We start from the raw sequence: 130,871 nt of genomic DNA, 5'->3' as shown, positions 1-130,871 counted from the left end.
CATACACACAGCAAATGAAGGCTACAATCCCAGCCTTGTTTTTAACATTCCACCCCCCCCCCACCTTTTTAACATTCCAACCCCCCCACCTTTTCATACAATCAGCCAGCCAATGAAAATAAATCTCCCTGATGCTGTTTCAAAGACTACTTACTGAATGGTTTGGAACAATGCCATATTTATTCAATCAGCTCTCATTAAAAGAATGTGATAATATCAGAAGGTAGAGAGCCTCCGTGGAGAGCATGATAGTAAAAGGGGAGATGGTGAGCTTAATCACACCTGACAGCTCTATACCAGCTTTTATGCAAGTGGCCTTTAAACACTCCGCAAAGATTAGTTCATTCATCTCTTTTGCAATGAGAGGATAATGAACTCATTCAGACTCTGCAAACACTGTAACTTTGCAATCCAGCAAAGACCCCTTCAAATTATTGATATGCTCTTATCAGCAGATTCTACAAATACTTCATTTTCTGCATTGCTCTCCACTGGCATAATTACTAACTTTGATTTTATTTGGCATCCAAATATAAGCAATTACTGCTTTAATTATCCCGAATTTCATCCCAAGTCTGCTTACTTGCAACAACTGAAGGTATGTAATAAAATTAAAAACTAAGGCTGCGACCCATCTGAATTTGACTGCTTAAAAACTTTGCTCAAATTTAGCCACATTGCTGATGAAATCATCTTGCCCGTAACTATGAGAATTAGAAACTTTAAAAAGGGCAAAGCACAAAATCTTTTTTGAAATCAGTTTCTGTGTCAAAAGCAGAGGTGGGCTGCTGCTGTTTCAGATCAGTTCGCCCGTACTGGTAGTTCCGACCATCTGCCCCGGTGCTATCCCATCCTATATATCTCTCTCTGGTTCGCTCGCCCCACCCACGCAACCCAGCTGATTTCCGTACCTCGCCAGCTCTACTCACTGCAGCTGCCCGGGAAGGTGTGCTAGAAGCTGCACATATAAAATTGTCACGTTTGAAGGCGCGCACACTCACATTTTTGGTTCTGCACTAGGCGAACCAGTTGTTAAATTATGTGAAGCTCATCTCTGATCAAATGGTTCCATACAATGTACACTCCAGAATCTTGCTTTGGACAAAATTAATTTTTGAATAGGAATATATGATCGTTCCAAAGATGCTTTTTCAAGAGACAACTGGACTTTCTGGTTTTTCATTGAAGACGTTTCGCTTCTCATCCAAGAAGCTTCTTCAGCTGCAAATCAACTCTTCTTGGGTGAGAAGTGAAACGTCTTCAAAGAAAAACCAGAAAGTCCAGTTGCCTCTTGAAAAAGCACCTTTGGGACAACTGTGTCCTGGATGACTGAGAATCTCCACAGACATTTAGGAATATGATGAGCAGATAATGTGGCAGAATTATATAATTTCAAAACATCTGATCTAGCCTAAATAATTTCACCACAGTATGTAATTTAGAGCTTAGTGGGTTGTCTAAATCTTACAAAGAAATCCAGATTTGTAAATAAAACGCAACTTGAGGGTGAATTGCTTAATTAGCATAATTTACTAAGCAAGTTAATATTTCAATCTTCCTCAGCCTAGCATCTTTCAGATATGTGGACATTACTTCTCGAAGCTCACAGCTATTTTGGTGATTCCTCAAAATCCAGAGATGTGAAGTCCATTCAACTGGTGGTAACAAAATTGCAAAGGACTGGATTACCTGTTTAAAGATGATTAAATTAGGATTACTGGATCCGGACTGCAAAAATCTGGACAATCATTCATTGACAGCATAGATTGCAAGAAAAGTATATTATTCTGAGTGTCATTCAGTGAATATCCAGGTTTTTAAAAATGTATCGTGGATTTGGGGATTTTAATTAAATAAAGCTAGTAAAGAACTGTATGGACAACTCAGAGAAAGAGGAGGAAAGAGTGACCCATCCTGTCCTCCTAGAATCACAGAGTTTGTCTGGTGTTCAGAGTTTAAGCTGGTAACAGCCAATGGGTGCTAGATTAATTCTTCCTTCCAGCAAAGCTAATAGAATTTTTGGAAAGCCAGTCTTTAGCCACAGAAATACAGTCTCCTTTTTCCTGTTCTCCCAGTGTTAGCCTTCTAATACCCTTATTAGAGCAGGTTGTTTTGCTACTGACCCCCAGCCTCCCTGCAAAACACAATCTAATATTTCTTGACCGAGTCAAGGAATTCAACTGCAAGAATTCACACTCTTCACACTGTAGAGATATACCGTAGATATATTTGTGTTGCATATATAAGACAACTTTACATAATGCTCTGACACCACATTTTTCAGCACTCGTTCTTTGGAAAGGGTTGCAGCTGACGCTTAGCACAGTACACGGAAGAAACTTTCCCAGGTTGAGGTACTACTCTTTCCCCAGCCCCACAGTCTATGCTATGTGTGGCGGAACTGATCCTAACCATTTGTGTTGTTGTTCTGCCATACCTCATCAACGAGCATTTCCATTTGCTTTGTTTCTTCTTGCATCAGTGCAGACCTTAAAACGGAAGGTTATTTTTAAAACCAGACAACCCTGGTCATCTACGCTTTTGATCCAGGAAGTTAACCACCTGCAGGTTTTGAAAAGCTTGGATCAAAACCTGAGACTAGGGTCCTTTTAAAACCTTTCTGAAGTTGCTTCAGAACTTCAGCTGGACATGGAGAGTGGGGGATAGACCCATTCTAAAACTCCTTTTCACAGGCAACAATAACTCCACTCTACATGAAACCATTTAAATGCCCATGTTGCTCTCACAATGGCAGACTACGGCTTCCATCATTCTTAACCCCTGGCCATGTTAGCAGTGTCTTATGAAAGCTGGAACTCAACAATTTGGGAAGAGATCAGCTCTCCATCCCTGATCAGTATATTCTGATATGGCACACATTAAAAATATTCCAAAGAATAATTTCTTTTCTTGATACTTCCCCTCCTCCAATAGCCATTAGGAAAAGACAAGCTCAGACATTGTTGGCCCCAGTTGAACTAGGGGTGGTTCACTCAGTTTTCTGGGATGCAGTTTTCTGAAAGAGCAAATCAGACTAAGAAATATGTTTAGACATTGGACAACATTCAGTACAGAACAGCATCACTCTCTGAGGATGGGAAATCTGTTTTTGGCTGAAGGAGCTATAGCTCTTAAAGGGACAGCTTTTCCAATAGAGGACAGGGTGAGGACATGTAAACGTGTGCAGGACACAGTATTGTCTGAACCTGACAAGCTTAAGCGTTAACGGAAAATTAAGGGAAGATGAAACAATACAGAAGTAACCGTGGAAAGGATGAGAGGAAACAGGTTAGGGGAATCCAAGGAAGGTAAAAGGAGATAGCCAGATGTCCAGTAATCCATTGAAAAGAGGCAAAACGGAAAGATATATAATGCTTTGCTTCAGATGGATTGAGACCCTTTAGTAAGAACACTCAGGGCCATTAGCCTAGCTCTACTACCAATACGTAGCCATAGCCAGAATTCATACTGGAAGAGGAAAGACAGCTGAGACTGTAAGGCTTGAGATACCTCACAACAGGCAATAGTGGGTACATTGGATTTGGCACCACCGGCAGTTCCATTAAAAGGGGAGCTTGGCACATTGGCCAGAAAGGCCCAGCTCCTGTTTTGCTTGTAAGGCTGGGAAGGGGAGCTCATTTCCATTTTGCACCCCTCCCCCCAAGAAAAAAACAACTTTCAAATCTTAGCAGCAAGATCCAACCACCCAGGACGCCTAGGAGGGCACTCAATTTTGTTTTATACCCTATAAAACATCAAGACAACATGTTGGAGAAGAGAATGGAAACATTGACGCTGAAGAGGGGGGAGAGAGGTAAGATGACTGTGGTCTATATTGCACTTTTGTCTTATATATACACATGCACTTTTATAAAAAAAAAAATAAGAACCAAAAGGTTGGAGGAAGAAGAAGATGGAAAACAGGTCTGCCAAGCAGCTGGCTTCCTGTATTCCTCAACTCCATCCTGCCATTTCCCAGAATGCTTTGCCAGCAACCATTTGGGAACAGAGAGTCCTGATCTTGCAGAGCGTACTCCATGATTGGTGAGGTCCCGCTGGCCTAGGTGCGCTGGAGCTGGGGAGCTAAGAGTCAAATCTGTCGGTCAAGAACGTTTCCGTTGCTCCGTTGGTTTATAAATATGTTGCTCCTCTTCCTTGCCTTTGCTTCTTTCCAGCAAATCCTGAGAATGGTGGTGGGGAATTCTGCTCTGCTGCATTTTGCACCACTAAGCCTGCCACGACAAAAGGTTCCCGTCCTCGTGTTTGTCCCATGTGACAATGGTGCACTTTCACAGGCTGAAGTCATAAAAGAGTTTTCCCTGCAGAGAGGAGGGGTTCATGTCCCCCACCCCACCCCACCCCACCCCCTCCATGGGGCGATGCCTCTTTGATCCCAAGAATGTGCTGCCGGCTGCCCCTGCTACCTCAGCCGTCCATCTGGCTTGATAGTCCCCAGTTCTGATTTGGGGTCTGGGGACAGTGAACTCCAAGAGGTTTTGTTACAAAGCTCCAAGGGCGAGCAGCTAGAAGGGCTCGCCATGCAGAGTCCCGCTACCGACCAGAAACTGCTGATGCTGCTGTCTGTCCAGTTCTCTAGAGCATGGCCAAAGAGCTGTGCGTGCTGCTGGGAAGCTCGCCCCATTTCATCTAAATGGGGAAGGTTCAGGATCCCAGCCAGGCCCTGGAAATTCTGCTCCATGTACTCATTCCGGGGAGGGCCAGCATGGAGCCACTTGCCATCATCTGAGTCAGAACACAGAAAGAGAGGAGATAAGCAAGGCAAAGGGCTCCTACAAATCTGCCCATATTTTAGGTACACATATAGTGTTTATTTACATATACTTTTATTTATATGCCACCCCCAGATAGCGTACAGCAATCATACAGGTAGTCCTTGACTTACGACCACAGCTGACTCCAAAATTTTCTGTTCCCAAGCGAGGCAGTTGTTAAGTGGATTTTGCCCCCATTTACCTGTCCTACTACTGTTATTAAATGAATCACTGCAATAGTTAAGTTAGCAAAACAATTGGTAAGTGACTTTGGCTTCCCCATTGACTTTACTTGTCAGAAGATCGCAAAAGCTGTATCACCTGACGCTGGGACACTGCAACCGTCAATAAATAGGAACCAGTTGGCAAGCACCCAAATTTTGATCATGTGACCATGGGTGGGGATACTGCAGTGGTCATTAACTGGGAAAAATGTTCATAAGTCTTTTTCTCCCCCCTCCCCCAGTTCCTTCAAATGGTCACTGAATGAATGACTGCAAGTCAAGGACCATCAATAGTAGGCTAGAAGCAAACTAATAACCTGGAGTAACTGTTCTGCAAATGGTTCAACCTCAGAACAATTGAGAAGATTCCATGATGGAACGTTTTGTACAATTCTACTAGAATCAATTCAAGTCTTGAATCCCTCCCGTGCCATGCCCTTATTACTGGTGGCCTTTGGGCAAAATAATTGGCTGCCAGAGGATGGAACTGAAGGTTGTTGGTGGTGGGGAAGCCTTCCTTCCCTTCCCTCTTTAACACCATTATTTTATCACAGTCATTGAGGAAGGGAAAGCACACCATCAACCCTACTGAGTAGGCCAAACAAGAAATTAACTCCACGAGAAAACTAAAACTCACTTTTCCTAATATTGGCCTCAATAACCAAAACTTGCAAGTTGGACTATGCTTGATTCCTCCCACCCCCCACCGTACTCATGTGAATTAGGCGCACATCTGCCCAAGTCACTTGCACATACCTTCTTGCGTTGAACTTAAACCAGGTGCCCCTCCCCCTGTTACTTTGATAATATAATAGATCTGGCCTATAATAGATTTGGCTTTTCTCTCTCAAGAGCATCTTCTTTACTTTCTACCTATATCTACTTCACCCATCATTCTGAATTTAAACTTGCACTGCTTTTTTGAAATGAAGGATATTCCCCACCCCCCCTCCAATCACAGACGAGATATCCAATCTCGGCAAGGAGCTGGACACCTGCATTAGGAAACCAGGCATGTAAAATAGCATCCTGCTAATGCAAATGGCTCAGTGAACTGAGATGCCTCCTCTCTCCAATTGTCATTACCAAGCGTTCTGTAACAGTTTCAAAACCATATATAAATTCCAGGAGATTTATAGTAGTAAAGTTAAAAATACAGGAACCAACCATTTCAATGAAAAACCTGACAATAAATATGAAAAACTTGGTATCCTGTCTCTAATGAGTGAACCAAAACCATCAAAGTCACCCAGCCAGTAACCCCAATTAAATGATGCAGTCTTCATTGCTTGAGAAAGATTAGTTGGGAGGGAGGGAGTGTAGCTCCAGAAGTAGGGTATCCAAATCCTGGGGGCCAATAAGAAGGAGTCTGCAGGAACAGGACCATAAGCCTTCCCTCTACATGTTTAAATGTGAATTGGGCACATTCTACTTGCAGAAAACAGTTCCTGAAATACTTTGGAATCAAACTATATAGGGCTTTAAAGATTAATTTTATAATTATAGTTTCTAAGTCTTTTTGAAAGGCAGGAGATTGACAACAAAAACATTTGCATTTTGCCTTGCCTACTGATCTGAAATTAAATGTTCCTCTAAATCAAGCCCTGTATATTTTCAAAGCTATGATGTACACCCTAATATAAGAAGAGGTCATGGCTGCTGTGGCTTCAAAAGCAAATTCTGGGGAATAGTATTTGGCCATTAGTCTTCTGGGGTTGCTGTACATAGTCAGAGTTCCAAATATCCATGCTTAGGACTGCATTGTTCCTGTTTTGACCGGGGTCGTATTTACATAATATCCTCTTCCTCCTGAAAGAGGGTTTTAATGCAAAACTCTGACAATACCACAGGACATTTTGCAGACTAAAACTGATGGAAATTACAGTTATGTTTCAAGGAATCACAAAAGATTAAATCATGAATGTAATATGTATATATATTGAGGGCCCTTAAGAACACATCATACATACATGCTTGCATGCACGTGCACACACACACACAGCTCCATATCTCTTCATTATTACCAATAAACTGCTGATATGTTGAATTAGTACTAATAATGGATATTGGATATGGGCTAACAAATTCTGCATTAATCCAGAGAGAGACAGGGGCTCTTACTTAGGAAGCAGATGTACTCAGGAAAATGATTTCAGCCTGTCTTGGATGTTGAGGAATCAAGTAGCTAATCTGGAGGTTTTTCTAGATTCAATTTTTTATTTTACTTATTTTATTTATTAAATTTATTTGCTACCCATATTATTTCGAAGTGACTTTGGATGGCTTCCATGTAGAAATTCAGAAGACAGCTGCAGCAAGTAAATGCTTCTTCTCAACTTAGGTGCTCATATATGACCACTTCTAATGACATCAGAGAAGGTCATAGTGATATCAAGGTAAAGGTAAAGGTTCCTCTCACACATATGTGCTAGTCGTTCCTGACTCTAGGGAGCGGTGCTCATCTCCATTTCAAAGCCAAAAAGCCAGTGCTGTCTGAAGTTGTCTCCATGGTCATGTGGCCGGCATGACTAAACACCAAATGCGCACAGAACGCTGTTACCTTCCCACCAAAGGTGGTCCCTATTTTTCTACGTGCTTTCGAACTGCTTGGTTGGCAGAAGCTGGGACAAGTAACGGGAGCTCATCCCATTACGCGGCAGCACTAGGGATTCAAACCGCTGAAGTGCCGACCTTTTGATCGACAAGCTCAGCTTGTCTATGTATATCATATGTATATATGTATATGTATATCAGTATAATGGTATACATCTTAATTATATCAAGATTGAATCATTGTAACACATTCTACTTGGGGTTTCCTTCTAAATAAGCTTTGTGAACAGATCGTTGGTGTAGAATTCTTATACACATCAAAGTGTTGGTGATGGCCCATTAGAACTGCAGGCCTAGAGCAGGATTACCTTAAGAAATGCCTTGTCCCATAATAGGTTATCCATAAGTGTCTTCTGATGGAGAAGCCCTTCTCTGTGTCCCGTAACGGAATTGTGATTAGTGGAACAAGAAGGGCCTTCTGACTGACCTCACATTAACTATGGAACTGTGTCTACAGAACTGGTACCTTCTTGGGTCACTGTTCTTCTTATTTTGGAAGATGCTTGTTCCCCAGGCAGAGTACATATCTCTTGATATATTTAACTATTGTACCTGCCTTTTTTTGTAACTTCTGTTTCCCACCTTTGGTTTTTCTTTTCAACGCATTCAATTATTCATAAACCTTAATCGTTTATTTTTTTATTTATTAAATTCGTTTGCTGCCCATCTTGTGACAAGGTGACTATTTTTAGCTGTTCTGAAATAAGAAAAGTGGGATCTCTTTCTCTAGTATACACACACACAGAGAGAGAGAGAGAGACGCACACACATAGAGTAGAGATCCCTTTTGTTATCTGAATCTTTCTCCTGAGTTTGCACTCCTTTTTTGTTTCCAGGCATTCTCACTTTAGGCCACGTACCTTTCCGGAGAGGCTGCTTGTGGTTGAAGGTCTGGGGAACCACTAGGAACTGGCTCTCTCCCAAGGGCTCCCAGAAATGGAAAAGGCGGATGGTCCAGGCTCCTGGGCGGAGGGGCCAATTGAGAGGTGGTTTGTACTGTGTGTACTCTGCATCTGCATCTACTGTAATATCATAGGACGTGGCAATGATATAGGTGGGGTCAATCCAAACTACGGTGGCCGTGAGGTTGGGTCCCCGTGCCCATTTCTGCATAGCCACCGGTTCATCAAAAGGCCCGATCAGGCCACCGAAATTGCGGAAGATCCTCTCTTTGGGGTCCCACTCAGTACCTACCTGTAAGAGTGGACAGAAAGGAGGTGTTTGCAATGGGGAAGAATACCCAACCACAGCATGGGAAGCATGCTCTTCAAGAGGCAAGAAACATTTATGACATTTATAACGTTTCATCGAGTAAGCATTTGGGGAAAAAATACAGGTAGTCCTCGACTGACGACCACAATTGAGCCCAAAATTTCTGTTGATAAGCGAGACAACCTGTTAAGTGAGTTTTGTCCCATTTTACAACCTTTCTTGCCACAGCTGCTAAGTGAATCACTGTAGTTAATCAAGCAGTTGTTAAGTGAATTTGTCTTCCTCACCGACTTCACTTGTTAGAAGGTTCCAAAAGGTGACCTCGGGACAATGCAACCATCATAACTATGAGTCAATTGCCAAGTGTCTGAATTGTGATCATATGACTGTGGAAATGCTGCAACAGTCGTTTAAGTGTGAAAAACGTTCATAAGTCACTTTTTTTTAGTGCTGGTGTAACTTTGAATGGCAACTAAACAAACAGTTGTAAGTTGAGGACTACTTGCATTCCTACACCAAGGTGGACTACATTGCCATATTCTATTCCAAATTCTGTTAGAAAAAAATTTCTTTCTTCTGCCAGCATGTCCCCACAGAAGAAGATTTAGAATTGGCCTTGTCAAAGTCTTTCTTCATTCAGTGATCCACAAGAGGGCTCACATTTCTCTGGAAATACTCCATGTGGGCAGCACTAATAAGGAAATTCCATCTGGGTTGACACCACCCTTTTTAAGATGATCCATCTGGATGGAAAGATTCACACATCATAAAGATAAAAGTGTCCCCTTTCTACTTGTGTTTGACTTTAGGGGACAGTGCTCATCTCTCTATCTTTGCCGAGGGAGCCAACATTGTCTGAAGACATTTCTGTGGTCATGTGGCCAGCATAACTATACGCCGAGGCACATGAAATAATGTTACCTTCCTACTGAAGTATTTATCTACTCACATGCTTTCGAACTGCTAGCTGGGCAGGAGCTGGGGCAAGAAACAGGAGCTCAGCTCATCGTGCAGCACTTGGGCCTTGAACTCAGGCTGTCAGCTTTCCAGCAGACAAGCTCAGTGTCTTTAACAGCTACACCACTGCACCCCCTCACACATCATACCGCCCTATTAATTATATTACAACACCTCACAGCCACATAGAACAGAACCTCAAAAAAAGGTGAAGTTTTGCAGTTGCAGAGAAGGCTATTTCAGTCGTATTCAATTCCTATTCCTAGTCTTGCTTTTGGGCTTTCTTCACAGATCACATTCTCAACCACATAATTCTTTTCTTGCCCAAGTATTCCTGAATGACCTTATTTTGAATGGAGGAGGTCATCTTTTCTTTAGACTCATACTTTTCATAAGCTTCACATAGCTCAGGGAGTAAAGACTAATCTCTATCTCCACTTGCTGGTCTACTGGATGTCGCAGTCAGGAATAGACAGAATTGTTGGAGGAAGCTGCGAAATATTGAAGAAAGGACTCCTCATACAACAGAAATGCAGATCAAGTGAAATTGTTACATATTGTTGAGACAGTGCTTGCTCAGCAATATGAAGTCCATGCACAGTCGTCGACTACCATAATTTCCTCCAGGAAGCTGAATTAATTATTGCATCTTCTAGATGTCAGCTGCATATTGATAAAAAGTGGGGGTGGGGGGAAGGAGGATACATTGATTGAAGCAGAGAGAGCATTTTGATTAATTTAAAGCCAGGAGAGAACAACAGAATAGCTAAACAGGAATCCCACCTCAAGATTCTGCAAACGGTTGGCTGATTTGCCACTAGCCGCTAATTTGAGAGTCCCACGGGGCATCATCCATATTTCTAGAAACTCCACCTGTTGAGTTACAGAGTTCTGAACTTCTTGAGTCACCAAGTAGCCCTGGAAATGGTCGTCATAAAAATACAAGTGGACACTGGATGGAAAACCCTGTGGCTCAAACCTGGAAAAATATGAGAACAATTACAATAATATTAATCATAGTAGTAATAGTAGCAATAGTTATAACATCCCTAAACAGAACTTCCAAATGGTCAGAGCATTTCATATGCATAATAGGGGCCTCTGGTGGCTCAGCAGACAAAGTCAGTCTGTTATTAACACAGCTGCTTGCAATTACTTCAAGTTCCAGTCCCACCAGGCCCAAGGTTGACTCGGCCTTCCATCCTTTATAAGGTAGGTAAAATGAGGACCCAGATTGTTGGGGGCAATAAAAGTTGACTTTGTATACAATATACAAATGGATGAAGACTATTGCTTAACACAATGTAAGCCGCCCTGAGTCTTCGGAGAAGGGCGGGATATCAATTCAAATAAAAAAATAATAATAATAATTAGGAACAGCTTTGAAAAGTTCATTATTGTTATCCTTCATAATGCAGATGGAAAAGCTGAGACAGGCAGAGAAATTGCTTGCTTTGGCCCACCTAAACAGTAGAGATCCAACTAACCAACTTCCAGATTTGAAACTCACAAAAATGTCTTATATGTTCTAAGTCCCAATCAGTTCAATAGGTTTATTCTCCACTGAGGTTTTAGTCTTTTAGCCATCTAAAAGGTCAGTTCTCAAAACCGAGATGATAGTTCTTAACATCAAAGACACATTCAGACACATCTACATCTATGAGCCATCTATAGACTATTTCAAGATCAAGGAGACCTATCAGAATAACATGGTTTTATTTATTTGATCTTATCTTATTCCATTAGCTGAAGGTGATATCCATAATGGTTCCTTCTTCTTTCAAGATTATTCCTCACAACAATTCACCTCCTAAGTAAGATGCATAGTGAATAACTCAACCAAAGTCAGTGAGTTTCCACAGCTAAAGGTTTATTTGAATGAGTTTTCCTGATCCTAGTTCAAAATTCTGACTACTATTTACTTTGAGCATCTAATGCCACTGAAAAACTGAAGTCATTTTATGTTAGTAAGTCCACCTTCCCATCTTAGATATCCCAAATGACAGCAATCTCTACATGCAGAGACCAGAAGCAGAACTTGGCCAGTTTGTAAAAGCTACATTCCCAGGAGATTTGGTCTTTCTCCAAGGGTAAAGCACCCCGTCCCTCTGTCAAGAAGGGTGATCTGAAGGATCAGGTAGTGAACTCTCAAGCAGGATAGGACATGTCTTTTCCCCTCAGGCCAAATGACCGATGGCCCTGAAATCCAGACCAAGCTCTCCCACCTCAAAGCAACCCCAGGCTCTGTCACACGCTTGCACTACCTGCACGGCCTGTCTTTTTTCTGGGCTGGCGCAGAGGTCATTTTCTGTAGCCCCAGCCTGGAGAAGGATGTGTACACAGTCAGGGTGACGTCGCTGAACCCACTCAGCCCATCCACACGGTCATAGACACTCTCCCAATAGGCCTTGAGGGCTGGCGTGTTAGGTGGGTAGTTACCATAGAGATGAGTGTCCAAGATTTCCAGCACCTCCTGGTTGATGGTGGACTCAAACTTCCTGGCAAAAAATGTAGGTCTGGAGAGTTGCTGAAAAGAAAAAGGCATTTGGAAAATGGGACAGAGAGAGAGGCAGAGGGAAGAGTTTCATAGCATGATTCAATGCTAAATCTGTAGCACCAAAAGAGAAATTTAACCAGTGTGCACTTGGAATCTAAAACTTTCCAATACAATTTGTTCTAAAATATTTCTTGCAAAATCCTGGAAATTAACTATAGCTCCCAAACCAACATAATGGCATATGGAAATGAATTAGCACCACTTTGAAAATTAACTTATTTTTGCCAATAGATCTTTGATAATAATAAACATAGTTATTAATTATAAACAGTATATAAAACTTCAGGATAAGAAAAAGTATATATGGATGAAATCCATATTATGATCATTAGTTTGGACTTTGTTCTTTAGTCTTAACTTAGAAACATAAAAAATAGTTTTTTTTGAGCCTGCCCTTTGGTTTGTTTTTTTGTTTTCTTTTTAATTAATTAATCTTTAATTATTATTTTTAATTTTAATTTTTGTCAGATGATGGACATATGTATACCTCATGCATGTTTAAACTCAGTTGCTGATGATTGGCCCGCTTGGTTCCAAGCTTCCACTGCACTTTCTGTGAAGTAATACGTTCTAAAATTACTTTTGAATTTCCCGCCTGCCAGTTTGAGGTAATGCCCTCGCATTCTTGATTTTTGTTTAATATTAAAAATACTGCCTAATGCTTATTGCATTTTATTTGCTTTTAAGGAGGAGAGAGGGAGAAAGACCACCAGCAGAGTAATGACAACTATCTCTTGATTTCATCCCAGTGCAAAAGAGTTCACTGCCGAATGCTAGATATGTAAAAATGAAATAAAAGGTTAAAAGGCAAAATCTTATTCTGTGTTACAGTTGGGGCGGACCTGAGGAGCTACTGCTGCTCAGCAAAGAGGAGGTGAGTGACCCAACCTGGCTGACCTTGCCTGAGGTTCAAAATAAAGTAGAGTTGAAGCTGGCTGGTATTTTGATGATGGGAGAATATCGAGGTATTCCGGGGTGTGAGCTAAATTGGAAAGTCAGAAAAACACATCCTGAAGGAAGCAACGGCAAACTATTTCAATACTGCTGCCATGAAATCTGTGTGGCTGAATTGATAAAAGTCCACAGGAGTTGAGTTTGACTTAAGAGCATATATCGTTATGCTATTTTGCCGGCCCTGAGTTACTGTGGTTTGTGTAAATGAAACAAAGGATGAATAACTTCCTGAGAGCAGAAATAAAGTTACATTATACCAAAAAATGGAAATGTATGGTGTACCTGCAGTCTCAAGAAGTCCTGTGGTTTGAAGTCATTTGGGGAACATCCGCACCAATCAACTATGTGCTTATATTGGCACTTGCAGCCCAGCTTGCGGTTCCAGTTTGTCACCCGGAGGTTGTTGTCTACCAAGGTGTCACAGGCATGGCTGTTCTCCAAGACAGTGTGGAAAAAGGACTGTAGGAGGAGAGGAGAACCATCGTGAGAAATACGGCTCCACTCAGGCAGAAATTACCACAGCCTACATGCCTACAAGACAGTCATTCTAAACTTGGAATTTTATTTAAAGGGAAGGTCCAAGAGGACTTTGCATTCTGAAAAACGCTTCCTCACTCTAGAAGAAAAGCCACATGCTGCAGAAGGAACCTCAAATGGAGGGGATTGAATTATTATTATTTTGTTGAAACAAATGAACCAGCTAGTCAGCCAGCGAGCCAGCCAGCTGCTGCCTAGCCTAATCTCTCACTCAGTTAGCAGATGTTTGCCTTGACTTTTTACTGTATTCATTTTGCAAGAGGTTGAAAGTTGTCAAGACAGTGGCGAAAATAACAGGACAATATTATCAGCAATCTCCTCAAAGAAGGATCTACCCGGATCTCATGCCTCACCTTCTGCAGTTATAAAGTCTGGTGTAGGAATCCATGGATTGTTTCTTCACTCATTAGAAAACTTAAATGAGAAGCATGTGCAGCATATCAAAACCCAACTTATTTTCTCAACTGTATGTATGAAAGTCAATATCTTAAAAAAACAAACAAAAAAATCTGCTTTCCATCCTCCAAACACCTCTTAGGAATTTTTATTAACTCCATCATGGTATCAACATGGGAGCAGTCACAGCATGGACATCTTTTTCCCCACAGCATTTAGCACCTGTGCAAAGCAGGTACAAAGAAATATCAAACTGCTGTAGTTAGAAAGATCCTCGTTCAGCAGCATTTGTTATATTTTAGCACATCTGGATCAGAAGCAGATCTGTTTAATCCTTCATCAATGCCAAATTACATCTCTTGGAGCCCAAAATTACTTGGGAGTGTGCAGTATTTGGTTCTGTTTTTCATACCAGGCTGCTCCGTTTCTTCTAGCTAAGCAATAAATTCTTTCTTAGAAAGGATTATTACTTAAGTAGCATCAGAGTTTGCAAAATATGAGAGGCTGGGTCCCAGCTCAAAGAGAGTTATAATAAAGAATCATTAAGAAAGCAAATAGAGGCAACAGTTTATCTCAGTTAAGCATAGTAAGACTTAGAAAATGGTGACTTGAGAAGCAGGGAAGGAATGCTATTAGAAACCTGATTTATTTCTTTACTTATATAAATTAGGATAATAACACTTGCAGGGCAGCCTGGTACTCAGTCTGTTATTGGCTGTATCAGGACAAAGTTTCCATCCTATACAAAAATACTACCCCATTCATCACAGTCACTCTGAAGCCGCTACAACTGATGGACTTACCTCTGCTGGGAGAAGTGTGTATGTGTAGAACTGTTGCAGCTGGGAGACCAATTGATCGCTGGTGTACACCACATATTCCACAAAACTGCGCGTTAGGGCAAACCAGTCTGAGCCACCATCCACCACGATACCCTCTGGGATCTGCCGTTCACCCAGTCGCCACATATGTGTGTCACATTCATGGAAAAGTCTGTCTAGGCCCTGCTTCTTGATGAACCTATGCGGAGATGAATGCCTCAGATTCACTAGGAAGCAACGTGGAATTTTAGGGATTAAGTTTCGAACAAGGAGAGTTCTAGAACACCGTACTTTGAAAACTTTGAATTCTATAGCCTGAGAGTTCCAGGAAATCGGTGTAATCATATTGGTTCACAGCCTTTCGATCCTTCAGCTTAAATTTTGGAAAGTGGATTGTTTGCAAAGAATTCAGCTTGGTCTGATGAACCTTTGGAGGCTTCAAAAATTGCCAACACTCTTATAAATTGTATTTATAAGAGTTTCTTTTGTCAGCATTTAAAGAGCAAATGATGCCAGTTGTGGAAGATGCTAAAAGATCTTTTTTTTAAAAAAATAATTACTGGGAGTAGAAATTACACGGTGATCATATAATTTTTGGCTCAACAACAACAGACTCCTACAAACCAGAGCCTTAAATCAAAAAGAGCTCCAAAGCTTCCCACATTTTTAAATGTTTTTTGCTTTTTTACAGTTATGAAGATTGGAGCTCTTTTTGAAGACAAGGTTTGATAAAAACAAAAACAAAAAGACAGGAAAGAAAAACGCTATTATTTGTACATGGAATTCAGATATAGGTTTCAATTATATTCAGTTTCAGATGAATAAAACAACAGAATCTATTCAAGTTCCATGAACTTGCCCTATGTGATATGACTGTACCCAATGGCATCTTTTTAACCATAACTATTCATTTCTTCTCTCTTTTAAATAGATAGCACTTAATAGCAAAAAATCTCTAGCTGACAAAAATATGCTTTAAAAAAAGAACATTTAAAAATTATAGTCATAAAATCTAAATAGAAGATAAAAAGTAGCTGCACAGGAATAGCTGCAGAGGATAAAATGAAAAAAAGGTTAAAGCAGTGGAAAAGGCTTCTATGCATTTCAAATGTTCATAAATATTCAAAGAACAATAGACAACTAAAAGATAGTATAATGAATATTAGAAAGTCTATCTGGGTCTGAAGAGATAAAAAAGGAGTTTTATTTTTATTTTTTGTCCAGTTTTGTTTTATTTATTTATTTTTTTATTTTATTTTATTTATTTATTTTGTCACAACAATATATGTAACTATCATACAGAAAGGTTATATAGTATATAAAGGTATAAGCATATATATATATAGGAAAAAGAAAAGAAAAACAATAGGACAGGAACGGTAGGCACATTTGTGCGCTTATGCACGCCCTATGCATTGCCAGATGATCTAGGCAGGGTATTTACAACTGGGACACCACAGCCAAGAATGTCCTCTGTCCAACAGCAATTTATCTGAGATTGTGGGCTTTTTTTTTGGTCATTTTTAATCTGTTCCCCAATGCCAAAGCTCTCCGAATTACCTAGCATTATCGCGTCCATGAGACTTCAAAAAATTCTTGTCCCGATATTTTGATAGGAATGTCACCAGCTCCTCATTGGTCCTGCAGGGGGCAGCAAATCAAAAGGAAGAATTAGAAAAAGCAGAAAACTGACCCCAGACTAGTAAGCTTTCTCAGAAAGGCAACCTGATGTACCTCCAAATGTTTTGGATTACAAAACCCACCATCCTCCTTCAATACTTTGGCAGGATGGGATATTTGATAGTCCAACACACCCTCAAACTTTATAGTCATGATTAGGAGAGAGGAAGAATGGAATTCCAATCTATACACATTTTTGAAGCTCTGAAGACCAGATAAAAAACTGTACCCATATTATTGGATATTATATTTTGTCAGGATTCTCATTGTACAAAGAATCTTGTTTATACACTTGCACACAGATAGGAAATCATTCAATTAAGAAAATCATTACTAATCTTTTCAACAATAGAAGAGGAAATGCAGTTCCAAACACTTTATGAGGGACTGGTTCATTCATAAACTGGTTCCTGGATGAGGAACTGGTTCCCTCATGAACTAGTTCCTGGATAGACAAATGCTAGAACAAATTTTTTTAAAGAGGATTTTTTTTTTAGAAGTTAAAGAACAGTTCTTTGGAAAAGGAGAATTTGCACCTATCAAATGCATAGTAAACAGGTCCAAACTTTAAGGCAATATTTCCAATTTGGGTGTTCTCAAATTTGTGTGAAACCTTCCTAGTATGAGGGCAGAACTTTTATCCCCAACTGCTTCTACAGATGTTTCTGCGGGACTGTCCTGCTTTGAGAAGAATCAGATTAAGGCTGAGCTTGAGGACAAGAAAGCAAAAGGAAAAGAGGGATGGGAGATGAGAAAAAAGAAACGAGGAAAAGCAGGCAGAAAACAGATGCAAACAGAGCAAAATTAATATGTTCTCATCTATGCAGATTTCCAATTAACCACATCCAATGTATTTCCCAACCTTCCTTTTAGTAGTCATTTTCCTTGTCTCCTGTATCTTCCAAACAACAGTTATCTAGTTATTGAGTGGCTTTGGCAAAAAAAACAGGACCAAACCATTCATCTATGGAGATTCTCAATTTCCAAATCATGATTGCCCCAAAGGTCTTTTTCCAAAAGTCAACTGGACTTTCTTGATTTCTTTTTTCTTTGAAAACATTTCACTACTCATCCAAAAAGGTTCTTCAGTTCTAATTCAAGCCACCCAACACCAAAACTTCTGATATGCTATGGCCTCTTGGTACAGTAGAACCTCTGGTCACGAATGCTTCTGACCACAACCAAACTGGGTTTTTTTGTAAGTGCCAAATTTCCTGTTGTTCGTTTACAAACAACAGTGACCCATATGTGGCCACCGCATTAATTTTGGTTAGGTTCGGGCAGTGGTGGGATTCAAGTAATTTAACAACTGGTTCTCTGCCCTAATGATTTCTTCCAACAACCAGTTTGCCAAACTGTTCAGACAGTTAACAACCGGTTCTCCTGAAGTGGTGCGAACTGGCTGAATCCCACCACTGGGTTCGGGTCACGACCAAATAGGGTTGCGACCAAAATTATGGAACGTATTATGGTCGTGACCAGAGGTTCTACTGTACTCTGAAGTTCCCTCTTATTTTCCTACCTGCATTAAATGGTGGTAGGTGGGAAGAAAGAGAACTCCCTGATAGCTTCCATTCAAACCATCCCAGCTTGTCTCATATGATCTCAATGTTCACAGGTCAGCAGTAGAACCCTCTGCTGCCTGCTGGGCCTTTTCCTTTTCCTAAAGACTGACCTGGTGGGGTAGTCGGTGGCACTCAAATTGATGAAATAGTCCCAGGCCCAATCTGTCACCTCCAGCAGGTCCTTCATGCTCCGCAGGTACATCTTCAGCAAGCTGGCCCCACCCCAGATTGTGACCATGCGCCAGGGGGTAACCAAGATGTTAGGATAATGCTGGGCCAGATCCATCACTTCCCGGTGCAGATATGTAGAACGCTGCAGGGGAGATGCAAACAGGGAGAGGAAATTGAATGCCAGAGCTTAGGATACCATGAGGATCACCACTCTTTCTTTGGCCCTTTTTTTCCCAGGAAGAATTGAGTGACAGCAGTGGTAGTGCAAAAGTGTAAGGAAACTCCAGCAAGTCCTGGGGTGTGGCACAGAGACTTATCTCCCTGTAGTTTGTTGTTTGTTTTATTATTTTAACCATTGCACTTATTATTCCCCTAGAAGTATAATATGTATAAAGTCTGGAGTTTTTGCTTCTTATCCTTTTGTTATTCCGAGAGTTGTTTTAATCCTGTTTATGTAAGTTGCCTAGTTACCTGAGTGATTGAAGCCACAAATGGATGGATGGGTAGAAATAAAAATTTCTGCCAAAGCCAGAAATGCTGGCTTTGGCAGAAATTTCACATGTCAGATTTCATTTGCAAGATACAGAATAACAGAGTTGGAAGGGACCTTAGAGGTCTTCTAGTCCAACCCCTGTTCAAGCAGGAAACTCTATGCCATTTGAGACAAATGGTTGTCCAGTGTCTTCTTGAATATAGACAATAGCTATATTTTATATAAAAAAGGAACTCAAAAACAAAATCCCACATCTACTAGAACAAGATAGAATTTCTGATAATTGACACAAGACTTTATATTTATTCTTTGCTTCAAAGTTGTTGTTCTGCTAACTATGCAAATAGCTACTTCCTGCACTGCCCTCATCTCTGCTTTACCCTTTCAAGTTCTGCAGTCCTTCCACTGTAATTAACCTAATTAATTAGGTTAATTAACCTAATTAACTTGAACAGCATGGTAAATACTGGTACTCTAAACCATCTGAAGCGCAAGACTCCCACTGATTATGCATTAAATCTTAGGATTTGTCTTGCTTTCCCCAAAGGTTTTCTCTGTGTCCAAACCAAACAGTGATCACCAGGAAGCAAATCAGGAAACTATATTTATCCAGAACTTTGGGCCTTGTTATTTTAATGCATGCCTTGTTCTAAACTTGTATATTTAAACTAGTGTTTTATATCAACATGCACCACAAGATGTGTCTTGGAATTTTTTGCCAAAGTGGTTAACCAGCATTTGAACTTTCGTGCTATTACAGAGAGTAATAGTAAGAGAGCAGGCTGAGGCTTCCATGATTTTCCTTCAGAAAAGAGAAACCCATGCATTACGACTGTCTAGATCACTATTTTTAACCTCAGCAATTTTCAACCAGCTCCTTGGTTCTCCGAGGAGCTGAGGGAGATGAAACGCCGGAGAAGACGCCTAGAGAGTGTCTGGAGATCCAGCCGTTCTGAGGCTGACTGGACACTAGTTAGGTCCTACAGCAGGACCTACCTAGTGGCACTGAGGGATGCGAAACGTTCCTATGTTTCCTCCCTCATTGCGTCGGCAGATAACCGCCCAGCCGCCCTGTTTCGGGTGACCCGCTCTCTCCTTCAACAGGAGGGGCGGGAGGACCCCCTACAAGGGCGTGCCGAGGAGTTTAACGGTTATCTATACGATAAAATCGTTCAGCTTCGGGACGGATTGGATCAAAATTGGGTAGATCCAGGCGAGGGTTCCGAGACCCGTCTTGTTGAGGTGGTTTGGGATGATTTTGATCCTGTGACTCCCGAGGACATGGACAGGTTGCTGGGTAGGCTGAATGCCACCACATGTTTACTGGATCCGTGCCCCTCCTGGTTAGTACTGGCTACTCAGGAGGTGACACGAGGCTGGCTCCGGGGGATTACAAATGCTTCTTTGCAGGAGGGGGTCTTTCCCGCTGCCTTGAAAGAGGTGGTGGTGAGACCCCTCCTCAAGAAGCCTTCCCTGGACCCAGCTGTTTTAGGGAATTACCGGCCAGTCTCCAATCTTCGCTTCACGGCGAAGGTTGTAGAAATGTGGTGGCATGTCAGCTACCCCAGTACCTGGATGAAGCTGTCTATCTAGACCCGTTCAGTCCGGCTTCCGGCCCGGATACAGTAGGGAGACAGCTTTGGTCACACTGGTGGATGATCTCTGGAGGGTCAGGGATAAGGGTTACTCCTCTGCCCTGGTCCTATTAGACCTCTCAGCAGCTTTTGATACCATCGACCATGGTATCCTGCTGCGCCGGTTGGAGGGGTTGGGAGTGGGAGGCACCGTTTATCGGTGGTTCTCCTCCTACCTCTCTGACCGGACGCAGACGGTGTTGACAGGGGGGCAGAGATTGACTCCAAGGTGCCTCATGTGTGGGGTGCCGCAGGGGTCGATTCTCTCACCCCTCCTGTTCAACATCTATATGAAGCCGCTGGGTGAGATCATCAATGGCTTTGGGGTGAGATACCAACTGTACGCTGATGACAGTCAGCTGTACTTTTCCACCCTGGGCCACCCCAGTGAAGCTGTCGAAGTGCTGTCCCGGTGTCTGGAAGCCGTACAGGTCTGGATGGGGAGGAACAGGCTCAAACTTAATCCCTCCAAGACGGAGTGGCTGTGGATGCCGGCACCTCGGTACAGTCAGCTGCAGATACGGCTGTCTGTCGGGGGTGAGTCATTGGCCCCGATGGAGAAGGTATGCAACTTGGGCGTGCTCCTGGATGGTCAGTTGTCCTTTGAAGATCATTTGGTGACCGTCTCCAGGAGAGCTTTTATCAGGTTCGCCTGATCCGCCAGTTCGTCCTTCCTGGACTGGGATGCCTTATGCACAGTCACTCATGCTCTCGTTACCTCTCGCCTGGACTACTGCAATGCTCTCTACATGGGGCTCCCCTTGAAGAGCACCGGAGACTTCAGCTAGTCAGAATGCGGCTGGGTTATTGAGGAGCGGTTCGGAGCTCCCACATAACACCTATCCTGCGCAGACTGCACTGGCTACCTGTTGTTTTCCGGGTGTGCTTCAAGGTATTGGTTACCACCTTTAAAGCGCTCCATGGCTTAGGACCGGGCTATCTAAGGGACCGTCTACTGCCGGCCTCTATCTCCCATCGTCCGGTGCGTTCCCACAGAGAGGGATTCCTCAGGGTGCCCTCAGCCAAACAGTGTCGACTGGCGGCCCCCAGGGGGGGGGCCTTCTCTGTGGGGGCTCCGACCCTGTGGGACGAACTTCCCTCGGACTTGACAACTACCTGACCTTAGGACCTTTGCATGAACTTAAAACCTATTTATTTCGGATGGCTGGACTAGCTTGATTTTTACCTTTAATTTTAATTGAATGTGATGGGTTCTTAAATTTTTGTAATTTTATGGGGGTGTATATTATTTTAATTTTTGGGTAAATTTAAATCAGTTTTTTAAGGGTTGTTTTAATTATTGTGTATGCCTGTATTTTATCTGCCTGTTCACCGCCCTGAGTCCTTCGGGAGAAGGGCGGTATATAAATTAAAATATTATTATTATTATTATTATTATTATTATTATTATTATTATTATTATTATTATTATTATTATTATTATTATTATTATTATTATTATTATTATTATTATTATTGATGTGTGGACTTCAACTCCCAGAATTCCCCAGCCAGCATGACGATTGCTGAGGTTGAGAAACATTGACCTAGATGACAGGTAATCCAACTTTTAGTATTCTCTGTCTAGGGATCTTTTTCCTCCTATGAAGGAGGCTATATGATGTCCTGCAGACCAAACAGATAAACTTCTCTGGGTGTTGCTTAGCCATCTATTCTATTCTCACCCTCAGAGGCCTAGCAATGTCGACTAAGCTTACTAGCCAGTTAGTGTTTGTGGATTTCCATAAGGACCACAAATTCTTCCACTTCCCTAAATTTTCTGAGATTTGCAGAAAATTACAGAGGGGAAAAACATTTCCTCTTGACTATATTTCATAATATTTCTACATTTTCACTTGAGATCCAATCTTGTGTGTTCCGAGCAAGACGGATGAAAAACTCTAGGGAATCGATGCAAAAATACATACATGAGAATAGGTTAGGGTTAAAAAAAAAACAACCTTTGGGATGCCTTGAAATAAACATGCCCAGCACCCCAGAGATGAATTATTTTGTCCACTAAATGAGCATTTTCCCATTGACTTTTGCAACAGAATTCTGGGGGTTTCAAGACAACATAGAAAATAAAGTGAAGATGAAGGCAAAATATAACACTGATCATAAAAGTTGGTTTCATCCATGTGCAGAAGGACTACCGGTATCTACCATTGAGGAATTTTACTAACTCTCTCAGGGACCCAAAATGAAGACTGTACCTTCTGGTTTTAATCAAATATTGAATAAAGAAAAACAACAAGGAATGATTCAAGTCCCTTCTTCAGGATACATTCCTTATAAAAGAAAGTTTTTCTTTTGGAATCAGGGTCCATTCAGTTTTCTTTTTTAAAAGGGGTCTTCAAGGACCTCAGGGGTTCTTGCTACTGCAATAAGACACCAGTGGTGAAATCCAAATATTTTTACTACCGGTTCTATGGGCGTGGCTTGGTGGCCGTGGTGTGGCTTGGTGGGCATGCCAAGGGGAAGATACTACAAAATCCCCATTCCCACCCCACTCCTGGGGGAAAGATATTGGAAAATCTCCATTCCCACCTCACTCTGGGGCCAGCCAGAGGTGGTGTTTGCCAGTTCTCCAAACTACTCAAAATTTCCACTACCGGTTCTCCAGAACCTGTCAGAACCTGCTAGATTTCACCCCTGTAAGACACCCAGTGAAATAAGTAGCATCAAAATTTTCAGTCTGGTTTTGGCTAGTTGCGAGAAGACATTAAGCGACAAAAGTGGACATCAGCTGCCCCTGGATATTCTCGGTGCCAACCTATCCTGCTTGTGGCAGATAGCTTGGAACTTTGTGTTCATCTTTCCAGGAGAGAGTAGAACCATGAGCTCTGCTTTATCCAATCATTCATTTCTTTATAATAAAATCTTGATTGTTCATGTAGGAAGGATGTGGGTAAGCAAATATCCCCTCTTCTTTTGTACTGTACGCAGGAAATGAGATCTCCATAGCCAGTACAGCAGAGGATAAAGCTGAGACAGATGCTTTGGGTCAGTGGTGAAATTCAATTTTTTTTTACTATAGGTTCTGTGGGCGTGGCTTGGTGGGCATGGCAAGGGAAGGATATTGCAAAATCTCCATTGCCACCCCACTCTGAGGCCAGCCAGAGGTAGTATTTGCTGGTTCTCCGAACTACTCAAAATTTCCGCTACCGGTTCTCCAGAACCGTTCAGAACCTGCTGGATTTCACCCCTGCTTTGGGTAGTGGGGTCAAGAGATCTGTGGACCATGGCTTATTTCATGCCTTCACTCCCCTCTTAAAATGCCACATGCCTTACCTTGTCCACATGTATGTAAAAGAAATGCTGCTGGTGATACACAGCCTTAATGAGGCGCTTCAGCTGGCGGATGGCTCTCCCATGAACCACAAGCATGTATGCAATTCGAACTGGCTTGTCCACGGAGGCCTGGACCATTTTGCTCTCATCCCATTGGATCACAGGACTAACCTTCCCTGCAGAGATTTAAAAAAGGATCAAATCTAGGATCAGTACGGTCTGAGTGGAAAAAAAAGGAGAGCCACTAAACAAGCTCCTTAGGCTAAGTGACCTTTAGAATTCAACCCAAACTTCTCCTGATCCACACACGCAATAAGGAACAACACAACACAAATGGCAGCTTCCTATTTTGATCCAACTTGCAGCTGCTGGAAAGCTTATGCTGTGCTAGAAACCCCAAGAGAGGTGAGCAAAGGCTATATTCTCAATGCACCATTACTCTTCTCTATCTAGTTGGTAGGAGGACATCCCCCATCATCGCAGGTGGCCAAGCAGCATTTTCTTGAGGGTAACACGCTCTTGCTCACAAAGTCCAGACAACATTCCTTCTGATACTTCCCTATTTGGGTTAACAAGGCCCTTTTTTAAAAAAAATAGATATGGGAAAACAAAAGGCGAGAGGAGGAGCATAGCAAGGCCAGAAGGAAAAATGGAAAGAGTGCTCCCGAGACCCTGATTAAATGTTCCAACCAGGAAATTCCAGGGAAGCAAAGAATAATCCTTCAGTTCAGGAACTCAATTTGTCTCTAAGGTAATATAGGTAAATGTTTTTGCCAAGAATCTGGGATTGGATTTTTGATTTACTGTAAAGTTTATGCTTGTTACAGTCTTTGCCTATGATAACTACTCTTCTGTCTCTGAGGATTACTCTATCTGTGCAAGGCAGTTATTATACCCTGGGCTCTCTGAGCAGCAGAGCCCTTTACACCTTGGATCTCTCCCAATTTTTATATCTGCCATGACAGCTTTTTATGGGCGATTCCCATCTTTATTTTTAGCAGTTCTCTATTTTTATCTCTTTGGCCACAGAATGTTTAACTGCATAAAGTTAAAAAGAGAGGCTTACATTTCCTTTGTTCTTCGTAAAGTTTTTTTTTTTAATTATACTTTGTACTTTTGATCCAACTGTCATAGGAGAAGAGTAATTTCCTCAGTCAGACATTTACCAGAAGGTAGCCACAAGAATTCATTTAACCTATTTCATTCCTTGTCTCACATCTTTTTACATTTGTGTTTGCCAGTCATGCACCTAGGCCAGTGATGGTGAACTTATAAATCGTTGTGTCAAAAGTGACATACCAAGATGTTTTGGATGACACACAAGCCTCCACCAACACCTGACAGTAAGTACTCATGAAAGCAGGGCATGCTTTCAAGAGTAGTTGGTAGAGTAGTAGTAGTAGTTTGCAATTTTCGGAAGCTGTGCCAGAATGTGGTGTGCTCTCGTGCAACCTCTGGACCCTTTAAAAAGTGGGTGAAAGGGATGTGTTCTTTTTTTATTATTATTTATTTATTTGCATTTATATCCCGCCCTTCTCCGAAGACTCAGGGCGGCTTACACTATGTTAAGCAATAGTCTTCATCCATTTGTATATTATATACAAAGTCAACTTATTGCCCCCAACAATCTGGGTCCTTGCATAAGGTTCTTGCATAACTCTGTAGCCTCCAGAAATCATGTGAGGATAGGGTGTGTTTTGGTGTAGTTTTCAGAGGCTGCAGAGGTTGCACAGCATTCCCTGAAGCTATTTCAACAACTAAGACCTTGTGCGATATGGAACAGCCTTGGGTAGGCCTATTACGTGCTCTTCATGAGTACACTGTGAGCTTATGCACCAGAGACAAATTCTTTGTGTGTCCTATCACACTTGGTCAATAAAGAATTGTATTGTACTGTATTGTAGTGTAGTATAGTGTAGTGTAGTGTAGATAGTGTAGTGTAGTGTATTCCTATTCTGTTCTAGGACAGGGCAGAGCAGGGATTTCTGGGTTTAAGAACCCATCTCTCACCCTTCAGATTCATCTCTGCTGCTACCCTAGTCCACACACATTTGCAAACATGGGTTCAAAAATGTACGGGCCTCATGAAATTCAGAACCCAGGAAAGGAAAGAATGATTGTCCAGAGATATCCAAGGATCAATTTTTGGGGCTGGGATGTTGTCACTTCGCTACATTTTTTAATTTTTTTGGCCAAATATAAAGTTTAGAGAGTTCTGCCTTCAATTTTTAATGATCGAATTTGGGGAGTTGGGCCCTTATCTCATTGCAGATATCAGGGCTTAAGGAACAGGAATGTTCACTCTTAAGTTCAGCAAGAGGTCTGAGAACAGGATGTCTCACAGCAATTATCATTCACTGGAAAAAAAGCGGGAAAAGGGAAAAGGAAATCACGTTGCACAAAGCCATTTGGATTTGTCTTGGGTCACACATCTTGGGGATTACTGACATCTGAACTGTTCCTAGTAGAGATGGAAAATCTTCAACCTAATTTCAAATTCCCCTGCAAGCAATTCCTCAGGATCTGTCTGTCCCTTTTTTCAGAAGGATGTTAGATGAGGTGGCAGAAACAGCAGCAGCAAGTTTGTGTGTATGTGTGTGTGTGTGAGAGAGAATGTAATTGTCATAAGCCATCTCATCACTGCCTTTTCCCCACATACCACATGTAGTCCTCGACTTATGACCACAATTGAGCCCAACATTTCTGTTGTTAAGCAAGGTAGTTGTTAAGTGAGTTTTGCCCCATTTTACAACCTTTTTACCACAGTTGTTAAGTGAGTCACCACAGTTGTTAAATTACTAACACAGTTGTTGAGTGAATCTAGCTTCTCCATTGACTTTGCTCGTCAGAAGGTTGCAAAAGGTGATCACATGATCCTGGGACATTGCAACTGTCATAAGTACAAGCCAGTTGCCAAGTGTCCAAATTTTGATCATGCGACCATGGGGATGCTGCAGTGGTTCTAAGTGTGAAAAACAGTCATAAGTCACTTTTTTCAGTGCTGTTGTAACTTTGAACAGTCACTGAATGAACAGCTGCAAGTCGAGGACTATCTGTACCTTTCCCCAGAAATATAAGCTTTCCTGATTAAAGATCTTGCAACATCCAGACTATCCCTTATTCCTTTTCTCTCCACTTGACGAGTTGGCAACCTCTCAGATGCTGAAGTAATATCAGTGAACCTCATTACAAGTAAGATTCATTTAGTCAACAGAGCAGCCTTAATTGGACTGTCTGTGCCTCCTTTAATCAAGGTGTCTGTCACAGGTTATTATGTGGCTACAGTTCTGTGGCACAGCAGATGTTCTGAATGCAAGAGGTCTGCACTCCAAGGGAAGGCCTGGGCAGGAGGAGGTGAAAGTTCCCAATCAGAAAGGCTGGGACAGGACTATGGGTTGGCACCCCAAGAGGAATGACTTCAGGTGTCGGTAAATGGGCCTAAGCCAAGAGGCAGCTGCACTCCTAAATTGTGGACATGCAAAGAATGGTCATCGTTGTCCTGCTTCAAGGGTTGCCGCCTCTCAACCGTATCACTCAGTACATGGGGGGACAATTCCCCAAGGTTTTTCCATTCTCACCTGAGAGCTGGCACTGCCGGGGTACTGACCGTGGCATCAGGTTTCCAGCTTGGTGCAGGCACACCACATTGGCAATCTCCTGCTGACACTGCTTACTGCTAGCTCTGGCTAATGCAGACAGCGCATCTTTGCCCGTGATTTCACACTTGGGAGTGAAGTTGTTCTCGGTAGGCTGTGGGGCTCCTTCCACACTGCCGGTGTCTCCGTGCTGGAACATGGCCAGTTGGGCATCCCTTCTAAGCTGCGTCCAGTTCCTTCGACTGGAAGTATCCGAATAGACTGGCAGCTTGAGACTCGGTTGATGCTTCACTGTGACCGCCCTCACCACTTTGGCAACCAGCACACCAGGGTTATCCAGACGATTCTTCCACCTTTCGTGCTTCCTGTTTAAGCTGCCTCGTCGGCCTGCAGAGCTGTCTGAATCCTTTGACCCATCACTGTTTTCAAGAAGCTGGGGCTTCCTTTGCTGAATCTGCTCCAGTTAGAGAGATGGGAAGGGAGGGAGGGGGAGAGGGAGAGAGAAAGGGAAGGGGAGAAGGAGGGGAGGGGGAGAAGGAGAGAGAGAGAGAAACACAAAACAGACAGGATGGAGAAAGAATTAGCTTGAAGATTGCTCACTTAGCTACTCCGCTGTGTGTTTTCAAGCAACATTTTATTTTTCTAGATAAATATTCCTTTGGAAAGTTTCACAAACCTCATGTATAATGCATTCTGTTTAGTAAAGACAACGGAACAGGAAAAATAATAGCAATGGGCACCAGTATGAATTTGTTAATCGTGTCTGTAGAACAACCCAGGATTAAAAAATATAGCATTTCCATCTATTTTCAGTCACGGCAGAGTAAGGCTAGAGAAGCCCACTTTAAAATCCCCCCTTCAGCCATGAATAAATGCATACTTAGCTATTCACAACATGAACAGACAGGTCACAACTGGCATTCCAGGTCTGGAATTGCTCTCTAAGGTAGGTGACTGTTGTCCCCATTTTACATAGAGTAAAATGAGGCAGAAAGACTGTGTGGCCCTGGGCTATGCAGATAAAAGAAGATATGAAGGACAAAAGTGGGTTTGTAGTGAAAAAGATAAAAATGCAAAGCATTCTGATGTAAACCAATCACAATTTTATTCGGATTTAGAATGAATGAATGAGGGATTTATGGGCTACAACCAGATGCTTTGCGCATTCCCTCCAAAACAAATTCTGTTCAGCTGAATAAAGCAATAGCAATAGCATTAATGCCACACAAAGGATTACATTCTGATTCTAAAACATATGATTTATAAATGTGTTCTATCTTCCTGAACTACATAGCCCTGAGAAGATAACTATCAGTCCAAAACCTGAATAAAAACCATCAAGCTTAAGTGCTTATCTGCTGAACCATATCAGTTTTGATATTTCAGAATGGAAGGGCTCATCTACATACAAAAAATGTTGAGAGAGGTTGAAAAGCATATGGCTTTAAAAAAGGGTTGTCTTCAAGGATGACTCAAGTAGCATTGCTGCCTGCCTAGAAAATAATGGGGAGCAATTAATTCTTCTGTATGGAGTCCCCCTCCCCTCGCCCATTTTAATTCCTCACTTGCACAACAGGAGTGGAAATTATCTCTGCCCATGTGAGCACATTCTCTGCTGGTCATCTTCCTTCTTCCCTGCCATCTTTCAACTTACCAATTCCCATTAAAAGGCTTCTACCGTAAGAGCTCCAAAATCTTTGCATCTCTTTCCAAATAAGGGAAAGGTGAAGTCATTGGCAAAGTGATAAACCTCTTGGCTAGAATCCAAGCCTTTCCCTTTGTTAGGTATCTTCTCTCCACCTCTCTTCATTGTCCAGCTTTCCTTTCTTCCTCCTCCCATCCAGATCCTGCAAAGCCATTTGATTTGGGTGCTGATTGGAATCTTGATCTCTTGGTAGACATGGGATTGTCTTCCATAAGAAGGAAATTCCCAGGACTGAAACAAAAGACCTAACAAACAGGCTGAGCTGACAAAGTGTCAACCCATCAGTCAACCACAATATAACTATTCAGTGTCATCCAATTAAATTAAATAGAAGGAGGCAGTCCTTCAGTGGTCCAATTGGCGCTTCTGATGGCTACTCCTCATGTACTCCAGAAAGTTAACAATGTGAGTATTTTCCCCCCACTTTCCATAGAAAACAACATGTTTCTGTTGGGTCACTTTGATCCAGCTTCAGCCTACCTCAGCAGTTCGTTGGCACCACAGCTTCAAAGTGAACAATAAGAGGGGCATCAGAGCAAAAAGGCTGTGCGGATGAGATGGACTAAGGATGACAAACAGAACACATCACTTTCCAATGATACATCCGTTCAAAATTATGTGCCCTGACAATTTTCATCAAAGGTTTTTCAGAGGCTGAAAGTACAGAGCCCCTGTTTTGTGCAATGCTTGTTTTCCGTGCTTTGTTTTACTAGAATCTCGAGACAAACTATTTCCCTCTTTTTTTTAAATATCCTCTTATAAAAGTCTACCGACTCTCAAAAGTACATTCATGAAATAAACGGATGGGTTTGTCAATTTATAGGTCCAATGAATACCATTCAATTTATCTTGGAATTGACAAGGATTCATAGTATAGACCTGCTTTTTCCAACCAGGTGCAATTGGCTTTCTTGTTACTGCGATGGTCCTTCAAATTTACTTTAATTCGCGATGACTATATGGAAGGTTTATGCTGTTTTCTTGCCAATGTTTTGGAAGTGGTTTCCTAGCACTGTATCTTCTTCCCAGGTTGAAAGACAGCGAGGGGTCCAAAGTCACTGTTTAATGCAGGATTAGAAGTCAGGTTTCTCTGCTCCTTGCCCAGCGTACTGTATTTAGTGGTAATCTTATCTCAAATGTCTTCTGTGCAACTCTCTGAATAATTTGCACAGTCTTAACTGGCCGCGGTGTGGCTCAGGCTGTAAGATAGCCTGTTATTAAACACAGCTGCCTGCAATTACTGCAGGCTCGAGTCCCACCAGGCCCAAGGTTGACTCAGCCTTCCATCCTTTATAAGGTAGGTAAAATGAGGACCCAGATTGTTGGGGGGGGCAATAAGTTGACTTTGTATATAAATATACAAATAGAATGAGACTATTGCCTTATACAATGTAAGCCGCCCTGAGTCTTCGGAGAAGGGCGGGATATAAATGTAAAAAAAAACCAAAAACCAACTTCTGAAACAGATAGGTCTCTCAAGATTTAGTACCACTATTGGATACTGAGCCCCGATGGCGCAGTGGTTATAATGCAATTTTGCAGGCAAACTTTGTCCACTGCCTGGAGTTCAATCCTGACAGGGACTCGAGATTGACTCAGTCCTCCATCCCTCCCAGATTGGTAAAATGAGGGCCCAGACTGAAGGGGGCAATATGCTGACATTTTAAACCCACCAAGAGAGTGCTGTAAAGCACTATGATGTGGTATATAAATCTAAGTGCTATTTCTTTAATGTCCATCACAAAAATCCTCCTGCCATCCCTACCCTTATATCTAACAGTTTAGGACAATTGTTTTTTATTGTCGGCTTTACTGGTAAATGACACATTGGAATCCACAAAAAAAAAGAGTGAATCTATTCAAAGTCTTCTATTTCTTTTCTCCCCTTTTCTGCTTCTTGTTCCCATCCTGTTGTAGCTACACAGCCATCCTTAGATTGCTGGGTTTATTTTTTTCTCCTTTCCTATCCTGCAAATATTTTTCCCTACTTTTGCAATCATCAAAGGTTCCCAGGAGCACCGTGATATATTCCTCTTATTTCTCAGTGGCCCCATTCTGGCTATAATCTTGGTGCTCATCAGCTGACTTTGCTATTAGAAAGAAAGATGATTAGATTTGAATTCATTTTAAATAACAACTGACTGCAAAGCTTTTCATACAGTCCCTCCCACTCAATGTTTTTTTAAGTGTGTGGGAAGATGGTTACTTAGGCTTACAACACTGATAGCTTGTACAAAGGGGAAAGAAAAGTGTGCTGCTCCTCCCCAAAAGCAACATTCCGCCATTTCTATTCCCATTTTTCACAATTTGTTTTTAATTTGGGTTTGCATGCAGTTCTCCTTATGCAGCAATTGGAAGAAGTGGGGGGGGGATCAGGATGCTTGCATAGAACATTCTTCAACCACAGGAGTACATGCCTAACATTGAAAATGACTGAATCTGAGGCAGTTGGAAGGCTGAACTATAACCAAACGTACTACTCCAGGCGTGTCAAACTCAAGGCCCAGGGGCCGGATCCGGCCTGTGGGGTGCTTAGATCTGGCTCACAGGGAAACAGCAAAGGAGCGGCCTGCGGTGCCCCTGCCAGTGAAAATGAAGCTCGGGAGGACTGTCCGTGTGAGCTCCATTTTTGCTGGCAGAGGGTTGCAGAAGGCCGTCACAGCCAAAAAATAGAGGTCCCGAGTGCCGCAGGTGCCCCTCCCAAACTCCATTTTCACTAGCAGAGGGTTACAGGGTGCTGTCGTAGCCAAAAATGGAGCTTGGGAGCCCGTTTTCACTGGCCAAGCTCTTGGGCCACCACAGGCGCCCCAACATGAGTGACGTTGAGATAGTCACGCCCACCCTGGCCAACCAAGGTCAAATACAGTCCTGATGCGGCCTTCAATGAAATCGAGTTTGACGCCCCTGCACTACTTTATTAAGGATACAGAAGCCGTTACGGAATTGTACCAGGAAAAAAAGACTTTCCAATCCCCATGCACTATTTTTGTATGCTAAGCATTTAGTATTTGTACACTAAGCATAATGTAAAGGGTTTGTGTGTGCAACTGGGAATAAGACAAACTTTCTTTGCTTGATAGTAATGATTTCTATCATCCGAACAGCTTCCTACAAATACATTATTCCTGTTTCAGTCAGATGTTAAGAAGCAGTTCTGCATCTTCCCTCAACTTGGTGTTTCTCTAGGGAGGTATGGATGCACCTCCCAGAACTGCCAACTATTCATGTCCAAGAGAATCCTGATCTAATCATGCCAAGAAGACACCATGCCAAGAAGATACCACAGAGAGGGGAAAGCTACTCTTATCATTTCCCTCAGTTTGATTCACAAGACCAGACTTGTATGTAATTGAAGGGGCAAAGTTGCCCAACTGGTTTAACCATAGTTTTGAGAAATGAGAGCACCCTGGAATAAGTTTAAATATAAAGTGAATGTGTCAAAAAAAATCTGCTCAATTGACAGATTCTTGTACAAACATTGACACCCACGCTTATACGGGATTTGAAATATAATCTCCTTTATTATACACCTTTATAATTAAAAGTCATCATTATCTTGCCTAATGTCCCCTCAAGGGAAAGTGCTTTACTTAAGAAAGACTGTTGAAGAAAGTATACCTACTGCCTCTACTATTGTGGTCTTCTAACCTCTCCCCCTCTTTGCTCCTTTTCAGGCCAATTACTTCAATACGGATATCATAAAATTATGCTGAAGCTTGTTATTACTGTAAGATAAGGCTGTTACCCAGTGAATAGATAAGTACCAAGGAAGACATTACCACCAAGACAGCAGACTGCTCAAGAAGTCAAAAAGAAAATTCACATGCTGACTTTTTCTATTTTGAGTCACCATGGATGGTTGGATATAGGTTAGCTCTAAATATTTTTGAATTACAAGCTTAAAAATCAACATCCATATACTCACGATGATACCGTGTTTCCCTGAAAATAAGACATCCCCCGAAAATAAACCCTGCCCTGAAAATAAGCCCTCCCCGTAAATTTTAAACGCATGCACAGCCGGTCTCCGCCATTTCCTCTGGTTAGGGTTAGGCGGGGGACAGAGCTGGAACTCAGATAAGATGGCAAGAGGAGCCCCGTCTTGCTCCATGTGTCCCAAAATAATAAGACCTCCCCAAAAATGAGGCCAAGTGCTTATTTCAGGGTTCACAAAATAGAGGATTGGGGTCTTATTTTCAGGGAAGCACGGTATAATGGTCAGAAGTGACCATTTTTTATCTACCACTATACACAAACTAATGGAAAACTAGGCCAGTTCACATATAAACAATTTTGAAGCTGCCCCTTCTAAGTGGACAGCTGAAAGGAGAATGCATATTTGGAAAATCATTTCCTAAAATATCATTTTAACTACGTGCTTGTCCACCTGGAAGAAAATGCTTTATTGTCTCTTGTCCCATATCACACCACTGATATGACAAACTCATTCTATACATACTTCTGCCTCCTGGAATATGACTTCTCTGTTATACTTTTGTGGCAACCCTAGTTTTAGCTTTAAATTTACAGTTCCCATTTCAAAAAATATCCAAAGGATTACCTCTGATTCAAGCTAAACTGATTTTGTAAAAAAATTTTTTAAAAAAAATCACTCTAGTAAAAGGGAAGGACAATAATTAAATATTAAATCTGGATAAATTCTGGTCATTAGAATGTTACAGAAACCCACACAATCTGAAAATTAAAAAGTTATACGGTATTATCATCTCATTAAGCATGAAAAACCAATTTTCCTCTGAATGTGGAATTCTAGATGTGGAATTCTTCAGACAAAGCAAGGAAAGACTTTATTTGAAGTCTATTAATCTGGAGGACATGACAATTGGCCAAGGCTTTACTACCCCCATTGACAGTGACTCAAGCCAGTCACTCTACATCTATGGCTTAATAGATTCTCTAACTGTGATAGTCATACCTACTAAGTGATAGAAGCAGAGTCTATTCTATAAGAAGCAGAGTCAGGGAATTAAGTCTTCTGTATTACAGGTGGTCCTCGACTAATGACCACAATTGAGCCCAAAATGTCCGTTGTTAAGTCAGAGTGAGTTTTAAAATTTAAAATTTAAAATGTGAGTTTTGCCCTGTTTTATGACCTTTCTTGCCTCAGTTGTTAAGTGAATCACTGCAGTTGATAAGTTAGTAGCACAGTAGGTTAAGTGAATCTGGCTTCCCCACAGCCTTTGCTTGTCAGAAGGTCACAAAAAGTGGATCACATGACCTTGGGACACAGTAACGGTTATAAGTACGAACCAGTTGCCATGTGTCTGAATTTTGATTGCGTGACCATGGGGATACTGCAAAAGTCGTAACTGTGAAAAATGGTCATAAGTCACTTTTTTCAGTGCTGTTTTAACTTTGAATGGTCACTAAATGACCTGTTGTAAGTAGAGGACTACCTGTATAGTGCAAGAAAACTATCACACAATAACTTGAACCCTGATAATTTGGACTTACGCTGAAGACTTCACCTGTATAAGGTGAATAGAGACATTCTGCTGCACTCATGGACAGCCATCTGCTCCTCACAGATCCCACAGTGTGGAAAACTACCTTTAAAGCCTTTCATGGCATGGGTCCATGTTACTTGAGGAACCATCTCATCCAACTGAGATTGGCCCACCCAGGCTGTCACAGAAGCCATGCTATGGGCCTTGTCAGCCAGGGATTTCCAGCTGGCGGGGTCCAAGAGAAGAGCCTTCTCTGCCATTGCTTCCATCCTTTGGAACTTCTTACCTCCAGGAATGAGGTCAGCTGTGAGCCTCCTGACCTTCCATAGGAGCTTGAAGATCTGGCTCTGCCAGTTACCTGGGTCTTCAATGAGGGAACCTCATGCTTGAAGTGGTTGATAGATTAATAACAGATTCCCCCCTCTCATGCTAAGCCTATTCCCTCCCTCCCATCTTTTAGCTCAATTTATAGCTGATAGTTTATATTTTATAGTGTTTTATTCTTATTATATTCATATTGTTGTATCGTTTTATTTTTTAACATTGTAAACTGCCCTCAGTCACCGTGTTGTTGAGATGGGTGGCAAGTTAAATTAAATTAATTAAATTAAATTGTAGATAGATAGATAGATAGATAGATAGATAGCCTGTTTTCTGAAAAATAAGACATAGCATGTTTTACGCATGCACCTAATATAAGCCCTACCCCCCAAAATAAGCCCTGTTTAAGAACTTGCGTAGCCGCTTACCCGCCCATTCTGTCTGGTTGCTCACAGTGCCACGGTCACAGCGCAATGCGTGGGGGTGTGATGATATGCTGCATCCGCCACGCACTGGCTTACCTCTGAGTCACCACAGCCAGGCCATCCATGCCCCAACACCTGCCTCATGGCGGCAGCACCAGCAGCCATATGCAGCAGGAGCCCAGGTAACTGCTCACCCACTTCTTCTGCTTGCCGCAAGGCAGGCATGGGGACATGGATGGCTTGGCTGTGGGGGCCTGGTGGTAAGCTAGTGTGGGGTGCGTGGAGCAGCTCCGCCCCCTGCCTCACAGCGGTGGAACTGGCACACTGCGTACCCTCCTGCCCCGCCACGAGCAATCAGAAGAAGCAGGCCTCCCATACATGGGGAAAAATAAGACATTTCCCGTAAATAAGGCCTAGTGATTATTTGGGGGCCCAAAAGAAAATAAAACCCGATATTATTTTTAGGAAACACAGATAGGTAGATAGATGATAGATAGATAGATAGATAGATAGATAGATAGATAGACAGACAGACAGACAGACAGACAGACAGACAGACAGACAGACACTCAGTGTTGTTCATGGTTTGATTTCTACAACTGTTGAACAAGATTGGTTGCGGATTCCAGAAAAGCATATCCTTACCAGGATAAAATATGGAAGGATGAAAATAAATGCCAACCGAATGAGATGCACGTGCTACAAAGCGGCACTTTGATCTATTGAAAGCAATGCACTAAAAGCCAAACTAGCCCATAGTGTTTGCACCTTTCTGATTTTCACACCTGCCATATTTTTAACATTTCAGTGATCAAACCTATCAGCCTTGTCATACAGAGGATTTTTATTTTTTATAAAAAAAACCAGCAGTTCTGTTTTCTAAACAAGCTTAACACAAACAAAGATCAAAAACTTCCTCAAGGTTTCTACTTCAAACGTGCATCCCAGAGAGATGCTAGAACAGGCAGAGATAACAGTTCATTAGTCACCAGCCGGAGCCATCTGTTCAGGGATTTGCAAGCCTGTTTTCTCCACTCAGGAGGTGAAAGCCAAAGGAGGAGGCAGGCAAACAACAGAAGTCTTGCTCCCCTTTCAAATCCACACATCCTGACAGGCATCCTTGCTAGGAAGGTGACACTTCCATCCTTTTGGAAAGTAAGGAACTCAGCTTCCCTTTTTCAGCCTGGGGCAAGCAAGAATGAATTCCACAGAATGAATTCACCTTAAAACAAAACTGTTTTATTTAAATATTTGAATCCCCGGTACAGGAAAGCTTTCCTGTATTCTCCTCTGCCCTCCTGTGATCAAGCCCATCCATGGCATCTTCTTTTCAAAGAAAAGTACTCTCCAACAGCAGCCTTCAATGCAAGGCAACAAGAGACAAGACAAGGAAAGACCAGCTGTAAAAACACCTGTTTCCTGTTCTTCCTTGTTCCTCTTGCACATGTGCCCTGCTAAGCATTAAAGCTGGCCTTTCTAAATAGTGCCTTCAAACACAGCTGCATGCTGATCGTTTTCCCAGAAGCTCTTCATGTGAACCATGAGTGGCAAAAACACATCCGTCCAGGTTTTACACCTGCTACCGGCTGCCAGTTAAGGAATTCTGTGGCTCCTAATTGCTACGTACAGTAATGCCAAAGCGATCTCTTCTGCTTGAATCATAAAGAAAAGGAAATAGAGTGCTGCAGACTTCCGGGTTGACGCTGCCTGTGTCCAGAATCCAGATTAAATGCCCACCCCCACCCCACAATCCTGTTTGTTTTTTTGCTTCACCGCCGCCCAGTACACCAAAGGGGCAGTAGCCACACATTCTTCAAAAGCAAAAGGAACAGAGCATCTCATACAACCTCAAGGCATCTAGAGCCTCCAATCTTGACAGGCAGCGAGAAAAATGCTAATACCTCTACCCAGGTGGTTCTCATGGCTTTGCTTTACCATCTGTCACAGCTCAAATTCCTATACCTGAAGAACAGGTGGACTGTGGATTTACTTGGCCATTTGTTAAAAGACAGATTTCTTGGTAAAACGTAAGGTGATACTTACATGCTTATATACATATCCTCCAAAACAGGAACTAGTCACTATCGCATTAGTAGACCTCTAAGGTGAGTCAGGAACATGAAGAGATGGACAGCACCTGGCCTGGACAGTATTGTCACACACAGGCCACACCCACTCCAGCTCCGTGAATGGGAAAAATATTGTGAAACATCATGTGACAGCAATGTGACACCTTAAGTTTGACATTCATGGGCTAAAGAAATTAACAGCAGTCATGAATACTTAGCAGCACAGACAAACCAGTTGCTAGCAGCAGACTCTAAAACAAGGAAGGACAGTGCTGATCATGAAAGACCCCCCACAAGGGACATCACCTTCTAACTACCAGCCAATAATCTGTTTCCCCACAACATGGAAAGCCCTACTTGGCCATCATAGCTGCCATATGGGACGGTACATGAGCATGACTCAGAATGACATTGGGGAAACACCAGAGGCTCAAAACATCAGCTACTCACAGATACAGCAAGAGTCAAGGTCTAGTCAGATCAATCTGAGCAAAACCTGGATAGATTATAGGACAGCCTATGGCTCAATGCCATACATGTGGATCTGTGAATACCCGGCACCATACAAAGTCAGCAGGACACTTAGGACCTTCCTCAAGAACTCAATGGGATTGTGGAAGACAACACAAGAAGTCAACTCCAAACAGATTGCATAAATAGCCATCAAATGCAGCGTATACCAAGGTGATGCACTGTTCCCACTGTTGTTCTGCATAGCCCCCCCCCCCAGTCACATAAATACAAGGACCAGATATGGATACGAGTTCAAGAGTAGAACTACCATCAGCACCTCCTCTAGATAAATGACAGTGAGCTGTATGCTAAGCATTGACTTGCTGATCCACCTAAAATGAATCTATGGTGTGGACACCATCATTCAGACTACAGATGTGGCTGGATGATAATAAAGTAGTTAGTAGTTAGATAATAAAGTGGAACTACCAGCAGGCCACACAGCAGACATGGAAACCATGAGGAGGAGGCAAGGAAGATAACAACATCCAAAATTTCACAGGTCCCAGAGAGCCATCTCAGTGGGAAGAAGAACCATGCCATCAACACATATGCCCTGTCAATCATCAGACAGACTATCAGTATAGTGATCTGGCCAAAGAAGGCCTGCTGATGTGAAGATCTGGGAGCTCCTTGCAATGTACAGAGGTTTTCATCCCAAGTCCAATGCCCAGAGACTATACACCAGCAAGAAAGAGAGCAGGTGGGGTCTAGTGAGTATCAAAGCCATTGTTCTGAATGAAATCCAGAGCATCCAGGTGCAGATCAGTAAAATGGCACCAAAAAATGAGCTGCCAAGAGAATGCCTGAGGCAGCAGCAGACATGGGAAGAAGATCAAAGAGAAGATCAAGCAGAGGCAGAGGAAGTACCATAGCAAAACAAAACACTGCATGGAAGACACCATCGACAGGTAGCTAAGGTGGCAGACATTGGGAAATTCTATCAGTGGCTGAAAAGGGCTGGATTCAAAGGCAGCACTGAGGCACTAGTCATAGCAGCACAAGAAAAGGCACTAAGTGCCAGATCCATTAAAGTAGGGGGTCTACCACACTAGATAGGACCTGTAGTGAAGATTGTGCAGTGAGGCCACTGAGACTGTCTAACACATAGTGGTGGGGTGTAAGATGCAGGCGGAAGCAGCATACGCTGAGTGGTACAATCCAACTGAGCTGGAATTACATACAGGCTCATATGAACAGTGTATGGGCATGTTTAGTTCAGGGGTCTCCAACCTTGGCAACTTTAAGACTTGTGGACTTCAACTCCCAGAATTTCTCAGCCAGCTTTGGGAGTTGAAGTCCACAAGTCTTAAAGTTGCCAAGGTTGGAGACTCCTGGTTTAGAGGGAAGATGCCACAGAAGATCATGGAGAATAACAGAACTATGATCCTGACAGGCAGATCCTGACCATCAACCAGATATTAATAGTACTCAAGGACCAGAAAGAGCAATGGTGATAGATGTAGCCGTTCCAAGTGACTACATCAGGAAGGAGTATGAGAAACTGGAGAAGTACCAGCATCTGAAATTAAAGATCAAAGTGATCCCAGTGATGGTAGGAGTACTAGAGGCTGTGACTCCTAAGCTGAGGGAGTAGTGCCAACAGATTCCAAGAATGACATCGCTATCTGTCCAGAAGAATGCTAGGAACAGCTAAGATAATATGCACAACTCTCGAACTCCTAGGCCTCTGGTAGAAGACCTGAGATTGTGGAAGATGCTTACCATCCAAAGGGGTCAAAAGAGATTGTTTAAATTAATTTAGAAATTTTCAACACAATAATATATCTATATAGAACAATCAAAACAAACAACATAAGAAATAGAGAAATAAGAAAAAAAACATTATGCTTTTTGTCCTCATGTCTATCAAGTAAATATTATCTTAAACTTTCCCTTAACCTCTTTGTCCTTTTAAATCCCAAAATCATTAATTTGATTACTCTTGTTTCAACCAAAAGTCCACGTAAGGTTTCTAGTGTTTCCAAAAAGCCTTTTATCATTTTTCCTCTAACCAAACTGGTCAGCGTCCCGATTTGTGCAGGTTCAAGGAAGTTTTATAATTTAGTCTTCCACTGTAGGTCCCTTATTTCATTATTTTTCCAGCTTTTTGCATACAATAACACAAGGTGATACTTTTTAAAATACAGAACTCACTTGACTAAAGGGGATGGGACTAAGAGGGTTTAGTATCTGAGACAAGGAGAATGACGGTAATTTAAAACATAACCAATAAAATATGGCTTATACCATATTCCTAAGAAAACCAATGTTTTATTGTTTCATTCTTTGGCTCATAATCAAAAAGGCACCCCCCCTTTTTTTTAATCTTTTGTTTGCACAACTAGGAACTTGAGGTATGCAATGTGTAGTGTCTGAGGCTTTGAACTCCACATCATAAGCCTTCTAGACTAATCCAGTAAGCAATAATTTTTGTAGCAATTACTTTTGCTCTGTAATGTTCTATCCAGTTCATTCGTTGTCCCAATCCCCTTGTTGCGAACATGGCTTTCCATGCTCCTGCCTCTGTCCCTAGTCTTATGTTGACCTATTTGTATACAAACAGAAGAAGCTGAAAATTAAGTTCCATCATGAAGTAGCCAACACTGGGGCATATATACCATGGTCTTTTGATCCATGTCACATTTTATTTTAAATGAACTCTTAACTGGGATCTAAGCACAGTCATATACCACCGAATAAGGGTACAGGGTCTTCTACCATACCCACAATTTTTAGGAGATTGGGCTTTAAGGATACTTTGAAAAACCAATACAACCACCAATAGATTCATTCAGATATTATTTTGGGTTTTCTTTCTGGATTCTACATAAAATGTACTTGGGTTTGCTAGAAGAGAAACTAAAGCATGTATAAAAGAAGGTTATGTGCACAAAAGAAGCACAGGTCAATCCAGTCCTGAAATAGAGATTCCAAGATCAGCTACTACCATATATTAACTGAAACCTAAAGTTTACAAAAAAAATAAAAATGCAGAAAGCCTGGCTTCTAGAATTTACATTTCTTTCCACAGAGATGTCACACTACCTAACAATCAAAGGGCTGTTAATCCCATCTCTGGTTATTCCTTTCTGTGCCTGAAAAGAAGTTTCAACCTACAGACTCCACTTTAGATAATTAAGTCAATTCTCACCCTAGCCATCATTTGTCTCTCTGAAGCTTCAATTCCCACCCCCATCACAACTACAAAATACTGAGAAAAATAAATAAAGCGTACAAATTGTGACTGTTCCACACCCTGGCTACCCCAAAACCCAAAGCTTCTGATTCTGAAGTATTAGCAATTATTATCCTCAGCCATGAAGACTATAAGGGAAAAGGGACTTCTCCGAGTCACAGATTATGTTCTGAAACAGCACATAAGCTGCTTTTGTTGAGTTACAGAGTGGATGAGAAGTTATCCAAATTCTAAGTCGAAATGTAAGGGTCTGAAAAAAATATATCCTTTTCTGGGGGGAAAACAGTTTTTACTCAAATTGTATAGAATGAAGAGCAACACTCTTCACCCATTACATGATTATCCCTGCATATTATGTCCAGCACACACAAATTTATGAAGAATTTCGATACTTAGTAAATTTAGCACTTTGGAAAATTTCTTCCTGCTGCCTTCTGTGCTATAGTCTGGAGATACCAGGAGCAAATATTCCAGGTCTGCCTCGAATATATAAACCAAAGTAACTAACAAAGTACAGATAGTCCTTGACTTACGACCACAACTGAACCCAAAATTCTGTTGCTGTGAGACATTTGTTAAGTGAGTTTTGCCCCATTTTACGTCCTTTCTTGCCACAGTTCTTAAGAGAACCACAGTAGTTGCTTGCCAGAAGGTTGCAAAATGACCTTGAGACACTGCCACCATGGTAAATATGAGTCAGTAGCCAAGCATTCTGAATTTTGATCACATGACCATGGGGATGCCGCAATACTAGTGTAAAAACAGTCATAAGCCATTTTTTTCAGCGCCGTTGTAATTTTGAACGGTCACTAAGTGAACTGTTGTAAGTGGAGGACTACCTGTATTAGCATTTAATTGTTGTTTTTTTATACAACCAATGTAGATGTGTTGAGATATTCTGTTAAGATTGAATTGCTCCCCCTTCCTTTTTTGGAATGCTCTCTGTTCAACATTTCAAGTTGTAAAGTCAATGCAATTTTCTAATTTTCTTTCAGGAGACATTGTATATATAAATAAAATTAGCATAAAGTATTCATAGAGGTTTTTCTTATCTCTCTGATTTGAATTCTCCGTGGATGTTTGAAATAAAACAAACAGTGCAACCAAGAGATACTTCAAGCATCTGAGGACCCCACAGCTGGAATGCAGCCATATTTACTTTGAAGTGCCACATGAATTTAAAGGACTTTATTTCCTGGATGTATGCTTTAGAATGAAGCCTGTTTACATTCTATTTCATTTTGCTTTTTAAAACAACATCCTCTTGCTTCAACAATGGAGCTATGTATACACAGGTATGCTGTATCGCTGACTTAGAAGTTATGTTTTTTTGTAGATAATACACCTCCTAGTAGCTCCTTTATATGAACAATGTCTTTTTTTTTAATGCTGCAAACTTGTACAATCTAGGACACGGGTGTCAAACTCCTGGCATCATGGCAGCATCACGTGACATATTGCAGCTTTCCCCCCCTTTCACTAAACTGAGCGAGGCCGTAGCCAGCACATGATGCATCCAACACGCGGGCTGTGAGTTTGACAGCCCTAATCTAGGCGAAAGATACTTCTTATCATCCCATCCCTTACCATCCCACCCCCAACCCATCATGATGAAATTTGGATTCTTACATATTTGTTAAATTTATTTATTTTATTTATTTATAATTAAACTTTTATACCGCCCTTCTCCCGAAGGACTCAGGGCGGTGTACAGCCATCTTAAAATACAACAAATAAATAGCAAATTTAAAAGAATTTAAAAACAAATATTAACAAGGCCATCAACTAAAACGGTCAAAGACCGACTTAAGACCCCTTAAAATACAGTTAAAATACACATTAAAATATACTTAGGCTAGTCCCGCCCGAAGAAATAGTAACATCTTCAATTCCCGCTTGAAGGTCCGGAGGTCGGGAAGTTGGCGTAAACCCAGAGGCAACTCGTTCCAAAGGGCCGGTGCTGCCACAGAGAAGGCTCTCCCCCTGGGGGCCGCCAACCGACATTGTTTGGTCGACGGCACCCTGAGAAGGCCCACTCTGTGGGAGCGCACAGGACGTTGGGAGGCTATAGGTGGCAGAAGGCGGTCTCGTAAATATCCCGGTCCTAAGCCATGCAAAATGCAACATTCTGGAGCAGGGATGGTAAAGGTAGTGCCTGAACTTCCGTGCCCCCTCCATCATGACTGCTAGCCACTCCTGCTGCTTTACTGAAAGCTGGCCATAGTTTCCTGCTACAGGTAGTCCTCGACTTACAACAATTTGTTTAATCAAAGTTACAATGGCACTGAAGAAAGTGACTTATGACTATTTTTCACTCTTAGGACCGTTGGCAGCCTCTTCATGGTCACATGGTCAAAATTCAGACACTTGGCAACTGACTCATATTTATGACGGTTAGTGGCCTGGGGTCATGCGATCACCCTTTGCGCCCATCTGACAAGCAAAGTCAATGGGGAAGCCAGGTTTACCTAACAACCCTGTCAGTAATTTAAAAACTGAAGTGATTCACTTAATAACTGTGGCAAGAAAGGTCATAAAACGGGGCGAAATTCACTTAACAAGTATCTCGCTTAGCAACAGAAATTATGTTGTATATATAATTATACATATATAATTATATGTATATTGAAATAGGAAAACATGAAAGCAAGAGCATAAGAGCTTTAAAATAAAAATAGAGAAAACTTCAAGAAACTCAGCCCCACCCATGATATTGATGAGGTCCCACCCAAGATATAGCCTTCGGCCTTCCACTGCTTTAAAGGATTGTTTTAAAAAGTTCGTCTTTTTTTTTTTTTTTTTACATTTATATCCCGCCCTTCTCCGAAGACTCAGGGCGGCTTACAGTGTATAAGGCAATAGTCTCATTCTATTTGTATATTTACAAAGTCAACTTATTGCCCCCCCAACAATCTGGGTCCTCATTTTACCTACCTTCTTTTTCTCTCTCCCAGAACTCCCATTCCTGAACCACACAGCCCACAAGGACATCCAGTTTTTCTCTTAAAAGTATGTCACACAATCACTATACTTAGCAAAAGCCTTTGTCTTCCAGCAGAACTTGAAGAAATCAGGAAGGGCAGTAAGAGTTTTAAGAAAACAGAAAATCCCAAACTGTTGCTTTAAGGGTGTGATTTAAGGCAACCCACTTTGCAACTAATTGTCTCTTTAGGGAAGTCACATAAGAGCTGCAGGCAACCATTGGTGCTTTTCATATATCATGAAGAGATAAAAGGTGTGTTGGGAAAGGCTGGTTTCTTTTTTTATATTTCAATTCGAAATGCACAAAGACTACCGCTCCAGAATCTTCATAATACAATCAGTGGGATTTCTCCTGAAATAAAGGAACCATGAATTGGAGTTCAGTTTCAACTGGCAACTGGCGTTTGGAACATGACTAGGAGAGCCTTTGAATGCTTCACTGTTAATTCAAGCTGCGCTCCTCTGTCAAGTACAATAGTAAACTCCATTAAGTTCAAGAGCAGATGCACTTAGGGCTGTAGTATCAATTCCCCGACTACTATCCAACAGCCCCCAAATCAATAGGTTATCTTGCTTGCAATTGACTAAAATTACATCTTAGGCGTGTAATTGGCTTAATGGGTATTTTTCAGAGAAGCAGTAACTCAACGCTGGAAATTTATTTTTTGACAGAAGTCCCTTAAGGAACCATCCTATGCAAACCTGATAAAATCAAAGCAGATAAAAGATAAGCTTTTAATTTATTCACATAACCCTGGCAAAGAAACATACATTTATTTTGCATTAATTATTTCATTTGCACTGTGAATCATAGTTCCATATTGGCTTGATTAAATCTATACTGACTTTTCTTTTTTTAGCCTGTTTTAATCTGCATGATAATGTAGCTACTGCTTTTTTTTAAAAAAAAATACTGGGCTGGTCAATGAAGTGATCAGAAATCTTAGGAAGGATGGCTTCTATGTCTTTACTTGACTGAGAAGACACCCATTCAGATAACAAAAATAGCAATAGCAATAGCACTTATATACCGCTTTACAGTGCTTTATAGCCCCTCTCTAAGCGGTTTACAGAGTCAGCATATTGCCCCCAACAATTTGGGTCCTCATTTATACTAAAATAAACTATTCCACAATCTAAAATGTTTATTTACTTTTTATTTGTTTCCCGCCTTTATAAGTAACTGAAGGCAGTGAATACACACACAATACTTCCTCCTCCCCCTCCTATTTTCCCACAACAACCCTGTGAGATAGGCTGGCCTAAAGTCATCCACTGAGCTTTCAGACCTAAGGTGGAACTAGAACACACAGTCTCCCGGTCTCTTAAAGCCAGCACTTTAAGTCCATACAACTTTTAGTTACCAAGTCTAAGAAACGCTGCTTTAGAATATTCTGAAGTGTTCTACAAGATGAAACACAACAGTAAGTAATTTTGTTGTTGATATTAGGGTCCACTAAAAGGAAAAAAAAAACACCACAGAAAGCTCCTGAACATTTAAGAAGGAGAGGTAGCAGACGTGAAAAAAGTTCCATAAAAAAATTCCCACAGAGGGATTTGTCCAACCATTTTAACAGTTCCTTAGGTGTTCCTTATTTTGGTAGAACGCTGAAAGTGCCCTCTAGCACAGCAGATGGCAAGGCATCAAATTGGACTTATAAAAAAGTTCTCTAATATTTGGGAAGCGCCAAGGTTCAGGCAGACTAGATGAATTGAATTGAGAAAGCTAGCATATTACGAACATAGCTCTTATACCCACGCTTGCTAGCTTTGATGAAACTTTAGCCCAAAGGTTGCCAGGTTAAATGTCTCTTTTTATCATGTTCTTCTTCAATAACAGTTTTAGGGAAACTTTACAGTATGATTATTTAGTCAGAAGTCAATTCATTAAACCTAGAGTGTGAAGCATATATTCCCCAAGACTACTTTTACAGGCCCCCACCAATATGATTGATTTACCTTTTGTATAATCTACTTAACCTGTTCTCTAATTGGAAGATCCTTGTCCAGCTTTTGCTCTCCAGTTGTGCTAGACTTCAACACTCATAATCCCAAGCGATTGGCCCGTTGACATGCAATTTGTAGTAAATGCAGCAAAAGGTAAGAGTTTTGTTGATTGCTACCAGACTGGATCCATAAAGATGGTGGCTGTCACAATGGCAGAAATTCATGTCAAGAAGTCTGATTTTCTATGCCTTCTTCGGTTGTATTTAATTAAGAAACAATACTTGTTGCTTCTTTTTATACGACAGTTATAATTTAACGACCAAGCAATACTTTGGGTAAACATTGTGCTTCTGAAGGTCACAGAATCTGAAGACAAGTATAGGTAGTCTTCAACATACAACCATTCCTTTAGCGACTGTTCCAAGTTACAAAGGTAGTGAAAAAAGTGGCTTACTATTGGTCCTCACACTTATGACCATTGCAGCATCCCCACTGTCATATGAACAAAATTCAGGTGCTTGGCAACTGGCATGTATTTAAAACTGTTGCAGCATCCCGGGGTCAGGTGATGGTATTTGCAACTTTCTCAGCCAGCTTCCAACAAGAGAAGTCAATGGGCGAAAAAGTCATAAAATCAGGTGTATCAACAGAAATTCTAGTTTCAGTTATGGTCGTAAGTCAAGGACTACCTCCAGCAGGAAAGCACTCAACTATGATAAAAAGGTTTGGAGACTTTTCCCTTGGCTTTTAGAGGATGCATTCTTAAAATGCATACCTTTGACTTTCCAAACAGAAAAGCAAAATATATATCTCTTTATAATTAGCATGCTACATGTGATGTCAGAGGCATGTTAGCGATTTTTGTGGTAGGCATAAGAAGGATCAAGTCCATCTCAAACAACCAGGCTATTTTATATGTCTGCAAAAAAACAGTACATGTATCTCAATATATAACGTGGATATTCCGTAAGAAAATCAGGGGAAAAGTGCAAATTCTGAAAAACACAAATTATGAACGAATAAAAGAGAACTTCACAGCACCAGGTAGTTCGAATTTTTCAGGTGCTTGAATGTCTTTACAAGGATTAAACTCCAACCATAATTATTCTAATTATAGAGGCACACATGTGCACATACATACAGACACACATCTGTTCAGATTAAGGCATGTTGAAAATTGGGAAATGATTTAGCGTGGCCAAATTTCCAAATTCTCATATGTAACAAAATGAACATTTCTATGTGTTTCCAAGTTGAAGCTTCTCAATTCACGTCCAAGGATGTTTTTCCCCCCATAAACATTTATTAAATCAATGAAACAAACAAAAAACGGTATACGTTATTACTATTTTTCTTTTTACTTCTGTAAACTTGAGGTGGCTACGTTGACCTTTGCTGTGAATTTTATAATGTATGTTCAGGACTCACTTGGGTACATACATCCTAAGTGTGATTGAAAGAAAAATGCCAAACCAACCTTAGCCTTAAAACTTAGTGAAGAACAATAAACATGGTAATGTAGATAGAACAAGGCACAATCTTTTTATCCAGGGCCTAGCATGAATTGCATTCCATTTACTTTCCTCCTGTTCGAGATATTTCCCCTAGACTACTATATTTCTACATGGTGAATAGTAGGGCTAAGTTGTTAAGTGTCTGTCCTGAAGCTCAGGATATTCCCTCCCTCCCTCCTCCACCCAGGCCCTGCTCTCTCTCAGTAGCTTGATTATTGTCTAGATCTAGCAGCAGCTCACCTCCTGGGGTGAGATTATTTTTGCCATGCCCAGTGGAAATAGCCAAGCCAAAAGAGATTCTTTGTTATCCTACAGGGTTACAAAAATAAAATCCATATACAGACATAGCTCACAATACAGTAGCATCACAGAGAGATTTCTGAAATGCAACCCCCTTGAAATTAGAGGCGGCTGCCAATTTTCCAGATATTTTCCATTTTTCCCCCTGTACTGTATTTAATGCTCATTTAACACCACTTAGCATTCCTTTTATTCCCTCCTGATGCAACACCATCTCACATTCCACCCTTCTGCATTTCATTTCGTTTAGCAAATCTTCAGATCTCTAGCTCCGAAAGAAACCCGAGAGCTCTTCCTATGGGCACTCTTATTAAAATGAAGCTGGACTTCAAATCCCACGTTTTTAATTGCCGAAGGATCCGTAGGGAAATCTGCCAACTGCTCGCTATTACGTGCCTCTAGTCTAGATTGCCACACCAAGTTTTCTCGGAGGGAGCACAAAGAAGCGCGGTCTCCCATCCGCAAGACCAAGCCAGCGTCTCCGTTTGCATTCAATTCCAAGGCTCCAATTGCAGTTAACTTCACAACAAGACTCTTGAGGTTTTTGGGAAACAGCTCCCGGTCCTTCCTTCAGAGAAACAGCTAACAGTACGCGAATGCCTGGCCGTTTGGGTCGCTGTATGACAATCCTTATTCTCTTTTTTGGGGGTTGTTGCTCTTTTCCCAAAGGCCAATGCCAAGATTCAGCTCTGCTTTTACCATACTCCCAAAACTACATGGATTGTCCCCGAGGCCATCCACCCCCCCCAAACCCCATAACTCGATCGTCCAGGCGGTCCCTTGCTTTTCGGTCACTCTCCCAAATTCCCCAGCGCGATTCTCCAGTGGCAAAGTACTCCGCTCCCGTCCATCACTTCTACCCCGTTCAGTTCTTCACGCACTAGCGACCGCCTGACCCGAAGGCATCAACAGTCTCACGCCTCCAAAGAGCGGACGGACGCCTTTCCACTCCGGAAAGCACCATTACCCCCGTGCATCGAGGCTTGGCTGACCCGATGCACCGCCACTATCTCCCGCTCCCCCAGCCCCAGAGACTGGAAAGTCCACCGGGCTGCTCTTGGCACCGATCCCGCCCCGACCCTCCAGCGCCCCCACTTTCCCGGGGGAGACGCCAGCCTCTTCCTCTCCCCCCCCCACCTCCGTCCTCCGCCGGGGGGGATAGCAGCTCTCCGGCGCGATGCAGGTTCCCTTTGCCTTGCCCCCCTTTCCTTACCTCTCCCTGATCGTCCTCCTCCAGGCTGCTGAAACTCCACACCACCAGGCCCTGGATGAGCAGAATGGCCAGCGCCGTGGCGATCGCCAGCTTGTACCGGCGAACCAGCTTCTGCACTCGGACGCTCGCCACCATCTTCATTCCAGGCGGCGGGCAAAGCGGGAGGAGGGAGGGCGTGGGAGGGAGAGCGAAGGAAAGAGCCCGCTGGAAGAGGGCGGCAGAGTTGAGAACCCTGCAAGACCCGCGGGCGCGAGCACGCACGGCGCGGACGGCCGCGAGCACGCGCGGGGCGGGTGAGAAAGGGGCGGGGCCGGCGATGGCCACCCGGCTGGCTGTGAACAAGTTGCTAGGGGTCGAGGCGGGCGTCTTCTTCGGCCAGCTTTGTAAAATCCCAGGATGGGGAAAGATAGAGGGAGGGAGGAAGGGAGACGGAGGGTGTCCTATGCAGCCCGGAGGAGAAAAGAACTCGTTGCTTGAACATCTGATGAACTCCCCGCTCCTCCTCCTCCTTTCCTTTTATCCTTGCCAATAGGGCTGATCTAAGCTTTTACAATACGGCGGGGATTGCATGAGGGGGGCGAGCTCTCGCCCTGCTCCCCTTTAAATTGCAAAGAAGGTTCTCTTCCCATACACACGCGCACGCACCCCCCTCGCTTGGCGTTTTGTGCCGGCGGTAGGTCGCCCACATCCCGCAGCAGCCCTTTCTTCTTATACGTGAGGTGGGATTCAAAAGGAATCAGCGACGGGGACAACATTGGAGGCAGGATAAAAACTAGGAAACGGGCATTTGTAGTAGTTTATGAGTAACGAGTAACTTTTGTTCCGGACGAATCGGGACAAGAGATCCACTGGGTGACCTTGGCGGGAACTCTTTTCACGGCTTAAATCTACACGAATGGTTGGCAGCGTGCCGTTCTGACATCTTTTGAAGAAAAAGAAGAATGGGAATATTAAAGGAAGGGGTCACTTTTTAAACACTTGTGAGCTTCTTCTTTTTTTTGTAAAGCTGTTTGGACCAATATAATTTATCTTATTGTTGTTGTTTTGACAATACGAGTTGCCAACTGCTCACATACTACGTGAGTAGAATAGGTACAAGAGTTCTGATATTATTCACGTATGGATTTGTTTGTGGAAATGTCTGTATGGCTGATTTGGGGATCTATTGCTGTAAAATATTGAATATTCTCTATCATTGTTACAAGGTGGTTCTTTGTATTCCAGAGTTTTGCAATATGGATTGAGCAACCCTCTGGCAATTTATTTTTGTTGGATGTATAAAAGAACACACTGAACATACACTGAAAAAAATCTAGGTTTAAATATCTACTCAGATAACAATTTCCCTCAATAACTTTGGATCATCTTCAGTATGAGTGAGTGTGGAGTTTGCTCCCTGTTCCAGTTCCTGGAAGCTTGACATTTAGACAAATCAGTCATCAATAGCCACATAGAAATAAATCATGTTTACACACCATTCAAAAGAGACAATACAAAAGATAAGAAACAAAAAGAGCAGAACACATTTCCAGCAGCCAACACCCAGATAAGCAGGGATTAACACCAGGCAAACAACAAAGCAGAAAACTATATCCTAACCAAGAAACTATCAAGGAGAAAACCATACCCCCACTCAGGGTATGCTACTGTATGGGCAAGCAACTGTATATAAACAAGAAGCAAACCCCACACTCATCTTCACTTACGTTATTACCTAATTAGGTAATGAAACATCTACAAACCAATAACAACACTCAGAAAACACAAAGGACCCCACAATTAAACCCTGAGTTATAGATATTCTCTTCTATTGGAACTTTGTATGAGTCACTCAATCCTACCTGCAGCTCTCAAAAAACACTTGCCTTTTATTAAAATACCTTGGAAAAGATGCCACTAGATTTCTTTTGATATTTTTTTTTTGCCACCATAGATTTGACACCACTCTCCTACAAAGTCAATGTATCTTAATACAATTTGTTTTAATTATGAAAACAAAACTGGAAGGAAGAAAATGGTGACAGGGCAAACAGCATGTCAACTGCTTTGCATCCTAGAGGAGGCAGGATTCAGATTAGGAATATCAGGGTCCCCACAAGTTTTTTGTGTGGTCTATGAAGGGCTTTATTCCAAAAATGACAGGGACCAGGCCCTTTAGGGAACGAGTTTCAGGAGTTTCCTAGGGTGAAATGGGTGCATTTTTATTTATTATTTATTGTTTTATCATAGAAAATAAAATGCAAACAGTGAAACAAACAAAATTAAACAAAACAAAAGCATACATTCAACCCTAACAACAACAAAAGAAAAAATAGTGTACAAAAAGAGGAAAAAGTCATCAATTAAATTTAACATTTAACATGTAGGATCCACCCTGGTGAAACTGATGCATTTTTAAAAATATATTCCATTTCTATAGCTGCTTATCTCAATCCAATTGACTCTAGTTGTTGGCAAGAGTTAAGACACTCCTCTTGCCCTGTAAAATTTCCCCAAACTCCAATATTACTATGGGGCCATAAGGAAACCTGGCAGGCCACATTTTTGCACTTTTTTTTCCAGTAGCATCATAAATAATTTATTATCAACATATTGATTTTTATTTAATTATTACCTGTGAACCGTCTCCATCTGATTCTTTTCCCTCCAATGATTTTATTGGATTTCACACCATTAAAAGCAAAACCAAATAAGATAATTAAGTCCATAAACAGTTTAAACAGTTTAAAACTAAAATAACAAAAAGACAGAGGAGAGAGTGCATTCTAAGCTCACAATGCAGCCATGTAACAGACTCCATACTTCTATGGGATCCCTAGGCTTGATGGCAGAACTAAATATTACGAACTTCTCTCGGAAGCAGGGGTGAAATTCAAATTTTTTCCCTACTGGTTCTATGGGCGTGGCTTGCTGGGCATGGCAGAGGAAGGATATTACAAAATCTCCATTCCCACCCCACTGGGGCCACCCAGAGGTGGTATTTGCCGGTTCTCCTAACTACTCAAAATTTGCACTATTGGTTCTCCAGAACCTGTTAGAACTTGCTGGGTTTCACCCCTGCTCGGAAGGCTAATGGAGTTGGGGCCAATCTCACTTTGTGGGGGATGATGTTGCAGAGGGCAAGTGCCACTACAGAAAAGGCTCCTTTCCCGGATCCAGCCAAACAAAAAGGATTGATGGAACCCACAACGTGCCCCTCATGCCAGACCTGCTGGGAGCTGACCTCTGTGCTCTTTGTTCTTAGTCACTGATTGTCTCTTCATTTTCCTCCAAGATACCAGGTCACATTATCATAGATTTTATATATGTTGGGGCTACGTTTGGACTATGTCTGAATAAGAGGGAAACTACTACTGATAGTCCTCCACTTATGACTGTAATTGAGCCCAGAATTACAGTTGTAAGTCATGCTAGTTATTAAACAGGTCATCACATGACCAACCTGATTTTACAACTTTTCTGTGGTGGTTGTTAAGCAAATCTGCAGTCATTAAACAAATTCATAATCCACAATGGACATTTTTTTTCTGGAAAGCAGAAGTAAACATTGGTTTCCAGCAAAAAGTATCATAAATTTCAGTCGCGTGACTGCAGGACAATGCAAACAGATGCAAATGCAGACCGGTTGCCAAGCACTTGAAATGCAATCACGTGACTGTGAGTGGGGGTTCTAAGTACTTTGTTTTGGGTCCATCATAGCTTCCAACAGTCACTAAGCGGTCAGTCGTAAATCAAGGATTACATGTATTTTAGTGCTTGCAAACCATATTTGTTGCCACCAATTCATAGATTACATTCCTTCCCACCCCGATTTCTCATCTTTCTTTTCTGTCAGCCCTTCAGATAAGCTAGGTCAAAAAATAGACAGTGCAGGGATTTCAGCAATAGTACTTGATTGTTGTAGGATACAATCATATAACCTTGAAAGCCTGTCAAAGTGTCTCTCTGTCCCATCTTATACTAAACAAAGTCAATATGAGGTTATTTTGATTTTATCTTTCTCACATTTTCTTCTATCTCTGTGTTACAGTATCTTTTGCCCAAGTTCCTCCTTAAAGGCTTCCTCTTCCCTCCCTACCTAAATGGTGCCTCAAATCTTTCCCCAAGATGAATAGTTAATTTAGCAACACGGAGGAGAGAAAAAAAATCTAACACAAATTCTTGGATTGACTGGTTATCTATTTCTTCAAACACAAGAAAATGCTAGTTATGTTCCTCTAATTTAGTTTTATTGGACTTCCTGCTTTGGGAGAATAATAAATTATTTCTGGGGCTTCCAGCAAGAACAATGATAATCCTTTGATTTTTTTTCATTTGCATTTCTCACTCTCTTTTCAAAAGGGCCAGCAAGCTACAGGATAGGAAAGAAAAAGGATCTGAAAATCCAAAAAGTTCTGATCACAAGATTCCAAGAGCTTCATGGCTTCTTGTATTTGGATACCAAATGAGATCCTAGGGCTTCATGGTTGCTGTGACAGACTTCTCTTTTCTTAGAATGGCTTTGCTGTACTGTTGAACAAGGATAACTGTATGTGCAAATCTTCTTCGGGCTTTAAATTTTCCTCTGACAAAATTAAACTGGATTCCTTCTTGATTAGTCTACTATTGTGATGGCACTGCTGAAGGAAACTGGTTTGTCTGTAAGGGATTCCAGTAGGAGTAACTCTCGGAAATAGCTGCTGAATAAACTACAGGTCTAAGATGCAGGTATCAGGTGGTATGTGTCACATGCTGTTGGATACTGATGGTGGCCTAATCAAGCTGTAAATGCACATTTGAAGTTTACTACTTCAGATACCAGATAGAGGCTCACATTACTGAATTGGTCCTCTATACTGACCAACCCACTATACTCCTCACATAAAATTATGTACACAAATGGGTATTTGTCAGGGAGAAAAATAAATTAAAACTTTCCCATCAAATTTTACAGAAATGCAGCCTTTCTTTAATGGAACAGCATTCAATCACATCAGCCTTGTCCTGCAGAATAAATGTATCTATTGCAGACACAAGTGCCACATGTCACAAGAATAGACTCTATACATTTGAAGAGGTTTTGTAAAGTTGCAGACCAAAAGGATGTACTTGGTAGACTGGGTAAAAACGCCTCATCTTGAACTGTGTCTTGTTAAATAAATGCCATAAATGTGCAAATTGTAAGTCTTCTTACAAATGACACATTATGAATTGAGAAGTCAATAATTAATTAATTACACATTATGAATTAATGAACTGTGGATTATGAATTAACAAGGTTACTTAATGTCAGTCACAGTTCACTAAGGTTTTCAGAGGGAATGATCTGAAGCCTTTAAGAACTCTCTGAGGAAATGTTGAAATGTTCTGTTGAGTTCAGTGTTAATTTGGGTTATAATCTAGGATTTGCTATTATTTGGATTCAGATCCTTCACAAGCTTTTTTTAAACCAAAATTTCAAGTCACAGAGGAAGAATTTAGGAATAAGACATTAGCTGCAAATACTGTAGAGATGCAAGAGATGATGATACTAAGATCTGAATCAGGAAATTGCAGTTCAGTGTTGTCATTTGTCATAAATTTTCTGAATGCACTGACTTTTTCCAGATAAATAATATGAAATCATAGACTAAGTTACATGCTTTGTCTAATGAGGACCTACTTACAACATTATTGCTGTAATTGCTTCAAAAATTGGCAGCATAATACAAGTGATAATCATCAAGAAGATTGAAGGCCATGATCCAGTTGCACAGAATAGCAAGGAAAACAGAGTGAATTCTTTCTCTATTGTTTTATGAAAAAAGGCCTAAATTTATGTTTTTCAATCATATACCCTCCAGATGTTTTAAATTATAATTCCCATGATATTATGATTCAGGCTTAAAATACATGTATCCTCATCATTTTGCTCATTGTAAATTGGTTGGTTGGGTTTGAGCATCAAGAAACTTTCCTCAAATTGCTGCCCTTGAAATGTGTGAGAAAATGGGAAATCTGCCTGAAAATGGAATGCTGGAGTCAACCAGATCAAGAAGCATCCTGGTTGAAGAAGGTTGGCCTAGATTGTACACCAACTCTAGAAGGCAACTGTTCCTTTAAATCATTCATCCCTTATTAAAACAGGTTCCAACCCATTGTTCCAGCTCTTTGTCAGCTGCTGACACTAGCATCAGATGCATGTGAACAATGGGTGGCAAGACTATTATTAGGTGCTATGTACCAATAGCATCAGTAGTCAGGCTGACTGGAGACAGATATTCACCTTAGCCCAGGACATCTAGAGGACCGAAAGGTAGCTTGAAGGAAGGAGAACTACTTCTATTACGTCCTTATGTTCATCCTCATAGAAAGATACTTCCACTTCTCTTAAAAATAACTTCCTGTGTCCAGCTGTACATCATGATTTTTTTTTTATTGGCAAGTAGTTGTGAGTATAGTGTTTGCCTCCAGCAAATTTAAATGCAATGCGTACTTAGTATACATTAAATTGCCTTCCTGTAACTCTTGTATTGTCAGTAGGTTTTCTGTGCAGTTTTGGAATCTATTCTTCTGGAATGCTGCTGTCAAGCTAACAAGAGAGGCGCACATAACTCATAACTGCTATAGAGGATACAGTCCTATACTGTACTGAATTTTAACATCCACGTCCCACATGATTATCAGATTTAAGTGAACATCTCTCTGCAGCAAGGAATAGTGGCAGATATCTTAAAGATGACAAATGATAAGATGATGTGAGCCTCTCATCTATTTTTTGACAAACAAGAAAGATTTCGATAGCTTCCTCTTCTTCAGGGTCAGGACGTCCTTGTACTCTATGCTCTTCTTTAAAATTAATCTTAGATATAAAGTGGGTTTAGGGAGTGTTGTACTCCATTTTTCATATCTGGACATCATTTCCAATCTTCAAGTATGGTTGTGGCATAAGGAAATTTGACAACTGTATTATAATAGAAACAGTCCCCAAAATATGGCTACTAATATGAATATGTATGTATGTGTGATCTATACACACATCACACACACACCGATTTCACTTAAAGCAGGGATGTAGAGGCAGACTATAACACAGGAGGCCTCTTATCTAATCTTCCAAAGCTCAGATAGAGGCCCTTTCCCAAAGCGCCATTCTGGCTGTGATGCTGTTCTCACTTAGAACACAGAAAAAAGTTATTTTCTTGTCCTTAGCAAGGTACAAGAGGGAGGGAGGGAGGGAGGGAGGGAGAAGGAAGGAAGGAAGGAAGTTTTTCTGCTGAGGTTATCTGCTGTTGAACTCATAACTGGAGCCATGAATTGTCCAGTCTCATGTGTTAGTGAAGACGAAACCACTTAGAAAATGGTCAGGCGTATCCAATTACAAACTTCTCTAGGTTTTCAGGCTTGTAAACACCTTCCAACTCTGTTAATCTGTTAAAGATTTCTACAATGTTACAATCAAAGTTACAGAAGGAAACGAAAACAAAAAAAAACCCCACAGAACACCTCTATGCTTGTTCCATTTGTACAGCACATTAGTCTACAAAGAGCAAAAATGAGAAAACATATAAAATCCAGATGTTATTTTGTTGTTTTTTTGTGTGTGAATTCATATGATCAAACATACATTTATCTGAAATTGAAAAGAGGCCCTTATGAATTGGATAAACCTGTGGAATTGTAATAAAAACAAAGTTGTGATTTTACATATCATAATATTGTCCTCAAAAGAGAAGTAAGAGAGAGCTATTGAGGAAGGCAATACATCTGATGGGAAAGGGCCTCTCAACACACATTATGGTGATCTGTGAAGCTGACTTACAGGTATTGCAAGGTGTCAGAAGATTTTGTGAAAGATATGTGTGTCATTCTTGAAACATTTTGTTCTATCTTTTTAAAATGAATATTGTCAGTTTCTCTGTTCTAGGGAGCATTTCAAAACTCTTGCTTCCCTCATCCCTTGGCCCACCAATCAAGATTACTTAATATTATTTTTGTACTCAGGATCCCCTTTATAGTCAGTAAGTCATTCCAAGACTTCTCTTTTTTACTCCTTTTGTACATTGATACTGCAAAAACATATTGAAATATGAACTGTAATACAATTAAATCCAGTACAGGTAGTCCTCAACGTTCAGCCTTTTGTTTAGTGACCATGGCACTAAAAAAGTGACTGTGTTTCATACTTACGACCATTGCAGCATCCCCATGTTCACATGATCAAAATTTAGACACTTGGCAACTGCTATGTATTTATGATGGTTCCAGTGTCCCAAGATCATGTGATCAACTTTTTTTTACCTTCTGACAAGCAAAGTCAATGGGGAAGTCAGATTCACTTAGCAACCGTATTACTAACTTAACTGTGTTACTGTAACTGTAGTGATTCACTTAACAGCTGTGGCAAGAAAGGTCGTAAAATAGGGCAAAATTCACTTAAACAACTGTCTTGGTTAGCAATGAAATGTTGGGCTCACCTGTGGTCATAAGTTGAAGACTCTGTATAAAATTGCTCATCTGAGAAAAAAATGTAGGAATTCTTGTTAATAATACAAAGAATTTGAAAGGTATTCTGCTTAGATTCCAAAAATTGCTTCCAGACCAGTCCTAGTAATGATCATAGAGATAAAAAAAATGTAATTGCTCAATTGAGTTTGAGAAAAGTTCCAGGAAATGACTTAATACCCCTTGAGAAAACTATGGAAAAATGTATGGTGTTTTTTTTCTTAATTATTGTCAATTAGTATGGTCATGGAGGATTGTAATCCCTATCTTTAAAAAAAGATAGAGGAGTGATTCTGCTAAATATAAATTTCTTAATACCATGATTAAGTCTAGTAGTAAACATTATGTCAACCCTGAAGCTGACCTGACCGAAGCCATTTTGAAGCTTCAGTGTTGCCACACTGGAGCTGAGGGATAGGGAGGGGGCGATAGAGATAGCTGGGGTTTTGTAGCCAAAACAAAATACTTTCTCCTGGGAACCAAGGACATTCTCACACATGGTCGGAGAGAAGAGAAATGATGTTACCAGGCAACAGGATGGCAACCTGATTGGACGATGTGACTGATTGTTTGGGGAAGGGGAAAAACTTTTAATTAGGTGAAAACCGTGGGAACCTTCAGAGTCGGTTTTCACCGACTCACTGTGCCAATATGATATATCCAATAAAATTGTTCTTTGAGGAATCTCTTATTGAAGTTTTGTTTGCTATGGGATTATTACTTGGAACCCTAACACATTACCCTAGTCGCCTATTCTGGAAACTGAAGGACTGGACCTGGCAGGACAATCTTCTGGCAGAGGAATATCATTTTATGTAGGCAGCCTTTATATATTTTAAGGCAGCATTGGATTCTATACATTGCAATAAGTTTTGAGCTTAACTGACACCTGCTATTTGTGAATTTTATATGCAAATACCTTATTGAAGGTATAGAAACAACTCTCAGGGACACTAAACAACTGCTGTTAGTACCTGAAAGAGATTGAACTAGGGCTGCATTCTGACTCAGTTATTATTGAACTGTTTTATTTCATTTATTTATCAAATTTAGACACCACCCATCTCACTATCTTAAGTCAGGGGTCTCCAACCTTGGCAACTTTAAGACTTGTGAAATCCACAAGCCTTAAAGTTGCCAAGGTTGGAGACCCCTGATCTAATTGACTCTGGGTGGTTTATAGATTAAAAGTAATAAAATCATATAAAATATATAGTTAAAACAGAATTAAAATCAAATGACAAACAGATAAAAACAAGGATAAAAGATAAAAAAAAATACAGGAGGAGTGTTATTTTACGGTATATACCGTAAAAAAACCCCAAAGACAAAATTGAGTAGAAAATCAAGGTGTATATGAAATCCCATGCACCACCTGCAGCACCACATACATCGGACAAACCAACAGAAGAATAAGTGCATGCATTGAAGAACATAAGAACTCAGTCAAAAAAGAGGAACCAACTTCTTCCCTGGTCCAACACCTTAAAGCCACAGGACATAAAATTGACTTTAAAAATACCAGAACTATCGCCAAAACTGAACACTTTAACAACAGAATAATCAGAGAAGCCATCGCGATAGAAAGATGCCCACACAGCATGAATAAACGAGATGATACCTCCCACCTACCAGCCATTTGGAAATCCGCCCTTATCGACAAACGAGTCCCTAACATGAAGAATGATGCAAGACCCACACTCACGAGTGCCACACAGCATGTCACCACCACACATCCACGCGGAAAGCAAACTCAAACCCACACCGATGATGAAGCACGACCATGGACTAGAAGCCAGACCGCAGCTGCATCATTAGCCATTTCAAACCCCTCCAATCCATACATGCAGCAGACGGACACCCACCATGAAGATGTAGCACGACCACGACCACGAAGCCAAACAGCAATACAGCTCACCAACTCAAATCCCCCTGCAACTCAGACCAACCTGAGCACAACCAAGCCTCCCCCAAACAGAACACACCCCCATCCAATCAGAGCAAAGCCAACCCCACCATCCAATCAGAGCACAGCCAAACCCCCAACCAATCAGAACACACCTCCACCCAATCAAAATACAGCCAAGCTCCCAACCAATCAGTTCAAACCCCCACTAGCAGTTAAAAGGAAGAAACAGCTGCGAACACACATTTCTCCTAGAAGCACGAAGCTATAAACACCCAGCCTGAAGATGACAAATGTGATTTTGTTGAAATGTCGCCAAGACACTTCCAATTTTACACGGGAGAAAACCTGAATAACCAAAGACCTACATACAAAAACCCGCGAAAACCTCAGAAAACACACACACACACACACACACAAACATACACACACACACATATATAATGTTATTAATTATTTAAATAATTTAGACTGGTTGACATCTTGCTATATGCAGATGAAGCAGTTATTTTTCCAGAATCTCTATTGGACTTAGAAGACCCTTGAGAACCCTGGTGCTGTTCTACAATGAGAAGTTGAATTATATATAAAAACAAAAGTATGAACTTTACCAGCTCATATAGTTAGATAACATGCTTCAAATAATGCAAGCAGAGGATATTTCATTCTTCCGGTGGCAGGAAGGCACAAGCAACTACGTTCCCTACAAATACTATCGTTCCATTTCAAAGATCAAAAGGTAGCAATTATCTCCTACCAGCTCTTGGGCTATTTCAAGTCGACATATTGGCATGGATACTGTAAGGGGAGTTAGGATCCTTCTCGAATGTCAAATCCCTAAAAAGTGTTCAGGCTGCATTTTTAAGGTCAATGCATTAGGTCTTGAGACATGTCTGTCATTAGTCCTGTGTCCTGAGGTGAAACTAAAGGCTAAGGTATGAGCAGCTATGATTAAATGCTAGCAAAAACGGTCTCATTTTCTTGCTGTTGGAGGTGGTTTGCAATCTTTGTGGAAGAAGAGACCAATGGGAGATCAGAATGAGATCAGAATGGGACAACATGCCAGAGCCAACTCACTGTGGCCACCTCTCCATGGACAACTCATCACAGGACAATTTATCAATTCAATTTAATTATTTAAAATAAATTAAAAATTTTAATTTTTGTCGTTCATATTTCATTTTGTCCCTCCTTTTGCATCATTTCTTTAATGATTCTATTCCACCATTTCTTTGATTTCAGTGTAACTCTTGTCCTGCAGTGAGTTGGCCATGGAAAGTTGGCTGTGGTGAGGTGGCCACAGTGAATTGTCATAGACCCTGCTGAGTTACCATTTGAATAAGCTTGTGCTATGCTGAAGAACTGGGCATGGCTGGTCTAGTGAAGAGAAGGACCAGGGGTGACATGATAGCAGTGATCGAATATTTGAGGGGCTGTCACAGAGAAGAGGGGTGGAAACCTATTTTCCAAAGCACCTGAAGGCCAGACAGGGAACAATGGATGGAAACCGATCAAGGAGAGATTCAACCTAGAAATAAGGAGGAATTTCCTGATAGTGAGAGCAATCAACCAATGGAAAAGCTTGCCTTCAGAAGTTGTGGGTGCTTCATCACTGGAGGCTTCAAGAAGAGACTAGACAGCCACTTGTCAGAAATGGCACAGGCCCTCCTGCTTGAGCAGGGGGTTGGACTGGATGACCTACAAGGTCACTTCCAACTCTGTTCTCCTGTAAACGTTCTGTAAACTTCTGAATTATGAACAACTGCAGGTAGGGTACCTAAAGTGGTCACTGAAAATTGGAATTACATAGTAGTTCAAGTGGCATACTTCTGGCAATTGAATGTTTCAAAGGCACAGAGGCTGTAATATTGATGCATTTGAATGCTTTCTCTTCTGTGGTTGCAGAGGACAGGTAATGAGATGATCCCATATATGGAACAGCCATGCCCCCAAGGACAGGCCAGCTTGAGACTGCTAAGCACGTCCTTCAATGTCTTCTACATAGAGACGTGTAATAGTTTGATCTCTCTGATATTGACAAGACTGCCAGAGCATGCTGATGCGGCTGATGGATTATAATCCCTCTATAACATCGTACAAAGTGCTGTAGTTTATACGGCTCACCAGAAGCTGATTAAGCGAATTTTGTAAATTCTGAAATAACATTGAATAGATATTTACATTTTACAAATCAGTACTAAATAAATACCAATTTTTAATTAGCTTTAGATATGGAGTTTATTAATGGTTATTACAACAATTTTTAATATTATCCCAGCTTGTATTTTATTGCTTGCATTAGCATCAGTACAAAACTTATAACTGTAATGTTTACAGTGTTATGGTAGTAATATTAAATTTCAGTTGCTGGAATGGTTGCTCTTGTCTGTTTGTGTAACTTTATGACTTTTTTTGCTGGTCTGTGACTGAAATAAAGATTGTTATATTACTTTTAGTGTTGTCATTAAAAAACGCACACATAGAGAGACAGAAGTACACAGATGTAAGGTTGCTTATTCCACTTTTTGACTTGACCAATTTCTAAAGTAACATTCACCATAATAAAGCAGTGAGATTTTAGATGTACCGTTAATGAAACCTCATTTCTTTTGAAAATGTATAGCTGTACTTCTGGGGATTTTTTTTACCATGATTATTAAGAACAAATTTAAAAAATTAAAAATGATGGATATTAGAAACATAAATCAGAGGATCATGAGAAGACAACAGGAAAGCAAGTCCACAAAGATACAAACACGGGCCAGTCCAAACAACTCACACAGAGAATTCTCCAGGTGCAGCTATTATGCCAACCCAGCCTTGGCATGGCACCACTATATCCCTATGATGTCCTCCTTTTTTGGGCAATTTAACCTATTTTTATTTCATCTGAGAGGACTGAGGAATTACAGTACTGTGTAGGCAATCTGTTAGCCCTGAGAAATTACAAAAGATTCAAGGATGATCACTGGAACAAAAAATTAAATCCTGTGAAATAAGATTGAAAGGGGCGGGGGCGGGTTTAAAGATGAGAAGGGATTTGATTTATGGAACTTTGTGAAATATTTTAATCAATAGGGAACGATGTCCATCTGTAGCCTCCCAGCATCAATTTCCGAAACCTACTCTTGAGAAAGATTGCAACTACCAGTGTCCAGATGGATTGGCGATACATTCATATTATTATCAAATGGGTTGATAGCGTCAAATATTGCAGAGATTTTCTCTATCAGACTAACTGACATCTCCTTCCACCAAGCCAGACAGAAATAAATTCAATAAATATATAATCCAGAAATACTTAGATTACAGTTGCCATCACTTTGGGCATATGTACAATGAAAACATAGTAATAGTACTGGTTTGTGACATCATTCACCCACTCCCAATTCATGAGGGGGGAAAATAGTCCTTAAAAAACACTAGACTTCTGGTGCACCTTATTTTATCCGACAATCACTGAAGTGATACCTTGATTAAAGTGAAGATTTGCAATACAAAGGATGGGTGGGTCAAAGTTGATACCAGAGGCACCCTATAGCGCCAAACCACCTCCAAAGTTATTATGGAGTCCCATGATAGAGAGGCCAGAAGATGAGGGTAAGTTAGTATTCAAGCCAATGGCATCGTTTGCTGTAATATGAATTGTTGTTGAGCTTATCCATTGAATACGTGTAGAATATATTTCCACATGCATACATATTTTTCCCCTTCTGTTCAGTTGTGATGGATTCTTAGAGAAGTCCCTGCAGTTTTTTTGGCAAGGTTTTTAAGAAGTGATTTGCCCTTGCCTCCTTCCTAGAGCTGAGAGAAAGTGACTGGCCCCAAAGTTAACCAGCTAGCTTCATGCTAATAAAAAGGGACAATGGAAATATATTACAGCGGGGATCACCAACCCCAGGTCCGTGGACTGGCACTGGTCCGTGGCATGCCAGAAACAGGGCCACGGAAACAAGCAAAGCCACATCCAAGGGGTGCAGGCAGCAACAAACCATGCCCCCTTCGGAGCGTGGATAAACCTCTCTCCACGGAATCAATCCTGGTACCCAAAAGGTTGGAAGCTGCCGCATTATAATACTGAATGTAAAGAAGTGGAGTTATATACTTTTATTTAGGGCAGGGGTGAAATGCTACTGGTTCACACCGGTTCAGGCGAACCGGTAGTAAAAAAAAAAAGCTACTAGTTCATGGGAATTGGTATTTCCGACAATCAGCTGTGCCGCGAGATTTATATTTGCTAGAAAGAAGGAAATCCTGCTTTCTAGCGAATCCAAATCACGTGGAACAGCTGTTTCCCCCCCTCGCTGTTCTACTTACCTTCAAATGGCTCCTTTTTCTGCGTGAAGCGCATGTTTGGTGCTCACCGTGCAGGCGCAGACAATGAACTAGTGGCAACCCGTGGAGGATTTCACCATTGATTTAGGGTATTTCTTCCCTTCCATTTCTTTTTTTAATAATAAAAAACAAATGCCAACTTCCAATTCCTTTGTTCTTCGAGCATCAATGGGAAGTAGGGTTCTCTCTTCATCCGTCTCTTATTCTGTTTTAGCCTTGAGCTAAACTATTATGGCCATCACCTAAAGGTACTGACAGTACTGTCAGCTGAACAGTTTAGTGCTATTGAACAATTCTGATAGCTCTCTAGTGCAGCACTCACTTCAGTGAAACAAGAGAAGAGTGGCAGCCAACGAGGCTGAGCAGGAACTAAAGGGAAGAATTATAATGCCCACATGAATCTGATGTGGCAATAAACATCACTCCAATCCCACTCATTACTGGTCACCTGAGATTGCCTTTGGCCTAACAGGTAAGTGCAAAGCATAATAGATTTTGCTCCCCTTCTGGGATTCGCTGGATGCTATCAGCTAAAAGTGGAAAACACCACTCGGAACCCTGTACAACTAAAGGTGAACTGCTAATCTCTCGCTCATTGACTGTGGTGAAGAGAATGTTTTGGCAGCATAGTAGAAATAAGATGTTGCCAGGATATGCTCCTGCCATAACTGAGTGACTGTTAAGGTATCTTCCTTATCTTTGATTTTAAGTTCTGGTGGCTACTAATTAGATTTAACACTCTTGACTCCTGTACCTATTGGCTCAAAGATAAATTCAAAGAAATTTACAGCCAAGAAAGATTTTTAATCACATGCTTATCACTTTGGGGACCCAGCAGTTTGTAGTGCAATGATCGAAATATTGAATTAGGACTAGAGATACACCACCATTCAGATTTTCAACTATCATGTTTATTAATTGACTATCTTTCAGCCTAGCCTGCATGGAGTTGTTATCAGGATGAAATCAAGTAGCAGGGAGGGTGGACCACATCTATCTCCTTTAGCTCTTAGAGAAATGTTGAAATACTATAAACAAACAATATTACAAAATAGAAATCAGAGGACAGGAGGAACAAATCCCCTGTTTTTTATTGCTTTTATTTTTATTTTATTTTATTGCTTTAAGACAGTATTTAAAACAAGGCATTATATACCTTGTGAGTTGTGCCTCTTATTTTTCATGTGCTTTCTTTCATGTAAGTTTTTCTTATTTTAATGAACTTTTTTTTTAAAAAATGCACAGATGCATCGCATTTGGTTAAAAAAAAAAGATAGTTCCAATTAATGGAATTGTATTTGGTCGCTAAACCAAGGCAGCATAATGATCACTGTCTCAGACTGGGAGCGGGGAGACCCAGTTCAAGTCCTGCTTGCAACAGATATCACTGGGTGACTTTTAGGATAGTCCCTATCTCTTGATGAGTTGTTGTTGTGGGAATGAAATGAGAGAAGAGCTCTATACCGGTAGTCCTTGACTTATGACCACAACTGAGCCCAACATTTCTGTTGCTAAGTGAAACATTTGTTAATGTGAATTTTGCCCCATTTTATGACCTTTCTTGCCACAGTTATTAAGTGAATCATTGCAGTTGTTACATTAGTGACATACTTCTTAAATGAATCTGGCTTCCCCATTGACTTTGTTTGTCAGACGCTCACAAAAAGGGATCACATGTCCTTGGGACACAGCAATGGTCATAAGTAGATATGAACCAGTTACCAAGCATCTGAATCTTGATCACGTGATCATGGGGATGCTGTAACAGTCATAACTGTGAAAAACGGTTGTAAGTCACTTTTTTTCAGGGCCATTGTAACTTTGAACAATCACTAAATGAACTGTTATAAGTTGAGGACTACCTGTATATGCAATATGTAAACAAATGAATAAGTAGAGCCATTTTTACTAAATATATGCTATTAATCTTCTCATTGTTCCCATCACCCATCTCCTTCCACTTATGACTGTATGACTGTAACTTGTTGCTGTATCCTTACAATTTATATTGATTGTTTCCTAGTATGATTTGATTGCTTATTTGTACCCTATGGCTATCATTAAATGTTGTACGTTATGATTCTTAACAAATGTATCTTTTCTTTTATGTACACTGAGAGCATATGCACCAAGAAAAAATCCTTGTGTGTCCAATCACACTTGGCCAATAAAGAATTGTATTGTATTGTATTGTATTGTATTGTATTGTATTGTATTGTATTGTATTGTATTGTATTGTATTGTATTGTATTGTATTGTATTGCATTCCATTCCATTCCATTCCATTTAGTTTCTCCATCCCCTGTGTTTCACTCTTTACAGTGGCCAGAAAGGCTCAAATCAAAACACCAAGGGACTCTTTCCACCAGGTACGTGACTTGTGCTTGTTAGTTGTGAAATCTCCTAATATATACCACAATTGTACTTTCCACATAAGACTTTACACTTTGTATCTTATAACAAATATGGTTTGTATATAGGAGGACCTCCTGGTACAAATCTTTCTTTTCTGCCTTACTAGATTTTCAGTGTAAAATTAGAAGTAGATCCTGGGAAGGAAACAAAGAGAAGCACATAAAACATTCTCTGAAAGAAGTTGGGTGGTTGTACATTAATCCTACATCTGGAAGCATCCCAGGAGAAAAGTTCAGGAGTGGATCACTGTTCACTCTGCAGGACTCCTGAGTTCTGCATGAATGATAGTTTAATAGGTGTGATGGAATGTACTGAGGAGGTGGGTCCCGAGGTGGGAGGGAGATGAATCCCAGAGGTGTAAAAGGCAACATAGCCCAGATATTATGTGTAAGAGAGAGGGGGAAGACAACTCCTGCTTAATAGGAGTCCTGGTTGCACAGTGGTCAGAATGTAGCATTGCAGCCGAACTCTGCCCATAGCCAGGAGTTTGATCCTTGACTGGTTCAAGATTGATTCAGCCTTCCATCCTTCTAAGGTCAGTAAATGAGGACCCAGATTTTTGGGGTCAATATGCTGAGATTGTAAACTGCCCAGAGACTGCTGTAAACCACTGTGGGGCAGTATATAAGTCTAAATGTTATTACTATTGCTATTAATAGTTCAAAGAACATTTATAGGTGCAGATAGTAGAAGCCTCAGTCTGTTAAGATTTGTCTGTGGGTGTGTCATAATTAAAAAGTCAGTTTGGAATAATTGTCACATCCCATATGGGTGTGTGTAAGTGAGATAGACTTGGAATTTTTAAAGTCAGCTAACTTTGTTACTAGGTTCAGGTTTTGCTAACTACAGACATGGGCTCAAAAGTAGTTTGGGGGTGCAGGGAAAATACCCACAAACATCACCCAAATATAAGAATTCACTTTGTTACCAAACAAATGTTTTCAAGACTTTCAAAAACCCATTCTTCATTTTGTTTGACAAGCTTTCTTGATTAGGGCAGCCTAATTTAAGAAGAAAAATTCATGTTGCATTTTAATGGAACTTGTTTTAATTGTTTTAAATTAATTGGCTTTAATTGCTTTAAGTTTTGTTACTGTGCATTTTAAAATGGACGTTTGTAAATTGCTTAGAGCAAGGATTATATTAATTGTGTAATAAAATAAGATTGAAGAAATTGCTCCTATTAAATGATTGGGAGCTAGCAATCCTTCCAGACCTTCTGCAGATCCTCCAGGGATCTGGTGTTAAATTCCAATCTACCTTCTACCAACTGCTGATCTAAAATTATCTAGATGAGCTTGGCCATTCACAACCAAGAGCAACATCTTGGTGTAGGCTCTCATTAACTTTATCCTGCATTTCCCCACCAATCACGCTTGGCATTGCCCTTCTGAGAAAAGTACAGTTGCAATTCATGAAACAACAAACCCAAGCAATTCATAAATTATTTCCAGAACTCCATCAGTAGGGAGGGGCATTGCACTTACTGACTTAAATGAAAATAAAGAAATGTAAGTTATTAAGTCTGGATGAGAATTTTGGTATAAGGATTCTGAGACAAATAACCAGTCTTTAAAACAAAGGTAACTTTTCCTTTGAGGAGAGTTCTTCTGATGACTCCATAGATATGTCCATGAAATTTTCTTGGCAGTAATATGGATGCACTTTACCATTGCTTTCTAGTTTGTTTTTTTGCTTGTTAGTTAATTAACCTTCCAATCTAGATTTGCAGCCCTAGATTTTACTGCTAATTTCATATTCAAGAACCACCCAGATCCAGCCTAGCTCATTTTTCTGAAATCAGCCACGGTGGTCTAGGAGTACTGGGACAACAATATCATTTAGTGGACAAAAAATATGTTTTTGACAACATGAACTCTATTTTTTGTGCCCAATGCAATTTTTATGATTTTGTCTCCCTCCAGATTTGTCCTGAAACTTACCCATGTAGTCCTTTCAAATATAGAACCAAACTCTATTCGTTTGATCCTGGTCTCATCCCACCGATCATTGTAGAGCAACCTGATCTGGCCAGCTTGAAGAAGCCATGCCCATATCTAAAGAAAATGCAAAGGGCAAAATCCAAGACCATAAAGAAAAAGTAAGGGATGAATACTGAGCTTCTGTTACTAACAGGCAGGCAGGAGAAGTTATATTTATAGCATCAATTAACATTTGCCACCTGGAATGCAAAAAAAAGGACTGATTGTGTTTGGCTGATGTTACCCTTTGGTATGCTAACCACTTGCTTAGGATCATGGTATCCTTTACCCAAACAAACAGATGGTACAGCAAAATAATTTTCAACGAATTATGTTTTGGTCTTTTGAAGTGTGTCTAACTTTCAGAAAATATTTTGTTTTGAATGATAGAAACAATTAATCTGAAGAGGAAATTAAAGTTATCCTTTAAAGCAGGGGTCTCCAACCTTGGTCCCTTTAAGACTTGTGGACTGCAACTCCCAGAGTTCCTCAGCCAGCTTTGCTGGCTGAGGAACTCTGGGAATTGAAGTCCACAAGTCTTAAAGGGATCAAGGTTGGAGACCCCTGCTTTAAACTGACTGGCTGGACATAGTCCTCAACTTACAACAGTTCATTTAGTGACTTTTCAAAGTTACAATGGCATTGAAAAAGTGACATGACTGTTTTTCACGCTGACAACCGTTGAGCAACCCCATGGTCATGAGATCAAAATCCAGACGCTTGGTAACTGACTTATATTTGTGACAATTGCAGTGTCCTGGGGTCATGTGATCCCCTTTTGCAAATTTCTGACAAGCGAAGTCAACGTGGAAGCCAGATTTGCTTAGCAACCCTGTTACTAATGTAACAACTGTAGTGATTCATTTAAGAATCATGGCAAGAAAGCTCATAAAAATTGGCAAAATTCACTTAACAAATGTTTCACTTAGCAGCAGAAATTTTGGGCTCCGTTGTGGTCATAAGTTGAGGACTACCTATAGTGGGTGCATTCCAGTCCCATTAAGGTAAAGGTAAAGGTTCCCCTCGCACATATGTGCTAGTCGTTGCCGACTCTAGAGGGCCGTGCTCATCTCTGTTTTAAAGCCGAAGAGCCAGTGCTGTCCGAAGACGTCTCCATGGTCATGTGGCCGGCATGACTCAATGCCTAAGGCACATGGAACCTTCCCACCAAAGGTGGTCCTTATTTTTTCTACTTGCATTTTTTATGTGCTTTCGAAACTGCTAGGTTGGCAGAAGCTGGGACAAGTAACGGGAGCTCACCCTGTTACACAGCAGCACTAGGGATTCGAACCACTGAGCTGCCGACCTTTCGATCGACAAGCTCAACATCCTAGCCCCTGAGCCACCGCATCCCTTTACCTCTGAAAAAGTGTCCAGTTGGGGAAAGCAGCTTCAGATACTAATATATTCCCTTTTTCCAGATGGCTTGGCTAAGGGGCACATTTTTATTTTTATTTATTTTATTTATTTATTTATTTATTTTATTAGATTTTTATACCGCCCTTCTCCCGAAGGACTCAGGGCAGTGTACAGCATACAAAACACATATACTTTTGCCCCAAATTTTGATTTGGAAGTCATGTGTTTCTCTAGAATCCAGTGAGTGGTGCTACAGAATGTATTACAGAGACCATTTTTTGAAAAACCAGAGAACTCGGGTTATTATCCCATTCCAGGAGTTAATAACCTATCTTTTCAAGTATGCAGATTGATCTGCCTGAATGAGATCTACTTCACTGATTTCATCCATGTTTGTATTCAATGGACCTCTCGGTCTTGAATAACAATGGGCTGCTCACATGCAGATCATATCATATGCTGCTGATGGAGCACTTTCATTACCGCTTCTATTGTCTTTCAGGACATGAGAGGTCAGGATAAGGTAAGGACACTACAGTTAGGATTAATTTATTCAATGCCCCTTCAATTGACAACGGGACGCTTTCTCCCCAGGCAGAGTATAATTTTTTTGGGAATGACGTGGCTCTCTTTGTGTGGTGGAAATGCAACCAAGTGGTTTAAGATGGAATCATATGTCTGGGATTATGGAAAAAACTCAAATGGCATGGAGAGAAATGCATTTGTGTCAGGTTCTACATTCATTTAGACGGTGGTCTTAACTTCATTGGCTGTGGAATATTACTCCATTCTTAGTCCTAATTAAAATAAGCTTTCTCCCATTAACTGCTGTGGAAAGGAAAAAATGAAGGGGGAGGGACTCCAGACATAAGAACACTGATGGCTGCTGTGCCCACATTGTAATAGCTGAGAGTCAGATTTTAGGTAACTTGGTGCCTAACTAGAATATGCTATCCTGGGTACATATGTTTCATGAAATGCCGGTAGATTACCTTTTGGTGGAGAATACAAATCTCCCAGCTATTAACTATTCAGGAAACAACATTATTGCTTTCCATTCCCAGTTCTGATGTTTTAGAATGGACTTTGGCTGCAAAATCCAGACAGACCACTAGGTGGCAGTACAGAGATATTGAAAACTCCAATTCTTTGCTGCCATATGTGGCCATATAGCTGAGGCTTGGGACAAAGAGTTATTGTGCAACTATCCCCAATCTATCCCAAATGTCTTGGGACTGCAATGTCGGTAATTCTTGGCCATTCCAGATAGCCTGAAATAATCCCAGGAATTGCCATTCCATCTTTAAATCACTGATTCTCTACTTGTGATCTAGAGATCTCTGGTGGCCGATGTGAATACTGCAGGTGGTCTCTAGTAAACATTCCAAAATGATTTTAAAGAACGTTACAGAGGTCTTCAATTTATGGCCACAACTGAGCTTTGAATTGTGGTTGTAGTATGTTGTAGTCATTAGGTGGATCAACATGTGATCTGACTTGATTTTATGATTGTTTTTGCTATGGTCATTAAGTGACTCCTTGCAGTCGTTCAGTGAGTCACATGGTTATTAAAGCATATTCAGCATATCCAATGCGCATTTTCTGGCATATAGCAAAGTGTGGTCGCATGACCTTGGGACATTGCAACCTTTGGAAATGCAAGCCAGTAGCCAAGCACCCAAAATGCCGTCGCTCTGTGTGTGTGCGCGTGCGCGGTCAGGCGCACCCATACGTACAGTAGTCACGACTTTATGGATGAGTTTTGAAGTCCGTCATAACTTCAACTGGTCATTAAATGATTGGTGATTAAGAAAGACTACATAGCCAATATTTCCTAGACTGTTACTGTCATAAGACATTGACCTTCTGACCTGAAATCGCAAACTATTTCCAGAAGAAAAGTGACATTCATAAGATTCAGCAGTCTAGCAGAATTGTAGACCTTATATAAAAAAGACAATTATATTTAATTAATTTAACTTTTAAAATACAACTTTAAAGATGCCTGATGATTGTGCAGAGATCTTTGTATGATGTAATGATCCTCCCTAAAAGAAAACAAAGAAAAATACAGAGTCAAGTGATCTATGGCTTAATGATATATGCTAAATTTCCATTTGTTAGGACACATTCTCCCCTTAAAACAACCTTTACAAGACACAGGAATTATTTAATTTTTTTTTTAATGATGTCTTCTTTTTTCATTCAGGTCTCAGTTTTTCCTCTCCAAGTTTATCAAGTCAGCAGTTCTTAAAAAAAAAGAGATTTACATTTGGGATGAAACGTTTAAACAAGAAAGGATCAAGGTTAGAAAAAAAATGTGATAGTAAAGCATTTTTCAAGAATATTAGGTTTCCTTACTGTAGGCAAGGGGTGTCAAACTCAAGACCTGCTTATATCTGGCCCGTGGAGCCACCCTGGAAACAGCAAAGGAGCAGCTCACGGTGCCCCTGTCAGCAAAAATAGAGCTCAGGAGGGCTGTGGGAGGCCCTCACAGCCAAAAATGGAGCTTGGGAGCCTGTTTTTGCTGGCAGAGCACTCGGGCCACCACAACCCGCCCTCCTGACACGAGTGATGTCAAACTAGCCATACCCACCCTGACCATGCCCACCCCGGTCCCCAAGGTCAAACACAACCCTGATGCAGCCCTCAATGAAATCAAGTTTGACACCCTTGCTATAGGCCATATTTTCCAAGCTGAGGCATTCCACATTTGTTAAGCCATAAGATAAATGATCCCCAGCTAATATGGCCATAGCATTTAGCTTCAACCCATCACAAGTGAAGAACATCAGGTTGGGAAAAGTCTTGGTGTTCATTGAGGGCCACATCAGGGTTGTGTTTGACCTCAGAAGGCTGGGGATGGGCTGGGGGCTTGGCCATGGTGGGTTTGGCCAGATCGACATCACTCATGTCGCGGGGGGGTCTCCCTCACTCTCATTATAATCTATCCTTCCTTCCTTCCTTCTTTCCTTCTTCATTCTCATTTCTTCTTCCTTCTCCTCTTATTTTTCCTTCCTTGCTCTTTTCCCATCCTTCCTTCTTTTTTTTGTCTTTCCACTTTCCCTTTCTCATTTCCTGTCCCTTCTTGCATGCTCAAATGCAAATGGGGAAACATTTCTCCTTTTGTTTTGTTTTTAGTTTGTTTTGATAGCCCTCTGCCAGCAAAAAACAGAGCTTGGGGTGTGTGTGCCCCCCCCACGCCCATTTTCGGCTGTGATGGCCTCCTGCAGCCCTCTGCCAGTGAAAATGGAGCTGGGGGGGGTGTCATCTGTTTTCGCTGGCAGAGGCACCATGGGCTGGTACTTTGCTGTTTCCAGGCTGGCCCCATGTACCAGATCTAAGCATCCCATGGGGCCTGAACCAGCCCACGGGCCTTGAGATTGACACCCCTGGTTTAAAGGAAGCTTGGGAAACTGGTGTTGGTAATCCCCTATAAGAGATTAATTAGCAAAAGTGGTGGAAACTGGATAGAATCACTTCAGCTTCAATGAACCACATTGAAGATTGTACATTTTTGGCATTTGACTCACATTGGCACATACAGTGTGTATTAAAATTATTCTTCCAAAAGCTGGAGAGGTGGTCAAAAAAGAAAGGATCAATTTTTTGTTTCTGGTAGTCCTGTGTTAAAGTGATATCCCTTGTGGCATCAAATCTTTGGCGAGACACTGTAAATATTATTACTAATCAAAGAATTGAATGCTCCTCAGTGCTAAGTTTACTGCACTTATTTACAAGACTAAATCAGAAGCTTAAAAATAAAGAACTTATTTAATCGTAGCAGCCAAAAATAATAATTATGCAATGCTGGAAAACTTTAGATAACATAGCAATTGAATTGTGGGTTAACAAGGCCTTTTCGATTTGCTAGATCAGGAAAAAAACACAGGCAAAGTTAAATTTATGTGACATCAGAGACAGGAACTACAATTTTATGAAATTTGGATGGATTTTATGGCTTATCTCAATAGCAATAGAGTATAATCTGGCATACTGTATATACAGTATATGGCAAATTCGCATATGTGCAGGACCCGCTCTTTATTCTCATTGCGGTAATTATTTTTTGTCCTTTCTGCAATTTTTCTTTTTTTTCTTCTTCTATATTTTGGATTTGTTCATATAGCTGCCTGTAAAATGTAAACCAATATTTGCTACCATCAAATGAGGATCTGGTTGTTTACAACCAAGGTCTGGTAGCTGTTGCAGATTTATCATATTGTTGCCATATGCAAACAGAGACAGAAAAGTAAAGCTTGTGAGTTCCTCTGGAAAAGAGAATTTGAAGCTTTTTAACTTAGAAAAAGAACAATGTAGAGGTTTTCTCTCTCATAACATAGCCAGGATTGGAGATTTTCACAATCATCTCCTTTCCTTTTTAGAATATTTGCATTTGATTGATTGATTGATTGGTTGGTTGATTGATTGCAGGTTCTCATAAAGTCCTTGGCATCTCCTGTGGAACTTGAACAACTCTATGCCGCTCAGGTAAAAAAAAAGCATTAATACGATCTTTATTAAGAGGGAAAATTTCTAGATGCCTGGAAGTCATAACTGCTGTGAAGTCCCTTGGCTGGAAGTGAACTATTTTCCATACAGAAACATTGTGGTTTTAAGATTCAAATACGAAAAATCCCCCAGATATATAAGACACAGATATAATCACACGCTCCCACTGGCTTCAACACGTTAGTTAACGTAGAAGTTATTTATTTGAAACTAACTATGCAAGAATCCAGAAGGGCCACTAAAAGGTAATAAATGAATGCAGAATGATCTTAATCTTTGTTGGCATTTTGTGGTATAGAGTTTTATAGCCAAGCTCTGGCAGACTGACTGACCTTCCCTCCTTTCTGCCTGCCCTCCCTCTTCCTTTAGGAATCTGACTTTGTTCCAAAGCTATTAATAAGAAACATAAACTTGATGTAGGTTAGGAACTGGTCATTTTTAAAAAAATTGTCTTCACATGGAGGCTATCTGGTGATCTTGAACAATGGCCCTCCATCTTGTAGCATCCTGATACCTTATGGGATCTTGTTTAAGAATGCTGAAATCTAATAACTTCTTATGTAAGATGTTACTATTTTTGTGCTTGATTTATCTCAATCCCATGAGATTTGATAACCTTGCAGAATTTCAGCTATGTATTTCTAATCATTAAAAAAATATTTGTTCTGGGAGCAGAATGTAAGGGGGTGCTGCTTTTAGACCTCCTGTCATTTGTGGGTGTTCTCTATGTAGTTCTAGTCAGATAGTCCTCGATTTATAACAATTCATTTAGGGACCGTTTAGAGCAGGGGTGTCAAACTCGATCCTATTGCAGACCGTATCAGGATTTTGTCTGCCCTCGGGGGCATGGAGGGGGGCATGGCCTGGTTGTCGCGGCTGACTGGGTGAGCATGGCCAGGGCTGGGGCAGCATGGACTGGTCCCTTGCCATCTCCGGGACGGCTCCACGGGATAACTCTGGGCCTATCGCAGGCCAGATCCAGATCCGGATCCATATGACATGTCTAGTTTAGAATGGACCCTGAAAAAAGTGACTTGTGACTTATATTTTCCACACTTACGAACCTTGCAGCATCTCCATGGTCACATGATCAAAATTAAATTGCTTGGCAACGGATTCATATTTATGACAGTTGCAGTGTCCTGTGGTCCGTGTCATCTTGGTCCTGTATGCTTTGAAGTGGTCTGTGATTGTCATCTATCAGACTATTTATTGTTATTCGACTATTGCCAGGACTTTTGCCTGGATGACCGATTGTCGAATCTTTTTTCCATCTTGCACCAGGCCCTAAATGGACCCAATTAAGCTGAAATAATTTTTATTTATTTACCATCTTCATTGATCAGGATCAATGCCACCTTTTAACCTCCTTTTTCTATGAGATATTCACCTTTCAAACTTTTTCGCTTGCGAGATTCCCCCGCCTCGCAAGAATGGCCCTCCACATTATCGAGGGCCTACCTTAATGAAGGGTCTTGGGACCCAGAGAGGTGGCATGCGGCCAAGAAGAACCTTTGGGGATTTTAAAATAGATTTTTAAATAAGGGTTTTTTAAGGGGGGGGAGGGATAGGACGGGTGGGGGAGAAAACCCGTTGGGGAGGGAGCCAGTCCCCAGGCTTGTTCGCTGCATTACGACATCTGGTCTGAAGGCAGAGGGGGAGGGGTTCGTTTCAGGATTAGAGGGTCGTTCAATCTGTACGGTAAGTGGGAGAGGCAGATATGGCGGAGGGGGGGGCGTATCGAGTGTTGGGAGCACGTGTTTCGCTGTTTGAAAGCGATCACGTGCTCCGGCCCCTCAGTCCCTACCCGTTCCGTGGGCGGCCATGATCCTCAGAGCCTGGGTTTTCTTTTTTTTTTTTTTATTGAAAGAGTTTTAAAAAAACAAAAACATTTTCCCCCCTTTTTCCCCCCTCCCTCCCAAAAACAAAACAAAACACCCCCCTCCCTCCCCCACCCCCCGGCTTCCCGGGTCAATCACAAGGTAAAGTCCAATCCAAATAACCACATCCAAAGCTTTTCATCTCCCAACCCCCTCCCCATTACATAAAATAACTTTCTAATTATTCAAAGGCAATCTGATATTTCTTAATCTGATATCTGTTTTGTAGATAATCAATCCATTTTTTCCATTCAATTAAATATCTTTCCTGCGTATTGTCTGTTAAAAACGCTGAGATTTTAGCCATCTCAGCCAAATTAATGACTTTCAGTATCCATTCTTCTATTGTAGGTACCTCTTCTTTCTTCCAGTATTGTCCAATCAACAGTCTTGCTGCTGTTATTAAATTCAAAATCAATTTAGTCTCAATCCCTGTACAATCCATTATAATTCCCAAAAGGAAAAATTGTGGCAGGAACTTTATCTTCTTCTTCAGTACATTTTGAATAATCCACCAAATTCTTATCCAAAAGACCTTAATTTTCTTGCAAGTCCACCAAATATGAAAATATGTAGCATCATCACAATCACACCTCCAACATTTCGCTTGGATATTAGGATACATACATGATAATTTTTTGGGATCTAAATGCCATCTATAAAACATCTTATAAAAATTTTCCTTAAATTCTGTGCTTGTGTAAACTTAACATTTCTAACCCAGATTTTCTCCCATGTTTCCAACATTATTGGTTCCTGAATATTCTGTGCCCATTTTATCATACAATCCTTTACCAAATCCTTTTCCGAATCTATTTCAAGCAACACATTATACAATCTCTTTATATGCTCCTGGGTCTGATTTCTAATTTGCTTTATTAAATTTTCCTCCCTTTGCATTATACCAATTTTTGATCTTCTTTCCATCTAGCACTTATTTGCCCATATTGAAACCAAGTATAATTCCTCCCTTCTTCATTTAATACCTGTAATGATTTTAATTGCAATCTACCTCCTTCAGCATACAAAAGTTCTTTATATGTAATCATTTCCTGTTTCTGTTCTATATTTATATTCTCTATTGCATGTCTAGGGCTCGCCCATATAGGAATCTTGTAATCTAATTTATAGGAATATTTATTCCAGACCCGCAAAAGAGCACTTCTCAACACATGATTCTTAAAAGCCCTATCCACTTTTTTTCCATAAAATAAGTACGCATGCCATCCATATAACAAGTCATAACCTTCTATATTCAAAATTCTTTCCTCTGTTAAGTTAAACCAGTCACTTATTACTGAAAGGGTTACTGCTTCATATTCTAGGACCTACCTAGTGGCAATGAGGGAGGCAAGGCGTTCCTACGCTTCCACCCTCATTGCGTCGGCAGATAACCGCCCAGCCGCCCTGTTTCGGGTGACCCGCTCTCTCCTTCATCAGGAGGTGCGGGATGACCCTTTGCAGGGACGTGCCGAGGAGTTTAGTGGTTATCTATACGATAAAATTGCTCCGCTCCGGGATGGTCTGGAGATTTTCACAATCATCTCCTTTCCTTTTTAGAATATTTGCATTTGATTGATTGATTGGTTGGTTGGTTGGTTGATTGCAGGTTCTCATAAAGTCCTTGGCATCTCCTGTGGAACTTGAACAACTGTATGCCGCTCAGGTAAAAAAAAAAGCATTAATACGATCTTTATTAAGAGGGAAAATTTCTAGATGCCTGGAAGTCATAACTGCTGTGAAGTCCCTTGGCTGGAAGTGAACTATTTTCCATACAGAAACATTGTGGTTTTAAGATTCAAATACGAAAAATCCCCCAGATATATAAGACACAGATATAATCACACGCTCCCACTGGCTTCAACACGTTAGTTAACGTAGAAGTTATTTATTTGAAACTAACTATGCAAGAATCCAGAAGGGCCACTAAAAGGTAATAAATGAATGCAGAATGATCTTAATCTTTGTTGGCATTTTGTGGTATAGAGTTTTATAGCCAAGCTCTGGCAGACTGACTGACCTTCCCTCCTTTCTGCCTGCCCTCCCTCTTCCTTTAGGAATCTGACTTTGTTCCAAAGCTATTAATAAGAAACATAAACTTGATGTAGGTTAGGAACTGGTCATTTTAAAAAAAATTGTCTTCACATGGAGGCTATCTGGTGATCTTGAACAATGGCCCTCCATCTTGTAGCATCCTGATACCTTCTGGGATCTTGTTTAAGAATGCTGAAATCTAATAACTTCTTATGTAAGATGTTACTATTTTTGTGCTTGATTTATCTCAATCCCATGAGATTTGATAACCTTGCAGAATTTCAGCTATGTATTTCTAATCATTAAAAAAATATTTGTTCTGGGAGCAGAATGTAAGGGGGTGCTACTTTTAGACCTCCTGTCATTTGTGGGTGTTCTCTATGTAGTTCTAGTCAGATAGTCCTCGATTTATAACAATTCATTTAGGGACCGTTTAGAGCAGGGGTGTCAAACTCGATCCTATTGCGGACCGTATCAGGATTTTGTTTGCCCTCGGGGGCATGGAGGGGGGCATGGCCTGGTTGTCGCGGCTGACTGGGTGAGCATGGCCAGGGCTTGGGCAGCATGGACTGGTCCCTTGCCATCTCCGGGACGGCTCCACGGGATAACTCTGGGCCTATCGCAGGCCAGATCCAGATCCGGATCCATATGACATGTCTAGTTTAGAATGGACCCTGAAAAAAGTGACTTGTGACTTATATTTTCCACACTTACGAACCTTGCAGCATCTCCATGGTCACATGATCAAAATTAAATTGCTTGGCAACGGATTCATATTTATGACAGTTGCAGTGTCCTGGGGTCTTGTGAACAGCTTTTGTGACCTTATGACAAGCAAAGTCAATGTGGAAACCCAATTCACTTAACAATTCATTAACTTACTAACTTAACAATTGGAGTGATTCTTTTAAGTGGCAAAAAGGTGGCAAAATGGGGCAAAGCTCACTTAACTCATGTCTCACTTAGCAACAGAAACTTTGGGCTCAACAATAGTCATAAGTCAAGGACTACCTGTATAGGATCTTCATATGATTTTTGCAATTGGCTGTATGTTTACACCTATACCATTCCCTGTCCCATAGAGTCAGGTTTGCTTACTGTGGAGCCTTCCTGATTTACAGCACATTCTGATTTTCAGAGTTGGTGCAATGAGAGTTATTGCTAGAGATTGGTAGGAGAGTTTGCATATTATTATTTCGGTTCTTCCAAATGAACACCCCATTTTATTTGAGTCCTGCTGATTGCTTCAGATGTTGCATCTAGAATCAGTTGCATGATTCCCCGAGGCAAGGATTTACTCCTGTTCATTTGTACAACGATAGGCACAGCCCAGGTCTTCCAATCTCAAGAAAAATCCAATCTCAAGAAATGCTCCCAGTTATAATAATAATAATAATAATAAAATAATAATAATAACAGCTTTTGTGACCTTATGACAAGCAAAGTCAATGTGGAAACCCAATTCACTTAACAATTCATTAACTTACTAACTTAACAATTGGAGTGATTCTTTTAAGTGGCAAAAAGGTGGCAAAATGGGGCAAAGCTCACTTAACTCATGTCTCACTTAGCAACAGAAACTTTGGGCTCAACAATAGTCATAAGTCAAGGACTACCTGTATAGGATCTTCATATGATTTTTGCAATTGGCTGTATGTTTACACCTATACCATTCCCTGTCCCATAGAGTCAGGTTTGCTTACTGTGGAGCCTTCCTGATTTACAGCACATTCTGATTTTCAGAGTTGGTGCAATGAGAGTTATTGCTAGAGATTGGTAGGAGAGTTTGCATATTATTATTTCGGTTCTTCCAAATGAACACCCCATTTTATTTGAGTCCTGCTGATTGCTTCAGATGTTGCATCTAGAATCAGTTGCATGATTCCCCGAGGCAAGGATTTACTCCTGTTCATTTGTACAACGATAGGCACAGCCCAGGTCTTCCAATCTCAAGAAAAATACAATCTCAAGAAATGCTCCCAGTTCTGACCAGATTTCACGATCCGGTAGCGATTGTGGCCGGTGGTTCGGCGATCCGGTAGTGATGGCTGGGTGCCATTACTTCCTGATTTTAACCAGGAAGTAATGTGTTTTTTACCTTCTGTGCATGTGCAGAAGTTTTTGTGCATGCGCAGAAGGTCTGCGTGTGTATGTGATGTGTGTGCGCATGAGCACTTCCGAGCCGGTAAGTAGATTTCACCCCTGGAAAAATCTACGTGTATATAGTTTCCTCCTTTTGGATGTTTCATATGATAAGCGACAAGGCCTGCAAGTATAAAGTCTGTAGGCATGATTCCACTGTTTCCTCCATGCAGTCAGAACACATGGATGGGAGGGAGGCATCTTTAAAGGTCAAAGAAAAGCCTAAATTAGAAACAATCCCTGAAGAATTTCCCCTCTCCCAGTGGGAAAAAGACAAATCTGGCCTTTGCAGAGCCCTGTGATCAAAGATAGGAATCCAATCCCAAGTTCTGGGAGATGGGGCAAAGAGTCAATGTTTGCTGCACTGGCAATGATTTTCCTAGTTGGTCCTTAGCTTCAGACTTTAAACAGGATGTCTTTGATTTGTGCAGCACAGTAAATGAATGACAGGCAGAGCTCTCCGTGGTTATTATCTGGTTTTCATTGCTGGCAGGAGAAACTTGTGGAAGCGTTCAGAGTGGCTGTTTCTTCAACAGCAAAAAGGCATCCAGAACTGACCTCAGAATGGGCTTCTCTTGCTCATAGGCGAGAGGGCCGTTGGGAAAGAAAACGAGTCCACGCCTGGAACAGAGAAACAGGGTTAAGATAACTTGTGTTAGCCAGGTTTGGCTAAGAATGAAATAAAACAAAACAGAGGCGAGGAGACTATCAAGTCAAGCACCTTAATATTAGGAACAAAGAACCAGAACCATTCACAAGGCTGCAGCATAGAAAATTTATTCAAACCTATACATAAGAATATGGTTGACTAAAGTTGGATGCTAATTGGCACCAGATAAGGGTCAACAGAATTACAGGAGGGGTTGGATTTGGAATGCTTGTGGGAATGCAAGGGTTCTAAACTGATGGTGCCCTTAGCTCTGCCCCCAGCTCTGTCTGCTCTTTTCATACATTTAATGATTGTTTTCTAGAATCCAGCAAGAACATGACAGATTTTTTTTCCTTTACAAATTCTAAACAGCTGATTTTATTGTAGAAACATTGCTGGAAGGGAACAGTTTAACTTGCAATTTCTGTTTCTTTCTGACATCTAATTCAGAGATGAAGTATTGAAACTGGACATAAAAACAATTGCAATTTTTTATTTATTTATTTATCGAGTACCTATTAGATAATATATTGAAAACGTAAGATTGAATACATAAAATGAATACAATTAAAGGGAACATTAGGACAGGAATTTTAGGCACCCTGGTGCTCTTATGCACGCCCCTTACAGACCTCTTAGGAATGGGGTGAGGTTAACAGTAGCCAGTCTAAGGTTAAAATTTTGGGGATTTTGGGATGAAACCACAGAGTCAGGTAGTGCATTCCAGGCATTGACCACTCTGTTGTTGAAGTCGTATTTTCTGCAATCAAGTTTGGTGCGGTTTACCTTAAGTTTGTATCTATTGTGTGCTCGTGTATTGTTGTGGTTGAAGCTGAAGTAGCCATTGACAGGTAGGACATTGTAGCAGATGATTTTATGAGCTATGCTTAGGTTTAATAATTATAATTAATGAACAAACATTAGGCTCTGTTAAATATTCATTTTATATACTAATTTACTTATTTATAGCAAGGTGGTTTGATGGCTTTCAGGCTTACAATGCTATTTGCTATATCACACATGACCTGTCGTGCCATCAAATTATAATAATTTGCAGCCTATGTTTGTTTTGCATGAGCTGCTATAGATTTCCACCCACTCAAATCTTGATTAATCACTCATTATTTTTATGCTTGCTTCTTTTAATTTGGGATATTTGTAAGTTATGTAAGTGAGTGCATTAGAGAAAAAGAAAAGGAAGAAAAAAAAAAGGCTGACCTCACATTCTGTTCCCCTGGAGGCTCTTTTTTGTTCAGTAGGAACTTGCTTTGATGAGTACTCTGTTCAGTTCATATTAGGGATAAAATTGAGTGCTGAAGGTCTGTTGTCAGAAGAGACAGAAAAATACAGACTAATCAAGGTCAGTTAAGTATAAGTCCTTTCATAGCCTTTTTGGAGATTAGTCTTTAAACTTGTGTGTTTAAAGGCCTCCCCCCTCTCATAATAATAATAATAATAATAATAATAATAATAATAATAATAATAATAATAATAATAATAATAATAATAATAATAAAAAACCCTCCTTGAAGTTTCCTTCTCTTAGCCTGAGCTGAATTTCTGTAGGAATTGGAAGCAGCTGTCTTTTTGAAAAGCCTGGAAGCATCTTTGGAACCATTTCTGTGGTCCCACGACTGTCTGCATTCAAGAGCTTAGTTAGTTGTGGGTGAGCTGTGAGTTGTGGGTTTCCCAGCACTGGAGGTTTTTAAGATGAGATTGGACTGCCATTTGTCTGGAATGGCATAGAGCTTCCTGCTTCAGCAGGGGGTTGGACTAGAAGACCTCCAAGGTCCCTTCCAACCTTATTATTCTGTTATTCTGTCAACAGCAAAACTAGCAATTGTTGTTGTTGTTGTTCAGCATTGAACCTTCAAAAGTCTGTTTTCCTCATTGACTGGAAATTTTCCATACCTCCTGGCTCCTGAATTCAGGGCTGTCCCTGTAACCCCCAGATAACTTTCATTTAAAAATTTTAGGGAGAGGGGACTTTTGTTTCAAGGCACAACAACAACAACCAAACTGCTGAGGTAAAGGGGGAAGAGAATCCAGCTCTCTTCAGCGTTACTTACTCCTGTCCTCTGCCTGGATTTGCTATGCGCCCAGGAAGAGTTGCAAGCAGATGGCAGCAATTAAAAACTGCTTGGTTTTTTTAAATATCCTCTACATTTAGTCCTCTACTTTTGTCACTGAAGCAACAAGTTAGAATTACTGTGGAAAATGCTTAATAGAAAACATTGATGGCATGCTATTCTTCCAATTTCACTGAGATATAGTGGTTTCTGAACAGAACCAAAAGAATGGTACGTCTGTAGCCAGCTAGATTCTTCCTATAGCCATCACTCAGATTTCTTTCCAAATGAACAGAGAAATGCATTCTATAGGCCAGTGATGGCAAACCGTTTAGACACCAAGTGCTCCAACTGCACGCGCATGCCCAAACTGAAAAGTGTGTGCGCGTGCACAAATGCATGCATGCAAGGACATGCACACGCATGCATGAACATGCATGGATATGCATGCTGACATGCACGGACATGTGCACATATGCAGCAGAGACCCAAAGATCAGCTGGCTGGCGGGAGGCCGGGCATCCTAACACCGGCAGTGTGGCAAGAGGTAAGATCTTTTTCTTTTTTGAGCTTCTGTTTCGTCATTTGCAGGGAAACAGAAGCTCACGAAAGAAACGCCACAGAGAACTCACCTGGGAAAATGGCACATGTGCCAGCAGAGAGGGCTCTGATTGCCACCTCTGGCACGCCATTATGGCTATAGGCATTGTAATGTAATTGGGGATGTTCTTACATTTTTGTGTAGAATGGGGGGCAGGTAGTTTTATTACTCCAGGCATAGCAGCTGATTTGGAAAAAAAGGCACTTATTGCATTCCCCCACACACACACTTTAGTCAGTTGGAGGGGCCCTTTGATTGGCTCATTGTATGTCCATGTTTCAAGGCTATAGTATGTAACTTTTTCTAACTTTTATGGCTGGTCTTCCTAGGCTCTTGGACAACTTGGAACTGGTGATGAATCTGTTATATCTGCACTTTATAATACCGTAAGTATGTGGACCCCTCTTGCAGTTTTAGAGAATTTCAGCATTTCCTAAGCTTGCATTCCCTCCTTTCTTTGGACTGTTTACTTGTATGGTTGATGGCTGGGAACGATGGGAACTGTAGTCCGGTGTTGTTGATCCATGATTCTCTAGTATTTGTGATGAGCAGCACTTTTCAAGCTCTGAGGCCATGTTGCAATGCTCTCATAAAACATAATGGGAGGAGTGAGGCTTATCCATTCACAGAATGATGTCCGTTGCCAACCACAAACTACCCATTTACAAAAAGGCAAACTGGATGCCCCAATGTGCTCTTCACTGTGAAATCCAGCTATCAGGTTGCTCCCAACCACTTTAACTTTGTAGTTGTTATGAATAGTCAGATCCCAGCAAAGTAGAATACTAAGTTATATTTTTATTTTCTAAAAATGCTTCCATTACAGTAAGTGGTCCTCGAAGTAGGGCATGAAATAAAGGATGATGATTGAGGCATGCAAAGCTCCCATTTCTTATCTTTTTGAAATAAGAAAAATCTTTAAAACAGGCCTTTCCAACCATGGCAGCTTTAAGACTTGTGGACTTCAACTCCCAGAATTCCCTAGCCAGCCTGTTAAGGTTGACTAATCTTAAAGTTGCCAAGGTTGAAAACCCTGCTTTAAAATGTGTTGAAAAAGCTGGAAGCATGCTAGGCATCAAGGAAGCCCAAGGAAGTGTTAGTAGGTCCATTAGTGGAGCAGGACATAGAGAGCACCTTGTCTTGCTCTTGACCCAGGTCGCCGTGGAGAAGGATGAAGGAAAGGAGGGACAGTGGCAGCTCCGTATTTTTGAAAATATCTAGTTGGGTCCTCAACTGTCAGACATAAACACCGATAATGGCAAGGCCTTCACAGTAAATTGGCATGTATGTAACAGTGTGACTATTACAGGGTCAAACATAGCATTTCTCATTATTATGGCCTTTATCAAGATACAGATTTCGCCTTTTAGATTCTGTCCTGAGGGGGTGGTAGTTTAATACCTCACTCGTAGATCCCTTCCACTGCAGAAATAGATCATTACAACAGGATGCTACCAGCGACATGCCCTCATCTATCTGACTGGGGAATTCTAAGTGTTCCTGCCAAGGACTTCTCTCTTTGACTCAGTCCTCCAAAACTCAAAAAGAAAGTGCCTTAGATTTTTCTAGCCAAAATGAACAATATGGAATTTAACAAACTGTATGTCTGGAGGTGCCTCCAAAGAAGGGGCAAGTACAAAACCTTGGAACTTGTATTGTGGCAACACAACATTTCATCATTTTGACATTACTGTGTTTGAAAATAGATACTTATGTTTGTGTTTGCCCTTTAAACTGTTCATCATGCATGTGGGGAAGATTTTAATGAAAACCCCATTTAGGAAATCAATAGGCCTATCTTTAAATATAGAAAGGAGAAATAAAGGCAATAACATACATAATTTCAAATAAAACCTTGGCTTTGCTGAACTAGTTTCTCAATATTAATTGAATAAGATTCTGGATTTCAGAACGTATTCAGAGTGCATTGCAAAAAGTAAAAACAGAGAAAGATCATCGCATGGATGTCGTCTAATAAGCTCTCATTTCTTCTTCTGACCTTGATTGTCAATGTTACAGAACCAGAAGGATAATTGAAGGCCAGCCTTTTCCAGGAGTTTGACAGTTACTTTCCTAATTCCAGCAAATGGCCTGAGGCTTGCTGGTAAATCAAAAAACCCTCTAGGCTAAATTCACTTTTCTACTGACCTTTGCTTGGAAGATAAAAACCAGAGCTAATTTTAATTACTTTTACATTGGATAAAAAGAATCACGTGAGTGAGGCCTTTTGCATTAAAAGAAACAGGCCTTTGAACACATGGTCAAAGTCTTCTTTTCTTTTCTTCCTGTGTGCATGTGCGCGCTATTGGGCCGTTTGAAAACTTAGGGGTTAGATATACAGCTGACCTATACCTGACTTATTCCACCAAAGAATAACTGATTTGATTGGAAGGCCCAAAATAGGGAGATTTATTTATTAAGGAAGAAAATTCAATTTCTATCCAAAAGGGGTGACAGGAGAGTCTCAAAGTGCTCTGGGAGAAAGTTTGAGAACAATACAAAAATGGATCATTGACATCTCTTCAGATAAGAAATATTTCTGTGGGTTTCTGAAGTTTTAGCAAATGAGCCCTGAAGTTTATTGTTTATTATGGCTGCACTACTAGAGTTTGGTTTCCTGCCATTTTATGGTGGGGAATATATACACACATATGTACGTGCCTACATACATACATACATACATATACACATATATACTGTTAACACAGTTTTAACATACATCACACACACACACCCTAAATTAACTAAAAATGAAATTACAAATAAAACTAGATCATGTGTTTGGCTCACTTCCAGATACTGTGACCCACAACCTGCCCCAAATCATTAAATGTGGTATTTGCCTCCAAAACCTCACTATGAGGCTCAGAGTAATAAAGCAAACCCAACTTTCTCCAACCTTTCTTGCCTTCGTATTTTAATTTCCTCTTTTTTAAAAAACTCCATCCCTCTCCACACATACAATGTGTAAACCTAGGAAGTAAAGTATAAGACAAAAGAACTGCAGAACCCAGCTTAATTTTCCATAATGCCTCTGGGTCTCGACATCGAGCCCAGAGGCATTATTGGAAATTTTTAGCCATATTAAAGATCACACCTCTTGCCACACACCAAGTAGTGGCCTAGCGGTGAAGATACTTGCCTGAAATTCAGAAGGTTGAGAGTTCAATCCTAGGTAGTGGCAGGTATTTTTCTCCTTGGTCGCAAAGAAAAAAATATTTGCTCTAAGCTCTATGTGGCGTCAGGAAGGGCATCCAACCAGTAAATGCTCAGCTGTAGCCAATCTCCTCAACTCTACCCTGAATTAAAGGATTACAGGGTCATATAAAGGGAATTATTAAGGATCTCACCAATTGCTATATTTGGAATAGGTAGTCCTCGTTTATCGACTGCTTTATGTAGAAACCGTTTGCAGTTATGATGGTGATGGAAAAATAACTTTGCGACTAGTCCTTGCATTTACCATCTTTCTAGGTTTGTAAAGCAAAGGAAAGCTGAAGTAAGATCATAAACACAACTGCAGTTTTACTTAGCAACTGCTTCACTTAACAAGTGAATTTATTTATTTTATTTATTTTATTTGCTGGTCCCAACTGTGGTTGCTAAACAAGGACCAGCTCTGTAGGTGCTTTGCTCTTAGATTACAACTCCAAAAGCCCAGGAAAGGTTGGTTTTATATCGAAAATATAAAATGTCTTGAGGTACTTGTTAAGTTCTGGAAGTAACGAGGCTGGAGACCAGGGTAGTGACAACAGCTCTTTAATATAGGGTGAACCCAGCAACGGGCTGGGGGAAAAACCTCTCCTTTTATACAGTTCTACTGGAGGCTTCGTCCAATCAGCAACGTGCTGATTTCCCGCTCAAATATTTAAAGGTACAAACATGAATACATAACACTCCTCCCCTCCCAGAAAACACTTTGCCTCTATTTACATATTTATTTACATGTTATTTTTCGACGTAGTCACGCAAATAACCTGGGCGTCTCCTAGTTCTTTCTGACCTGCGCGGTTCAGTTCTGGGTGGTGTTTTGAGCTGGTCGGAGGGGCTGTTTTCTCCTCCCAGCTCTTTCTCTGAGCCAACGGGCTCCGGATTATTGGCCGACTCTTTTTCTTGGCCACCCGGCCTTGGATTATTTTTGAAACTGTCCCTGCTGTTTCCCTCGGGAACCTGATGGCGTCGCTGGAACTCTGGGACCTCAGCTAAGTCTTGCGCCTCCCCCGGGTCATTGTCAGCTGTGAATTCAAATTGGTATTGGTCATGATCTGTTTCATTTGGTTCGGTTTGATCAGTTATTCGCTTCCTTATCTGATCTATGTGGCGCCCACACTCGGTTGTCTGGTAGCTCTACCACGTACGATTTTGGGCCGGTTATCTTTATTATTTGTCCTGCGAACCAACTAGGGCCGTCCCCATAGTTTCGGGCCCACACCCGGTCGCCTATGCTCATTTCCCTTGTCTTTTCTAGTTCCCCCTTGTAACCCTCTGGTGTGTAATGGGGATTCAAACGGTCAAGTGGGCATCGGAGTTTCCGTCCCATTAGTAATTCGGCTGGGCTTTTTCCGGGGACCGTGCTTGGGGTTCTGTGCTGACGGCCAGAAAAAGTCTATCTTTGTTTGCCAGTCACCTGGCTTGAGCCTGGACAATGCCTCCTTAGCGCTCCGGACGGAACGCCCTGCAAGGCCATTCGACGCAGGGTGGAAAGGCGCAGAGAGGGCATGTCGGATGCCCTCCTCTGCCAGGTATTCTTCAAACTGGGCTGCCGTGAATTGAGGCCCATTGTCGGACACCAGAGTGTCCGGCAACCCGTGAGTTGCAAATAGGTGGCGGAGGGCTGCGATTACTGCTTCGGCCGTAGTGGATTTCATGAGTATGATCTCCAACCATTTAGAGAATGCATCAACAACCACTAGGAACGTTTGGCCGTGGAAGGGGCCAGCAAAATCAATGTGGATTCTTGACCAGGGCCCTTGGGGCTTTTCCCATTCCCTGACTGGGGCCGTTGGGGGTAGAGGTCTGGACTCTTGGCAAGCCTGGCATTTCCCTACCCTCTCAGCAATCTCTGCGTCCATGAGTGGCCACCACACATAGCTTCTAGCTAACCCTTCATCCTTACGATCCCTGGGTGACCTCGTGGAGGAGGTCCAATACCTTTCCCTTAATTTATCAGGAATTATTACACGATCACCCCATAACAGGCACCCCCCTTGAGCCGAGAGCTCATCTCGTTTTTTAACAAATTATTTGCACCTTTCGCCCCGCGCAGCGGGCCACCCTCTCTGTACCCAACCGAGTACAGTCCTTAACACAATGTCCCGGTATGATGCCCGAGCCACTTCCTTCGATGTGACTGGGCCAGAGTCCAAAGAGTCAATAAGTAGGATGGGCGTCCCGGAGTGGGGTCTTCGGTCGCCCTGGTAGTGGGCATCGGCTTAACGCGTCTGCATGCCCCACTTCTTTTCCTGGTCGATGCTGCAGCTTGTAATAAGCGGCTAAGAATATAGTCCATCGGGTCAGTCGTGGCGAAAGTGCCACAGGCGTTGGGCGGTCGCCAGCCAGTATCCCTAGTAGCGGTCTGTGGTCAGTCACGATTTCAAAATTCCGCCCAAAGACATATTCGTGGAATTTTTTAACCCCTGACACAATGGCTAGTGCTTCTTTATCTAATTGGCTGTAGTTTCTCTCTGGGGAGGACATCGTTCTAGAGTAAAAAGCTATAGGGACTTCTGTGCCGTTTGAAGTCTATGGCTGAGTACAGCCCCACCCCATAAGGGGAGGCATCGCAAACCAGCACTAGGGGTAATGAGTTGTGATATTGGATGAGCAGGCTATCACTTGAGAGCAGGTTCTTTACTGCTTCAAAAGCCCTATTTTCCGACTTTCCCCAAGACCAAACAGTATTTTTCCCTAAGAGTCTATGCAGCGGTTCCGCAACGGTTGCTTTGTTCTTTAAAAAGACCGCGTAAAAATTCACCAATCCCAGGAATGCCTGCAGCTCTGCTTTGTTTTTGGGCGCTGGAGCCTTCCTAATTGCCTTAACCTTGCTCTCAGTGGGTGAATTCCTTTCTTGTCTATCCGTAGCCCAAGAAATCGACGGATTCGACCCCTATCTGGCATTTGTTTGCCTTGACTTTTAATCCGGCTGTCCGGAAAATGCCCAAACCTTTCTTAACCGCCTCCCCAATTCCTCCATGTTTTCCCTGAAATTAGGACATCATCAAGTAGGGAACTACCCTGGGAGCCCCTGCAGTAGTCGTTCCATTAGGTTTTGGAACAGCCCTGGTGCCACACTAACCCCAAATTGCAATCGGTGCACTTGAAGGCCCCCCTGTGCGTTACAATCGTTTGGGCTTCGGCTGTGCGGGCGTCTACTGGCAGTTGTTGGTAGACTTGGGCCAAGGCTAACTTTGCAAAGACTTGCCCTTGCCCCAAAGAGTGGAATAAGGGTTGCACCACGGAACCGGTAAGCGCTTTTCTGTAAGGCTTTGTTAAGCGCCGCCTTGTAGTCAGCGCAAATTCTAATTGACCCGTCCGGTTTTATTGGGGTGACGATTGGCGCCTCCCACTTTGCGTGATCGACTGGCACCAAAATCCCTGATTTATGAGCTTGTCCAGCTCCTTATCGATTTTTGGTTTTAGGGCAAAGGACTCTCCTCGCCTTAAGCCTAATGGGGCTACCTGGGGTCTAAGTTGAAGGAAATAGGGGTCCCTTGTACTTGCCCAGGCAGTCCTTGAAGACATCTTCGAACTCGTTAAAGAGAATGTCTTTCAGGTTACAGTCACTTCTGTAGATGCCAGTCACTCCCATGCCCAGGGCACGAAACCAGTCTAGTCCCAACAGACTGGGCAGAGTTCCTTCGACGATCGTGATGGGCAGGGTCTTCTTGTGTGGACCGTACTCGACTCGGACGGAGGTGGTCCTCGAACAGGGATGCGATTCCCTGGTAGTCGTGGACTCGTAGCCGTTGTGCTTGCAGGTGGCGCCGCGACGACGGCAGTGACTTCGCCAAAGTGTCCCAGGACATGATGGTGATCGCTGATCCCGTGTCTACTTCAAGCCGGCACCGTACTCCTCTATTTTTGGCTTGGTGAAGATCTTCTTCTCCACTTTGGTCGAGGCGCGCCTATGACCACAGTTGTTTGGTTGAATCCGCGCCTTTTTGTTTGAGCCAATCGCGGTCGCCTTGCCGATTCCGCGCCTGATTGGCCGATTTGAATTTTCGGAAGGTTGGGCCGCTCGACAAACTTGAGCTAGGTGCCCTTTCTTCCCACACCGCCGACATGTCGCGTCCTTAAACTTGCAGCGTTGGCGCTGGTGTTGACCCCGCAGCTTCCGTGATTCATCTCGGTCCCCTTTGTCGCTTTCTCGGTTCGGCAGACCCTTCCTCATCTTCACCGCCGGATTCGGTCTGAACCTCCTCCTGGTGCACCGGAGTTGCCTTCGCGCCGCCTTTGTGGGACAGGCTTGCAGTGTCTCCGCCGCTTGGGTGGACATTTCATGTGCTCTGGCTTCGCCCAGAGCGGTGGCCAGCGTTAGGTTGCTCTTTGCTAGCAGCCGCCGCCGCAAACGGATGTCTTTGACCTCGGATGAGTTGCTCGAGGAGCACCTCGCCCAGGTCGCGTATCCGCAGTCCTTGGACGCTTTTCTTAGGGCGGCCATGTAGTCACCGGCGGATTCGCCTCCATCTGCCTTCGCTCTCCGAATTCAAACCGCCGCACGTATTTGGACGGCGTTGGTGCGAAGTGGTTTTTTAGTAAAGTCTGTAGAGTTGGCCACGACACCGACTGCAACGGCGTTGGCTCTGCCAGGGCTTCTGCGATATCAATGACCTCCGGACCACAGTGGCTTAAGAAATAAGCCCTTTTTCGGTTATCTGGAACTCCTTGCAGTTCGTTGGCTTCTAGAAAGCTTTCGAAACGGGTCATATATGTTCCCCATTTCTCCTTAGCCGGGTCAAACGGTGCGGGCGGAGTGTAACTGGCCATCTCCGCTTTTCTGCCCTGAGTTTGCTGGGTTCGGGTCTATTGTGCTTCAGCTCGGTTCTGGTTCTCCTTAGCCTCGAGATCCCACCTTCGTCGCCAATGTTAAGTTCTGGAAGTAACGAGGCTGGAGACCAGGGTAGTGACAACAGCTCTTTAATATAGGGTGAACCCAGCAACGGGCTGGGGGAAAAACCTCTCCTTTTATACAGTTCTACTGGAGGCTTCGTCCAATCAGCAACGTGCTGATTTCCCGCTCAAATATTTAAAGGTACAAACATGAATACATAACAGTACTGATAGGTATTTGCCTCTTGTGCACTTCTTCTGTTCTTATACTACACAGTAGTCTTAGTTGGGCTGCAGCCCAGTTCTTTGTTGTGTTTATGCAGGATTTCTTTTTAGTCTTTTATCAATATTTATGTTCTCAGGTTCAAGAATGTGACGATACCCCTTTGCAGTATGAGGCAGCTCGATCTCTGGCTTTGCTTGGTGAGTGACTTTTCTTCTCAAATTATGGACATAGAGACTTCCAGTGGAAAGGCATTACAATGGTTGGGGCTGCCGATTTTAGATTGTTCAACTGGACAACAATTTCTCTGATGGTCTTTGTAATCCTGGGACTTTGCCATATTGTTTCTTTAAAATAGGACCTCATTCTAAATGACGCTCATTGCAGTTAGCTGCTTTGTGTCATGCATTAAGCCAGGCGAATTACTTTAGCATTGAAAATACAGTTAGTCGTGCATGGTGGTGGAGTGGTGATGAACACAAACATTGAAGCAGATTTAAATCAGCCCTCTGGAATGTGATGGCTGCTCCTGCCTTTGGATTGAGGAAGGATACTTTACTGATTGTGTGATCACTCATATGGTAAGAAATGGGAAAACAGGGCTTTAAGCTAAGAGGCAGCCCAGGCATAATTTTTATTGGATCTTTTTCATGGCAGAAGTATTCTCTGGACTGACATTCCCCCGCCCCCAAAAGTGATTGCTGCCTAGCAGGCATCCTTGAATGAAAAGAGAGCTGTCTTTCACAGGTGGTTTAATGCCACTTCTCAGAGCACAGTGATCTAATTGAGGGGAAAATAGACAAAATATGGACAAAAGTTTTTAAAAAGTAGATGCGGTTGTGGAGTGGGGAAAAGGTAGGTGAAATAGGAAGTCACTCTGCTGTTTCAGGCAAAAGATAAAAATATTAATAAAAGAGCAATACCCCACTCCAAATAAAATAGAATAGAATAGAATAGAATAGAATTTTTTATTGGCCAAGTGTGATTGGACACACAAGGAATTTGTCTTGGTGCATAAGCTCGCAGTGTGCATAAAAGAAAAGATACGTTCATCAAGAATCCTAAGGTACAACACTTAATGATAGTCCTATCAAATGACAGTGACAGGTGTCACTACAACAGACACATCCTCCTTGTGGATTGAAACTTAGAAATCTTAAAACCTTCTTTGCAAAATGTTTGGTGAATGAGTAGAAAAATCTGATGGCTGGTCAAAGAAGAATTTTTGAGTTTGAAAGAAAGACAAGGATGGCAATGCTGGAAGGAAGAACAAATCTAAGTGCTCAGATGTTTTGAAAGGGTTGTATGGAGAACTTAATACTCACGTAGGAATGTGCCTCAGGCCAATGTTCTGTATTTGTGCTCATGGAAAGGGTGCGGATTTAGCCGTCATGATTTTCTGTGGCAGAGCATGTGATGTATATATGATTCTTGTTAATTTTATCAGAGGCAGACAACCGTAAATGTTGTGCAGCCTGGTATTTAGTATACGATCCTAGAGCACACATTTTTAAAATCAAGGCTAAAATTGGTTTCTGTTTCCAAGAAAGGAACTAATGAGCAGTTTTAGCATTGTGAATTAGTTAGCTTTCTGGGTTTTAATTCTATTGTTAGAATCAAACCTTGTGGAGAAACAAAGTTGTATGTTGAGCCATGTATTTTCATATGGTCCCTGGGTTGAAATTTAAGGCAGGCAACAGCTGTACACAGCTGGCAGTGAACCTAAGTGCAAACAGTGGGCCATACATATAAGGAACTGTACATATGATTAGGCTCCATTACATTGCCCAGTAAGGTAAACTTCAAGGATAGAAGTCACAAGAACCTTGAGGTCCTGCTACATTATGTGACTTGAGTCTCATTGATAGCAGTTGCTGGTTTTCTGATCTATTACAACTTTTCTAGTATATAACACTTCATTAGTTATAATAACGAACTAGTTTATCAAAGAGCTGTATCCTGGAGGCTGAGGCTGCTAGCCTTTGTCAGTAAAAGTGTAATTGTAATGGATGTGTCTGGCCTCTGGCTCTTTGCTGTCTGACCATAGTTCTCCTAGCCTCACAGTGAAAACTCTTGCTGAAATGATGAGAAAGGGCTGTAGCTCAGAACTCCTGTGTTTCAAAAAAAACACCCAAAAACAAACAAACCTGAGGACAATGCTAGATGTCATCCATTACATACATAAGCTTCTGGAGAAGATTTAGAAAACACACACACACACACCACTATTTGCTCCTAGACTACATCAGTGTATTTTTCTGTGATTGCTGATGAATTTTCAATGAAGGTGTTTTTGTTTGTGTATTTTTGTTTTGCTTTCCTTGGTCTCATTACTTCTCCATTCTCTGGAGTAGGTTGCCTAGAGACTTGTGTAATGAAAGTGCTAATTCGACACCTGAAAGTGGCAAGCCTAAATCGGAGAGAAGACACACTGGCTGCTTTGAAAGTTGCTTTACAAGCATGGTCAAGAACACCCTCCTTTGAGGTAACATATCAGAATGTATAATACTATTGGTAGGCAAATGCTGTCCCAAGCTCTGGGCAACCATTTCCTTTCTGGAATGCTACTTAGGATAACACTGCTGTAGCTAAACTAATTCATCTCCTTTCTCTTCACAGTATTATTGCATTGGGGCTCGGTCCAGTTTAATTCGAAATCTGAAACGCTTGGTGAATTTGGAGGAACCCTTGGACAGCATCACCTTCAATGCAGCTCTTTGCTTAGGGTACCTGGACAAGTCCGATCCAATTGCCCAAGAGACAATGTTCATGTTTTTGACCCATGTAGAGAGGAAGAAGAGGTTTCAGGTGGGGAAGCCACATGTGGATGCAGAGATTGAAGCTGCATTTCTATCTTCTCAAAGGGTTTCTAGGGTACCTCAGAAACATTTGCCCAGGAAAAGGAAAAGAGAATTAGATTTGATCTGAATTCTGATTTTAATCAAAAAAGAAAGCTCTCTTAGGATTAATGATACTTCTGTTTAGAAATAGATTTTTAAAAATTATCTTCATTGTTCATGGAGAGCTTGGGTTTCCTTTTCCACTTGACAGCCCCTTTTCTAACACAAACCTTGGTGAGTAAGAGAAAAATGCTACAAATACACAAAGCTATACAAAGAATATCTGACTGTGTATCTGCTCTGTGGCTCCACCCAATGGTGAATGGAAACTTTGAGCCATACCAAATTAAACAAGACCTTAGGAAATGAATTATTGGATCTCCAAGGAAGAAAAAAGCTGCAGAAGATGGAATGGAAAATTGGATTGAGGTCTGTTATGTTAGAAGAACAGACTTAGCATTAATGTATTCTATGCTGCAAACTTGCATCACAAACCTGTTTTTTTTTTAAAAAACTCAGAAATATTTTACAAGAAGAGTTCTCCATTCCTCTGAAAACAATAAAATACCTTATCCCACCAGACTTGAAATCCTAGGCTTAGAAAGCTTGGAACTCCATCGCCTTCGACAAGATCTCAGTTTAACTCACAGAACCATCTATTGTAATGTCCTTACTGTTAAAGACTACTTCAGCTTTAATTGCAATAATACTAGAGCAACTAATAGATTTAAACTTAATGTCAACCGCTTTAATCTAGATTGCAGAAAATATGACTTCTGTAACGGAATCATCAGTGCTTGGAATACTTTACCTGACTCTGTGGTCTCTTCTCATAATCCTAAAAGCTTTAACCAAAAACTTTCTACTATTGACCTCACCCCATTCCTAAGAGGACCATAAGGGGCGTGAATAAGCGCACAAAAGTGCCTACCGTTCCTGTCCTATTGTTTTTCTTTTCTTCATATATATATATATATATATATATATATATATATATATATATATATATATATATATATATATATATATATATATATATATACATATATATATATACATATATATATATATATATATATGCTTATAACTCCTAATATTTACTCAAATATGTGTTTATATACTATATAATCTTTTTGTATGATACCTACATATATTGTTGTGACGAAATAAATAAATAAAAAATAAAGAAATAAAGAAAAAGCTAAAGACAAAAGAAAGGTTTGAGATGACCATTTTTCAGCTGCAGAATGATGGGTACTTATGAAGTAAAAATATATTGCCATTGGCCTTTCCCCACCTGTACCTAACTGTGGTACAAACATATTTGAGGAGCCTTGTTTTTCTGCTCTTTCCTCATGAGGTTGCCTTTATGTGTTGCCAAACTCATAATTAAAGTAATCCCTGGCTGTTTCAGTATTAAGTATTATTGTCCTCCTCAAGGAGGCAACAGGTCCTGGCAGATCTTCCATGAGTTTTAAGGGATAGTATCAGCCTGATACTTATTGGCTGCTATAGAATGGAGTAAGTACACCATTTCCTCAAACACTATCCATTAAGGCCATTCTTCTTTGAACTATGGGAGAATCTGGATCTTTGAAACTGGACTCTCAACATATAGCAGCCAAGTCACCTGGACATTCTATGATTTGGAGCCCTGGGTCAGCCCAAATAGTGTTGGTGAGCGATGACTGTCCAGTGGAGTAAGAGTGAGTGTGTGCTTGTGTGTGAGAGAAAAAGAGAGGGAGGAAGGGAGGGAGAGAGCAAGAGAGTGAGTGAGCAAGTGAGCGAGAGCATTCTACCACTTGATAAAATCCTATTCCTCTTCCGTTCATATCAGCTGTTATTTGGGCTGCTTTTAAATATGGATTTAGCACTCTTTAAGAAGAGTTCTAAACTTAGAACTCATTTTGAAGCATTCTAAATCTAAGTCCTAAAACTGCTTGACTATGAATTCTTGGCTCAAGGTCTGGTGTGTAGCCTTTTAACTTGGTCATATTGGAAAGCTCTTATGCAAAGACTCAAGCAGTTTTTTTAAAAAAAACAAAAGAAATTTTGAAATCTTCTTTTCTTGAGGTTTTTTTCAGGTGTTGTTGGACAAGTAGCTAGCAATAAACTATCACATTAAGAGTTCAAAGCTTAACTTGGGTAGCCTGAGGCTTTCCATGTTTTTCCTTAGTGCCTTGAATCTAGACAGGCCTCTGTGGGTTCAGCTTAAATTGATTTTCTCCTTTTCCTTCTGAACCTGGGTTACTCCATCCACATCTCCTTTCTGTAGGCTTTGATTATGCTGGTAAAGCACATGGGCGTAATGAATGCTATCATTATCCGGAAAGTCTTAGACCATTTGGAACGCTCCCCTGTGTACAAGGTAAGAGATCTGAGCCAGTATTTGAGCCATTATTTAATTTTTGGTTAACTTGTTTAATTTAATTTCCAGCTGATGTGCTGGTCTATAGATCTTTCTCCTACTGCTCACTTTCCTGATTTGGCTGCTTAAGATTTTTGGTTAACTTTCTGGCTTTGGTATATATACTTTAATAATGCATTTACCTCTTTTGATTTTTCATCCATTGATTCATTGTAATTCCATCTTTTGTCCAGATAACAATTCAGGTGATGTTGTAAGCATTAAAATAGCTATTCTCAAAACCAGTATTCTATAGTTAAGAATCAAAAGCTTGCGGATAAGTTGCAAAGTCGGACAGGGTGGGACAGGAGAGGCCTCAAAAACTGCATGGAGTCTGACTTTATCACCACTGGGAATCTATGCTCAGTTCAAGTTTTGCTTTAGACATTAGCTAGAACAGCGGTTCTCAACCTGTGGGTCGCGACCCTGTTGGGGGGTCGAATGACGATTTGCCAGGGGTCGCCAGCGCACAAACGTGCCTACCGTTCCTGTCCTATTGTTTTTCTTTTCTTCTTCCTATATATGTTTATATGTGTATATACTATATAATCTTTTTGTATGATGTTGTGACAAAATAAATAAATAAATAAAATAAAACCATCGGAAATATGGGAAGTATACTTGCAAGTCGAAGAATCGCGCTCCAATGGTTGACTCCACAAGTCAGCTGCAGGCTCTTCAAATCACTAGCCGAATTCGGCTTCAGGCGCAATGAATTAAAAAAGAGAGAAATCTTTGCTCTGATGTCTCCCTTTCAAGCCAGCTGCAATTACTCCCAATCGCTAGCCTAATCTGGCTTCAGGCACGATAAACTTAATAGGGGAGGAGTCTCCGCTTTAATGCCTCCGTCCTCAAGGCAATCGCAAGCAGTTCAGATCGCTAGCCAATACGGCTTCAGGCATGATAAATTCAAAAAAACAGTTTGCCGCTTTTTTTCCCCTTCTGTGGTTGGGGTCGCCACATCATGGGGAATTGTATTAAAGGGGTCGCAGCACTATTAAGGTTGAGAACCACTGAGCTAGAATAATAGAAATAAAGATCTTATAGTACTTTATTCAGCATAAGGTTTCAAAAACTTAATCCATAGACAGAGTATTGGATAATACAGTGTTCTACCCACTGATTTTTCAGTAAGAGACTAACACAGCTTCCCTTCTGAATGCTGCTAAACAGGGCAGTCTTGGCTCAGACAAAATTTAGGTCCAGGTCTTTTTATGCTCATTTTTCTCTTACCTCCCCCAACTATGTTGGAGAATGAAATCTCCTTCAATATATTTGGATGCTTACCAGATTGAAGAACACTGCTATAAACTTTTTGGTAGGAACTAAGTACATTAATAAAGAAATTTAGATGGATATATTATTTGATAAAATCAGAAAAGAGAAAGCTTAAAACATCTTCCCTAGAATATTATAGCATTATTGAAATAAATGCATGAATCAATGGCTTCTATCTAATATATCAATGTATATGTCATTTTTCGAAACCGACCACCTATCTCACAGAGTGACTCTGGGTAGTGTACAAATAAAATAATTAAAAAAGAACTGTGGTCTAAGAAAAGTGGAAAAAGAATAAAGTTTATAGTCTTTCTGCAGACTTAATTAATAAGTCTGGATTTAGTGAGTGACTATATATATAGTCATTCCTTCTAAATGTCTCTCATGTAAATATTCATATATTTGGTGCATGAACAACAGTGGATAATAGGTAACAGCCATTCTGCTTAATGTAAAATAGTTTAATAAGGACCAAGCTGAAGAAACCTTGTGCTGAAATCCAAATCCCATTACTAGCTGAGTAGTTCACATTCCTGTTTTCTCTTTCCATCCAGCATCGTGCTGATGCCACAGACTTGTTGACCACCATAGGCCTTGAAATAATCCAACAGGAGGGACTAGAGGAGGATGTTTTTATTGTGCTGCTCAAGAAAGTATCTGATGAGCCTTTTCTGGTAAGAGTGAAGACATCTGTACCTACCTACCTATTTATTTATCTGATTGATTGATTGATTGATTGATATATTGGGTTTCCTCTATTGCTCAAAGTGATGTACATCGTATTGTCTTCTTCAGTTTTTCACACAATAACCAGATTTGGGGGTGGGTGAGAGCTGAGAAAGGATTGATTGATTGATCATATGTGTATGGTCATCCATTTTGCAAGAAGCAACTCTGAGTATTCAGCTCAAATTAACCCCGAGAGGTTCCATGCCTGAAAGCAGACATGGACATGGGCCTTTCTGGTCCTGGTCTAACTTTATAACCACTATTCAGGGCTGTCAAACAGGCAGGCCACGGGCTTGATGCATTACGTGCAGGCCACACCCACCCCAGCTCCACAAAGGGAAAAAACATAGCAAAACATCATGTGACGGCAATGTGACACCATGAGTTCGACACCCATGCACTATATCATCAAATTGTGATGGTTCATTATTGAGTCTCATTATTTTTCCCTTAGGACTCAATTGAGATCAGAGGTCCTCTCCCTCTGTCCCTTAACACTTTTCTTTCTACTACATTTACTCTGTACAGTGGACACCCTTTATCAATCAAGGGAAAGGTAAGTCTGTCAGAGGTTCCACTGGGTGATTGGTGCCGACCATCTAGTCTTATAAGTAGATCTCCTTGTGCTAAGCCAGACATAGAAATGGTTCCTGAGAAGGTTCAGGTCCAGGCCCTCCAATCAACTTGCGGTACTGTTTGATAACAGTATGCCTGTCTCATGCTGATAACCACTCACAGAAATAGCTCAGCATATTAGGGGTGACATGATAGCAGTGTTCCAGTATTTGAGGGGCTTCCACAAAGAAGAGGGGGTCAAATTATTCTCCAAAGCACCAGGGGGTAGAACAAGAAACAATGGCTGGAAACTAATCAAGGAAAGAAGCAACCTGGAATTAAGGAGAAACTTCCTAACAATGAGGACAATTAACCATTGGAACGGCTTGCCTTCAGAAGTCGTGGGCGCTCCATCACTGGAGGTTTTTAAGAAGAGACTGGACAGTCACTTGTCTGAGATGGTATAGGGTCTCCTGCTTGAGCAGGGGGCTGGACTAGAAGACCTTCAAGGTCCCTTCTAGCTCTAGTCCTTCAATGGTGGCCGTGGTGGCTCAGGCTGTAAGATAGCCTGTTATTAAAACACAGTTTTAATTACAATTACTGCAGGTTCTAGTCCCACCAGGCCCAAGGTTGACTCAGCCTTCCATCCTTTATAAGGTAGGTAAAATGAGGACCCAGATTGTTGGGGGGGCAATAAGTTGACTTTGTAAATATACAAATAGAATGAGACTATTGCCTTACACACTGTAAGCCGCCCTGAGTCTTCAGAGAAGGGCGGGATATAAATGTAAATAAATAAATAAATAAATAAATAAATATTCTATTCTATTAAATTTATTCCTTGAGTTGGTCAAGACTGAGCTATGCTCAGAGTCAGATGGAGATCAAAATCAGGGGGAAGATGGTGAGCAAGATTAAGCATGGAAGTTAAAAGTTGCTGCTGCTGTTGCTGCTGCTACTGAGGAGGAGGAGGAGGAGGAGAGGAGGGAGTATAATGATGTACAGCTGATATAGAGAAAAGCATAACAGTTTTATAGGAAGAAAGGAGGTGGAAAGTTATGAATATGACATAGCAAAAACTCCCAGATTGCTATTGCCTACAGGCCAGGGAGCTTCCATGGAAGATCTTATGCATATTTTCTGATTCATATTTTCTGTCGAATCTATTGAGTACAGAAAGACAAATGTGTCTGGGAGGAAGATTGGCACAGGTAGAAGCTGTCGCTCTCTTTCATGTTCTGCTGCAGATCAATCCTCTCACTATCCAGCTGCTGCTTTCATTTCTGTTCTAACAGGTCTTCACAGATAAGGTTCACGTTGTACCTTAATTATGAGGTCTTTATAGCTATGTGATTTGAAAAGAAATAGGCACGTTTTTTTTTATCCTGGACCTTTCATGGAAGTAATTAAAATAGCAGCCTTCCCAAATTTACCAGAACTTCAGCTCTCATGTTTCCCAACTTCAGAAGCTGTTTATTGTATTGTATTCAATTCTGGGAATTGAAAACCCTGGTCAATATGGAGATGGAAAAGCTGTCCTTGAATGGGAATATATATCTGTCTTTCTGTCCATGGTTATATTTCAATGCTGTTGTGCTACCCAAGAATGCAGTTTATACATTTCAGGTGGTACACCCTAAGCCAGAGCTGTCAAACTTGTGGCCAATGGGCCGGATGCATCTTGCGCTGGCCACATCCACACCCAGTTTAGTGAAGGGGGAAAAAGTCATGATACGTCACGTGATGCTGCCATGACACTACGAGTTTGACACCCCTGCTCTAAGCCATGGATAATATTGATTTTTTATTGATTATGTGCTATCAAATAATTTTTGACTCTTAGCAATCACATAGGCAGATTTTCTCTATGATGATCTATCCCTAACCTGTTTTTTTCAAGTCCTTCAATGGTGCGCCCATCACCACTCTAACTGAGCCCATCCATCTTGCTGTCAGTTGTCCTATTCTTCTATTTCTATCCACCTTTCCCAGCATAAAGGCCTTTTCCAGATAGCTGGGTCTTCCCATAGAGAAGCATAAAAAGCTTATCATAAATGTATCCCTACGTGGGGAAGCATTATGAAAGGAGCTCATCAGCTAATTGGGAAGTAATCCTTGGGTTGAGGCCTGAGGTTCTAGCCCACAAAAAGAACAATTTCTCCAACTCAACAGTTGTCCCTCTATTAAGGCCAGAAGGTTTGCAATTCTGATAGGACTCCATCCCACATTAGGAGAATTCAGTCATTGAGTCATGCTGGATCATTTTGCTCAAATATTCAGTGCCCCCTTCTTTCCACCTAAGCCCTTCACTTGTTTCTTTCATCCATCATTCAGATAGTCAGGCAGAAAATTGCTTTGGCCATTGAAGAACTCAAAATGAAAATGCGAGTTTGGGAAATAGTGGAGAGGTAAGTGGCATACAAAGGTAAAACTCTCTCTTTCAAGTGACTTGAAAATGACCCATGGTCATTTTAGCTGCTGCCAATCTTGAAACACTGAGAACAGGCAAGCCAAACAGTGTTCTCTCCCGAACTGACAAATCAGAGTGCAAAAAATTCCAACAATCCTCCTGCATAATTTAGTACAGGTTGGACACCTGTGCTTGGCAGGGGCATTTGCCAGTGTGTGTGAGAGAGAAAGTGGGGAGGAAGAGAAAGAGAGAGAGAGAGAGAATGTTTTTATAAAAAATCAAGATGGCAGCTCAAACTCTGTGATCCAAAACCCCATGGAATGGGTAAGGGGAGAAAAGTGGGGGGTGGGGCTGATGTGGTCGGTCATAAGATTGAATAGCCATAGGGACACTGCAGTGGCTGTAACTTTGAAACTGGGTTTTAAGTATGGTGACTTTGCGAGAGTCCAGTTCTTGAAGAGAAAAGAACCCTCACAATACCCTTCAGTATCTCAAGGGGGAAGCTGAGTTTAGTGTGATTTGGGAAGTGTGGCTTTTGTCCAGAAATAATTCACAATTCACCTGCCAAAGAGAAGCAAAGGAATGGGCTGGTGCAGCGTTGATCTGGAAACAATCCAAAGATCCCTTGTGGAAGTTATCCTACTGTGCTCCATTCCCCACCCCCCTTCAGCTCATACGAGAAACCCATTAAGAAACAATATTTGTTTATGGCAGCAGCATTATGAGAAACCTATGAGCTTCATTCACATAATTATATTTCAGAGTAATCATTGTTGTATTTATCCTTTTATACATGAGAGACCACATTCTGAAGGTTGCAAAATCCTCATTTGTGCGCAGGTGATTATTTTTTTTTAGAGAGTCTGATGAAATATGGCACAGAGAAGCTTGATCAGTATTGGGTGTGTGTGTGTGTGTTTGTGTAGTTAATGAAAAAGCGATGAAGAAAATCACACACAGCAAAAGTGATAAAATCAGAAGATACTTGTTATAATCCTGCCCTCAGGATCTCTCTCTCTCTCTCTCTGTACTGTAGGAAGAGGCTGTAGTTAGGAATTACCAACATAAAAGATCCAGTGGGATTCTTTCTATCAGTAGCAAGACTCAGGCCTGCTTGGGTGGGTTTGTATTATAACTCTGAGGCATGAATACAGGGGACTAGCACCGCAGGAAAGGTTAACAGATAATAGTTTCTACTAGTCCAAATAAATAAGGAATCCTATAGCTATACTCTTATGTAGGTCTTACGTAGGTTTACTAAAAATAACTTTCACTACCTTCAGTGAATCTTACTCATAAACAATTGTTTCATAACTATAGAGATTCTGCAATTGAGTCTATTTATAATCTTATACTGACAGAAGAGGTTGAGGTGAGGCACAAATTCCAAAGTTCTATAAAATAGCATCTGATAGTAGAACAGTTCTTGCTGACCCAGATAAGCAAAGTAATACATACACAAACACACACACACACAAACACACACACACACATACACAGAGAGAGAGAGAGAGAGAGAGAGAGAGAGAGAGACTGAGGATGGATAAGGCAAGGACGGAAGACTATCCAGAGGTGGATTTCAGCAGGTTCTAACCAGTTCTGGAGAACCAGTAACAGAAATTTTGAATAGTTCGGAGAACCAGTAGTAAAAATTCTGACTGGCTTCACCACCCTCATCTATTCTCTGTCTCCCAAGTCCCAGCTGATCGGGAGGAAATGGGGATTTTGCAGTAACCTTCCCCTGGAATGGGGTGGGAATGAAGATTTTACAGTATCCTTCTCCTGCCATGCCCACCAAGCCACGCCCACAGAACCAGTAGCAAAAATTTATGAAACCCACCACTGATCCTATCCAACCCTAGAATGGAGTCAGAATCATAATGCTGGTACAAAATTAAATGAGGACAATCCTGATTCATCTCCAATGTATCGAATCCAACAAAAGCATCGACGTGTGTTTATGTCCAGCCATGTTTACTAAAGCTTCTGAGAAGCCGCTTAGTTTCAGCTTCTCCTATGTAGACTCATCTGGCTTGCTGCCCACACTGACCACTCAGAATTGGGCTATTCTTTAGGATTTGTCATCTAACTGGATAGGCTGTGAAATACAGGTGCTCCTCAACTTACAACAGTTTGTTTAGTGATCATTCAAAGTTGCAACGGCACTGAAAAAAGTGACCTTTGACCATTTTTCACACTTACAACCATTGCAGCATCCCCATGACCATGTGATCAAAATCCAGATGCTTCACAACTGGTCCATATTTATGACAGTTGCAGTGTCACGGGGTCATGTGATTGATCACCTTTTGCCACCTTCTGTCAAGCAAAGTCAATGGGGAAGCCGTATTCACTTAGCAACATGTCGCTAACTTAACAGCTGCAGCGATTCCCTTAACAGCTGTGGCAAGAAAGGTCGTAAAATGGGGCAAATTTCACTCAACAAATGTCTCACTTAGCGAACAGAAATTTTGGCCTCAATTGTGGTTGTAAGGATACAAGGACTACCTGTATAGAGCAGAAAAGCTTCCCTTTTTGAGAATGGATCTTTAGCAAGGGTTCTTTCAAAGAATGGTCTACTGGAATGCCTGTCGGTCTCTTTTATTAAATATCAAGGCAATGGAGAAAATGTCTTTTTCTATTTCACTTAAATATTCCTTCCCCTTCCACAGGCAGCTAAAGGATGAGAATGATGTGATCCGGAAGCAGGCGGTGATTACCTTAGTAAGTCTTAGTTTCTGCCTAGCCTGTTAGCTTCAAACTATCATTCTGCAATTGCAAAAAAGGGGTCTTACCGGAGAAATTAGGGAGGGATGTGGGCTTCTGGTTATACAGAAAAGTTTTCCATCTTCTTCTCCCTCCCAGCACTGGATGTTCCTTCAGACCTACTGCTGAGGGCCTCTGAATTCTCTGGAACAGATCGGGGCATTGTCTGAGAATCTGCAAAGAAATGTCTGTTGGGAGATATTTGGCTAGTTAGATGCAATCCATAAAGTCCCTCCCCCCGCTTTGTTTTTTACTAGGGTGTTCTTGGTATCCGCCACACAAATGTGTTCTCTGCCTTGTTGGAAATGTTAGAACTGGACACCAGTGAAGCAGTTCGTATCCAGGTCAGTAGAAGAACACTCCGGGGAGATTTAAGAGGGCTGGCTATCATTTTGGTTGGTAAGTATTTGGATATTTCCCATTACAGGTTATCAGAGCCTTTTCCACTCTGGGAATTGATAACGTAAATGTGAGGAAGAGCCTTAAGAAGAAGAAACAAGGAGGAGGAATTCTGGGCAGGTATTATGCACATTAAGAGAAGCTGTTACTGTAGAGCAAAGGTATAGAATCATATTTCCAACTCTAAACAAATTCTTATCTGAGAAACAAAAAGGAACTTTGGGGCTCACCCTGATATGAGTCCTGCACTGAACATGTCCTGGTAACTATTTTTTCATACGGAGACTGATATTGGCTGGATCTCCTCCCCATCCCTCAAGTGAGGCAGTTTTTATCTTTAGCTGTTCCAATTTGAAAGAAGCACTAAAGGCTGTTATGATTTGAACAGTGAAAGATCAAGTGGTTTCAAACCAGATTCTCCTAGAGAACCCACCAGGTATCTGAGCCTCATTACTGCCTCACAGACACGGATGACAGGCTCCATTCCTGGCAATCTAGTCTGGAAACATTTTATTTATTTAATTTTTAAATTAAATTTATATGCTGCCCAACTCACTATCCCGAGTGACTCTGGAGACACTCTCAATTAACAATTAATTTGAGGAGAAAGAAACTAGGATCCGGTTTATAGCGTTTATGAAGAGGAAGGTTAAAAATGCAAGAATTCCACTTGAATACCATGCCTTTAGATGAGAAATCTACCGTATTTTTCAGAGTATAAGACACACTTTTTCCCCCCTAAAAGAGGGTGAAAATTTGGGTGCATCTTATACACCGAATGTAGCCCCACCCACCAGCTCCCACCCTTCGGCCTCCACGCGTCCTCTCAAACTGAGCTTTTGGAGGGTACAAACTCAGCCTCTCAAACAGAGCTTTTGGAGGGTGAAAAAGCAAGGCGCAGAGGCCAAAATGGCAACCCAGAACAGCTGCTGCCTTGTTGGACCACTTCCACACTTCACCTGCCGTACTCACTGGAGCACCCTGTGGCGATCAGCTACATTTTTGAAGCTGCGTATCTGCCCCAATGTAGGCACGCTCACAACCAGCGAACCTGTTGCTAAAGTTCACCTCTGGGAACAGCTGATTTGGGGTATTCCAGGAGGCTAATCAGCTGACCAGGCTGTTTGCTAAGGACGCTAGCCAGATGAATATTGATGGATGCTGGTAGGCAGAGGCAGAATTTTTTTTTCTTATTTTCCTCCCCAAAACTAAAGTGCGTCTTATACTCCGGAGCATCTTATACTGCGAAAAATATGGTATATATCTATAAAAAATTTATGATGAAAAAAAATTCCTGTTCATTTCCTATTCCTTTTTTTTTTTTTTTTGATAGGAAGGGCTGCCAGCTTGCCTCTTTTGGAGGAGAGGCAATCAAATTTGTTCTTTATTTTGTTAATTGCTAGACATTTTATCAGGATAAAAAATAATTCCCACACAAGATCAGCCTGAATAACAGTTCCCTTGTGGTTGCTGCACAGTAAAGCAAGAGAATGAGGACTAATATTAAATATTAAATATGAATACATATTATTAATCTTATCTGCCAGGCTTCTGATTGCGTAGGATGGGGGGAATCTGCTGAGTAGAGAATAGTCGCTTGCTCACTTGATCAAAGGTCTAACAAGTAAAAAGCTGCCTTTTCCAGATTCTCATGCAAATAATTCTAGCTCTGCCCTAAACCCATAAACTTGTGTTTCAAAATAGCATAAGTTGTGGTGGTAGATGTGAAGCAGTTGTGAGGTGCTGCACTGTGAGGAGAGACTATTCCTCAGCAATTATTCTGCTTTAAGCATGGGTTCACTGCTGTTCTGAAATGCACTAAACCAGGGAGTGTCAAACTCAAGACCCACGGGATGCCCATGGGGCTGGCCTGGAAACAGCAAAGGACCAGCCTATGGTGCCTCTGCCAGTGAAAACGGAGCTCGGTGGAGTGGCGTGTGTGCCCCCGAGCTTCATTTTTGCTGGCACAGGGCTATCAAAATGAACTAAAAACAAAACAAAAGGAGAAATGTTTCACCATTTGCATTTGAGCGTGCAAGAAGGGACAGAAATTGAAAAAGGGAAAGAGGTAAGACAAAGAAAAGATGGGAAGAGAGCAAGGGAAGAAAAATAAGGAAAGAGGGGAAGGAAGAAGAAAGGAGAATGAAGAGGGAAGGAAGGAAGGAAGGAAGGAAGGAAGGAAGGAAGGAAGGAAGGAAGGAGAGAGATTATAATGAGAGTAAGAGAAGATCTCAGGGAAGTCCTGTCTTAGCACTTGGCCAGCACAGGTGCCCGCGACATGAGTCCTGTGTCATGCCCACCATGGCTATCCCCCTCCAGCCCTCCCCGGCCACCGAGGTTAAACACAATCCTGATGCGGCCCTAAATGAAATTGAGTATGACACCCCTGCACTAAGATTAAACCCATACTCAAAAGCACCATGGCATGATTTACCTCTCTTTCAAAATAGTAATGGATCAACGAAGCAGATCATGCTTGCTTCACTACCCTACCTACCTTGTGCCTTTCTGCTGTTTCCTAGGTACCTGATAGACACTCTCTGCTTCTCCCTGCCACTGTTCCCTGCCCAGATCAGTCTAGCTGAATGTCAGGGCTTGAAGGGGCAGCAGGAGAAGCAGGGAAAGATTGTTATTTATTTGTTATTTCTTGATATATGGGATCAGTGATCTGGCAGATAAAGAGCCCTCTCCACAACTTATGCTGCCACATTTTCCTGCTTTATTGGGAAACCTGGTATCTGATTTGCCAGGGGGAGGGCTAACTCATGGACATAGCTAACTCTCCAAACTCCGCATCTTCCCAAGTTGCAGCCCCAGCCCATATAAGGCAAAGTGATGAGTGATTGTTGTTCCCCCTTGTAGGTGATGTTCAATGGGAGGGGGTATTGAAGCAGGACAATCCATTAATCAATACTGTTAACCTGCCCCATATTAGAACTGTAAAGACAATGTCCTTCCTCAGCATCCTTCCAGTAGGGTGGCAAAATATGGTTGGGCAGTAAGATAACAAAATTTACACCAACATATTGGTGAACTATATTTTTAATCCAACCATTTGGCTGTGCTCTTTGTCAAGCATGCTGCATTTGCATCTGCACTGGGGTAGGATTAGACATCTCAGCTGGAGGGGTGTGTGTGCAGGGAATTGTGCAAGATGCTGAGTGCTTAATCATGCTTTTGGACAATCTATGAAACTACTCAGTGAGTCTGAAGACTTAAGTGGATGAGGTCCAAATCTGTCCTATGGGGACTGTGCCGTAAGGGAAGTCAAAAGTTATAGTTCAGAAACATCAAATTTCCCAGTGAAGATACCAAGTCAGCAAGCAAACACTGCAATGGATGTAATCAAACATTCTTAATGTTTCTGAAATATGTATCTCATAAGGGAGTTTTGTTGACAACTTCTTTTCTATTTTTGTTTTTCCTGCTTTTCTTTTTCTCCCTTCTAACCTCTGCCTCCTTTTTTTTTCCAGGGAATCTAGCAAAGCCTTGGAGATACTTGACCGACACTCAGAAATTCAGAAAGAGTTGATGGTCCACTCTTTTATAATCCAATGAAATGATCTTTTTTGGCATGCAGACCCAAGTGGTGGATTAAAACATTGCCTCTGGGTTTCCAGTGAGCAGAACAGACAAAATGTAGGGTCTGTCTTTGACAGGTGGGTTCAGGGTACCATTTGCATTTGTGGGAGGTTCAGTAAATGCCAAATGTTCAGGCCATCTGTTTGAGGTTCTCTCTGTGCAGCCAGTTTTCCTGCAGACTGTTGGCTCTGCATTGCCATGTGGTTAATGTAATTCCAAGTTACATCTATCTTGCTGCTGTCACCTCAAGCAAATCACCAGGGTCAATTCTGCTGAAACTGTTGCCCAGGCAGGAAATGAAATCTAACTAGGAAAGAGCCCTGAAGGTGCATCAGCTCTACTTTTGACCAGAAACCCTTTTCAAATTTTGTTCCATAACACAAAAAAAATCAGAAGAAAGCTTTTGCTTTGAACAAGAGAGAGTTTTGAATTCCGGAGAAGCTGAAATTCAGGTCAGCAGATTATTTGATATAGATAAAAATGCATAGGAAGAAAGGCTGCATTTAGGAAGACTGAGCTTCCAATCCACACGATGGCAAACATCGCCTTTGTGTTTAAATATTTTTATTTCTTGCAAATTGGTACTATTTCTGACCACTAATTGCCCCAGCAAATGCAGAACTACATTTCCCCCCCTGGCTATAGTGAGTTGTTGAGCCTGCTTTCTTTGACTATTAGCAAAGGGCTATCTTCCATGAGAGGAATTGTCAGAGTTTGTTGCAGCACACACAATCGGACAATTCAACAGGATTCAAAAGTTCTTTATATACATAATAACACATATAAGGCATGTATACAATACCCTTGTAGGTTTTTCCACGTTGTAGAGAAGGGATATAGCAAGTACAAACACAGCACAAAATGCAGGCCAGCAAAAGGAGGCAAGCAAATGGAAGTGGCAAAATGGAGGAGGGAGAAGCTAGTGCCCTCAAGTTCAAACTGTCCCTTATGGTCCCATACAACAAATACTATGTTTCAGTTACCAAATAGTCCCCCATTGTCTGACCTGTTGCTATGCCTATTCCAGTTCATGAGGATGTAAATAGGGATATTTACATTGACAGGAATGGTTACTGGCTGAAAGAAAAAGGGGATCATAACATAACATAACATAACATAACATAACATAACATAACATAACATAACATAACATAACATAACATAACATAACATAACATAACATAACATAACATAACATAACATAACATAACATAACATAACATAACATAACATAACATAACATAACATAACATAACATAACATAACATCAGAGTTGGAAGGGACCTTGGAGGCCTTCTAGTCCAACCCCCTGCCCAGGCAGGAAACCCTACACCATCTCAGTCAGATGGTTATCCAACATTTTCTTAAAAATTTCCAGTGTTGGAGCATTCACAACTTCTGAAGGCAAGTCGTTCCACTTATTAATTGTTCTAACTGTCAGGAAATTTCTCCTTAGTTCTAAGTTGCTTCTTTCTTTGATCAGTTTCCACCCATTGCTTCTTGTTCTACCCTCAGGTGCTTTGGAGAACAGCCCGACTCCTCTTCTTTGTGGCAGCCCCTGAGATATTGGAACACAGCTATCATGTCTCCCTAGTCCTTCTTTTGTTAAACTAGACATACCCAGTTCCTGCAACCGTTCTTCATATGTTTTATCCTCCAGTCCCTAATCATCTTTGTTGCTCTTCTCTGCACTCTTTCTAGAGTCTCAACATCTTTTTACATCGTGGCGACCAAAACTGGATGCAATATTCCAAGTGTGGCCTTACCAAGGCATTATAAAGTGGTACTAACACTTCACGTGATCTTGATTCTATCCTCTGTTTATGCAGCCCAGAACTGTGTTGGCTTTTTAACAGCTGCTGCACACTGCTGGCTCATATCTAAATGGTTATCCACTAGGACTCCAAGATCCCTCTCACAGGTACTACTATTGAGCAAGGTACCACATATACGGTACTGGTGCATTTTGTTTTTGGCCTAAATGTAGAACCTTACTTTTTCACTGTTGAATTTCATTTTGTTAGATAGCCCAATGTTCAAGTCTGTCAAGATCTTTCTGTAACTTGAGCCTATCTTCTGGAGTGTTGGCTATTCCTGCCAGCTTGGTGTCATCTGCAAATTTGATGAGTTCCCCATCTATCCCTCGTCCAAGTCATTGATGAAGATGTTGAAGAGTACTGGGCCTAAAACAGAGCCTTGGGGTACTCCACTGCATACTTCCCTCCATGTGGATGTAGTTCCATTGAGGACTACACGTTGAGTGCGGTTGGTCAGCCAATTACGAATCCATCTGGTGGTGGTGCTGTCTAACCCACATTTTTCTACTTTATCTAGTAGTAGGTTATGGTCTACTTTATCAAATGCTTTACTGAAGTCCAAGTAAATTATATCGACAGCATTCCTCTGGTCTACTAATTTTGTCATTTTGTCAAAGAATGCGATAAGATTAGTCTGGCATGATCTGTTTTTGACAAACCCATGTTGGCTTTTGGTTATTACTTTGTTTGCTTCTAGGTGTTCGGTGATTCGTTGCTTGATTATCTTTTCCAGAATCTTCCCCGGTATTGAGGTCAGACTGATAGGTCTGTAGTTTCCTGGATCTGTTTTTTTCTTTTTTGAAGATGGGAACTACATCAGCTCTTTTCCAGTCCTCTGGCAGCTCCCCTGTGCTCCAGGATCTTTGAAAGATATAGTTCAGTGGTTCTGAGATCACGTCTGTCAGTTCCTTCAGAACCTTGGGGTGTAATCCTGGTGATTTGAACTCGTCTAGGGTAGACAGGTGTTCACTTACCATTTTCTTCCCTATTTTAACTTGTGTTTCTAATCTGTTTTTTGTAGTGCTGTTTTTGATAGGTTGGATTGTGTTTTCCTTTTGTGTAAAGACAGATGCAAAATATGAGTTAAGTAGATCTGCTACCTGTTGCTTGTCATCTTCTTGCCACTTTCTCCCAGCAATGGGCCAATTGTTTCCTTGACTTTTTTCTTGTTTTTAACATGTTGGAAGAAGCTTTTTTTGTTATTTTTTACTTTTGTCGCTAGCCTTTGTTCATTGTGAGCCTTAGCTTTCCTCACTTCATCTTTACAGGCTCGGGCTATTTGCTGATATTCTGCCTTAGTTATTTGCCCCTCTTTCCACTTTTTATATTTGTCCTTTTTGTCTTTCAATTTGTCAGATAGTTCTTTATGCATCCATGCTGGTTTCTTTTGAGATCTACTATTTTTCTTCTTCATTGGTATTGTGAAAGAAAATAGAACTAGGGTCTTGAGCAGGGAAATCTCCAAATTTGGTGACTTTAAGACTTTGTGGATGTTAGCTCCAGGACTTCCTCAGCCAACCATGCTGGCTGGGATATTTTGCTTGTTGAGGTCCACAAGTCTGAGAGCTGCTAAATTTTGAGGCCCCTGGTCTTAAGGACTCACTGGATGAAAAACATGGTAGTGCATTGAGTGGCACCTTTTGTGTTTCCTTGGGATTGTTAACAGTTAGCCTTTTTTGCCATTCCAAATAGAGGGCTTGGCTGGGAACATCTCTGTTGCTATGGCTGGGTCGCTGCTGCTGCATTTCTGAAATAACCAGCATGGAATAAGAAGCTTCTTAATCAAAACCCGATTTTTTTTTAAATGCAAAAAAATATTTAAATGGAATTCAGCCAGCATCAATGCAGAGCAGCATGAATACGTATTTTTCAGCATGTTTAATTAAAAGAACTTAAATTTTGTAAAATAAATATGTGCCAAATATTAATATGTTTGCAATTGATTAGATGATGGGAAGATGGCAGTATAGTTTACTTCTTAGTGAGTAGTGAGGATAGGTGTTGTATTTATTTATTTATTTATTTATTAATTAGATTTCTAGACCGCCCTTCTCCCGAAGGACTCAGGGCGGTGTACAGCCTTATTAAAACACATAGGTACACAATAAATTTAAAATACATTTAAAATGAAATATTTAACCGGCCAATTTAAAACTAAAAACGGTCAAACAACCGATGTAAAACCCTAAACTATAAAATCACCATTAAAAACCCATAACTTAAAAAACTAACCCAGTCCAGCGCAGATAAATAAGTAAGTTTTGAGCTCGCGGCGAAAGGTTCGGAGGTCCGGAAGTTGACGAAGTCCTGGGGGGAGCTCATTCCAGAGGCGGAGCCCCACAGAGAAGGCCCTTCCTGGGTGTCGCCAGACGACACTGTCGCGCCCGACGGCACCCTGAGGAGTCCCTCTCTGTGAGAGCGCACGGTCGGTGAGAGGTATTCGGTAGCAGCAGGCGGTCCCGTAAGTAACCCGGCCCTATGCCATGGAGCGCTTTAAAGGCGTTCACCAACACCTTGAAGCGCACCCGAAGGCCACAGGTAGCCAGTGCAGCCTGAGATAGGTGTCACTCGGGAGCCACGAGGGCTCCCTCTATCACCAGCGCAGCTGCATTCTGGACCAACTGCAGCCTCCGGATGCCCTTCAAGGGAGCCCCATGTAGAGAGCATTGCAGTAGTCCAGGCGAGGCGTCACAAGGCGTGAGTGACTGTGCACAAGGCATCCCGGTCTAGAAAGGCGCAACTGGCGCACCAGGCGGACCTGGTGGAAAGCTCTCCTGGAGCGGCCGTCAAATGATCTTCAAAAGACAGCCGTGCATCCAGGAGAACGCCCAAATTACGCACCCTTTCCATCGGGCCAATGACTCGCTCCCGACAGTCAGCCGCGGACTCAGCTGACTGTACCGGGATGCCGGCATCCACAGCCACTCCGTCTTGGAGGATTGAGCTTGAGCCTGTTTCTCCCCATCCAGACCCGTACGGCTTCCAGACACCGGGACAGCACTTGATAGCTTCATTGGGGTGGCCGGTGTGGAAAGTACAGCTGGGTGTCATCAGCGTACAGCTGGTACCTCACACGAAGCCACTGATGATCTCACCCAGCGGCTTCATATAGATGTTGAACAGAAGGCGGAAGAATGACCCTGCGGCACCCACAAGTGAGGCGCGGGGTGACCTCTGCCCGTCAACACCGTCTGCGACCGGTCGGAGAGATAGGAGGAGAACCACCGATAAACGGTGCCTCCCTCCCCTCCAACCGGCGCAGCAGGATACCATGGTCGATGGTATCAAAAGCCGCTGAGAGGTCTAATAGGACCAGGGCAGAGGAATAACCCTATCCCTGGCCCTCCAGAGATCATCCACCAACGCGACCAAAGCCGTCTCAGTGCTGTAACCGGTCGGAAGCCGGACTGAACGGGTCCAGATAGACAGTTTCCTCCAGGTGCAGGAAACTGATATGCCATACTCTCTACAACCTTCGCCGCATGAGCGGGTTGGAGACCGGCGATAATTACCTAAAACAGCCGGGTCAGGAAGGCTTCTTGAGGAGGCCTCACCACCGCCTCTTTCAAGGTGGCGGAAGACTCCTCCAACAAGGAAGCACTCGTAATCCCTGGAGCCAGCCTCGTGTCACCTCCTGAGTGGCCAGCACCAGCCAGGAGGGGCACGGGTCCAGTAAACTGCGTGGTGGCATTCAATCTACCCAGCAACCTGTCCATGTCCTCGGAGTCACAGGGTCAAACTCATCCCACACAACATCACCAAGACCGCCTCAGATATCCCGTCTGAATCGCCACAATTTTGGTCCAGACCGTCCCTAAGCTGAGCGATTTTATCGTATAGATAACCGTTAAACTCCTCAACACGTCCCATAGCGGGTCATCCCGCTCCCCTGGTGAAGGAGGGCGGGTCACCAAACAGGGCAGCTGGGCGGTTATCTGCCGGCGCAATGAGGAGGAGGCGTGGAACGCCTCGCTTCCCTCAGTGCCACTAGGTAGGTCCTGGTATAGGATCTAACTAGTGTCCGATCAGCCTCTGAACGGCTGGACCTCCAGGAACTCTCTAGGCGTGTTCTCCGGCGTTTCATCCCCTCAGCTCCTCGGAGAACCAAGGAGCGGTTGGGATCTGCGCGGGTCAGACCCAGCCGCAGCCCGTTCCCAGGCTGCAGCTAGTTCCTCTGCCGTGCCGTGAGCCAGACCCTCAGGAAGTGGCCCAAGCTCCGTCCGAAACCTCTCTGGGTCCATCAGGCGCCTGGGACGGTACCACCGTAATGGTTCCGTCTCCCTGCGGTGTTGGGTAGCAGTCAGAAAGTCCAGGCGAAGAAGAGAGTGATCTGACCATGACAAAGGTTCAGTGACTATTTCCTTTAAGTCCAGATCTCTCAACCACTGACCAGAGACAAAAATTAGGTCCAGTGTGCCTGTGGGCCATCCACTACTTGAGTCAGGTCCAAGGCCGTCATGGAGGCCAGGAACTCCCGAGCTACCGTCGACGACGAGCCGGCAGATGGCAAGTTAAAGTCCCCCATGACTAAAAGTCTGGGGTCTCACTGCCACCCGGCAAGCACCTCCAGGAGCTCGGGCAGGGCAGCTGTCACGCAGCAAGGAGCCAGGTGCGACCAGCAAGCCCATCTGACATCTATGACCCCATCTCACAAAGAGGATTCACACCGCAATCTGAGGTACAGTGGTCTCCTCGGCTCTAGACTCTCTTTAATAGCAACGCCACCTCCTCCCCTACCCTGGGCCTGATGGAATGCATCTCGACCAGGGCACACCCTTCAGTGCCCAACCAGGTCTCCGTGCGCCTATAATATCCGTGGCACCCCTGTATCAGATCATGTATTAGGGGCCTTGTGTCCCACGGACCGTCGTTGCATAACATCAGGCGAAGGCCCAGGCTCTGAGGGTCTTGACCATCCGAGAGCAGGAGAAGTCAGGATCGGGGCGCTGGAACTGGTTTCCCTCCCGACGGGCTACCCCCTCATCCGCCTAACCTCCACCCCACCCTCCTCCCCCACCAACCCAAGCCCGTCGATTTCCACCCTCCCCGTAAAAGTCCCATTAAAACTCCCCTTAAAAAATCGGTTAAAACAATTAATTAAAAATCCCCTAAGTCTCCTATTCTTGGCATGCCATCTCTCGGGGTTCCAAAACCCGTCCTCAAGATAGGCCCTCGATAACGTGAGGCCAGACCTGAGAGGGGAATCTAAAGGGCAAGAAGGTCCGCGCTGAAAATGTCCGCATGATGAAAACACGGCAAGCAGACCCATCCTGGTTGGTCAGGATATCTCCGGGTGGGAAAAGTCGGTGAAATCCATCTCAGTCTCAGTCTCAGTCTCGGGCAGTAGATGAAATAGTCACCGCCTTATACAATCACTCAGCACCGCAACGGCTCACCCCCGTCCATTGAATCTCGGAAATTGCAGCCCAATTTGGCTGCCGATGGTAGCAAACTGAGGCTCGATGATGTTCTATGGACAGTCCAAGGGTGGTCGGGGGAGAAAGCGAGTCCTCAATTTCACGGACTCCATGGGCTCCATCTCGGCTCCACCTGGGAAACTCCACTGCCAACGTCCGGGTCATCTTCATCCACGACCCGATGTCAGGGCCGTCAACACCGTCAGGCCAATGTCAGGGCCGTCAGCGCCGGCGCCACCTACCAAGCCAGGGCACCGCCCGGAACAGAAACGCTCTAGGTGGCCCCGACGAGGCCGTCAGAGTCCTCCTTACTCTCCAGGCTGGGGCGTTCTCACCCAAAGTGGGGACCCAAGATCTCCACAGGGTCCCCACCCCTGGCTCAAGCCGCCAACGCCCGCCAACGCCGCGCCAGGCCACCGAACCAGGCCAGGCCACCGCCAGGCCAGGCCAGGCCAGGCCAGGCCAGGCCAGGCCAGGCCAGGCCGCCGCCGCCCGTCGGAAGAGGCGCCACCGGAAACGCCACCAGAGAACACTCTGGTCACGCTCCCGAGGCCCGGGGGACCCAAGATCTCAAGGTCCCCAAGCCGGCCTAAAACCTGCTGCCTGCCGCCGCCCGCCGCCACAACACCGCCGCCCGGCGCCGCGCCGTCACGCCGGCATCACTCCTCGGCTGCCAAGCCGCCGGACCAGGCGGGCGGACCGACGGGCGGCGGACCAGGCGGACAAGGCGGATCAGGCCGCCGCCGCGGCCGAAATGGAACGCCGCCGCGCGATGGGAGACGCCCTGGGCCGCCCGGGCCGCCCCAAACCCACCTCAACACCCCCGGGCTGAGAGACACTCATCCACCCGGGCGGGGGGACCCAAGGTCTCAAAGGGGCCCCCCCCCATCCAGAAACGTCCAGGAGGCTCGCCGCCGCATCTCTCAGTCAGCGGCGCGACGCCATCTTGGACATGCGCAAATGAAATGAAAAAAAAAAAATTGTATCCGCTGGACACCTTAATTCAAGGGGCTTGAAACTTTGTTTGGTAGAGTTAATGTTAATATTTGTCCTGAAGACAATGGTCATGAATTTTAACAGTTTCTGACAGCAAAAATTTATTAAAGATAGTGCACCCATCTTGCAATAGGCAAATGTTTCAAGCTTGTTCTGAGATTACTGAGAATTTGAAGAGCAAGCTATGGGCTCCTTTACAAGTTGGTTGCCAGAAGAACCTTATTGAATCATGAAATGGTGGTCATAGGTCATGCCAGGCTAATTCTGACAGATCCATTTCCCCAAAGCTAAAGTGTTGATGTTGTTCATGCCACCTTCTTTGGCTACCACTCACCTCCAATTGTTCTCTACTATTGTAGTTTAGCTTTTTATTTTTATTTTTGTAGGCTCTTCTAAACACAGCAATGAATTGCCATAGCGCTTATATTTTAAAGCCACTTATCCACTAGTGACATAATAGCATAGTCTAGCTAGACTAGGGGTGTCATACTCAAGGCATGTGGGCTGGATTCGGCCCATGGGGTGCTTAGATCTGGCCCATGGGGCCGGCCAGGAAACAGCAAAGGACTGGCCTGCTGGTGAAAACGGAGCTGCGCCCCGTTTTTGGCTCCAACGGTCTCCTGCAGCCCTCTGCTGCACGCAGCCCCAAACTCTGTTTTTGCTAGCAGAGGGCTATCAAAACAAACTAAAAACAAAACAAAAGGAGAAATGTTTCCCCTTTTGCATTTGAGGATGCAAGAAGGGACAGAAAAGGAGAAAGGGAAAGAAGAAAGACAAAGGGGAAAAAAAGGAAAGATGGGAAGAGAGCAAGAAAGGAAAAATAAGAAAAGAGGGAAAGGAAGAAGAAATTAGCGGGAGGGAGGGAGGAAAGGAGGGAGGGAGGAAGGAAGGAAGGAAGGAAGGAGATTATAATGAGAGTGAGGGAGGGTCTCAGGGAAATCCTGCCTTAGCATTTGACCACCACAATTGCCCCTGACATGAGTCCCATGCCATACCCACCATGGCCATGCCAGCCACGGCCATGCCCCAGCCACACTCCATATTCCCTGGCCCTCCTAGGTCAAACACAACCCTGATGTGGCCCTCAATGAAATCGAATCTGACACCCCTGAGCTAGAGGTTACCCAGCCCTTTCTCAATATTTCTCTGTTGGCCCAATGATGGTTAGATGACTCTAGAAGCTGCTTTCTGGAGCATAGTGGGAATCTCACTATGGATGCTGATGGTTTTAGCTGGGATAAAGAAGCATTCTTTAAAATAAAAATGTTAGAGGCCGATGCTTGCTTTTTGTCTACCAAATACCTCCCTTGTTTTTAATTGAAAACATATTTTTAAAAATTAAGTCAAGAAGGAAAGGGGTCTGGTTGGAAAGTACTTCAGGGCATCCTGTCCTCCTGGGTTTCATTTCTCTGACTTACCACAATCAATTTCCCCAAAGATTTTTGGTCACTTGCAAGAATCTATTGCTTAATTAGCTTTGGGATAAACTTCAACAATCCTGTGAAATCCCACAGCATTATAGCATGTGCTCTAGTCAGTAATATTATCTTTATTTGCTGGACCTCTTCAATATTTTGCAAGGAGCAGAGAATGGAACTAGTTTTAGAAATCCAGTGACCAAAGAGATGTTAGCTGAAAGTCCACTGTTAGGCAATGGTGTCCTAAGCCACTAGTGGAAACTTCACTTTGGCCATTGAATGGGAACCCAGACGTGCTATTTTGCTTCACCGTCCCAACATAAGAGAGAAGCAGCATGAGTTGGAAAGTAAGCAAACTGTTTGTCATCTAGCCATGTTGTAAGCATGCCAGTAAAAGTAAAAATTACCCTACATTTTAAATCTTGACAAAGTTAAGACTGGTGATTCACTACAATATCTTAATACTGATTTTCATGCAATTCCATATTGCAAAATGTAGAACTTCCCCACTGCAACAGCCTTTACTTCTGAGACATGAAAATGTGGACTATTCTCTTGTTATTGAAAGTGACCTGCTGACTGTCCACATTTTCATGTCTTCATAATGGGAAAATGTCAGCATGACAAAATCCCCCTAGTATTTTCCAAATTCCCCTCTCTCCCCTTTGGATAGTAATTTATCTTGGAGCTTCTTTTAGAAAAATTCTCAGAATCTAGAAGTCAGGCAGCAGAATTGATGACCTCTTCTAGAAGGCTACTGAGCTCTAGAGCATTATTCAGAAAAGAAAAGAATGCGCGGCTGGGATTTTCTCTTGTTTTGAAAGTGCCAAGCAGTGGGAAATGAATTCATATTCACCTAACTGAAAGTTTGATCACCTTTGATCAAAAAACCTAAGATGTGATAGATTCTGTTTTCCAAATTATTTTGAATTAAGTAGAATCCAGATTTTTAAAATAAATTCCCATTTCTGCAGAATTCACCCCCATCTTTCAATTATTATTATTATTATTATTATTGTTTATATTTATATACCGCCCTATCTCCCAAAGGACTCAGGGCGGTTTACAGGCATTTAAAAGCAAGAAATACAATAAATACAATTCTAAAAACAATTAAAAAACTTATTCAAAAGCCTTAATTAAAAATATAAAAATTAAAACCCAAGATAAAACCCATAAACTAAAATCTAACTCAGTCCTGCGCAATTAAATAGATATGTTTTAAGCTCGCGGCGGAAGGTCCGAAGGTCCGGAAGCTGACGAAGTCCTGGGGGCAGTTCATTCCAGAGGGTGGGAGCCCCCACAGAGAAGGCCCTTCCTGGGCGTCGCCAGGCAACATTGCCTCGCTGACGGCACCCTGAGGTCCCTCTCTGTGAGGCGCGGGTCGGTGAGAGGTATTCGGTAGCAGCAGGCGGTCCCGTGATAACCCGGCCCTATGCCATGGGCGCTTTAAAGGTGGTCACCAAAACCTTGAAGCGCACCCGGAAGGCCCAGGCAGCCAGTGCAGTCTGCGCAGGATAGGTGTTATCACGGGAGCCACGAGGGCTCCTCTATCACCCGCGCAGCCGCATTCTGGACTAACTGCAGCCTCCGGATGCCCTTCAAGGAGCCCCATGTGAGAGCATTGCAGTAATCCAGGCGGGCGTCACGAGTGCGTGGGTGACTGTGCACAGGGCATCCCGGTCCAGAAAGGCGCAACTGGCGCACCAGGCGAACCTGGTAAACGCTCTCCTGGAGCGGCCGTCAAATGATCTTCCAAAGACAGCCGTTCATCCAGGAGGGCGCCTAAGTTCGCACCCCTCCATCGGGGCCAATGACTCGCCACCGATGGTCAGCCCGATTTAGCTGACTGTGCGGGATGCGGCATCCACAGCCACTCTGTCTTGGAGGATTGAGCTTGAGCCTGTTTCTCCCCATCCAGACCCGTACAGCCTCCAGACACGGGACAGCACTTGATAAGCCGTTGGGGTGGTCCGGTGGAAAGTACAGCTGGGTGTCATCCGCATACAGCTGATACCTCACGCGAAACCACTGATGATCTCACCCAGCGGCTTCATGTAGATGTTAAACAGAAGGCGAGAGGATCGACCCCTGCGGCACCCACAAGTGAGGCGCCTCGGGTGCGACCTCTGCCCCCTGTCAACACCGACTGCGACGGTCGAGAGATAGGAGGAGAACCACCGATAAGCGGTGCCTCCACTCCCAATCCCTCCAGCCGGCGCAGCAGGATACCATGGTCGATGGTATCGAAAGCCGCTGAGAGGTCTAATAGGACCAGGGCAGAGGAACAACCCCTATCCCTGGCCCTCAGAGATCATCCACCAACGCGACCAAAGCCGTCTCTGTGCTGTAACCGGGCCGAAACCGGACTGGGCAGGTCTAGATAGATGGTTTCATCCAGGTGCAGAAACTGATATGCCACCATACTCTCTACAACCTTCGCCGCGGCGGGTTGGAGACTGGACGATAATTACCTAAAACAGCGGGTCCAGGAAGGCTTCTTAAGGAGGGTCTCACCACCGCCTCTTTCAAGGCGGCGGAAGACACCCTCCACCAAAAAAGCGATCGTAATCGCCTGGAGCCAGCCTCGTGTCACCTCCTGAGTGGCCAGCACCAGCCAGGAGGGCACGGGTCCAGTAAACACGTGGTGGCATTCAGTCTACTCAACAACCTGTCCATGTCCTCGGAGCCACAGGGTCAAACTCATCCCAGACAATGTCACCAAGACCACCCTCGGACGCCTCACCTGAGTCACTGCAATCTTGGTCCAACCCGTCCCGAGCTGAACGATTTTATCGATAGATAACCGTTAAACTCCTCAGCACGCCCCTGCAGCGGTCATCCCGCCCCTGGTGAAGAAGGGCAGTCACCCGGAACAGGGCGGCTGGGCGGTTATCTGCCGACGCAATGAGGGAGGAGGCGTAGCAACGCCGCTTCCTCAATGCCACTAGGTAAGTCCTTGTATAGGACTTCACTAGTGTCCGATCAGCCTCTGAACGGCTAGACCTCCAGGAACTCTCTAGGCGTCTTCTCCGGCGCTTCATCCCCCTCAGCTCCTCGGAGAACCAGGGGCGGTTGGGACCTGCGCGGGTCAGAGGCGCGCAACGACACGATCTAAGGCCCCGCCGCGCCCGCTCCCAGGCCGCAACAAGTTCCTCAGACGTGCCGTGAGCCAGACCCTCAGGAATGGCCCAAGCTCCGTCCGGAACCTCTCCGGGTCCATCAGGCGCCTGGGACGGAACCAACGCTCCCTGCGGTGTTGGGTGGCGGTCAGAAAGTCTAGGCGAAGGAGAGTGATCTGACCATGACAAAGGTTCGTGACTATTTCCTTTAAGTCCAGATCTCAACCACTGACCAGAGACAAAAATCAAATCGAGTGTACCACCCCCGGTGTGGGTAGGGCCATCAACTACTTGCGTCAGGTCTAAGGCCGTCATGGAAGCCATGAACTCCCGAGCTGCTGTCGATGACGAGCCGGAAGAAGGCAAGTTAAAGTCCCCCATGACTAAAAGTCTGGGGGTTTCAACTGCCACCCCAGCAAGCACCTCCAGGAGCTCGGGCAGGGCAGCTGTCACGTAGCAAGGAGCCAGGTACGCGACCAGCAAGCCCATCTGACATCTATGGCCCCACTTCACAAGGAGGGATTCACACCCGACAATCTGAGGTACAGTGGTCTCCCTCGGCTCCAGACTCTCTCTAATCACAACCGCCACCCCCCCACCCCTACCCTGGGCTCTCGGCTGATGAAATGCACGGAAACCTGGCTAATTCTGACAGATCCATTTCCCCAAAGCTAAAGTGTTGATGTTGTTCATGCCACCTTCTTTGGCTACCACTCACCTCAATTGTTCTCTACTATTGTAGTTTAGCTTTTATTTTTATTTTGTAGGCTCTTCTAAACACAGCAATGAATTGCCATAGCGCTTATATTTTTAAAGCCACTTATCCACTAGTGACATAATAGCATAGTCTAGCTAGACTAGGGTGTCATACTCAAGGCATGTGGGCTGGATTCGGCCCATGGGGTGCTAGATCTGGCCCATGGGGCGGCCAGGAAACAACAAAGGACTGGCCTGCTGGTGAAAACGGCTGCGCCCGTTTTGGCTCCAACGGTCTCCTGCAGCCCTCTGCACGCACCCCAAACTCTGTTTTTGCTAGCAGAGGGCTATCAAAACAAACTAAAAACAAAACAAAAGGAGAAATGTTTCCCCTTTTGCATTTGAGGATGCAAGAAGGGACAGAAAAGGAGAAAGAGAAAGAGGAAAGACAAAGGGGGAAAAAAGGAAAGATGGGAAGAGAGCAAGAAAGGAAAAATAAGAAAAGAGGGAAAGGAAGAAGAAATTAGCGGGAGAGAGGGAGGGAGGAAGGAAGGAAGGAAGGAAGGAGATTATAATGAGAGTGAGGGAGGGTCTCAGGGAAATCCTGCCTTAGCATTTGACCACCACAATTGCCCCTGACATGAGTCCCATGCCACACTCACCATGGCCATGCCAGCCACGGCCATGCCCCAGCCACGCTCCATATTCCCTGGCCCTCCTAGGTCAAACACAACCCTGATGTAGCTCTCAATGAAATCGAATCTGACACCCCTGAGCTAGAGGTTACCCAGCCCTTTCTCAATATTTCTCTGTTGGCCCAATGATGGTTAGATGACTCTAGAAGCTGCTGTCTGGAGCATAGTGGGAATCTCACTATGGATGCTGATGGTTTTGGCTGGGATAAAGAAGCATTCTTTAAAATAAAAATGTTAGAGGCCGATGCTTGCTTTTTGTCTACCAAATACCTCCTTTGTTTTTAATTGAAAACATATTTTTAAAAATTAATTCAAGAAGGAAAGGGGTCTGGTTGGAAAGTATTTCAGGGCATCCTGTCCTCCTGGCTTTCATTTCTCTGACTTACCACAATCAATTTCCCCAAAGATTTTTGGTCACTTGCAAGAATCTATTGCTTAATTAGCTTTGGGATAAACTTCAACAATCCTGTGAAATCCCACAGCATTATAGCATGTGCTCTAGTCAGTAATATTATCTTTATTTGCTGGACCTCTTCAATATTTTGCAAGGAGCAGAGAATGGAACTAGTTTTAGAAATCCAGTGACCAAAGAGATGTTAGCTGAAAGTCCACTGTTAGGCAATGGTGTCCTAAGCCACTAGTGGAAACTTCACTTTGGCCATTGAATGGGAATCCAGACGTGCTATTTTGCTTCACCGTCCCAACATAAGAGAGAAGCAGCATGAGTTTTACTGGCATGCTTACAACATGGCTAGATGACAAACAGTTTGCTGTCATCAATATAACATGTTGTCTCAATAATAAAAATACCCTACATTTTAAATCTTGACAAAGTTAAGACTGGTGATTCACTACAATATCTTAATACTGATTTTCATGCAATTCCATATTGCAAAATGTAGAACTTCCCCACTGCAACAGCCTTTACTTCTGAGACATGAAAATGTGGACTATTCTTTTGTTATTGAAAGTGACCTGCTGACTGTCCACATTTTCATGTCTTCATAATGGGAAAATGTCAGCATGACAAAATCCCCCTAGTATTTTCAAATTCTCTCTCCCTTTGGATAGTAATTTATCTTGGAGCTTCTTTTAGAAAAATTCTCAGAATCTAGAAGTCAGGCAGCAGAATTGATGACCTCTTCTAGAAGGCTACTGAGCTCTAGAGCATTATTCAGAAAAGAAAAGAATGCGCGGCTGGCATTTTCTCTTGTTTTGAAAGTGCCAAGCAGTGGGAAATGAATTCATATTCACCTAACTGAAAGTTTGATCACCTTTGATCAAAAAACCTAAGATGTGATAGATTCTGTTTTCCAAATTATTTTGAATTAAGTAGAATCCAGATTTTTAAAATAAATTCCCATTTCTGCAGAATTCACCCCCATCTTTCAATAACGGGAACCTAAAATGAAATAAACACACTTGGAACTTAGGGTTATAAATGTAAGTTTATTTTAAAGTTTCCAAGACAAGAAGTCCATAATCAGTTCTTCTAAGTGAAAGAACATTCAGAGACTCTAATTACAGCTTATGCATACTTATTTGGTGATAAGCACGATTGAAAAAAGACTGAATAGACTTTCACAGGACTGAACTATGAATGGACCAAACTCCAGATCAGACAAGGGAAGCAGAGATCTGAACAATTAATTACATACTGTTTGTTGTTAAAGACAAGCTAACTGTCTAATACGATGAAACATTTGAAAAATGAATGCTAAGACTGCTTAATAACATGGAATGATTACATTTTTTTGCTCTCTCATGTCTGGTAGATTGAAAATGTTTTCCTGAAATGGCTGCAATGGACAGAAATCAGCAGGAAAAATTAGGCAGATAAAAAAAGAGGTTTAGGCAGTAAGAAACATCTGCTAAACTAAATTTCCACTGGAATTAACTGTGCCTAGAACTAGAAACATAGTTCTGTTGCCCATCAAAATGGACATCTTTTTTTTAAAAGACCACCCCCCCCCCCGTTAAAAAAAAGTTTGAGATGCTTAGGAGCTTCTTACTCATCTGATTCCCCACTCTCTCTCCTTCCCTTTCAATTGATCCTCATCATTTTTCTTCTGCCAGTTTGGACATATTCACTTGTAAGAAGGAGTCTAGTCATTATGAACTTAATCTAGGGATGAAGGATGTATCTGACATTTTAAAAAGAGAATGAGAGCCACCATGATGGGAGCAGGTCACATATCTGGGTGGTGTTCCTTTTTGTAAATTGAAACTCTAATTTAGGACTTCCATTACAATTTTCATTCATTCCCTGCCACAAAATGATGGGAATCTCTGCCAAAGTGTCATCTCCAGCCACAAAAATTGGGCCTGGGATGAGAGGTGCAGCAATTTGAGAATCTCAGGTACAGCCGTTGCCTATCTGGTCTCCTTTTTAACAAGTGGTCTTGCTGGTATTAGCTGAAACAGAATACTGTCCTGCACTTTTTTGTTTTATGACATCCTTGCAATGACTTCATTAGTAGTAATGACTATTTACCCATGTAATTTGGCTGTATTACTATTATCCTCCTCACCTATTCCACTGCCTTCTCTTAGTGGTATCATTATTATGATTATTAATACTCAGTTAGTATGATTGTTATTACTTTGTTGTTTTGCTTGTACATGGAGAACTTATGCACTAGAGACGAATTGCTTGTGTATCCAATCACACTTGGCCAATAAGGCATTCTATTCTGTTCTGTTCTGTTCTATTCTATTCCATTCTTCTAGTCTCGTCTCATCTAGCCCATTTCATTCCATTCCATTCCATTCCATTCCATTCCATTCCATTATTCTGCTCTGCTCTGCTCTGCTCTGCTCTGCTCTGCTCTGTTCCATTACGTTCCATTCCATTCCATTCCACATTCCATTCCATTTTTCTAGTGTCGTTTTGTCTCATCCAGTCCATTCCAGTCCAGTCCAGTCCACTCCGTTCCATTCCATTCCATTCCATTATTCTACTCTGCTCTGCTGTGTTCTGCTCCGTTCCGCTTTGCTCCACTTCGCTCCATTCCATTCCGATCCATTCCATTCCATTCCAATATTTCACTTGCAGTCCAATAGCCGTCCTTACATGTGCATTCATTCTTGCTTTGGACACATGAAGTTGTCGGTATTCCTTCTGTGGGATTTCCAAGCACAAACTGATAATGTCTTGGCTCATAACATACCAAATTGAACAGTGGTTGAAAAAAAAAGTTAGGATAATCTATGTGGGAACACAAGGGGACAGTAGAGTAGATGACCAAGAATTGGAGAAGATCAGAAAGTACCAACAACTTAAAATAAAAGTGGAAAGATTATGGTATAAACCAGCCATGGTGGTCCCAGTGGTTATTGGCACACTGGGTACCATAAAAAAACATCTTGGATGGCACTTATAAAATCTGCTCATTGACAAAATTTCCATCTGTCAATTGCAAAAAGCCACACTACTGGGTATCCACACTGCATCAATTCATCCTAGGTCTTGGAAAGAACTCAATGCATATGAAGGCCAATACCAGCTAAAGAACTGGCAGCTGTGACCTCACATTGTCATGAACAGATAATTCCTAAGCCGAGTCTTTAAGTTGATGATAGGCTTGATTAGACAGATGTCATATTCCATCTGGTGTTCTACATTTTCAGAATATTGCAATGCTTAACAAATGGTCACTTATTTTGTTATATTTTCCCATTGCCAGCAGTGGCACTGGCAGCATCTATACCAATTGCAGAACCAGTTTTTTTTCCCCGGCTGAATGCAATGCCCTCTAGTTTATACACAGTAAAGAGATTGATTTCACAACTGAGCATATTCACAAAGTGTGTGTATGTGAAGTGGGTAGGGAGCAGAGGAATGTTTTTCTGTGACAAATAGCCTTGAATGGATTTCCCCCCTGTTTTTTCTAATAACTGTGTCACTGTTGAATAACTCCAATTTCCCTGGAGTAAATAGGGTGAGACTGCAATCAAAATATAGATTTTTTTAAAAAAATAATAATATATGTTACATCATTTTCCTCCAAGGAACAAGATTTATATTTAAAACATGGTTGGGAATTGAGAAACCAGTTGGTTAATAAATCTTTCCCGCACCCACTGGTTTTACCTTTCCATCATTCTGGCGTGGTGTGGGTCCCTTCTGGTAATAATTTATTCAACCACAAAGATGTGGCATTTTTTCATGCTTTTGCATGCTTAATCAGGAAGAACTCTGGCTGCTTTTACTGAGGCTAAAGCACGCAAGCAAGGAATTGTTGCCTTTTTCTGGCAGATGCAGAGATAAATTATTATAGTCTGTGCATGCTCGATTCAAATGGAAAAAGGGAAGAGGAGTGGAAAGTAGTAGGTAATTGACTCAAAACAGATCAACATTTCTCTAAGGAAGATAGTCATAAAAAGGACAGACATGATCGTATTTATTGAAGTCTTGCTTCTGAAGATGCATGTAAAAAAGGAGGCAGGGTTTCAGTCAGCCAGCTGAGGCTGCTCTCTTGGCCCATCCCTTAACCTATTTGTATTTTCCCTTGGTACAGATAATCCTCAATTTATGAGCACAATTGAGCCCAGAATTTGGGTTGTAATTCATGATTTCTCATTAAGTGCCTCATCACATGACCTGACTTGATTTTACAATGCTTTTTATGATGGTCACTAAACATGTCACCCAGGGGTTGGTTCTACTTACCTTTACTACCAGATCGCAACTGGAGCTCGCTTTGCTCATGTGCGTGCTTCTGTGCATGCGCAGATCATCCATTGTGATGTCCGGGCGGGTAGAGCCTCCTGCCACTTTTATTACCGGTGCACAAGAACCGGAATAGAACTGGGAGCAACCCACCACTGATGTCACTATGACTGTTAACTGAACCATGTAGTCTTAAGTGAATCTATTATACCCAATGGGTATTTTCTGCCAGAAAATGTGGGAAAATGTTGTAAATTGTGGTCACATGATCATGGGATACTGCAACTTCTAAATGTGAACTAGTTTCCAGGTGCCCAAATGCATTCTTCTGACTGTGTGTGTACGTGTGTGGGGAAGCAGTCATAACTTTGAGAACAGGTCATATGTAACTTTTTTTGAGTCCATTGTAACTTGGAATGGTTGTTAAGTGACTGATTGTTAAGCAAAGACAACCTGTGTCTCAGAAAAATGAGCCCTGGAAGTAAGAGACAAATAAACAACGAAAGGTTGCAATGTATCAAAATGTAAAGTTTTGATTTTGAGAATTTCTTGCTCAAAGAAAAGTATGAGATACATCTGAAAATGGTTCTCGCTTCTGGGATGGTGCTATAAGGCCTAGGAATGTTTAGAGATGTAACAACTTACTATCTTTCTCCAATGTGATCTCTGGAGTTCTGGAACTCTAGAAAAGATATGTGGGTGTTTTTTAGATGGGGGTGGGGTGGGGGTGGGGATGGGGAGCTGGGTGGGGGGAAGCAGGCCCAAGACTGCTCCTCCCCTAAGGGGAACCTAAGAGACGGGATGGAGGGAAGAGAGGTGTCCCTGTGGTCAGTCATAAGGATGAATCAGCCCGAATTGTATGTATGTGACTGTGAGGGTGCCAAAACTTCCTACCAAGTTGTAAGTAGCTCTTGGAGGGTCCATTGTAACTTTGAATACAGGTAGTCCTCAACTTGCAACAGTTTGTTTAGTGACTGTTCAAAATTACAACAGCACTGAAAAAAGTGACTTGTGACCATTTTTCACACTTAACAACCATTGCAGCATCTCAGTGGTCACGTGATCAAAATTCAAATGCTTGGCAACTGGTTCATACTTATGACAGTTGGAGTGTCCCAGGGTCATGTGATCCTCTTTTGTGACCTTCTGACGAGCAAAGTCAGTGGGAAATCCAGATTCACTTAACAATCGGGTTATTAATTTATCCTCTGCAGTGATTCACTTAACAAGTGTGGCAACGTCATAAAATGGGGTAAAATTTACTTAACAAATTTCTCATTTAGCAACATAAATGGTTGTAAGTCGAGGACTACCTGTAATTGCTGAGCAACTGGTTGTAAGTTGAGGACTATCTATATCTGAGAAGTAGATTTTAAAAAAATGTTCTGCTAGTCTTCTTCATAGAGAAGAATGTCATCTTAAATTTAACATTACCTCTATTTGCAGAAATATTTGCTGTTTTTTCCCATCTGTGCCAGCTTTGTATGGTGGATAGTTCTCTGAGACAGCTAGTTGCACTTTAATTTGACTTTCAAGCATTGGAGCTGTTAGGTTCAATGATATTGTCAAGTTGGAAAGTGAGGAAAAAGAAAGTAGTATTTCTAGGAGAGAGTTAAGAAAGCTAAAACGAATCACAGTATTCACTCTGTAGAAACAGGACTGGCAATAGATTTTGCTGTTGGCTGCAGAGATTAGGTCTGGCTGCTTAGTAGCCAGATAAAATTTCTTTTTTGATCTATGGGGCTAGAGAAAAAGCTGCTGCAGCAAGAAATGATAACAAATAACAGGGAATTTCAAAACAGCCTTTCTCAGCTTCCAAAGGGATGGACGTGAATACCCAGAATTTCCCAGATAGAATGGCTGAGCTTGAAATTCTGGGAGTTGAAGTTCCAAGTTTGAAAAGCTTCTCCAAAACCCCAATTTTAATGCTAATCATGTATAGAGAGGACATGTTGACCTATGCCAGTGTTTCTTATTTATTTATTTATTTATTTATTTAAAAATAAAAAAAAGAATTTTTTATTTATTAAAAAAAAAAAAAGAAGCTACTCTGAAAAGCTAAAGAATCAGTTTTCAGCAAATGAACCAGCAAACATGTGGAAAACTCTTAAAAATATCACCGGCTATGGCAAACCTCCTTCCCAGGCTGAAGGTAATCAACAACTGGCAGATGACCTGAATGAGTTTTACTGCTGGTTTGAAAGGAAACTACAGCCACCTATCTCCACAACCCCCATCTCAGACACACTAACAACAGCCAAGCCTCCTACAACTGACCCCATTTCATTGGGTTCACAACCCCTAGTGATCACAGAAAAGGAAGTGCAGGACCTATTTCACAGACAAAAGCCAGGAAAAGCTCCAGGCCCAGACAAGATAACTCCTTCTTGCTTAAAAGTCTGTGCTGACCAATTGGCCCCCATCTTCACCCATATTTTCAATAAATCACTTGAGATGTGTTATGTTCCTTCCTGCTTCAAACACTCTACCATCATCCCAGTGCCGAAGAAGCCCACCATCAAGGAACTGAATGACTACAGACCAGTTGCTTTAACATCTGTAGTCATGAAAACCTTTGAAAGGCTAGTGCTTTCCTACTTGAAAACCATCACGGATCTGCTGTTAGACCCTTTGCAATTTGCACACCGAGCAAATAGATCAACAGATGATGCTGTTAATATGGCTCTGCACTACATCCTACAACATCTTGAGTCTCCAAAGACTTATGCAAGGGTCCTTTTTGTAGACTTTAGTTCAGCATTCAATACCATCATTCCAGACATTCTTCTAACTAAGCTAAACCAGCTACAGGTACCGGAACAGACTTGTAAGTGGATCACAAGCTTCCTAACAAACAGGAAGCAGCAGGTGAAGCTAAGCAAGATCACATCAAATACCTGTACAATTAGCACAGGGCCCCCCCAAGGCTGTGTGCTCTCCCCACTTCTCTTCTCTCTGTATACCAATGACTGCATCTCCAATGATCCATCTGTTAAGCTACTGAAGTTCGCAGATGACACAACAGTGATTGGTCTCATTCGAGACAATGACGAATCCGCATATAGACGAGAGGTCGAACGACTAGCCTTGTGGTGCAACCAAAACAATCTAGAACTGAACACACTCAAAACCGTAGAAATGGTGGTAGACTTTAGGAGAAACCCTTCCATACTTCCATCTCGCACAATACTAGACAAAACAGTATCAACAGTAGAAACCTTCAAATTTCTAGGTTCTATCATATCGCAAGATCTCAAATGGACAGCTAACATCAAAAACATCATTAAAAAAGGACAACAAAGAATGTTCTTTCTGCGC

General features: G+C 42.1%; 2 protein-coding genes across 2 annotated transcripts; one reads left to right on the top strand and one right to left on the bottom strand.

Annotated features, from left to right (window-relative positions):
- Positions 1-2,207: 2,207 nt before the first annotated feature.
- On the bottom strand, positions 2,208-49,380 carry XYLT2 (xylosyltransferase 2). The gene is made up of 11 exons (XM_058171360.1): positions 49,133-49,380; positions 27,459-27,930; positions 23,881-24,056; positions 18,399-18,601; positions 16,604-16,684; positions 15,026-15,242; positions 13,572-13,748; positions 12,043-12,305; positions 10,562-10,757; positions 8,470-8,803; positions 2,208-4,743 (listed from the first exon to the last, which is right to left on the bottom strand). The coding sequence occupies exons 1-11, from the start codon at positions 49,271-49,273 to the stop codon at positions 4,421-4,423; spliced, it is 2,583 nt and encodes an 860-aa protein (XP_058027343.1). The 5' UTR covers positions 49,274-49,380; the 3' UTR covers positions 2,208-4,420.
- A 13,624-nt stretch (positions 49,381-63,004) lies between these two features.
- On the top strand, positions 63,005-109,823 carry HEATR9 (HEAT repeat containing 9). The gene is made up of 16 exons (XM_058165548.1): positions 63,005-63,101; positions 66,159-66,205; positions 68,177-68,352; positions 71,802-71,898; positions 74,027-74,083; positions 83,809-83,865; positions 91,891-91,951; positions 94,106-94,236; positions 94,371-94,559; positions 96,867-96,959; positions 98,834-98,953; positions 101,898-101,971; positions 104,646-104,697; positions 104,997-105,083; positions 105,167-105,258; positions 108,612-109,823. The coding sequence occupies exons 1-16, from the start codon at positions 63,005-63,007 to the stop codon at positions 108,694-108,696; spliced, it is 1,515 nt and encodes a 504-aa protein (XP_058021531.1). The 3' UTR covers positions 108,697-109,823.
- Positions 109,824-130,871: the final 21,048 nt, after the last annotated feature.

The sequence above is a fragment of the Ahaetulla prasina genome, chromosome 2 (assembly GCF_028640845.1).
Source record: "Ahaetulla prasina isolate Xishuangbanna chromosome 2, ASM2864084v1, whole genome shotgun sequence".
In the NCBI taxonomy this organism is placed as follows: Eukaryota; Metazoa; Chordata; class Lepidosauria; order Squamata; family Colubridae; genus Ahaetulla; species Ahaetulla prasina.
The sequence above is the reverse complement of the archived record's forward strand: the minus strand, read 5'-3'. Positions and strand labels throughout refer to the sequence as shown.

Excerpts from the sequence above, each read along its gene's own strand:
- HEATR9 (XM_058165548.1), top strand. The coding sequence starts at position 63,005 with ATGGGTGGGTCAAAGTTGATACCAGAGGCACCCTATAGCGCCAAACCA. Across the intron at positions 66,206-68,176 it reads CAAGGGACTCTTTCCACCAG|ATTTGTCCTGAAACTTACCC; the intron begins GTACGTGACTTG and ends GTCTCCCTCCAG. Across the intron at positions 68,353-71,801 it reads TCCAAGACCATAAAGAAAAA|GTCTCAGTTTTTCCTCTCCA; the intron begins GTAAGGGATGAA and ends TTTTTCATTCAG.
- XYLT2 (XM_058171360.1), bottom strand. The coding sequence starts at position 49,273 with ATGAAGATGGTGGCGAGCGTCCGAGTGCAGAAGCTGGTTCGCCGGTAC. Across the intron at positions 27,931-49,132 it reads AGGAGGACGATCAGGGAGAG|ATTCAGCAAAGGAAGCCCCA; the intron begins GTAAGGAAAGGG and ends TAACTGGAGCAG. Across the intron at positions 10,758-12,042 it reads AAAAAAGACAGGCCGTGCAG|GTTTGAGCCACAGGGTTTTC; the intron begins GTAGTGCAAGCG and ends ATATTTTTCCAG.